This window comes from Ranitomeya variabilis, chromosome 2 (assembly GCF_051348905.1).
Source record: "Ranitomeya variabilis isolate aRanVar5 chromosome 2, aRanVar5.hap1, whole genome shotgun sequence".
In the NCBI taxonomy this organism is placed as follows: domain Eukaryota; kingdom Metazoa; phylum Chordata; class Amphibia; order Anura; family Dendrobatidae; genus Ranitomeya; species Ranitomeya variabilis.
The window spans coordinates 19,860,336-19,967,798 of NC_135233.1; the positions used below are offsets into that span (position 1 = coordinate 19,860,336).

General features: G+C 44.3%; 1 pseudogene across 1 annotated transcript; it reads right to left on the bottom strand.

Annotated features, from left to right (window-relative positions):
* Nucleotides 1–26,799: 26,799 nt before the first annotated feature.
* Nucleotides 26,800–90,885, bottom strand: LOC143804206 (uncharacterized; annotated as a pseudogene). Its single transcript, XR_013220994.1, has 8 exons — nucleotides 90,832–90,885; nucleotides 71,877–72,006; nucleotides 71,597–71,764; nucleotides 71,390–71,513; nucleotides 71,177–71,274; nucleotides 70,670–70,727; nucleotides 65,935–67,050; nucleotides 26,800–27,876 (listed from the first exon to the last, which is right to left on the bottom strand). The product of XR_013220994.1 is annotated as an uncharacterized LOC143804206 (transcript).
* Between the last annotated feature and the right edge of the window lie 16,578 nt (nucleotides 90,886–107,463).

Below are 107,463 nucleotides of genomic sequence, written 5' to 3' on the forward strand. Positions count from 1 at the left end.
TATATAGTGTAGAGCTGTGTATATATAGTGTAGAGCTGTGTATATATAGTGTAGAGCTGTGTATATAGTGTAGAGCTGTGTGTATATAGTGTAGAGCTGTGTATATAGTGTAGAGCTGTGTATATAGTGTAGAGCTGTGTATATAGTGTAGAGCTGTGTGTATATAGTGTAGAGCTGTGTATATAGTGTAGAGCTGTGTATATAGTGTAGAGCTGTGTATATAGTGTAGAGCTGTGTATATAGTGTAGAGCTGTATATAGTGTAGAGCTGTGTATATAGTGTAGAGCTGTGTATATATAGTGTAGAGCTGTGTATATATAGTGTAGAGCTGTGTATATAGTGTAGAGCTGTGTGTATATAGTGTAGAGCTGTGTATATAGTGTAGAGCTGTGTATATAGTGTAGAGCTGTGTATATAGTGTAGAGCTGTGTATATAGTGTAGAGCTGTATATAGTGTAGAGCTGTGTATATAGTGTAGAGCTGTGTATATAGTGTAGAGCTGTATATAGTGTAGAGCTGTGTATATAGTGTAGAGCTGTATATAGTGTAGAGCTGTGTATATAGTGTAGAGCTGTGTATATAGTGTAGAGCTGTATATAGTGTAGAGCTGTGTATATAGTGTAGAGCTGTGTATATATAGTGTAGAGCTGTGTGTATATAGTGTAGAGCTGTGTATATATAGTGTAGAGCTATGTGTATATAGTGTAGAGCTGTGTGTATATAGTGTAGAGCTGTGTATATAGTGTAGAGCTGTGTATATAGTGTAGAGCTGTATATAGTGTAGAGCTGTGTATATAGTGTAGAGCTGTGTATATAGTGTAGAGCTGTGTATATAGTGTAGAGCTGTGTATATAGTGTAGAGCTGTATATAGTGTAGAGCTGTGTATATAGTGTAGAGCTGTGTATATAGTGTAGAGCTGTGTATATAGTGTAGAGCTGTGTGTATAGTGTAGAGCTGTGTATATAGTGTAGAGCTGTGTATATAGTGTAGAGCTGTATATAGTGTAGAGCTGTATATAGTGTAGAGCTGTGTATATAGTGTAGAGCTGTATATAGTGTAGAGCTGTGTATATAGTGTAGAGCTGTATATAGTGTAGAGCTGTGTATATAGTGTAGAGCTGTGTATATATAGTGTAGAGCTGTGTGTATATAGTGTGGAGCTGTGTATATAGTGTAGAGCTGTGTGTATATAGTGTAGAGCTGTGTATATAGTGTAGAGCTGTGTATATAGTGTAGAGCTGTGTATATAGTGTAGAGCTGTGTATATATAGTGTAGAGCTGTGTATATAGTGTAGAGCTGTGTGTATATAGTGTAGAGCTGTGTATATAGTGTAGAGCTGTATATAGTGTAGAGCTGTGTATATAGTGTAGAGCTGTGTATATAGTGTAGAGCTGTGTATATATAGTGTAGAGCTGTGTATATATAGTGTAGAGCTGTGTATATAGTGTAGAGCTGTGTGTATATAGTGTAGAGCTGTGTATATAGTGTAGAGCTGTATATAGTGTAGAGCTGTGTATATAGTGTAGAGCTGTGTATATATAGTGTAGAGCTGTGTATATAGTGTAGAGCTGTGTATATAGTGTAGAGCTGTGTATATAGTGTAGAGCTGTGTATATAGTGTAGAGCTGTGTATATATAGTGTAGAGCTGTGTATATATAGTGTAGAGCTGTGTGTATATAGTGTAGAGCTGTGTATATATAGTGTAGAGCTGTGTATATATAGTGTAGAGCTGTGTGTATATAGTGTAGAGCAGTGTATATAGTGTAGAGCTGTATATAGTGTAGAGCTGTGTATATAGTGTAGAGCTGTGTATATAGTGTAGAGCTGTGTGTAGAGCTGTATATAGTGTAGAGCTGTGTATATAGTGTAGAGCTGTGTGTAGAGCTGTATATAGTGTAGAGCTGTGTATATAGTATATACCTCACCCGCACTCCTGTACAGTCCTCACACGTCTCTATTACTATGAAGTCGTTACCAGACTTGAGAAAGCTGTGAGACTCCGCCCCCTCATGTGACTGGTCACATGGCCATGACATCACCAAAGGTCCTTCAGCTCCACAAGCCTGAGTCTGAGACTGGCTTCGCCCCTGTGACTGATCACTTGGTGTTCTCAGTGTGAAAAACAATATGATCTTGTTATGATACCTTTTAATGGCTAACAAAACTAAAATAAATGATGCTGCAAAGCAGCTTTTGGGACTTCTTAGGTCCCTTCCTCAAGCATGGTATAACAAAGTTTCTGAGGAAACATAAATATAGGAACAAACAGCCAAAAAAGAGGGGCATGGTATAATAAATGAACCTTTGAATGAAAAAAAAAATGGATCTACCTGTGGCAATACACTTAGTCTCCCCGATCATAGCATTTTGGACATGAAATTACTTGTATTAAAGGGAACCTGTCACCCCGTTTTTGCAATATGAGATAAAAATATCGTTCAATAGGGCCTGAGCTCTGCTTTACAAGAGTGTCTTTATTATCCCCTGATTCCCCACCTTTGCAGAGAAAATACCATACTAATCTCACCATTTTCTGCTGTCAATCACCCCGGTCCGGTCCGATGGGCTGTACCTAATCGCTGACTCTCCCCACCTCCGGCTTTCACTACGAATTTTCGTCCCGGCGTATTTAGCGCCTGCGCAGTATGCTTTGCCCAACTGTGGGCAAAGCATACAACACATCATTGCGCATGCGCCGGTTTTTTTACTGTAACCTCTGTGCCCCTGACTGAAGTCTCGGTATGCAAATTTGCATACCGAGACTTCCAGGGCACAGAGGTTACAGTAAAAAAAAAAACGGCTCATGCGCAATGATGTGTTGTATGCTTTGCCCACAGTTGGGCAAAGCATAATGCGCATGCGCTAGCAGCAAATGCACTGCACAAACGCAAAAAATGAGCACGATCTGTGCTATTCACAGATCGAGTTACGTCTGACACGCCAAGGAGCGGGGGGTGAGACAGCGATTAGGCACAGCCCATCGGACCGGACCAGGGTGATTGACAGCAGAAAACGACGAGATTAGTATGTTTTTTTCTCTGCAAAGGTGGGGAATCGGGATAATAAAGGCACTGTTGTAAAGCAGAGCTCAGGCCCTATTGAACAATATTTTTATCTCATATCGCAAAAACGGGGTGACAGGTTCCCTTTAAAAGGTAACTTCAAATCTCAGAGAGACAGAAGAGTCTGGGAATGTAAACTGATGATGACTTTTGACACTCTCAGTGCAGGAATGAATGTGTTGCATGGATTAATGTCTTTTTACATTAACTAAGGAATTTGCTTCTCACACAACACAACACACAACCAGACCCCAATCAGAGGACAATAAACCATTCACACTCCTTATCTATGAACTGTTCCAATATTTATGGACATAACTGTTTATCACTCACATAATGGCAGTTCTGCTTCACGTCACCTGTCTTATCTATGACATTTTTCTGTGTTGTGTTGTGCATAAATATGTGATTCTTCAGAATTTGTATTAGTCTATGCCTGATGAAGGGACCTGAGTAGTCTCGAAAGCTTGAAATTTGTTACCATCTTTTCAGCTAGCCATTAAGAGGTATCAACCACTGAGGACTCTTAATTGTAAATATTTTTCTATCCACTGGCTAACAGGGTACCAGCAGATTCCAGGTGCCCTCACGGTCTCTGGAGCAGATTCCCGGTGCCCTCACTGTCTCTGGAGCAGATTCCCGGTGCCCTCACTGTCTCTGGAGCAGATTCCGGTGCCTTCACTGTCTCTGGAGCAGATTCCCGGTGCCTTCACTGTCTCTGGAGCAAATTCCTCATATTCTGTAGTTATAAATACTTCTGAAAGATTTAGTATAGTGTGGATGGAATCAAAGACTCTAATTATTATTATTATACATTTTTATAGCGCCATTTATTCCATGGTGTTTTACATGTGAAAAAGGGGAAAATATAGACAAATACAATAAACATGAGCAAAAACAAGGCACTAACAGGTACAGAAGGAGAGAGGACCCTGCCCACGAAGGCTCACAGTCTACAGGGGATGGGTGAGGATACACTAGGAGAGGGTAGAGCTGGTCGTGCGGCGTTTCAGTAGGTTGAGGATCACTGCAGGCTGTAGGCTTGTCGGAAGAGTTGAGTCTTCAGGTTCTTTCTGAAGGTTTCTATGGTAGGCGAGAGTCTGATGTGTTGGGGTAGAGAGTTCCAAAGTATGGGGGAGCCATAACAACTTTGTATTCCCAATCCCTGCAACAGGGCCGGCTCCAGGTTTTTGAGGGCCCCGGGCGAAAGAGTCTCAGTGGGCCTCCCCCGTCCTTTATTATTATTATTATTATTTATTGTTATAGCGCCATTTATTCCATGGCGCTTTACAAGTGAGGAGGGGTATACATAATAAAAACAGGTACAATAGTCTTGAACAATACAAGTCATAACTGGTACAGGAGGAGTGAGGACCCTGCCCGCGAGGGCTCACAATCTACAAGGGATGGGTGAGAATACAGTAGGTGAGGATAGAGCTGATCGTGCAGCGGTTGGTTGATCGGTGGTTACTGCAGGTTGTAGGCTTGTCGGAAGAGGTGGGTCTTCAGATTCTTTTTGAAGGTTTCGATGGTGGGCGAGAGTCTGATGTGTTGTGGTAGAGGGTTCCAGAGTAGGGGTGATACGCGAGAGAAATCTTGTATACGATTGTGGGAAGAGGTGATAAGAGGGGAGTAGAGAAGGAGATCTTGTGAGGATCGGAGGTTGCGTGTAGGAAAGTACCGGGAGATGAGGTCACAGATGTAAGGAGGAGACAGGTTGTGGATGGCTTTGTACGTCATGGTTAGGGTTTTGTACTGGAGTCTCTGGGCAATGGGGAGCCAGTGAAGGGATTGACAGAGGGGAGAGGCCGGAGAATAGCGGGGGGACAGGTGGATTAGTCGGGCAGCAGAGTTTAGAATAGATTGGAGGGGTGCGAGAGTGTTTGAGGGGAGGCCACAGAGCAGGAGGTTGCAGTAGTCAAGACGAGAGATGATGAGGGCATGGACTAGGGTTTTTGCAGATTCTTGGTTGAGGAATGAACGGATTCGTGCAATATTTTTGAGTTGAAGTCGGCAGGAAGTGGAAAGGGCTTGGATATGTGGTTTGAAGGAGAGATCAGCGTCAAGGATAACCCCGAGGCAGCGAGCTTGTGGGACTGGGGAGAGTGGGCAGCCATTTACTGTAATGGATAGGTTCGTTGGGGGGGTCACGTGAGATGGGGGAAAGATGATGAATTCTGTTTTGTCCATGTTAAGTTTCAGAAATTTAGCGGAGAAGAAGGATGAAATAGTGGACAGACATTGAGGGATTCTGGTTAGTAGGGAGGTGATATCTGGTCCAGAGATGTAGATCTGTGTGTCATCAGCATAGAGGTGATACTGAAAGCCATGAGATTCTATGAGCTGTCCCAGGCCAAAGGTGTAAATGGAGAAGAGCAGGGGCCCAAGGACTGAACCTTGTGGGACTCCGACAGAGAGGGGGCGAGGTGAGGAGGTGGTGTGTGAGTGGGAGACGCTGAATGTCCGGTCTGTTAGGTATGATGAGATCCAGGATAGGGCCAAGTCTGTGATGCCAAGGGATGAGAGGGTCTGTAATAATAGGGAATGGTCCACTGTGTCAAAGGCAGCCGACAGGTCGAGGAGGAGGAGAACAGAGTAGTGTCGCTTGCTCTTGGCGGTTAAAAGGTCAGTGGTGACCTTAGTTAGGGCAGTTTCAGTGGAATGGTGTGGCCGGAAGCCAGATTGTAAGCGGTCAAAGAGGGAGCAAGAAGAGAGATGGGAGGACAGTTCAAGGTAGACGTGTTGTTCCAGTAGTTTTGAGGCATAGGGGAGAAGTGATATAGGGCGATAGCTAGATACAGAGGATGGGTCAAGAGAGGGCTTTTTGAGGATAGGTGTGATGGAGGCATGTTTAAAGCTTGAGGGGAAAACACCATTTGTTAGTGATAGGTTGAAGAGATGGGTTAGGGTTGGGATGAAGATTGTGGTGAGGTTTGGGATGAGGTGGGTTGGGAGCGGGTCAAGTGCACAGGTGGTGAGATGCGATCTTGAGAGTAGAGTGGCGAGTTGATCTTCTGTAATGGTGGAGTAGTTGGTTTTGGAGGTGGAGGGTAGGGAAGTTGGGAGGAAGGGCTCTGGGGCTTGTTGACCAAAACTGTCTCTGATGTTATCAATCTTCTGCTTGAAGAATGAGGCAAAGTCTTCAGCAGAGATAAGTGAGGAGGGAGGAGGTGCTGGGGGACGGAGGAGAGGTCCTTTAACATATACCACGATTCATGATGCCCAGATACAGCAGAGAAGTATAGGTAGAGTACAATGCCAGATTTCACTTCTTACATGAGTGGTAGCTATTGTAAATTCTGCAGTGTATATATACAGGACAGGAGGAGTGGTACTGTAGAGTGTATATATACAGGGGAGTGATGGTACTGTGCACGGTATATATACAGGAGGAGGGGTACTGTGCAGTGTATATATACAGGGGAGAGGTACTGTGCAGTGTATATATACAGGAGGAGTGGTACTGTGCAGTGTATATATACAGGAGGAGCGGTACTGTGCGGTGTATATATACAGGGGAGAGGTACTGTACAGTGTATATATACAGGAGGAGTGGTACTGTGCAGTGTATATATACAGGGGAGAGTGTTGTGGATTCTGTTTGCGGGCTCCCTCTGGTGGTTACTGCTGGTACTGGGTGACTTTGGTGGGTTGCGGCCTTTGGTTTCCATCTGTCCATCAGAGGCTGGGTGTTTCCTATTTTACCTGGCCTCTCTGTCATTTCCCTTGCCGGCTATCAATGTGTTCAGATGTGCTCTGTTTGGTTCCTGCCTACCTGCTCCCAGATCTTTCAGGATAAGCTAAGTGCTGATTTTCTGTTGTTTGGTTTTTTGTCCAGCTTGCTTAGAATGTCTCTTTGTTAGCTGGTTGCTCTAGTGGACTGAGGTTCTCCCCATGTGCCATGAGTTGGCACATGGGTTCTTGTAATCTCAGGATGGTTTTTTTGATTAGGGTTTTTTGCTGACCGCTCAGTCCCCTTTTGTGTCATTCTGCTTTCTAGTTTTTAGCGGGCCTCTATTTGCTAAAGCTATATACATCATCTCTATGTGTGTGCCTTCCTCTCATTTCACCGTCAATACATGTGGGGGGCAACTATATCTTTGGGGTTAATTCCTCTGGAGGCAAGTGAGGTCTTTGTTTTCTCTGCAGTACTAGTTAGCTCTTAGGCTGGTGCGTGGCGTCTAGAACCAACGTAGGCACGCTCCCTGGCTATCTCTAGTTGCGTTTGTCAGGCGTAGGGCAGCGGTCAGCCCAGGTTCCATCACCCTAGAGCTCGTCCGATATTTATTATACTTTGCTTATCCTGTGCTATCCCTAGCCATTGGGGATTCATGACAGGAGAGGTACTGTACAGTGTATATATACAGGAGGAGGGGTACTGTGCGTTGTATATATACAGGGGAGAGGTACTGTACAGTGTATATATACAGGAGGAGGGGTACTGTGCAGTGTATATATACAGGAGGAGGGGTACTGTGCAGTGTATATATACAGGGGAGAGGTACTGTGCAGTGTATATATACAGGAGGAGTGGTACTGTGCAGTGTATATATACAGGAGGAGCGGTACTGTGCGGTGTATATATACAGGGGAGAGGTACTGTACAGTGTATATATACAGGAGGAGGGGTACTGTGCAGTGTATATATACAGGAGGAGGGGTACTGTGCAGTGTATATATACAGGGGAGAGGTACTGTGCAGTGTATATATACAGGAGGAGTGGTACTGTGCAGTGTATATATCCAGGAGGAGCGGTACTGTGCGGTGTATATATACAGGGGAGAGGTACTGTACAGTGTATATATACAGGAGGAGTGGTACTGTGCGGTGTATATATACAGGGGAGAGGTACTGTACAGTGTATATATACAGGAGGAGGGGTACTGTGCAGTGTATATATACAGGACAGGAGGAGTGGTACTATGCAGTGTATATATACAGGAGGAGCGGTACTGTGCGGTGTATATATACAGGGTAGAGGTACTGTACAGTGTATATATACAGGAGGAGTGGTACTGTGCAGTGTATATATACAGGACATGAGGAGTGGTACTGTGCAGTGTATATATACAGGAGGAGCGGTACTGTGCGGTGTATATATACAGGGGAGAGGTACTGTACAGTGTATATATACAGGAGTGGTACTGTGCGGTGTATATATACAGGGGAGAGGTACTGTGCAGTGTATATATACAGGAGGAGGGGTACTGTGCAGTGTATATATACAGGAGGAGGGGTACTGTGCAGTGTATATATACAGGGGAGAGGTACTGTACAGTGTATATATACAGGAGGAGTGGTACTGTGCGGTGTATATATACAGGAGGAGTGGTACTGTGCGGTGTATATATACAGGAGGAGTGGTACTGTGCAGTGTATATATACAGGAGGAGTGGTACTGTGCAGTGTATATATACAGGACAGGAGTGGTACTGTGCAGTGTATATATACAGGACAGGAGGAGTGGTACTGTGCAGTGTATATATACAGGAGGAGCGGTACTGTGCGGTGTATATATACAGGGGAGAGGTACTGTACAGTGTATATATACAGGAGGAGGGGTACTGTGCGGTGTATATATACAGGGGAGAGGTACTGTGCAGTGTATATATACAGGGGAGAGGTACTGTGCAGTGTATATATACAGGAGGAGTGGTACTGTGCAGTGTATATATACAGGAGGAGCGGTACTGTGCGGTGTATATATACAGGGGAGAGGTACTGTACAGTGTATATATACAGGAGGAGTGGTACTGTGCGGTGTATATATACAGGGGAGAGGTACTGTTCAGTGTATATATATAGGAGGAGGGGTACTGTGCAGTGTATATATACAGGACAGGAGGAGTGGTACTATGCAGTGTATATATACAGGAGGAGCGGTACTGTGCGGTGTATATATACAGGGTAGAGGTACTGTACAGTGTATATATACAGGAGGAGTGGTACTGTGCAGTGTATATATACAGGACATGAGGAGTGGTACTGTGCAGTGTATATATACAGGAGGAGCGGTACTGTGCGGTGTATATATACAGGGGAGAGGTACTGTACAGTGTATATATACAGGAGTGGTACTGTGCGGTGTATATATACAGGGGAGAGGTACTGTGCAGTGTATATATACAGGAGGAGGGGTACTGTGCAGTGTATATATACAGGAGGAGGGGTACTGTGCAGTGTATATATACAGGGGAGAGGTACTGTACAGTGTATATATACAGGAGGAGTGGTACTGTGCGGTGTATATATACAGGAGGAGTGGTACTGTGCGGTGTATATATACAGGAGGAGTGGTACTGTGCAGTGTATATATACAGGAGGAGTGGTACTGTGCAGTGTATATATACAGGACAGGAGTGGTACTGTGCAGTGTATATATACAGGACAGGAGGAGTGGTACTGTGCAGTGTATATATACAGGAGGAGTGGTACTGTGCGGTGTATATATACAGGGGAGAGGTACTGTACAGTGTATATATACAGGAGGAGTGATGCTGTGCAGTGTATATATACAGGGGAGAGGTACTGTGCGGTGTATATATACAGGGGAGTGGTACTGAGCAGTGTATATACTTCAACAGCTGCCCAGCCCAGGCCCCCAGCACCTGTCCTGTATATATATTATATACACTGTATCTATACAGGCTGTGCTGGGGGCCTGGGCTGGGCGGCTGCTGTAGTATATATATACACTCACCGGCCACTTTATTAGGTACACCATGCTAGTAACGGGTTGGACCCCCTTTTGCCTTCAGAACTGCCTCAATTCTTCGTGGCATAGATTCAACAAGGTGCTGGAAGCATTCCTCAGAGATTTTGGTCCATATTGACATGATGGCATCACACAGTTGCCGCAGATTTGTCGGCTGCACATCCCAAAGATGCTCCATACAAGGCAGGATGGATCCATGCTTTCATGTTGTTTACGCCAAATTCTGACCCTACCATCCGAATGTCGCAGCAGAAATCGAGACTCATCAGACCAAGCAACGTTTTTCCAATCTTCTACTGTCCAATTTCGATGAGCTTGTACAAATTGTAGCCTCAGTTTCCTGTTCTTAGCTGAAAGGAGTGGTACCCGGTGTGGTCTTCTGCTGCTGTAGCCCATCTGCCTCAAAGTTCGACGCACTGTGCGTTCAGAGATGCTCTTAGGCCTACCTTGGTTGTAACGGGTGGCGATTTGAGTCACTGTTGCCTTTCTATCAGCTCGAACCAGTCTGCCCATTCTCCTCTGACCTCTGGCATCAACAAGGCATTTCCGCCCACAGAACTGCCGCTCACTGGATTTTTTTTCTTTTTCGGACCATTCTCTGTAAACCCTAGAGATGGTTGTGCGTGAAAATCCCAGTAGATCAGCAGTTTCTGAAATACTCAGACCAGCCCTTCTGGCACCAACAACCATGCCACGTTCAAAGGCACTCAAATCACCTTTCTTCCCCATACTGATGCTCGGTTTGAACTGCAGGAGATTGTCTTGACCATGTCTACATGCCTAAATGCACTGAGTTGCCGCCATGTGATTGGCTGATTAGAAATTAAGTGTTAACAAGAAGTTGGACAGGTGTACCTAATAAAGTGGCCAGTGAGTGTATATGTCAGCTGCAGCCGCCCAGCCCATGGCCGCCCCAGGTCACCCAGACTGTCAGAATATACAGCGATATAGCATGGCACTCACTCAGGCGCCGGTAGGAGCTCCTCCGGAATCTGCCTGTGCCTGATAAGTTCAGCACTGCAGGCAGCCAGCGGCGGGAGAGCACAGAGCAGGAGAACGTGCTCTCTCCGCCCACAATGTCATGCTGGCTGTGTCCTTAACCCCGGTGCCTGGCCCTGCACTGACTGAGAAGATGCTTGTGCCAGCGCAAATTGGAATCTATGACTGTGTGAGTGGGCCCCCCCGTCTCGCCAGGGCCCCGGCACTTGCCCGGGTGCGCCGGGTGCTGACGCCGGCCCTGCCCTGCAATGTTTTTGTGATTTAAAATTGCCTTTTAATATGACAACTTCCATATTGTTAATGTTGTGTCCCGGACTACAGAAATGTTTGTCCACTGGTAAATTTTTTTTTTTTTATCTACAATTGTGTGGCGATGAGACCTCATCCTTGCTCTCAGTTTCTGTCCTGTTTCTCCCACATAGGGGCCCCCAACAGGGAAGGGGGGGGGACAGGGCAGAAACTGAGAGCAAGGATGAGGTCTCATCGCCACACAATTGTAGATAAAAAAAAAACAAAACATTTACCAGTGGACAAACATTTCTGTAGTCCGGGACACAACATTAACAATATGGAAGTTGTCATATTAAAAGGCAATTTTAAATCACAAAAACATTGCAGGGTTTGGGAATACAGACTTATTAGGCCGGCGTCACACTAGCGAGTTTTACGGACGTATGAGCGCATAAAGTACGTCCGTAAAATACGCATTACACACGGCCCAATGAATCGCAATGGCCCAGGCTCCTATCTGCCGTATATTATGCATCCGTAATATACGGTCTTATATGGCCGTAGAAAATCGCAGCATGCTGCGTTTGTCACCGTATTGCGCAAAAAAATTGCCAATGAAAGTCTATGGGGGCGAGAAAAATACGCATTCCACACGGACCAGCAGTGTGACCTGTGAGAAATACGCAGCGGTGTTAGTGAAAAGCCGGTAATTCAATTGCCGGCTTTTCATTTCTCCTTCCCAAACCCGACAGGATATGAGACATGGTTTACATACAGTAAACCATCTCATATCCCTTTTTTTTTTGCATATTCCACACTACTAATGTTAGTAGTGTGTATGTGCAAAATTTGGGCGCTGTAGCTTGTAAAATAAAGGGTTAAATTGCGGGAAAAATTGGCGCGGGCTCCCGCGCAATTTTCTCCGCCAGAGTGGTAAAGCCAGTGACTGAGGGCAGAAATTAATAGCCTAGAGAGGGTCCATGGTTATTGACCCCCCCTGGCTACAACCATCTGCCCCCAGCCACCCCAGAAAAGGCACATCTGGAAGATGCGCCTATTCTGGCACTTGGCCACTCTCTTCCCACTCCCTGTAGCGGTGGGATATGGGGTAATGAAGGGTTAATGTCACCTTGCTATTGTAAGGTGACATTAAGCCAGATTAATAATGGAGAGGTGTCAATTATGACACCTATCCATTATTAATCCAATAGTACTAAATGGTTAATAAAACACACACACGATTACAAAGTATTTTAATGAAATAAAGACACATGTGGTTGCAATATTTTATTAGACTCTTAATCCACCTGAAGACCATCGTCCTGAAACAAAGTTAAAAAAACAAACAACAATATTCCATACCTTCCGTCGTTATGTCCCACAAAGTAAATCCATCTGAAGGGGTTAAATCATTTTACAGCCAGGAGCTTTGCTAATGCACTCGCTCGTGCCTGTAAAACCCCGGGTACTGAATGGAAAGCAGGGTGATCTGTACTTACCTTGAGTCGCGGTGATGCGCCCTCTGCTGGATGTCCTCATATGAACTCGAGCGTGGGAACTTTTCCAAGGCTGCAGTTCATGAGAACATCCAGCAGAGGGCGCATCACCGCAACTCAAGGTAACTACAGATCACTCTGCTTTCCATTCAGTACCCGGGGTTTTACAGGCAGGAGCGAGTGCATTAGCACAGCTCCTGGCTGTAAAATGATTTAACCCCTTCAGATGGATTTACATCGTGGGACATAACGACAGAAGGTATGGAATATTGTTGTTTGTTTTTTTAACTTTGTTTCAGGACGATGGTCTTCAGGTGGATTAAAGAAGTTGTCCACTACTATAAAGTTTTTTTTTTTTTTTCATAAATCTTGCTATTATGTGCCACTGAAAACATCTACTGTGTTTATTTTAACAATATTACCTGTTATCATGCTGTAGCAGCACATCTTCAGTGCTGGATTCAGCTCTCATGGGGTTAATCGACTACTTCCTTATTGTGCCCTAATACTACAAGTTCCATGATGCTTTGCACTGTCCTCTAAGCCCGAACTTAGCACACCCACTCCAAAACACACCCCAACCCCTCCCTCCTCTCCCTCCTCTCCCTCCTCTCTCTTCAGGCTGATGAGGAGAGGTCACATCTTGGTCACAAGCTGTAAAGCCGCACCAAGAACTGCACAACCATGGTGATCAAGCTTTGAGCTTTTTTTCTTTCTCATCTATTTCATAGTATATATAGTTTAGTATACATATGATATACTGTAAAGAGATCCTACTGCGTATATGTCTTAGATATGTAAATTACACAGTACATGTGTGGTTATATGTGTCCATCTACATACGCTTGTGTGCATGTATATATATTATGTGTGTTCTTATTTTACACTATTTGTGCTCATATACAGGAGAGGCCCCAGTTTCAGAAACAATATATGGGCCATTTGCAGAAATAACAGCTCATCCTAAGTCACAATTCCACCTGCTTTCGAGGTAGAAATGGCCCCCATTGCATTTTAGCTGCACAAATATGTGATCACACCTTTTATATACAGACCAATATATACTTCTATGTGTATGTATGGAATAAATTATTTATTCATATACATACACTTTAATATTTTGTTGCAGTGATATATACATACATATAGAACTTTGAAGGGTTTGTCCACTATTCTAAATATTCTATTCTATTCTATAAATAAAGATTATTATTATTATTATTATTATTATTCTAACAACCCCCTCTCAGTCTGTACGTTTACTAGATTCCAGTGCCTGCACGTTCCAATAGTGTCGGCGCGGTGTCTCGCAGCGATTGTACCTGTGGTCAATCAGTGGCCGCATCACTCTCACCACCTTCTAAGCAAACTCTTATATCTGTAGGAAGTGAGTGTTGCTGCATTTTTTTTAAGAATTACCAAATGTAAGCCACTTCTTCCTAAGGCGAAGACAGTGAAGCAGCCACTGATTGTCCACAGGGTTCACATAATGACACTGACACAAATTCTCCGTGAGAGAAACCGTGGTGACAACATTGGGAGTATTCAAATCACATCCTTGTATTCACTCTCTGAGTGTAATATGAGTAACCAAAAATCTGCATTCACACTGAGAAATTACAGATTTGTAGACTGTAGTCTACACTGTGCATTTTATAGATTCAAAACAGTTTTAGTATCATATATTAAAGGGATTGTTCAGTACTTGTCCATTACTTTATATTTATGGTCTTTACTTTGGTTATGTCATCACTGGGATTGCGATAACCATATCTTCCACCCTCACCGATGATGCGTTTTTATAGAAAAAAAACTGAAAAAACACCCACCACCATCAGGGTGATAAAGGGATCCAAACCCTAACCCTACCCCTAACCTCACCCCTAACCGTTTAATGAACATTTTCTGACAGTCATAGTGCCACGATATTTCAGTGCCACGTATTTCAGTGCCACGTATTTCAGTGCCACGTATGTAAGTGCCACGTGCCACGTATGTAAGTGCCACGTACGTAAGTGCTACGTGCCACGTATGTAAGTGCCACATATGTAAGTGCCACGTATGTAAGTGCCACGTATGTAAGTGCCACGGATTTAAGTGCCACGGATTTAAGTGCCACGTGCCACGTATGTAAGTGCCACGTATGTAAGTGCCACGTATGTAAGTGCCACGTATGTGCCACGTGACACGTATTTCAGTGCCACGGATTTAAGTGCCACCTATTTCAGTGCCACGTATATAAGTGCCACGTATGTAAGTGCCACGTGCCACGTATGTAAGTGCCACGTATGTAAGTGCCACGTATGTAAGTGCCACGTACGTAAGTGCTACGTGCCACGTATGTAAGTGCCACGGATTTAAGTGCCACGGATTTAAGTGCCACGGATTTAAGTGCCACGGATTTAAGTGCCACGGATTTAAGTGCCACGTGCCACGTATGTAAGTGCCACGTATGTAAGTGCCACGTATGTAAGTGCCACGTATGTGCCACGTGACACGTATTTCAGTGCCACGGATTTAAGTGCCACCTATTTCAGTGCCACGTATATAAGTGCCACGTATGTAAGTGCCACGTGCCACGTATATAAGTGCCACGTATGTAAGTGCCACGTATTTAAGTGCCATGTATGCAAGTGCGATGTATGTAAGTGCCACGGATTTAAGTGCCACGGATTTAAATGCCACATATGTAAGTGCCACGTATTTCAGTGCCACGTGCCACATATTTCAGTGCCACATACGTAAGTGCCACGTGCCACGTATTTCAGTGCCACGTATTAAAGTGCCATGTATTTCAGTCCCACTCCCGTGTAGCGGTGGGATATGGGGTAATAAGGGGTTAATGTCACCTTGCTATTGTAAGGTGACATTAAGCCGGGTTAATAACGGAGAGGCGTCAATAAGACGCCTATCCATTATTAATCCAATACTAAAAAAGGGTTAATGAAACACACACACATTAGGAAAAAGTATTTTAATATTCTTCATTTAACCATACTTACCATACTCCAGCACCTGCAAAAAAGTAAAATAATAAACCGTATACTACCTGTCCGCTGTAGTCCAATTAATAACGAGTGTCCCACGACGATCTCCCCTATAGAACAGTGACATTGGGTGGTGTCACTGCTCTATAGGACCCTCAGTGACACACTGACAGAAGACAATGGCTCCTGTAGTGCATCACTGAGGTTACTAAAGTTCACTGGTCTCACTTTATGGCAAAAAGCTGCGTGGGAACTTTCTCATACAGCATGCCATAAAGTGAGACTAGGGACTATTTTCTCACAGGGGTGTAGGAATACATTGTGGGGAATACATTGTGGAAGGATACCTTCCTCCCCTCATTGTGTTCCTGGAGCCCCTGGAGAGTGGTTGCATCAGCAGAGGCTCCTGCTCTCCACGGGAGATCGTCGTGGGACACTTGTTTTAATTGGATTTCTGCGGATCAGGGAGTATATTGGTTGTTTATTATTTTAATATTTTTTACAGATGACAATGGCTTCGGGGATCAAAGTGACAAGTGATGGTGAGTATGTAATCTATGTTATATGTACTGTATGTCTGTTGTATGTACGTACTGTATGTGGCATGTTTCATGTCGCATGTCACATGTTGCATGTCGTCGCATGGTGCATGTCGACGCATGGTGCATGTCGACGCATGGTGCATGTCGACGCATGGTGCATGTTGTCGCATGGTGCGTGTTGCATGTCGTCGCATGGTGCATGTCTCATGTTGACGCATGGTGCATGTTGACGCATGGCGCATGTCGACGCATGGTGCATGTCGCATGTTGACGCATGTGCATGTCGTCGCATGGTGCATGTCGTCGCATGGTGCATGTCATCGCATGGTGCATGTTGTTGCATGTCGTCGCATGGTGCATGTTGTTGCATGGCGCATGTCGCCGCATGGTGCATGTCGTCGCATGGCGCATGTCGTCGCATGGCGCATGTCGCCGCATGGCGCATGTCGTTGCATGCCGCATGTCGTTGCATGGTGATGTCGCATGTCGTCGCATGGTGCATGTCACATGGTGCATGTCGCCGCATGGTGCATGTCGTCGCATGGTGCATGTGTCGCATGGTGCATGTCGTATGGTGCATGTGGTCGCATGGTGCATGTGGTCGCATGGTGCATGTGGTCGCATGGTGCATGTTGCCGCATGGTGCATGTCGTAGAATGGTGCATGTCGCATGTCGTCGCATGGTGCATGTCGTTGCATGGTGTTGTATGTATGTATGTATGTACTGTGTTTTTTTTTTTTACATTCAACACATTAGCCGGATGATGGGACTACTACTGTCCCATCATTGGCTAATGTGTCACTCACTGTCAGTGTAGCAGGCAGAGCCCGATGGGACTTGTAGTCCCATCGGACGATGCCTGCACACACACGCACAGCGCCGGCACACACACACACGCACAGCGTCGGCACACACCCACACACACACACACACACAGCGCCGGCGGGCAGAAGCACCGGCGGTCACAAGCACCGGCGCCGGCGGGCACAAGCACCGGCGGGCAGAAACACCGGCGCCGGCGGGCACAAGCACCGGCAGACCCCCGGCGACCGAAGCACAGCCCAGCCACACACCATGATCCCAGCACTGAGCAGTGAGCACACACAGCCCCGCCCGCCCCCAGCACAGCCCTGCCCGCCCCCAGCACAGCCCTGCAGGCAGCCCCCAGCACCGCCCACAGCCCAGTCACTCTTGCTGAGTGACTGCTGACTGTGGGGGCTGGTCACGCCTGCTGCTGACGTCACGTCAATTTTCAGAGCCTGGAAATTGACGTGACGTCGGCGGAAATGAGCGGCGGCTGCAGTCTGGGGGTCATGTGACCCGGACTCAGCAGGAGGAATAGCGCCGCTCACAGGCGAAAACGTCAACAGAAGGTAATGGCACAATTCATTAGGGGCCCCGGGGGGGTACATTGGGGGGTTAATTGAAAGTAGTGGACAACCCCTTTAAGAGTCTAATAAAATATTACAACCACATGTGTCTTTATTTCATTAAAATACTTTGTAATCATGTGTGTGTGTTTTATTAACCATTTCGTACTATTGGATTAATAATGGAAAGGTGTCATAATTGATGCCTCTCCATTATTAACCCCTTCACCCCCAAGGGTGGTTTGCACGTTAATGACCGGGCCAATTTTTACAATTCTGACCACTGTCCCTTTATGAGGTTATAACTCTGGAACGCTTCAACGGATCTTGGCGATTCTGACATTGTTTTCTCGTGACATATTGTACTTCATGATAGTGGTAAAATTTCTTCGATATAACTTGCGTTTATTTGTGAAAAAAACGAATATTTGGCGAAAATTTTGAAAATTTCGCAATTTTCCAACTTTGAATTTTTATGCCCTTAAATCACAGACATATGTCACGCAAAATACTTAATAAGTAACATTTCCCACATGTCTACTTTACATCAGCACAATTTTGGAACCAAAATTTTTTTGGGTGACGGAGTTATAAGGGTTAAAAGTTGACCAGCAATTTCTCATTTTTACAACACCATTTTTTTTTAGGGACCACATCTCATTTGAAGTCATTTTGAGGGGTCTATATGATAGAAAATACCCAAGTGTGACACCATTCTAAAAACTGCACCCCTCAAGGTACTCAAAACCACATTCAAGAAGTTTATTAACCCTTCAGGTGTTTCACAGGAATTTTTGGAATGTTTAAATAAAAATAAACATTTAACTTTTTTTCACTCAAAATTTGTTTCAGCTCCAATTTGTTTTATTTTACCAAGGGTAACAGGAGAAAATAGACCCCAAAATTTGTTGTACAATTCGTCCTGAGTATGCTGATACCCCATATGTGGGTGTAAACCATTGTTTGGGCGCAGGGCAGAGCTCGGAAGGAAAGGAGCGCCATTTGACTTTTCAATGCAAAATTGACTGGAATGGAGATGGGACGCCATGTTGCATTTGGAGAGCCCCTGATGTGTGTAAACATTGAAACCCCCCACAAGTGACACCATTTTGGAAAGTAGACCCCCTAAGGATCTTATCTAGATGTGTGTTGAGCACTTTGACCCAACAAGTGCTTCACAGAAGTTTATAATGCAGAGCCGTAAAAATAAAAATCATATTTTTTCACAAAAATGATCTTTTCGCCCCCATTTTTTTATTTCCCCAAGGGTAAGAGAAGAAATTAGACCACAAAAGTTGTTGTGCAATTTGTCCTGAGTACGACGATACCCCATATGTGGGGGTAAACCACTGTTTGGGTGCATAGCAGAGCTCGGAAGGGAAGGAGCGCTATTTTACTTTTCAATGCAAAATTGACTGGAATTAAGATGGGATGCCATGTTGCGTTTGGAGAGCCCCTGATATGCCTAAACATTAAAAAACCCCACGAGTGACACCATTTTGGAAAGTAGACCCCCTAAGGAACTTATCTAGATGTGTTTTGATAGCTTTGAACCCCCAAGTGTTTCACTACAGTTTATAACGCAGAGCCGTGAAAATAAAAATTCCTTTTTTTTTTTTCACAAAAATGATTTTTAGCCCCCAGTTTTGTATTTTCACAAGGGTATCAGGATAAATTGGACCCCAAACTTTGTTGTCCAATTTGTCCTGAGTACGCTGATACCCCATATGTGGGGGGGAACCACTGTTTGGGCGCATGACAGAGCTCGGAAGGGAAGGAGCGCCATTTGGAATGCAGACTTAAATGGATTGGTCTGCAGGCGTCACGTTGCATTTGCAGAGCCCCTGATGTACCCAAACAGTACAAACCCCCCACAAGTGACCCCATATTGGAAACTAGACCCCCCAAGGAACTTATCTAGATGTGTTGTGAGAACTTTGAACCCCCAAGTGTTTCACTACAGTTTATAACGCAGAGCCGTGAAAATAAAAATTCCTTTTTTTTTTTCACAAAAATGATTTTTTAGCCCCCAGTTTTGTATTTTCACAAGGGTATCAGGATAAATTGGGCTCCAAAAGTTGTTGTCCAATTTGTCCTGAGTACGTTGATACCCCATATGTGGGGGGGAACCACTGTTTGGGTGCATGACAGAGCTCGGAAGGAAAGGAGCGTCATTGGGAATGCAGACTTAAATGGATTGGTCTGCAGGCGTCACGTTGCATTTGCAGAGCCCCTGATGTACCCAAACAGTACAAACCCCCCACAAGTGACCCCATATTGGAAACTAGACCCCCCAAGGAACTTATCTAGATGTGTTGTGAGAACTTTGAACCCCCAAGTGTTTCACTACAGTTTATAACGCAGAGCCGTGAAAATAAAAAATCTTTTTTTTCCCACAAAACTTATTTTTTGGCCCCCAGTTTTGTATTTTCCCAAGGGTAACAGGAGAAATTGGACCCCAAAAGATGATGTCCAATTTGTCCTGAGTACGCTGATACCCCATATGTTGGGGTAAACCCGTTTGGGCACACGGGAGAGCTCTGAAGGGAAGGAGCACTGTTTTCCTTTTTCAACGCAGAATTGGCTGGAATTCAGATCGGATGCCATGTCCCGTTTGGAGAGCCCCTGATGTGCCTAAACAGTGGAAACCCCCCAATTATAACTGAAACCCTAATCCAAACACATCCCTAACCCTAATCCCAACGGTAACCCTAACCACTCCTCTAACCCAGACGCACCCAACCCTATTCCCAACCGTAAATGTAATCCAAACCCTAACCCTATCTTTAGCCCCAACCCTAACTGTAGCTCCAACCCTAGCCCCAACCCTAACCCTAGCCCTAACCCTAGCAATAACCCTAGCCCTATCACTAGCCCTAACACTAGCCGTAACACTAGCCCTAACCCTAGCTCTAACCCTAGCTCTAACCCTAGCCCCAACCCTAGCCCTAACCCTAGCCCTAACCCTAACCCTAGTCCTAACCCTTGCCCTAACCCTAACCCTAACTCTAGTCCTAACTCTAGCCCTAACCCTAGCCCCAACCCTAGCCCTAACCCTAACCCTTGCCCTAACCCTAACTCTAGTCCTAACTCTAGCCCTAACCCTAACCGGAAAATGGAAATAAATACATTTTTAAATTTTTTTATTTTTCCCTAACTAAGGGGGTGATGAAGGGGGGTTTGATTTACTTTTATAGCGGGTTATTTAGCGGATTTTTATGATTGGCAGCTGTCACACACTGAAAGACGCTTTTCATTGCAAAAAATATTTTTTGCGTTACCACATTTTGAGAGCTGTAATTTTTCCATATTTGAGTCCACAGAGTTATGTGAGATCTTGTTTTTTGCGGGACGCGTTGACGTTTTTATTGGTAACATTTTCGGACACGTGACATTTTTTGATCGCTTTTTATTCCGATTTTTGTGAGGCAGAGTGATCAAAAACCAGCTATTCATGAATTTCTTTTGGGGGAGGCGTTTATACCGTTCCGCGTTTGGTAAAATTGATAAAGCAGTTTTATTCGTCGGGTCAGTACGATTACAGCGATATCTCATTTATATCATTTTTTTATGTTTTGGCGCTTTTATACGATAAAAACTATTTTATAGAAAAAATAATTATTTTGGTATCACTTTATTCTCAGGACTATAACTTTTTTATTTTTTTGCTGATGATGCTGTATGGCGGCTCGTTTTTTGCGGGACAAGATGACGTTTTCAGCGGTACCATGGTTATTTATATCAGTCTTTTTGATCGCGTGTTATTCCACTTTTTGTTCGGCGGTATGGTAATAAAGCGTTGGTTTTTTTTTTCTTACGGTGTTTACTGAAGGGGTTAACTAGTGGGGCAGTTTTATAGGTTGGGTCGTTACGGACGCGGCGATACTAAATATGTGTACTTTTATTGTTTTTTTTTAATTTTATTTAGCTAAAGAAATGTATTTATGGGAATAATTTTTTTTTTTTTTCTTTATTTAGGATATTTTTTTAATTTTTTTTTTACACACATGTGGGGAATTTTTTTTAAACTTTTTTACTTTGTCCCAGGGGGGGACATCACAGATCATTGATCTGGCAGTGTGCACAGCACTCTGCCAGATCTGCGATCTGCTGTGCAGGGCTGCAGGCTTACCAAGTGTCTGCTCTGAGCAGACACTCGGTAAGCCACCTCCCTCCCTGCAGGACCCGGATGCCGCGGCCATCTTGGATCCGGGACCTGCGGCGAGGAGGGAGGTAGGAGACCCTCAGAGCAACGCGATCACATCGCGTTGCTCCGGGGGTCTCAGGGAAGCACGCAGGGAGCCCCCTCCCTGCGCGATGCTTCCCTATACCGCCGGTACACCGCGATCGTTTGATCGCGGTGTGCCGGGGGTTAATGTGCCGGGGGCGGTCCGTGACTGCTCCTGGCACATAGTGCCGGATGTCAGCTGCGATATGCAGCTGACACCCGGCCGCGATCGGCCGCGCTCCCCCCGTGAGCGCGGCCGATCGGCTATGACGTACTATCCCGTCGAGGGTCAGATAGGCCCAGGTCACCTCGACGGGATAGTACGTCTAAGGTCACAGAGGGGTTAACCTGGCTTAATGTCACCTTACAATAGCAAGGTGACATTAACCCTTCATTACCCCATATCCCACCGCTACACGGGAGTGGGAAGAGAGTGGCCAAGTGCCAGAATAGGCGCATCTTCCAGATGTGCCTTTTCTGGGGTGGCTGGGGGCAGCTGTTTGTAGTCAGGGGGGCCAATAACCATGGTCCCTCTCTAGGCTATTAATATCTGCCCTCAGTCACTGGCTTTACCACTCTGGCGGAGAAAATTACACGGGAGCCCACGCCAATTTTTTCCGCGATTTAACCCTTTATTTTACAAGCTACAGCGCCCAAATTTTGCACATACACACTACTAACATTAGTAGTGTGGAATATGCAAAAAAAAGGGATATGAGATGGTTTACTGTATGTAATCATGTCTCATATGTCAGGTTTGTGAAGGAGAAATGAAAAGCCGGCAATTGAATTACCGGCTTTTCACATATCTCGCGCTGAATTAAATATAAATACAGTATATATATATATATATATATATATATATATATATATATATATATATATATATATATATATATATATATATATATATGTGTGTCTCAATGACACATATATATATATATATATATATATATATATACCGTATATATATATGCTGTATATATGTTTTAACGAACATTTGAGCCCATAAATCCATTAGATGTCGGTTTTGCAAGCCTGCGAGAAAATCTCGCAGTACGGATGCCATACGGATTACATACGGAGGATGCCATGCGCAAAATACGCTGCCACACCCTGCCGTCCTTGAGGACATACGGATCACTATTTTGGGAACATTTCTGCGTATTACGGCCGTAATAAAAGGACCGTATTTACATACGCTGAGTGTGACGCCGGCCTTAGAGTCTTTGATTCCATCCACACAGGACTAGATTCATGACTACAGAATCCGAGGAATCAGCTCCAAAGAAGTTAAGGGCATCGGGAATCTGCTTCGGAGACAGTGAGGGCACCAGGTCTCTGACTCTACAGATCATGTTCTGCTTGAGCACATTGGCCTACATTGTTTGTACTGGACAATGTTTGCCAAGAACGATGATTTTTTTAAGTTCAAGTTCCTAGGAAAACTCATTCCTGATAATCTTCCAGTGTAAACCAGCTGCTCGTTCATCAGTTGAAATGATCTTTAACTTGCTTGTTTTAATTCCCCATTAGCCTGGCTTAGACCCCGATATCCATCCGTAAACTGACAAACAGGTCAGATAGTCCCCTGGAGTCTAGATGTTTCTATGTTTGCCTTCCAAATCTGGATCGTTCTCACTTTTTCTCACTCACAATTCTTATATGGTCCAGAAAATTTTTTGACTAAAACATTTCTGACTTTGGCGACATGAGTACGGCTCCTCCCCTGTATGATCACAATAAGACTAAAAAAAAAATAACATCGCTCGGAAACAACTAAGAAACAATTGCTCTTTATGTGCAGCAAACGAGGGTGGGTTTGTGGTAGTTACTGTATGAACATGAAATAAATCCTGACAAGGATATATATATGGTGTCAACTGCAATCTGCAGAAATATCTTGTGTTTCGTTTATTAATAAAGAGAACATCGTATGATATAATTTCCTATAAACAGGCAAAATACTTCCTGCCAGATTCCCCCATCTGCCCATTTTATGTGCTGCTTAAAGCTACCTTCCCACGAGTTTTTGGTGAGTTTCTTTTTACATTATGCACCGTATATTAAAAAAAATTCCTTTTAACCTATTTTATTTAACGGGTGCAGAAAATCTGCAACATCGAAAATTTACGAAAACCTCATCGTGGGAACGTTGCCTAAGGCCTCTTCCAGACGTTCAGTATTTGGTCAGTATTTTACATCAGTATTTGTAAGATAAAGCCAGGGGAGGAACAATCATCGGAAAAGTAGAATATAAACACATCACCACTTTTGTATTTATCACGCACTCCTGTTTTGGCTTACAAATACTGCTGCAAAATACTGACCAAATACTGAACGTGTGAACGTGGCCTAAAGTTTAATACCATGAGCACGGGGTAGGCAACAAAATCCTGGCATTCCAGTCTATAAATGAGGAGCTGAAGTACAGTCATGGCCAAAAGTTTTGAGAATGACACCAAAATTATATTTTCACATGATCTGCTGCCCTCTGGTTTTTATTAGTGTTTGTCTTATGTTTATATCACATACAGAAATATAATTGCAATCATATTATGAGTACCAATAGGTTATATTGACAGTTAGAATGAGTTAATGCAGCAAGTCAATATTTGCAGTGTTGACCCTTCTTCTTCAAGACCTCTGCAATTCTCCCTGGCATGCTCTCAAGCAACTTCTGGACCAAATCCTGACTGATAGCAGTCCATTCTTGCATAATCAATGCTTGCATTTTGCCTGAATTTGTTGGTTTTTGTTTGTCCACCCGTCTCTTGATGATTGACCACAAGTTCTCAATGGGATTAAGATCTGGGGAGTTTCCAGGCCATGGACCCAAAATCTCTATGTTTTGTTCCATTAGCCATTTAGTTATCCCCTTTGCTTTATGGCAAGGTGCTCCATCATGCTGGAAAAGGCATTGTTGGGCGCCAAACTGCTCTTGGACAGTTGGGAGAAGTTGCTCTTGGAGGACATTCTGGTACCATTCTTTATTCATGGCTGTGTTTTTAGGCAAGACTGTGAGTGAGCCGATTCCCTTGGCTGAGAAGTAACCCCACACATGAATGGTTTCAGGATGCTTTACAGTTGGCATGAGACAAGACTGGTGGTAGCGCTCACCTCTTCTTCTCCGAATAAGCTGTTTTCCAGATGTCCCAAACAATCGAAAAGGGGATTCATCAGAGAAAATGACTTTGCCCCAGTCCTCAGCAGTCCACTCCCTGTACCTCTTGCAGAATATCAGTCGGTCCCTGATGTTTTTTCTGGAGAGAAGTGGCTTCTTTGCTGCCCTCCTTGAAAGGCCTTGCTCAAAGTGTCTCCGCCTCACAGTGCGTGCAGAAGCACTCACACCAGCCTGCTGCCATTCCCAAGCTCGGCACTGCTGGGAGTCCGATCCCGCAGCTGAAACAGTTTTAAGATACGGTCCTGGTGCTTGCTGGTCTTCTTGGGCGCCCTGGAGCCTTTTTGACAACAATGGAAGCTCTCTCCTTGAAGTTCTTGATGATGCGATAGATTGTTGACCGAGGTGCAATCTTTGTAGCTGCGATACTCTTCCCTGTTAGGCCATTTTTGTGCAGTGCAATGATGGCTGCACATGTTTCTTTATAGATAACCATGGTTAACTGAAGAGAAACAATGATACCAAGCACCAGCCTCCTTTTAAAGTGTCCAGTGATGTCATTCTTACTTAATCATGACTGATTGATCGCCAGCCCTGTTCCTCATCAACACCCACACCTGTGTTAATGGATCAATCACTAAAACGATGTTAGCTGCTCCTTTTAAGGCAGGACTGCAATGATGTTGAAATTTGTTTTGGGGGTTAAAGTTCATTTTCTGGGCAAATATTGACTTTGCAAGTACAGTAATTGCTGTTAAGCTGATCACTCTGACATTCAGGAGTATATGCAAATTGCCATTAGAAAAAATGAAGCAGTAGACTTTGGAAAAATTAATATTTGTCTCATTCTCAAAATTTTTGTCCAAGACTGTAGTGCTGCCGTATTAGATCAGGGCGTCCACCAAAGGGGTGTCAAGAGCCCTGCTGCAGACTTACAGCAGGAGTCTGTGCACGTGTTACAGAAGGACAGAGAGCGAGTAAGGAGCACTGCGGTGAGCTTACCTGCTGCAGCGCAGGACCTGAAGCAAGTGACCTTCGGGGGAGTGGACAGAGGCGGGGCCAGACGCCGAGTAGCAGTGGTGACCGGCAAGGCTGGAGAGTAGTCTGAATGTGCCGAGGTCAAGCCGGGAGGTCGATGAAGTGCCAGAAAGGGGAGAGCAAGAGTGGTCGAGACGTAGCAAAAAGGTTGGGGAGCCGAAGATAGCGGTGCAGTACAAACAGGGCAGACAGGAGGGAAGTTAGAGTACCAAGCTGAAGGTCGGAGCCAGAAACAGACAATAAGCACAGAATCACAAGGCAAGCACAGATAGAGAAAACAGGCCAAGTCATACACAAGAAAGCAAATGGACTAAACAGTATGCAAGCACACCAGGGGGTCAGACACACAACCAAGACAGATGTATCACTGACAAGGATCCCCAGATGAAGGTGGGTAAATATAGCCCTCCCCAAACCAAAAGGAGGCTATACAAATTAACCCCAAAAGGACAGAGAAGGAACCATGTCCACAACCATGACAAGGGGCCTATGATGAGCCAGTCTGAGACTGGCCAGCAGTGACCTTTGCTGTTAGAGCAGACCACGGGCTGTGTATTATAGCTGCGGAACGGTTCATGACAGCACAGTGGCATTATCCACACAATCAGAATTGTAATAGTTTACAACAGCTCTTCTGAGTAGTTATGTCTGCACTCTAGTCCTCAAATGGTAAATTATACAGCAGGAGGAATTATTAGGGGGCAGGCCTTACAATTAAATGTATTCTCAAGTTTAGATGTTATTCACTATACATATAGCATAGCGCTTGGCTGTCTGTTAGTCCATTAACAATGCATGAAGCAGCATTGCGCATAATCGACCACCACTCCATTCACAGAGGACTCTTTAGAGCTGTCATTCAGACTCCCAACAATCTGGAAGTTATCCCCTAAACAATGAATAAGTGATAACTTCCAGCCTTGAGAAACACCCCTTTAAGTTCCACACCTGAGAAATGTCCTACTATCTGAACATCAAAATGGTTCCACGCTGTGTGACATTTTAGATGTTACAGAAAATTAGATTTTTTTTCGTTGCATTTTTAACATTATGAACCTGGAATTGGCTTCTAGTCTAATTGCAGTCTTTGATGTCAACAAGAATTTATTCCTTTCAAAAGTATATCCCACATTCAAGTCATGAAAATGGCTTCTATCCTGTGTGAGTTCCCAGATGATGTATAAAACCTGATTTATGAGTAAAACATTTCCCACATTCTGAGCATGAGTATGGCTTCTCTCCTGTGTGAATTCTCAAATGTTCCACAAGGTATGATCTCTGGCTAAAACATTTCCCACATTCTGTGCATGAAAATGGCTTTTCCCCCGTGTGAATTCTTTGATGCTTCACAAGATATGATTTCTGTCTAAAACATTTTCCACAATCAGGACAAGAAAATGGCTTCTCTTCGGTATGAATTTTCAGATGTTCCAGAAGAACTGATTTCTGAGCAAAACATTTCCCACATTCTGAGCATGAAAATGGTGTCTCCCCTGAATGACTTCTTTGATGCTTCACAAGATTTGATCGCTGAGTAAAACATTTCCCACATTCTGAGCATGAGAATGGTGTCTCCCCTGTGTGACTTCTTTGATGCTTCACAAGATTTGATCTATGGGTAAAACATTTCCCACATTCTGAACAGAAAAATGGCTTCTCTCCTGTGTGACGTCTTAGATGATCCAGAAGGTTTGATTTCTTCCGAAAACATTTCCCACATTCTGAACATGAAAACGGTGTCTCTCCTGTGTGACTTCTGAAATGTTCCATAAGACTTGATTTCTGGCTAAAAGACTTTCCACAGTCAGGACATAAAAATGGCCTCTCCCCTGTGTGAGTTCTCTGGTGATTAACTAGATACCATTTTTTGCTAAAACATTTCCCACATTCCGAACATGAAAATGGCTTCTCCCCTGTGTGAGTCCTTAGATGTTTCACGAGACTTGATTTTCGCGTAAAGCATTTCCCACATTGAGGACATGAAAACGGAGTCTCTCCCGTGTGAGTTTTCTGATGTCGGACAAGATACATTTCATTGGTAAAACATTTCCCACATTCCAAACATGAAAATGGCTTTTCAATTCTGTGAATTTCTTCATTCCGTAAAAGATTTGATTCAGTATTTACTTTTTCCCCACATAGAAATGGATTCTCGAGTTTATGCCCAGTTCCTTGTTTGCTCATCAGTGATTGATTAGACAATACCATTATGTGACTGGTATCGGTGGACAGATCTCCACTGTGAAGGACTACGGGTATATTTAGAGATATTGAATTATCGTTTGTAGTATGATTATCATCTACATTATGATTGGGAGGTATATGGAAATGTCTATAGGAGCTTCCCATCCAATCTTTACCTAGAAAAAAAATAATAATTTCTCAAACAAAATATTTTTAAATTTATAAAAATTTTGTAAAAACAAAATCACAAGGAGACAAGTTTTGCACAGGAGTTATATGAGCTAGAAAATATATAATAAACATGTTTAATGAGAACTTATCACCAATCTGTGGATGCACTTTATTTAATAAAAGAGTGGATAATCCTCTACTGGTAATTGTTCTAAATATCACCTATTAACAAAAGTGCTCACAAGAAACTCTATTAGTCTACGTTCACATTTGCGGTCTGCGCCGCAGCGTCGCCGCATGCGTCATGCGCCCCTATATTTAACATGGGGGCGCATGGACATGCGTCGCACTTGCGTTTTGCGCCGCATGCGTCCCTGTGGCGCACGCGTCCGGGCGCAGAGGACGCAGCAAGTTGCATTTTTGCTGCGTCCAAAATCAATCAAAAAAAGGACGCATGCGGCCCAAAACGCAGCGTTGTGCATGCGTTTTGCTGCGTTTTTGTTTGCGTTGTGCGTTGCGGCACCGACGCTTCGGCGCACAACGCAAATGTGAACGTAGCCTTAGACCGACTTCTAACAAAATTTGGCCCGAACTTCCAGATCGTGTGATCTCAGCATGCAGTGAGGGATCCTACAACTGGCCACAGTCATTAGCGCTCTTTCCACTAGGCCATTGCTTCCACGTAGATTACTGAGCTGTAGTTACTGAATGGTGACCACTGTAAGGCCGTGTTCACACGTTCAGTATGTTACCAAGAGTGGAACAATCAGAGGAAAAGTATAACAGAAACACTTCTGCATTTTTTCACCCACTCCGGATTTTATCTTACAAATACTGATGTCAAATACTGAACGTGTGAACGTGGTCTAATGATGTTACCAGTTGGCAGCACTGGATTACTTGAAAGAGCAAGATCTCACACTTTCACTGCAAGAGTGGCTACAAGAGATTGTGGGATCTCTCAATGAATGCTGGGATTCCGTCACCCGTAAGTTTGGGCCAAACTTTTCCTAGAAAGTCATGCCCTATCGGAGGGGCATTAAGGTTACTTCTGAGCACGTTTGTTAATCAGTGATATTTATAAAAATCATTAATCTGGGTTTAACCATTACAAGGGCTTCCCCAGTAATTTGTAAACCAGTTGAGAAGAGATGTGGGACAAATAATAGTAATATTTGACCAACTCGAATATGACAAGGACGTGAAGAGTTTACTTGATTATACTATATCCAAATTTTGTAGATGTATAACTTTGTTTTAGAATTTTGTATGACTGTAGGTGATCTGATTTATTACATCCAATTGACCTCTTTTATTTTAACTATTCCCTCAAATCCAACCTTCAGGGAGGAGTCTCAAGCAGAGGAATACTGTTACACATCCTGACCGTTTCCAGCGTCATGCCCCGATGGGAGGCCGACTTATGGTTGCCAGATGCTGCCTACCCTTCTGAACAGATTCCTGTCCTCCTCTGTCAGCACGGACAGTCTGGTGAACCGTGCAATTCTGTGGCAAATGAGACTTTTTGCTAATTTCCTTTTAAACAAAAAGGTGGATTTGAGAGATTTTTTTAAAACATTTTGCAGTTCACATGAGAGAGCGAATGATTGGAAAAAGGGAAATACAACCCGGAGATGGGATCATGGTCGCTTCACACACTGAAATGGAAATATCAGGGTTAGGGCTCGCTCTAATTTGCGATTAAATTGGACGAATGCAATCCGATTTCTTTTTTTCCTTCTCCGATTGGATTGTGATCAGAAGGAAAAAAAATGCAGCAAACTTTGCATGCCAAACTCGGAGCGCAAGCACCCATATAAACATTGCACTGTACTCGGATATTACCCAAGTGCAGTGCAATTACCATGGATGCCGGCAGCAGATGAGATGGAGAAAATAATTTCTCCGTCTCCTCCGCACCTGTGCACAGAGCACTGACACTCGAATCACGTCGCAGCAGAACTGGAGTCGCGTGTCATTAGCATATCGCATCAGATGTGATACGCTAATGTGACTCTGGCCTTAGCCTGATGAGCAGAGGATAAAACAGAGAAGTTCCTTAATTATAAAATTTAGTTTCAGATAGGACGTGGACAGACATTCGCTAAATAAATTGCTATCAATAATAATAATAATAATCACCATGAGGACATCTTTCTGAACTTTCCACCACTAGTCCCAATAATATAGACATTTAGAGAGAAACAAGACTGACAAGCGGCTCTTACCAGTCACTGATGCTGATGTCTGATGTTGAAGTCCACTCGTCATTCCACCAGAACTTTCCTATAAGAATCCAACATTAAACACATGAGAAAGAGAAAAAAGGAACCCTAGTTAATCTTATGTATCGACATGAACCAATCAACCCAAAAATGAGAAATATCTCTTGGCATGGCGATCACCCAGCAATGACATTCAACCAAGTACACGTTGTGATGTACCAACAAGTGATCTACTGAGAGACAGGTATGTATCGCACAGACAGAGGTCTGCAGCGATCTGAATCCAGGACAGGTTGCTGGGTCTTCTAGTCCCACAAACCTGTATTTTATTAAAGGGTGGGATTTAAGGAATAACCAGAAAGTGAAGGATGGGACTGGTTGACCACATACCTCCCAAGGGGTGTGCTCCTATGACGTCAGGAAGGTCCTATGTTTTCCTGGTTGCACCACATGGGAGATGTCCATGTGTGAGACTGGAGCTCAGGAAGCATTGGGGGTCTGGACTACTGACAGGACCTATATGAAGCCAAGCTGGGAAATCTGAGAAGCCATTAAGCAGGTAACCCTGAGCCTGGGGAACTGTGTATATTTGGCTCCAGACCGAGCCTGAATACTGGACATTAACCAGGCCTGTGTGACCACAGGCCTGACTGAGCAGAGCCCTGCTATGGACATTGTGTTTTTGTTTTGCCTGATCTAAAAGGCTGTTTACTTTCTGTTTGTCTTTCTGGGGTTTATGAAGCAATAGACCCACATGAACTTTTAACGAAATGGTTGCTGTATGTTTTGAATATCGCTGCCAAGTGAGTGGACCCTAACTCACTTAGTGATCGCTACATCACAACGTCTACTGAAATATTGCCATTATCCTCGGCGTGAAATAATCTTCGTCTATTGTAAGACGGACACTGTGTTCAGTAAAAACAGTTCTTACATCAATCAGCGCCGTCACCGCTTTTACAGTAAAGAAGTCTTTCATCACTGCTTAAGATTAATCCTTCTACTTCTTTCAGTACTTACTTTTGTGAGCAGTGTTCTGCTTTAGAAGCAACAATAACAGGATCTGCTGGAGCCTCCATGTCAGGAAGTAATGAATTATTCTCCATTTTTCTGGAGACACAAGCAGAGCTGGCCAACTAGTTCTCCCATCAAACATCCAATGTAGAGAAACAGAAGCATTTAGCCACGAATATAAAAAGGATTTCCTTTATTTAAATATATCCTTCAAACAACATATACATTTTTTATTATTAATAAATTAAAAATGGGGTAAAGCTGCACAGAAAAAACCACCGCCAAATATCACAGAGATGACAAGTAAATGATATAGATGCCGAAAGTTATATTCCTAGGAGTAAATATAAATATTGTTCACCTAGTATTGCACCTATTCCACAGTATGTCCTATAATATGGATTGCACACATGCACTAGAAGCCTAGATCTTTTTTCACTGCCTACATAACCTTTGTGGTATCAAAGTGATAAATATCAGATTCAGGGTTCAAGTGCCCTAAAGAAGTCTGACTAATAAGAGCATGGGAGTGCAAATATAAAGAGTCAATTACCTGCGAGAAGTGGCGGTGACTCAACCCGGACGCGCGTTTCGCCTGTGGCTTCGTCTGCGGGGAAAGTGTGTAGTGGCTTGGAGCGTGAGATTGCTTTAAATAGTGCCGGGTTTATTATGGGCGGCAGCAGCTGAATGACGGCGCTTCCGCCGGTTACACCGCGTGACGCCGCCACAGATCAGCGTCATGTGATCGCGGGCCGCTTCCCCTCCTGACGCGTCAAGGAGGGGGGCGTGCCCGGGACCAACTGAGACGCGTCTCCATGGAAACGCCTAAGCAGAGAACCGGCGCAAGCGCACACTGCATACCGGGAGTTGTTATCCCCTCATTAATGGCCTGAAAGGTTTGTGAGAAAGCAACTATACTGTGTCCTATACTGCATTTCCCTATTGGCCAGAGACATTATATCAATCATTATAGTGCATGAGTGCAATTGTGCAAGAAATATTGATAATATAAATTAAATCATACGGGCTTTAAAAATATTGCATACATCCCCGACATGATATTAAGGAAAAGCATAAACAATAAAGTGCATGTAAATTGATAATTATTCTGAACAAAAAATAAATATATAATATATCCTCCATAAAAATACAGAAACCTATAAATATGGATCCCCAACATAATATTAAGAAAGTGTATAAACAATAAAGTGCATGTAATTAGTGAAAAGACAATTATTCCAAACAAAGAATAATTGTCCAGTATATATTTCAAAAAAATATACAAATCCCTGACATAATATTAAAAAAGTGCATAGGCAAAAAAATGCATATAATTAATTACGAAAGTCATTATTCCAAAAAGAGAACAATAAATATCCAATATATATATATATAACATAAAAATACAAAAAAAAATTTAAAAAAAAAAAATATATATATATATATATATATATATATATATATATATATATATATATATATATACAAAACATTATAAAAATACCTATTAATTCATATATAGTGATTTAAAAATTCATTATTCAGCCATATACAGGTTATACAAATTAATTACAGCAAGGTTTATTGTATAATTCGGCCCCACAAAGCGGATTTCAGTATGCAGAATAGTAGAATATACTTGTTATAGAAGATTGAATAGAGCCGCCATCCGATTGAAGCCTTATTAATTCATTCTGCAATAGAATAAGGTTGCTCCATACTAAAAGAATAAAAACATATTATTAAAACCAGACAGAACACAATTTAAAAGCATATACACAAATATTGCCATATATCTACAAAAAAGGGGCAAAGCTGAGGACTTCATTAAGTCCATGTGGTTGGACCGAGCCTACTCTGTAAATCCATTGGACCTCCAATTGAGCCAATTTTTTCCTCCAATCCCCTCCCTGACTGTCAATGTGTACCCTGTCGATGCCAACTGCAGATAGTAGCGTGGCATCGCAACCATGGAACTCCTTGAAATGCCTGGGTATAGGCTTCAACAAAGATACGTCTTCAACAGCCGATGCATTCGAAATATCTCGAAAATGTTCCCTTATCCTGGTCTTAAGGGGTCTGCATGTAAGCCCCACATATAATTTAGGGCATGTGCATGAAGCAAGGTAGACCACTCCTATGGTATTACATGTGATGTGCTGCGTAATTGTGAATGTTTTTTTACCATCACTCGATGGGAATTCGGTTGCACGTGACATATTGGGGCAGGAAATGCATTGGCCACAGGGATAAAATCCCCATTTGGGGCCTTTGGATGAAAAGGATTTAGCTGGATGGGGACCTTTATAATAGCTACGGACCAATTGGTCCTTCAAATTTGGTGAACGCCTAAAAGTAATGGCTGGCTGATGTGGAAGATATTTCGCCAGGGTACGGTCTGCCGTGAGAATGGGCCAAAATTTTCTTAGAACTTCTTTCATTTGAAGCGATTTACCATTGAATGCGGAAATAAATCTCACGGTAGGGTCACTTATGGCTTTTTTACACGGTTGCAGTAATTCAGTACGTTTTGCCACTTTGGCTCTTTGAAATCCCTTTTTAATGCTTCTTTTAGAGTAGCCACGTTCTTCAAATCTGGCTGTTAGTGCACTAGCCTGCTTCTGAAAGGATGCATCTTCCGAGCAAATTCGCCTGGCCCTTAAGAACTGTCCAGTGGGAATACCATTGATTAAGGGCCTAGGGTGTGATGAAGTGGCGTGGAGGAGGGTATTTACGGCAGTCTTTTTTTGGTGGACATCAGTCTCCAAAGTTTTTCCTTTGTATCCCATTATTTGAATGTCCAAAAAATCAATATTTGTTTGACTGTGCTTACAGGTTAGTTTTATATTTAAAGGATTGTCATTGAGAATCCTAACAAAATCGAGAAGGTCCCGCTCTGGGCCCTGCCACACGACCAGAATGTCGTCTATGTAGCGGGTCCAGAACAGGACCCTCTCGATGTGCGCCACCGGCCGAGTGAAAAAAATACCCCTCTCCCACATGCCTAAAAATAAATTTTTAATTAAATTTAAAATAAATAAATTTATTTTTAGGCATGTGGGAGAGGGGTATTTTTTTCACTCGGCCGGTGGCGCACATCGAGAGGGTCCTGTTCTGGACCCGCTACATAGACGACATTCTGGTCGTGTGGCAGGGCCCAGAGCGGGACCTTCTCGATTTTGTTAGGATTCTCAATGACAATCCTTTAAATATAAAACTAACCTGTAAGCACAGTCAAACAAATATTGATTTTTTGGACATTCAAATAATGGGATACAAAGGAAAAACTTTGGAGACTGATGTCCACCGAAAAAAGACTGCCGTAAATACCCTCCTCCACGCCACTTCATCACACCCTAGGCCCTTAATCAATGGTATTCCCACTGGACAGTTCTTAAGGGCCAGGCGAATTTGCTCGGAAGATGCATCCTTTCAGAAGCAGGCTAGTGCACTAACAGCCAGATTTGAAGAACGTGGCTACTCTAAAAGAAGCATTAAAAAGGGATTTCAAAGAGCCAAAGTGGCAAAACGTACTGAATTACTGCAACCGTGTAAAAAAGCCATAAGTGACCCTACCGTGAGATTTATTTCCGCATTCAATGGTAAATCGCTTCAAATGAAAGAAGTTCTAAGAAAATTTTGGCCCATTCTCACGGCAGACCGTACCCTGGCGAAATATCTTCCACATCAGCCAGCCATTACTTTTAGGCGTTCACCAAATTTGAAGGACCAATTGGTCCGTAGCTATTATAAAGGTCCCCATCCAGCTAAATCCTTTTCATCCAAAGGCCCCAAATGGGGATTTTATCCCTGTGGCCAATGCATTTCCTGCCCCAATATGTCACGTGCAACCGAATTCCCATCGAGTGATGGTAAAAAAACATTCACAATTACGCAGCACATCACATGTAATACCATAGGAGTGGTCTACCTTGCTTCATGCACATGCCCTAAATTATATGTGGGGCTTACATCCAGACCCCTTAAGACCAGGATAAGGGAACATTTTCGAGATATTTCGAATGCATCGGCTGTTGAAGACGTATCTTTGTTGAAGCCTATACCCAGGCATTTCAAGGAGTTCCATGGTTGCGATGCCACGCTACTATCTGCAGTTGGCATCGACAGGGTACACATTGACAGTCGGGGAGGGGATTGGAGGAAAAAATTGGCTCAATTGGAGGTCCAATATATTTATAGAGTAGGCTCGGTCCAACCACATGGACTTAATGAAGTCCTCAGCTTTGCCCCTTTTTTGTAGATATATGGCAATATTTGTGTATATGCTTTTAAATTGTGTTCTGTCTGGTTTTAATAATATGTTTTTATTCTTTTAGTATGGAGCAACCTTATTGTATTGCAGAATGAATTAATAAGGCTTCAATCGGATGGCGGCTCTATTCAATCTTCTATAACAAGTATATTCTACTATTCTGCATACTGAAATCCGCTTTGTGGGGCCGAATTATACAATAAACCTTGCTGTAATTAATTTGTATAACCTGTATATGGCTGAATAATGAATTTTTAAATCACTATATATGAATTAATAGGTATTTTTATAATGTTTTGTATATATATATATTTTTTTTTAAAAAAATTTTTTGTATTTTTATGTTATATATATATATTGGATATTTATTGTTCTCTTTTTGGAATAATGACTTTCGTAATTAATTATATGCATTTTTTTGCCTATGCACTTTTTTAATATTATGTCAGGGATTTGTATATTTTTTTGAAATATATACTGGACAATTATTCTTTGTTTGGAATAATTGTCTTTTCACTAATTACATGCACTTTATTGTTTATACACTTTCTTAATATTATGTTGGGGATCCATATTTATAGGTTTCTGTATTTTTATGGAGGATATATTATATATTTATTTTTTGTTCAGAATAATTATCAATTTACATGCACTTTATTGTTTATGCTTTTCCTTAATATCATGTCGGGGATGTATGCAATATTTTTAAAGCCCGTATGATTTAATTTATATTATCAATATTTCTTGCACAATTGCACTCATGCACTATAATGATTGATATAATGTCTCTGGCCAATAGGGAAATGCAGTATAGGACACAGTATAGTTGCTTTCTCACAAACCTTTCAGGCCATTAATGAGGGGATAACAACTCCCGGTATGCAGTGTGCGCTTGCGCCGGTTCTCTGCTTAGGCGTTTCCATGGAGACGCGTCTCAGTTGGTCCCGGGCACGCCCCCCTCCTTGACGCGTCAGGAGGGGAAGCGGCCCGCGATCACATGACGCTGATCTGTGGCGGCGTCACGCGGTGTAACCGGCGGAAGCGCCGTCATTCAGCTGCTGCCGCCCATAATAAACCCGGCACTATTTAAAGCAATCTCACGCTCCAAGCCACTACACACTTTCCCCGCAGACGAAGCCACAGGCGAAACGCGCGTCCGGGTTGAGTCACCGCCACTTCTCGCAGGTAATTGACTCTTTATATTTGCACTCCCATGCTCTTATTAGTCAGACTTCTTTAGGGCACTTGAACCCTGAATCTGATATTTATCACTTTGATACCACAAAGGTTATGTAGGCAGTGAAAAAAGATCTAGGCTTCTAGTGCATGTGTGCAATCCATATTATAGGACATACTGTGGAATAGGTGCAATACTAGGTGAACAATATTTATATTTACTCCTAGGAATATAACTTTCGGCATCTATATCATTTACTTGTCATCTCTGTGATATTTGGCGGTGGTTTTTTCTGTGCAGCTTTACCCCATTTTTAATTTATTAATAATAAAAAATGTATATGTTGTTTGAAGGATATATTTAAATAAAGGAAATCCTTTTTATATTCGTGGCTAAATGCTTCTGTTTCTCTACATTGGATGTTTGCTGTTTTTGAAGCATGCCATATTACTAGGCGATATTTCTTGCTCTCTTTTGAAGTATTAGTTCTCCCATCATTGGTTTCCCTAGGACCAAATCCTTTATGCAGCCCCTCTTCCCCCCCTCTGTGAATTTCCACTTTCCACTCCCCCTCTCTCCGGGCAGATGGTCAGCTCTGGAATGTGAGTTTTATCCCCTGCTAGTACTAGAAGAGCTGAATGTGTTCTTTCCCTCCAAAAACCTCTTTGTCTTATGAGCCAAATCCTCAAAGTCAAATTCAATAATATACATTGATCTCCAAAACATGAAAATTAGACTTACAGGATCTGGGCACTTGGGGTTACATATGTCAGCGTTTTGCGGCATTTAGGGCCATCGGAAACCTGGGAAATTAATTTCTGCCCACCAGTAAATCACAAACATACCGTGTTTGGAGTCTAAAGAACGGTAAAACCACAAGGAAGAAAATAATGCCAATATTGTTGGCCTGTGAGCGTCCAGGCCAAAGATATGGAAAAAAGGAATTTTTGATAACTTTAAAAAAATAGGTGTACCTCCCAGAAAACAGCCCACATGTGAGGTTAGCCAAAGTGGAAGTTTGTAAGTCCCTAAGTTTATGGCCAAACCATAAAACGGCACATCCAATTTGGGAGGCATTCAGAGCCGGAGAGACAGCAGCTAACACCATGCTGGAGTGCTGAATCATTCCTCCCCTTTATCGACACGTCATATCTGTGACTGAGATTTAGTAAGTTTCGTACGTTTATCCCTTTTATTTTATAACTATTTCTACATATTTGTATTTTGTCTCTTTTGGAAACACTGCCGATTTTTATGAAGTAAACTTGTAAGTTTGCTAGCTTCGTTCTTTATGCTCTATGATCGATCCAACGTGTACGAAGCACAAATTCACACCACCTGCGGTTGGTTTCTGTCCCGATAAAGGCTAGGTAACGGACTGGCTTATATCTAACGAGGAACTGGTGGCAGCATAGCGTTCTGGTGTTATGGGGGGATCCTGGCTGTGACGTTTATAAATGTACTCCCAGCCTGGGACTGGGGGTATATATACTATCCTCACTGCACAATGCTCTGATAACCAGCGCGTGAGAGGCAGCCTTTCCGGCGACTACTTATCTAAGGTGCAGTTCCCTGACTGACCTTAGGGTAAGGGGGCGCCAGAGAGCTGCAAGTGCTTGACTGGAACTGAAAACTTTCGTGACACTCCAGTACTCAGCATGAAGGCCAGAGATTAGTAGAAGCTTCATTACATGAATCTATAGAGAATGTACAGAAATCTCATCTCATCTACCTGATGATCCCGGGGGACATCTTCCTCCTTCTCTGGCCGATCCTGGGAATATAGAGGACTGGGACTTCTCTCCGGGGGATTTCTCGGACTGGATGCATCTACAAGAAATAACCGCAGTGACTGAATACATTGTCTATATGTGATGAGCAGATGATGGGGAATCTAGACGACTCTCAGACCTGTTCTCTACAACCCAGGAAGGTCTCCTCTTACCCGGAGATGTGATGATCCGGTGATTCTCCATCATGGCGTCCTTGTACAGATCCTTGTGTCCTTCTATATACTCCCACTCCTCCATGGAGAAATAGACGGTGACGTCCTGATACCTTATAGGAACCTGACACACACAATGACCCGCCATTAGCAGACCCCTCCCCTGGCGTTATTGTATAATGTCCCAGCATTCCCGGCAGCGCTCACCTCTCCGCTCAGCAGCTCAGTGATCCTATTGGTCAGTTCTAGGATCTTCTGCTCATGTATCAGTGAATGAGGTGGAGGCTCGGTGATGTCACTCGGGGTCCTGCTCCGCCCTCCTGACACACGGGGGGTCACACACTCCCCAGACGACGTCTTCACTACTGTGTGATCCTGTGTATGGGGAGACGCCGATCACTACACAGAGGCCAAGAATCCTTCACCTTTCCCGTCATTTCCCTGCTTTATTCCTAGAGATCAGAGTGATGTGAAGATCTCACCTCTCCAGTGATCCAGTAGATTATCTCCAGGGTGAGGTCTAATATCCGAGCCGCCATGTGGTCTGTGTCCTGCTCCATCCTTGGGTGGTCACTGATGGAATGGACCATCGTCTATTCAAGGAAAATAAACCTGAAGAAACACGGATATAAAATCTAACTGAAGGGAAATCTAATAAGAAATTATACAGGCTGTATACAGTATACGATGGAGATGTCTCGTATATATCGGGTTGCTGTAAATCCAACGTCTTACCCTGAAGTAATAATAAACCTCCCCAGATATTAGCAGGAGCAATGGGCACATAGTATATGGTGTAGAGCTGTGTGTATACAGTATACAGTTTGGAACTGTATGTATATAGTATATATAGCATGGTGTACAACCGTGTGTATACAGTATATGGTGCACAGTGTGTATATATAGTATATGGTGTAAAGCTGTCACTGTGTATTCAGTATGTGGTGTGAAGTTGTTTCTACAGGGTGGACCATGTACATGGATACACCTAAATAAAATGGGAATGGTTGGTGATATCAACTTCCTGTTTGTGGCACATTAGTATATGAGAGGGGGAAAACTTTTCAAGATGGGTGGTGACCATGGCGGCCATTTTGGATTTCATCTTTATAAATGGCCCACCCAGGTGTATCCATATAAATAGTCCACCCTGTATATAAAACAGCTCTACACTGTATAATATATAGACATAACTCTACAACACATACTACATACGCAGTGACAGCTTTACACAGTATACTTTATAAACACACTGTGCACAGCATAATGTATACACACAGTTGTACACTGTATGCTATATATACTCAGCTCTATGCCATATACTATATACAGTTTTACGCTGTGCATTATACACAAAGATATATGCCGTATATGATATACACACAACTCTACACTGTATAATATATCGTATACGGCGTAGATCTCTGTGTATAGTGTGGAGCTGTGTATATAGTGTAGAGCTGTATATATATAGTGTAGAGCTGTATATATATAGTGTAGAGCTGTATATATATATATATATAGTGTAGAGCTGTGTATAGTGTAGAGCTGTGTATATAGTGTGGAGCTGTGTGTATAGTGTAGAGCTGTGTATATATAGTGTAGAGCTGTGTGTATATAGTGTAGAGCTGTGTGTATATAGTGTAGAGTTGTGTGTATAGTGTAGAGCTGTGTGTATAGTGTAGAGCTGTATATATAGTGTAGAGCTGTGTATAGTGTAGAGCTGTGTATAGTGTAGAGCTGTGTATAGTGTAGAGCTGTGTATAGTGTAGAGCTGTGTATAGTGTAGAGCTGTGTATAGTGTAGAGCTGTGTATAGTGTAGAGCTGTGTGTATAGTGTAGAGCTGTATATATAGTGTAGAGCTGTGTATATAGTGTGGAGCTGTGTGTATAGTGTGGAGCTGTGTGTATAGTGTAGAGCTGTGTATATATAGTGTAGAGCTGTGTGTATATAGTGTAGAGCTGTGTGTATATAGTGTAGAGTTGTGTGTATATAGTATAGAGCGGTGTATAGTGTAGAGCTGTGTGTATAGTGTAGAGCTGTATATATAGTGTAGAGCTGTGTATAGTGTAGAGCTGTGTATAGTGTAGAGCTGTGTATAGTGTAGAGCTGTGTATAGTGTAGAGCTGTGTATAGTGTAGAGCTGTGTATAGTGTAGAGCTGTGTATAGTGTAGAGCTGTGTATAGTGTAGAGCTGTGTGTATAGTGTAGAGCTGTATATATAGTGTAGAGCTGTGTGTATATAGTGTAGAGCTGTGTGTATAGTGTAGAGCTGTGTATATATAGAGCTGTGTATATAGTGTAGAGCTGTGTATATAGTGTAGAGCTGTGTATATAGTGTAGAGCTGTGTGTATATAGTGTAGAGCTGTATATATAGTGTAGAGCTGTGTGTATAGTGTAGAGCTGTGTGTATAGTGTAGAGCTGTGTGTATAGTGTAGAGCTGTGTGTATAGTGTAGAGCTGTGTGTATAGTGTAGAGCTGTGTGTATATAGTCTAGAGCTGTGTATATAGTGTAGAGCTGTGTATATATAGTGTAGAGCTGTGTATATATAGTGTAGAGCTGTGTATATATACTGTAGAGCTGTGTATATATAGTGTAGAGCTGTGTATATAGTGTAGAGCTGTGTATATATAGTGTAGAGCTATGTGTATAGTGTAGAGCTGAGTGTATATAGTGTAGAGCTGTGTGTATATAGTGTAGAGCTGTGTATATAGTGTAGTGCTGTGTATATAGTGTAGAGCTGTGTATATAGTGTAGAGCTGTGTATATAGTGTAGAGCTGTGTATATAGTGTAGACCTGTGTGTATAGTGTAGAGCTGAGTGTATATAGTGTAGAGCTGTGTGTCTATATAGTGTAGAGCTGTGTATATATAGTATAAAGCTGTTTGTCTATATACTGTAGTATAGAGCTGTGTATATAGTGTAAAGCTTAGTGTATATAGTGTAGTATAGAGCTGTGTATATAGTGTAGAGCTGTGTTTATAGTGTAGAGCTGAGTGTTTATAGTGTAGAGCTGAGTGTATATAGTGTAGAGCTGTGTGTATATAGTGTAGAGCTGTGTGTCTATATAGTGTAGAGCGGTGTGTGTATAGTGTAGAGCGGTGTATATAGTGTACAGCTGTGTGTGTATAGTGTAGAGCTGTGTATATAGTGTAGAGCTGTGTGTATATAGTGTAGAGCTGTGCGTATATAGTGTAGAGCTGTGCGTATATAGTGTAGAGCTGTGCGTATATAGTGTAGAGCTGTGCGTATATAGTGTAGAGCTGTGCGTATATAGTGTAGAGCTGTGCGTATATAGTGTAGAGCTGAGTGTATATAGTGTAGAGCTGTGTGTATATAGTGTAGAGCTGTGTATATAGTGTAGAGCTGTGTATATAGTGTAGAGCTGTGTATATAGTGTAGAGCTGTGCGTATATAGTGTAGAGCTGAGTGTATATAGTGTAGAGCTGCATGTATATAGTGTAGGGCTGTGTGTATACAGTGTAGAGCTGTGTGTATATAATGTAGAGCTGTGTGTATAGTGTAGAACTGTGTATATATTATTATTACTATTCATTATTATAGCGCCATTTATTCTATGGCTCTTAACCCCTTCCCGACCCATGACGCCACGTAGGCGTCATGAAAACCTGTGCCAATCCGACCCATGACGCCTATGTGGCGTCATGGAATGATCGCGTCCCTGCAGATCGGGTGAAAGGGTTAACTCCAATTTCACCCGATCTGCAGGGACAGGGGGAGTGGTACTTTAGTCCAGGGGGGGTGGCTTCGATCCCCCCCCCCCCGTGGCTACGATCGCTCTGATTGGCTGTTGAAAGTGAAACTGCCAATCAGAGCGATTTGTAATATTTCACCTAAAAAACTGGTGAAATATTACAATCCAGCCATGGCCGATGCTGCAATATCATCGGCCATGGCTGGAGACACTGATGTGACCCCACTCCACCGATCTGTGGTCTGCTCCCCTCTGTCTTGTGATCCACTCCCCCGTCCTCCTGTCCGCTCCCCCCGTGCTCCTATGCCACCCCCCGTGCTCCTACGCCCCCCCCCCCCCCGTGCCCCGATCTCCACCCCCTTATACTTACCAAGCCTCCCGGTGTCCGTCCGTCTGTCCGTCCTCTCCATGGGCGCCGCCATCTTCCAAAATGGCGGGCGCATTCGCAGTGCGCCCGCCGAATTTGCCGGCCGGCAGATTCGTTCAATGTACATTTTGATCACTGTGATAAAACCTATCACAGTGATCAAAATAAAAAAATTGTAAATGACCCCCCCCCCCCTTTATCACCCCCATAGGTAGGGACAATAATAAAATAAAGAAAATATTTTTTTTTCTTTTTCCACTAGGGTTAGGGTTAGAACTAGGGTTAGAACTAGGGGTAGGGGTAGGGTTAGGGTTAGGGCATGTGCACACAGTGCGGATTTGGCTGCGGATCCGCAGCGGATTGGCCGCGGATCCGCAGTGGATTGGCCGCGGATCCGCAGCGGATTGGCCACTGCAAATTCGTAGTAGTTTTCCATCAGGTTTACAGTACCATGTACACCTATGGAAAACCAAATCCGCTGTGCCCATGGTGCGGAAAATTCCGTGCGGAAACGCTGCGCTGTATTTTCCGCAGCATGTCAATGCTTTGTGCGGATTCCGCAGCGTTTTACACCTGTTCCTCAATAGGAATCCGCAGGTGAAATCCGCACAAAAAAAACACTGGAAATCTGCTGTAAATCTGCAGGTAAAACGCAGTGCCTTTTACCTGCAGATTTTTCAAAAATCGTGCGGAAAAATCTCACGAATCCGCAACGTGGGCACATAGCCTTAGGGTTAGGGTTGGAATTAGAGTTAGGGTTGGAATTAGGGCTAGGGTTGGAAATAGGGTTAAGATTAGGCTTGTGGTTAGGGTTACGGATAGGGTTAGGAGTGTGTTGGGGTTACAGCTGTGGTTAGGGTTGGGATTAGGGTTAGGGTTGGGATTAGGGTTAGGATTAGGGTTACGGGTGTGTTGGGGTTAGGGTTGTGGTTAGGGGTGTGTTGGGGTTAGGGTTGTGATTAGGGTTAGGGCTACAGTTGGGATTAGGGTTAGGGGTGTGTTGGGGTTAGTGTTGAAGTTAGAATTGAGGGGTTTCCACTGTTTGGGCACATCAGGGGTCTCCAAACGCAACATGGCACCACCATTGATTCCAGCCAATCTTGCGTTCAAAAAGTCAAATGGTGCTCCCTCCCTTCCAAGCCCCGACATGCACCCAAACAGTGGTTTACCCCCACATATGGGGTACCAGTGTACTCAGGACAAACTGGACAACAACTGTTGGGGTCCAATTTCCCCTGTTACCCTTGCAAAAATAAAAAATTACTTGCTAAAACATAATTTTTTAGGAAAGAACAATTATTTTTTTATTTTCACGGCTCTGCGTTATAAACTTCTGTGAAGCACTTGGGGGTTCAAAGTGCTCACCACACATCTTGATAAGTTCCTTGGGGGTTCTAGTTTCCAAAATGGGGTCACTTATGGGGGGTTTCTACTGTTTAGGCACATCAGGGGCTCTGCAAACGTAACATGATGCCTGCAGACCATTCCATCAAAGTCTGCATTCCAAAACGTCACTACTTCCCTTCCGAGCCCCGGCATCTGCCGGTTTACCCCCACATATGCGGTATCAGCATACTCAGGAGCAACTGGTCAACAACTTTTGGGGTCAAATTTCTCCTGTTACCTTTGGGAAAATTAAAAAATTCTGGGCTAAAAAAATATTTTTGAGGAAAGGAAACACATTTATTATTTTCACGGCTCTGCGTTATAAACTTCTGTGAAGCACTTGGGGGTTCAAAGTGCTCACCACACATCTAGATAAGTTCCCTTGGGGGTCTAGTTTCCAAAATGGGGTCACTTGTGGGGAGTTCCTACTGTTTAGGCACATCAGGGGCTCTGCAAATGCAACCTGACGCCCGCAGAGCATTCCATCAAAGTCTGCATTTCAAAACGTCACTACTTCCCTTCTGAACCCCGAATTGTGCCAAAACAGTGGTTTACCCCCACATATGGGGTATCATCGTACTCAGGACAAACTGGACAACAACATTTGGGGTCCAATTTCATCTATTACCCTTGGGAAAATAAAAAATTCCGGGCCAAAAATCATTTTTGAGGAAAGAAAAATTATTTTTTATTTTCACTGCTCTGCGTTGTAAACTTCTGTGAAGCACCTGGCGGTTTTAAGTGCTCACTATGCATCTAGATAAGTTCCTTGGGGGGTCTAGTTTCCAAAATGGGGTCACTTGTGGGGGAGCTCCAATGTTTAGGCACACGGGGGCTCTCCAAACGCGACATGGTGTCCACTAAAGATTGGAGCCAATTTTTCATTCAAAAAGTCAAATGGCGCTCCTTCCCTTCCGAGCCCTGCCGTGCGCCCAAACAGTGGTTTACCTCCACATATGAGGTATCAGCGTACTCAGGACAAATTGGACAACAACGTTCGTGGTCCAGTTTCTCCTTTTACCCTTGGGAAAATAAAAAAATTGTTGCTAAAAATCATTTTTGTGACTAAAAAGTTAAATGTTCATTTTTTACTTCCATGTTGCTTCTGCTGCTGTGAAACACCTGAAGGGTTAATAAACTTCTTGAATGTGGTTTTGAGCACCTTGAGGGGTGCAGTTTTTAGAATGGTGTCACTTTTGGGTATTTTCAGCCATATAGACCCCTCAAACTGACTTCAAATGTGAGGTGGTCCCTAAAAAAAATGGTTTTGTAAATTTTGTTGTAAAAATGAGAAATCACTGGTCAAATTTTAACCCTTATAACTTCCTAGCAAAAAAAAAATGTGTTTCCAAAATTGTGCTGATGTAAAGTAGACATGTGGGAAATGTTATTTATTAACTATTTTGTGTCACATTACTCTCTGGTTTAACAGAATAAAAATTCTAAATGTGAAAATTGCGAAATTTTCAAAATTTTCGCCAAATTTCCGTTTTTTTCACAAATAAACTCAGAAATTATCGACCTAAATTTACCTCTAACATGAAGCCCAATATGTCACGAAAAAACAGTCTCAGAATCGCTAGGATCCGTTGAAGCGTTCCTGAGTTATTACCTCATAAAGGGACACTGGTCAGAATTGCAAAAAACGGCCAGGTCATTAAGGCCAAAATAGGCTGGGTCATGAAGGAGTTAACATGTGAAAGGGGTAGATATAGACAAGCACAATAAGCATGAGCAAAACAAGGCACAAACAAGTACAGAATGAGAGAGGACCCTGCCCGCGAGGGCTCACAGTCTACAAGGGATAGGTGAGGATACATTAGGAGAGGGTAGAGCTGGTGGTGCGGCGGTTCAGCAGACTAAGGATCACTGCAGGTTGTAGGCTTGTCGGAAGAGGTGGGTCTTCAGATTTTTTTTGAAGATTTCCGTGGTAGGCGAGAGTCTGATGTGTTGGGGTAGACAGCCCAAGAGAAGTCTTGTATGTGGTTGTGGGAAGAAGAGATAAGAGGGGAGTAGAGAAGTAGATCTTGAGTGGATCGAAGGTTGTGTGTGGACCAGGAGACCATGTCACAGATGTACAGTGCTTTGCGAAAGTATTCGGCTCCCTGGAACTTTTCAACCTTTTCCCACATATCATGCTTCAAACATAAAGATACCAAATGTAAATTTTTGGTGAAGAATCAACAAGTGGAACACAATTGTAAAGTTGAATGAAATTTACTGGTTATTTTAAATTTTTGTGGAAAATCAAAAAACTGAAAAGTGGGGCGTGCAATATTATTCGGCCCCTGTAACTTAATACTTTGTTGCGCCGCCTTTTGCTGCGATTACAAGTCTCTTGATGTATGTCTCTATCAGTTTTGTACATTGAGAGAGACTGAAATTCTTGCCCATTCTTCCTTGGTAAACAGCTCGAGCTCAGTGAAGTTTGATGGAGATCGGTTGTGAACAGCAGTTTTCAGATCTTTGCACAGATTCTCGATTGGATTGAGGTCTGGACTTTGACTTGGCCATTCTAACACATGGATACGTTTATTTGTGAACCATTCCATTGTAGATTTTGCTTTATATTTGGGATCATTGTCTTGTTGGAAGACAAATCTCCGTCCCAGTCTCAGGTCTTTTGCAGACTCCAACAGGTTTTCTTCAAGAATGGCCCTGTATTTGGCTCCATCCATCTTCCCATCAATTTTAACCATCTTCCCTGTCCCAGCTGAAGAAAAGCAGGCCCAAACTATGATGCTGCCACCACCATGTTTGACAGTGGGGATGTTGTGTTCAGGGTGATGAGCTGTGTTGCCTTTACGCCAAACATATCGTTTGGCATTGTTGCCAAAAAGTTCGTATTTGGTTTCATCTGACCAGAGCACCTTCTTCCACATGTTTGGTGTGTCTCCCAGGTGGCTTGTTGCAAACTTCTAACAACACTTTTTATGGATATCTTTGAGAAATGGCTTTCTTCTTGCCACTCTTCCATAAAGGCCAGATTTGTGCAGTGACGACCGATTGTTGTCTCATGGACAGACTGTCCCACCTCAGCTGTAGATCTCTGCAGTTCATCCAGAGTGATCATGGTCCTTTTGTCTGCATCTCTGATCAGTCTTCTCCTTGTTTGAGTATTTTGAGAGTTTAGAGGGACGGCCGGGTCTTGGTAGATTTGCAGTGGTATGATACTCCTTCCATTTCAATATGATCGCTTGCACAGTGCTCCTTGGGATGTTTAAAGTTTTGGAAAACATTTTGTATCCAAATCCGGCTTTAAATTTCTCCACAACAGTATCACGGACCTGCTTGTTGTGTTCCTTGGTCTTCATGATGCTCTCTGTGCTTCAAACAGAACCCTGAGACTATCACAGAGCAGGTGCATTTATATGGAGACTTGATTACACACAGGTGGATTCTATTTATCATCATTAGGCATTTAGGACAATATTGGATCATTTAGTGATTCACAATGAACTTCTGGAATGAGTTTACTGCACTGAAAGTAAAGGGGCTGAATAATATTGCACGCCCCACTTTTCAGTTTTTGAATTTCCACAAAAATTTAAAAATAACCAATAAATTTCGTTCAACTTCACAATTGTGTTCCACTTGTAAATCTTTGGTGAAGAATCAACAACATTTGGTATCTTTATGTTTGAAGCATAATATGTGGAAAAAGGTTGAAAAGTTCCAGGGAGCCGAATATTTTCGCAAGGCATTGTATGGAGACAGGTTGTGGTTGGCTTTGTAGGTCATAGTTAGGGTTTTGAACTGGAGCCTCTGGACAATAGGAAGCCAGTGAAGGGCTTGGCAGAGAGGAGAGGCTGGGGAATAACGAGAAGACAGGTGGATTAGTCGGGCAGCAGAGTGTAGGATGGATTGGAGTGGTGCCTGAGTCCTAAAGGGGAGGCCAGAGAGTAGGAGGTTGTAGTAATCGAGGCGAGAGATGATAAGGGCATGCACTAACGTTTTTGTGGTTTCATGGTCAAGGAATGCACGGATCTGGGAAATATTTTTGAGTTTGAGTCAGCAGGAGGAGGCAAGGGCTTGGATATGTGGCTTGAAAGAGAGGGCAGAGTCGAGGATCACCCCAAGGCACCAAGCATGCGGGACTGGGGAAAGTGAGCAGCCATTGACATTGATGGATAGGTCTCGTGGAGTGGCAGAGTGAGATGGGGGAAAGATGATGAATTCTGTTTTGTCCATGTTCAGTTTTAGGAAATGAGCAGAAAACAAAGCTGAAATAGCAGACAGACAGTGTGGGATTTTGGTCAGTAAGGACGTGAGGTCGGGTCAAGATAGGTAGATCTGCGTGTCATCAGGGTAGAGATGATACTGCAAACTGTGGGATTCTATGAGCTGTCCCAGGCCGAAGGTGTAGATGGAAAAGAGCAGGGTCCCAAGAACTGAGCCTTGAGGAACACCGACAGACAGAGGGCGAGGTGAGGAGGTGGTGTGGGAGAGGGAGACACTGAATGTTCGTTCTGTTAGATATGACGAGATCCAGGATAGGGCCAAGTCTGTGATGCCAAGAGATGAGAGAATCTGTAGCAGGAGGGAATAGTCGACAGTGTCGAATGCAGAAGACAGGTCCAGGAGAAGGAGGACAGAGTAGTGTCGCTTGCTCTTGGCGGCTAGTAGGTCTTTGGTGACTTTAGTTAGGGCAGTTTCAGCTGAGTGATGCGGTCAGAACTGTTGTGAATTAGACTTCTTGGCTCCCTCTGGTGGTTATTAGTGATATGACTCTGGGATTTTCTTTCCTCAGTTTGCACCCACCTGGGTCGTTAGTCCAGGGGTGTTGCTATATAATCCTCCTGGATCCTTAGTCCAGTGCCTGGCATCGTTGTAATCAGATCCTTTTTGTTTGCTCCTATCTGCTGGTCCTGGTTCGTGCAAAATTAAGCTAAGTCCTGCTTCTTTGTTTTTTGGGTTATTTGCTTGCTCTCATTTTTGTCCAGCTTGTACTAAATGTGATTCCTGACCTTGCTGGAAGCTCTAGGGGGCTGGTGTTCTCCCCCCGGGCCGTTAGACAGTTCGGGGGTTCTTGAATATCCAGCGTGGATATTTTTGATAGGGTTTTTGCTGACCATATAAGTTATCTTACTATATTCTGCTATTAGCTAGTGGGCCTCTCTTTGCTAAATACCTAGCTCATCCTTACGTTTGTCTTTTCCTCTTACCTCACCGTTATTATTTGTTGGGGGCTTGTATCCAACTTTTGGGGTCTTTTCTCTGGAGGCAAGAAAGGTCTTTCTTTTCCCTTCTAGGGTTAGTTAGTTCTCCGGCTGGCGCGAGACGTCTAGAATCAACGTAGGAACGTTCCCCGGCTGCTGTTATTTGTGGTGCTAGGAATAGATATATGGTCAGATCAGTTACCACTGCCATATGAGCTGGTTTTTGTGTTTGCAGACTTAGAAACTATTTCTGAGACCCTCTGCCATTGGGGTCATAACAGTATGCCAGGCCAACATTGAATGTTTATTGCATTGCAGAAGTGGGATAATAAGAAAGGAAATTCTGAGTTTTTTTTTTTTTTTTCCCTCTCTTCCTCCCCTTTACCTTTGAGTGGCTTGTGCTTGCTACAGACATGAATGTCCAGACCTTGATTACAAGTGTAGACCAGCTTGCTGCTCGTGTGCAGGGCATACAAGATTTTGTTACCAGTAGTCCAATGTCTGAACCTAAAATACCTATTCCTGAAACTGTTTTCTGGAGACCGATTTAGGTTTAGGAATTTCAGGAACAATTGTAAATTGTTTCTTTCTCTGAGACCCCGTTCATCTGGAGATCCAGCTCAGCAAGTGAAAATTGTTCTCTTTTTTACGGGGCGACCCTCAGGATTGGGCTTTTTCACTAGCGCCAGGAGATCCGGCATTGGCAAATATTGATGCATTTTTTCTGGCGCTCGGATTGCTTTACGAGGAACCCAATCTTGAAGTTCAGGCAGAAAAAGCCTTGCTGGCTATTTCTCAGGGCCAGGATGAAGCTGAAGTGTATTGCCAAAAATTTCGGAAATGGTCCGTGCTTACTCAGTGGAATGAGTGTGCTCTGGCCGCAAATTTCAGAAATGGCCTTTCTGAAGCCATTAAGAATGTGATGGTGGGTTTCCCCATTCCTACAAGTCTGAATGATTCTATGGCGCTGGCTATTCAAATTGACCGGCGTTTGCGGGAGCGCAAAACCGCTAATCCTCTGGTGGTGTTGTCTGAACAAACATCTGATTTAATGCAATGTGATAGAATTCACACTAGAAATGAGCGGAAAAATCATAGACGTCAGAATGGGTTATGTTTTTACTGTAGTGATTCTACACATGTTATATCAGCATGCTCTAAACGCCTAACAAGGGTTGTCAGTCCTGTCGCCATTGGTAATTTGCAACCTAAATTTATTTTGTCTGTGACTTTAATTTGCTCATTGTCTTCTTACCCTGTTATGGCGTTTGTGGATTCAGGTGCTGCCCTGAGTCTTATGGATCTGTCATTTGCCAAGCGCTGTGGTTTTGTTCTTGAACCGTTGGTAAATCCTATTCCTCTTAGAGGTATTGATGCTACGCCATTGGCAGAAAATAAACCGCAGTTTTGGACGCAGGTAACCATGTGCATGACTCCTGAACATCGGGAGGTGATTCGTTTTCTTGTTCTGCATAAAATGCATGATTTGGTCGTTTTGGGTCTGCCATGGTTACAGACCCACAATCCAGTCTTGGATTGGAAGGCAATGTCTGTGTCAAGTTGGGGCTGTCAGGGAATTCATGCTGATTCCCCGCCGGTGTCTATTGCTTCCTCTACTCCTTCGGAAGTTCCTGAGTATTTGTCTGATTATCAGGATGTATTCAGCGAGTCCAGATCCAGTGCTCTGCCTCCTCATAGGGACTGTGACTGCGCCATAGAATTGATTCCAGGTAGTAAATTTCCTAAGGGAAGATTATTTAATCTGTCTGTACCTGAGCATGCCGCAATGCGTTCGTATATCAAGGAGTCTCTGGAGAAGGGGCATATCCGTCCATCCTCTTCCCCTCTTGGTGCGGGATTCTTTTTTGTGGCTAAGAAGGACGGATCTTTGAGACCTTGTATTGACTATCGGCTTCTGAATAAAATCACTGTTAAATTTCAGTATCCTTTGCCTCTGTTGTCGGACTTGTTTGCCCGGATTAAAGGTGCCAAGTGGTTCACCAAGATAGATCTTCGTGGTGCGTACAACCTTGTGCGCATTAAGCAAGGAGATGAATGGAAGACTGCATTTAATACGCCCGAAGGTCATTTTGAGTACTTGGTGATGCCTTTTGGGCTCTCTAATGCTCCCTCAGTATTTCAGTCCTTTATGCATGATATTTTCCGGAAGTATCTGGATAAATTTATGATTGTTTATCTGGATGATATTCTGGTTTTCTCTGAAGATTGGGACTCACATGTGGAGCAGGTCAGGATGGTGTTTCAGGTTTTGCGTGAGAATGCTTTGTTTGTTAAGGGCTCAAAGTGTCTCTTTGGAGTACAGAAGGTTCCCTTTTTGGGGTTTATTTTTTCCCCTTCTGCTGTGGAGATGGACCCAGTCAAGGTCCGAGCTATTCATGAGTGGACTCAACCCACGTCAGTTAAGAGTCTTCAGAAGTTCTTGGGTTTTGCTAACTTCTACCGTCGTTTTATCGCTAATTTTTCTAGCGTTGTTAAACCTTTGACGGATATGACCAAGAAAGGTTCTGATGTTGCTAACTGGGCTCCTGCAGCCGTGGAGGCGTTCCAAGAGTTGAAGCGCCGGTTTACTTCGGCGCCTGTTTTGTGTCAGCCTGATGTCTCACTTCCCTTTCAGGTCGAAGTGGATGCTTCTGAGATTGGGGCAGGGGCCGTTTTGTCACAGAGAGGCCCTGGTTGCTCGGTAATGAGACCATGTGCTTTCTTCTCCAGGAAGTTTTCGCCTGCTGAGCGGAATTATGATGTCGGCAATCGGGAGTTGCTGGCCATGAAGTGGGCATTTGAGGAGTGGCGTCATTGGCTCGAGGGTGCTAAGCATCGTGTGGTGGTCTTGACTGATCACTAAAATCTGATGTATCTCGAGTCTGCTAAACGCCTGAATCCTAGACAGGCCCGCTGGTCATTGTTTTTCTCACGTTTTGACTTTGTGGTCTCGTATTTACCAGGTTCAAAGAATGTGAAGGCTGATGCTCTTTCAAGGAGCTTTGTCCATGACTCTCCTGGAGTCGCAGAACCAGTTGGTATTCTTAAAGAGGGAGTTATCTTGTCAGCCATTTCTCCTGATTTGAGACGCGTGTTGCAGAGATTTCAGGCTGGTAGACCTGACTCTTGTCCACCTGACAGACTGTTTGTTCCTGATAGGTGGACCAGCAGAGTCATTTCCGAGGTTCATTCCTCGGTGTTGGCAGGTCATCCGGGAATTTTTGGCACCAGAGATCTGGTGGCTAGGTCCTTTTGGTGGCCTTCCTTGTCACGGGATGTGCGGTCATTTGTGCAGTCCTGTGGGACTTGTGCTCGAGCTAAGCCTTGCTGTTCTCGTGCCAGCGGGTTGCTCTTGCCCTTGCCTGTCCCGAAGAGGCCTTGGACACACATTTCCATGGATTTCATTTGTGATCTCCCGGTGTCTCAGGGCATGTCTGTCATCTGGGTGGTATGTGATCGCTTTTCCAAAATGGTCCATTTGGTGCCTTTGCCTAAGCTGCCCTCCTCTTCCGATCTGGTTCCTGTGTTCTTTCAGAATGTGGTTCGTTTACACGGCATTCCTGAGAGTATTGTGTCTGACAGAGGATCCCAGTTTGTTTCCAGGTTCTGGCGATCCTTTTGTGCTAGGATGGGCATTGAGTTGTCGTTTTCGTCTGCCTTTCATCCTCAGACTAATGGACAAACGGAGCGAACTAATCAGACTCTGGAGGCTTATTTGAGGTGTTTTGTTTCGGCAGATCAGGATGATTGGGTGACCTTCTTGCCGTTGGCTGAGTTTGCCCTTAATAACCGGGCTAGTTCCGCTACTTTGGTTTCGCCATTTTTCTGCAACTCTGGTTTCCATCCTCGTTTTTCCTCGGGACATGTGGAGCCTTCTGACTGTCCTGGGGTAGATACTGTGGTGGATAGGTTGCAGCAGATCTGGAATCATGTGGTGGACAACTTAAAGTTGTCACAGGAGAAGGCTCAGCGTTTTGCCAACCGCCGCCGCGGTGTGGGTCCCCGACTTCGTGTTGGGGATTTGGTATGGCTGTCTTCTCGATTTGTTCCTATGAAGGTCTCCTCTCCTAAATTTAAGCCTCGCTTCATCGGTCCTTACAAGATATTGGAAATCCTTAATCCTGTGTCCTTTCGCTTGGATCTTCCGGTGTCGTTTGCCATTCACAACGTGTTCCATAGGTCCTTGTTGCGGCGGTACGTTGTACCTGTGGTTCCTTCTGTTGAGCCTCCTGCTCTGGTGTTGGTTGGGGGCGAGTTGGAGTACGTGGTGGAGAAGATCTTGGATTCTCGTCTCTCCAGACGGAGGCTTCAGTATCTGGTCAAGTGGAAGGGCTATGGTCAGGAGGATAATTCCTGGGTGGTTGCCTCTGATGTGCATGCGGCCGATTTAGTTTGTGCCTTTCACGCTGCTCATCCTGATCGCCCTGGTGGTCTTGGTGAGGGTTCGGTGACCCCTCCTTAAGGGGGGGGTACTGTTGTGAATTAGACTTCTTGGCTCCCTCTGGTGGTTATTAGTGATATGACTCTGGGATTTTCTTTCCTCAGTTTGCACCCACCTGGGTCGTTAGTCCAGGGGTGTTGCTATATAATCCTCCTGGATCCTTAGTCCAGTGCCTGGCATCGTTGTAATCAGATCCTTTTTGTTTGCTCCTATCTGCTGGTCCTGGTTCGTGCAAAATTAAGCTAAGTCCTGCTTCTTTGTTTTTTGGGTTATTTGCTTGCTCTCATTTTTGTCCAGCTTGTACTAAATGTGATTCCTGACCTTGCTAGAAGCTCTAGGGGGCTGGTGTTCTCCCCCCGGGCCGTTAGACGGTTCGGGGGTTCTTGAATATCCAGCGTGGATATTTTTGATAGGGTTTTTGCTGACCATATAAGTTATCTTACTATATTCTGCTATTAGCTAGTTGGCCTCTCTTTGCTAAATACCTAGCTCATCCTTACGTTTGTCTTTTCCTCTTACCTCACCGTTATTATTTGTTGGGGGCTTGTATCCAACTTTTGGGGTCTTTTCTCTGGAGGCAAGAAAGGTCTTTCTTTTCCCTTCTAGGGTTAGTTCTCCGGCTGGCGCAAGACGTCTAGAATCAACGTAGGAACGTTCCCCGGCTGCTGTTATTTGTGGTGCTAGGATTAGATATATGGTCAGATCAGTTACCACTGCCCTATGAGCTGGTTTTTGTGTTTGCAGACTTAGAAACTATTTCTGAGACCCTCTGCCATTGGGGTCATAACACAGAACCCATTTTGTAACCAGTCAAAGAGGGAGTAGGAGGAGAGGAAGGAGGACTGTTCAAGATGGACATGCTGTTCTAGTAGTTTTGAGGCATAAGGGAGAAAAGATATTGGGCGATAGCCAGACACAGAGGATGGGTCGAGGGAGGGCTTTTTGAGGATGGGTGTGATTGAAGCATGCTTGAAGGATGAGGGGAAGATACCAGTTGTGAAATTAGGGATGAGGTAGGACGGGAGCGGGTCAAGCGTGCAAGTGGTGAGATGCGATCTTGACAGGAGGGTGGAGAGCTCATCTTCTGTCATGGTGGAGAAGCTGGTTTTGGAGGAACAGGGTTGAGCAGCTAAGAGTGGCATTGGGGGCTGCAGGCCAAAGCCTTCACTGATCATATCAATCTTCTGCTTAAAGAAAGAGGCAAAGTCTTCAACAGAAATGAGAGGAGAGGGGGAGGTGCTGGTGGATGGAGTAGAGAATTGAAAGTGTTGAAAAAGCTGTTTAGGGTTGTGAGACAGGAAGGATATGAGAGATGAGAAGTTTGTTTCGCAGCAGTGAGCATGGATTTGAAGCTGGCGAGTGACTGCTTGTATGCGATGAAGTGCTCGGCAGAGCGGGATTGCTTCCACCTCCCCTCAGTGACCCTGGAAGCCCATCTCAGTTCTTTGGTCAGGTTGGTCGGCCGGGGCTGCCTGTTGACTGCACGAGTTTTGCTACGCCTGAGGGGGGCTGCTGAGTCAAGTGTTGATGTTATTGTGATGTTATAAAAAGTAGCAGCAGCATCTGTGTCATGAAGGGAAGCTATGTCTGTAAGAGGGAGAAGGGACTCAGAGAGTGATTGTAAATTGAGGTGTTTGAGATTTCTGCGAGGGTGAGTGAGTTTGTGGAGTGGGGGTTGCGCAATAGGAGAGGAGAGAGAAGAGAACCGTCAGTAGGTTGTAGTCAGACAGGGGGAGGGGTGAGCTATTGAAATTAGTAAGGGAACAGAGGCTGGTGAAGATAAGGTCCAGCGTGTGCCATCTTTGTGAGTGACCGTGGAAGACCATTGAGTGAGGCCAAAGGAGGCAGTGAGCGATAGAAGTTTAGAGGCAGCTGAGGTGGATGTGTCAATGGGGATATTGAAGTCACCCATGATGATAATGGGGATGTCAGCAGAGAGGAAATGAAGTAGTGTATATAGTGTAGAGCTGTGTATATAGTGTAGAGCAGTGTGTATAGTGTAGAGCTGTGTATATATAGTGTAGAGCTGTGTATATATAGTGTAGAGCTGTGTATATATAGTGTAGAGCTGTGTATATATAGTGTAGAGCTGTGTATATATAGTGTAGAGCTGTGTATATATAGTGTAGAGCTGTGTATATATAGTGTAGAGCTGTGTGTACATAGTGTAGAGCTGTGTGTATATAGTGTAGAGCTGTGTATATATAGTGTAGAGATGTGTATATATAGTGTAGAGCTGTGTATATATAGTGTAGAGCTGTGTGTATATAGTGTAGAGCTGTGTGTATATAGTGTAGAGCTGTGTGTATATAGTGTAGAGCTGTGTGTATATAGTGTAGAGCTGTGTGTATATAGTGTGGAGCTGTGTGTGTATATAGTGTATAGCTTTGTGTGTGTATATAGTGTAGAGCTGTGTATATATAGTGTAGAGCTGTGTGTATATAGTGTAGAGCTGTGTATATATAGTGTAGAGCTGTGTATATATAGTGTAGAGCTGTGTATATATAGTGTAGAGCTGTGTATATATAGTGTAGAGCTGTGTATATATAGTGTAGAGCTGTGTGTATATAGTGTAGAGCTGTGTGTATATAGTGTAATAGTGTAGAGCTGTGTATATATAGTGTAGAGCTGTGTATATATAGTGTAGAGCAGTGTATATAGTGTAGAGCAGTGTATATAGTGTAGAGCTGTGTATATATAGTGTAGAGCTGTGTATATATAGTGTAGAGCTGTGTATATAGTGTAGAGCTGTGTGTATATAGTGTAGAGCTGTGTGTATATAGTGTAGAGCTGTGTGTATATAGTGTAGAGCTGTGTGTATATAGTGTAGAGCTGTGTGTATATAGTGTAGAGCTGTGTGTATATAGTGTAGAGCTGTGTGTATATAGTGTAGAGCTGTGTGTATATAGTGTAGAGCTGTGTGTATATAGTGTAGAGCTGTGTGTATATAGTGTAGAGCTGTGTGTATATAGTGTAGAGCTGTGTATATAGTGTAGAGCTGTGTGTATATAGTGTAGAGCTGTGTGTATATAGTGTAGAGCTGTGTGTATATAGTGTAGAGCTGTGTGTATATAGTGTAGAGCTGTGTGTATATAGTGTATAGCTTTGTGTGTGTATATAGTGTAGAGCTGTGTATATATAGTGTAGAGCTGTGTATATATAGTGTAGAGCTGTGTATATATAGTGTAGAGCTGTGTATATAGTGTAGAGCTGGGTGTATATAGTGTAGAGCTGGGTGTATATAGTGTAGAGCTGTGTGTATATAGTGTAGAGCTGTGTGTATATAGTGTGGAGCTGTGTGTGTGTATATAGTGTATAGCTTTTTGTGTGTATATAGTGTAGAGCTGTGTGTATATAGTGTAGAGCTGTGTGTATATAGTGTAGAGCTGTGTGTATATAGTGTAGAGCTGTGTGTATATAGTGTAGAGCTGTGTGTATATAGTGTAGAGCTGTGTGTATATAGTGTAGAGCTGTGTGTATATAGTGTAGAGCTGTGTGTATATAGTGTAGAGCTGTGTGTATATAGTGTAGAGCTGTGTGTATATAGTGTAGAGCTGTGTGTACATAGTGTAGAGCTGTGTGTATATAGTGTAGAGCTGTGTATATAGTGTAGAGCTGTGTATATAGTGTAGAGCTGTGTGTATATAGTGTAGAGCTGTGTATATAGTGTAGAGCTGTGTGTATATAGTGTAGAGCTGTGTATATAGTGTAGAGCTGTGTATATAGTATACTAGATGGAGGTCCGATGCTATCGCATCGGGAGGGCGGTAATGTCACAATGGGGGCAGGCTTTGCAGCGTTGAGAATCTCTCCCCCCCATGTGCTCACCCACCTATCTCTCTTTCCCCATGTGCTGACTTCTCCCGTCTGTGCTCTCTTCTTTGACCTGTCTACCCCACGTGCTATCCCCCTTGTCTCTCTCCTTCCTGTGCTGTGTTCTCCCTTCAAAGACAATACTGACATTACAGCAGGAGATCGCAGAGGAGACATTTTGTGAGGTAAAATAATGTTTAAAAACAGTCAGTGAAATATTTTACCTCACAAAATGAATCCACTGTGACCCCCTGCTGTAATGTCAGTATTGTCTTTTGCTTCCTCCCCTGCCCAGGAGATGCGGTATGCTCCGTACACGGTCAGACACAGACGATTTTTAAAATGAACTTTCGTTTGTGGGTAAACCCCTTTAATGTCACCGGCTTCCTCTGCCTGTAGACACGTCCTTCCTCTGCCTGTAGACACGTCGCGCATCTGCCGCAGGGATCAGCCGAATGATTCACTGCGCCTGCACAGAATTCGCACAGGCACAGTAAATGAGACCGCCGCCATGTTTGTGCAGACAGATAGCAGCAGTCATATTAAAACTGCGCATGCGCTCCTACTGTACAAAGATGGCGGCGATCAGTGAATCATTCGTCTGATCCCGGCGGTGGCATGTTCGCGATGGTGTTCCGCTGGTGGTATAGCGCAATATGCTGCGTACGACGTATACAGTACAGTGTGTGTGTGTGTGTGTGTGTGTGTGTGTGTGTGTGTGTGTGTGTGTGTGTGTGTGTGTGTGTGTGTGTGTGTGTGTGTGTGTGTGTGGGGTGCGTATGGTGGCTTATACAGGGTGTATGTGTGGTGCGTACAGCGACGTATACAGTGTGTGTGTGTGGTGCGTACAGTGGCATATACAGTGTGTGTGGGCGTACTGAGGCATATGCGGAGTGTGTGTGTGTGTGTGTGTGTGGTGCGTACGGCGGCATATACAGTGTGTGTGTGGGGGGGTGTACGGCGGCATATACAGTGTGTGTGTTTGTGTGTGTGGTGCGTACGGTGGCGTATACAATGTGTGTGTGTGTGGTGCATACGGTGGCGTATACAATGTGTGTGGTGCATACGGTGGCTTATACAGTGCGTGTGTGGTGTGTACAGCGGCGTATACAGTGCGTGTGTGGTGCGTACAGCGGCGTATACAGTGTGTGTGTGTGTGTGTAGTGCGTACAGCGGCGTATACAGTGTGTTTGTGTGTGGTGCGTACGGCGGTGTATACAGTGTGTGTGTGTGGGGCATATAGCGGCGTATACAGTGAGTGTGTAGTGCATACAGCGGCGTATACAGTGTGTGTGTAGTGCGTACAGCGGCGTATACAGTGTGTGTGTGGGGGGCGTATAGCGGCATATACAGTGTGTGTGTAGTGCATACAGCGGCGTATACAGTGTGTGTAGTGTGTACAGCGGCGTATACAGTGTGTGTGGGGGGGACATACGGTGGCATATGCAGTGTGTGTGTAGTGCGTACAGCGGCGTATACAGTGTGTGTGTGTGGTGCATACGGCGGCGTATACAGTGTGTGTGGTGCGTACGGCGGCGTATACAGTGTGTGTGGTGCGTACGGCAGCGTATACAGTGTGTGTTTGTGTGGTTACGGCGTATACAGTGTGTGTGTGGTGTGTACAGCGGCGTATACAGTGTGTGTGTGGTGCGTACAGCGGCGTATACAGTGTGTGTGTGTGTGTAGTGCGTACAGCGGCGTATACAGTGTGTTTGTGTGTGGTGCGTACGGCGGTGTATACAGTGTGTGTGTGTGGGGCATATAGCGGCGTATACAGTAAGTGTGTAGTGCATACAGCGGCGTATACAGTGTGTGTGTAGTGCGTACAGCGGCGTATACAGTGTGTGTGTGGGGGGCGTATAGCGGCGTATACAGTGTGTGTGTAGTGCATACAGCGGCGTATACAGTGTGTGTAGTGTGTACAGCGGCGTATACAGTGTGTGGGGGGGGACATACGGTGGCATATGCAGTGTGTGTGTAGTGCGTACAGCGGCGTATACAGTGTGTGTGTGTGGTGCATACGGTGGCGTATACAGTGTGTGTGGTGCGTACGGCGGCGTATACAGTGTGTGTGGTGCGTACGGCAGCGTATACAGTGTGTGTTTGTGTGGTTACGGCGTATACAGTGTGTGTGTGGTGTGTACAGCGGCGTATACAGTGTGTGTGTGTGTGTGGTGCGTATGGCGGCATATACAGTGTGTGTGTGGTGTGTACGGCGTATACTGTGTGTGTGTGTGTGTGTGTGTGTGTGTGGTGTGTACGGTGTATACTGTGTGTGTTTGTGTGGTGTGTATGGCGTATACAGTGTGTGGTGTGACGGTGTTCTGCTGGTGGTACTGCACAAGAGACTGGTACCACCAGCAGTTTCCATATTGAGACACCTATCACTTGGGTGTCCCAATATGGAGGTCGGTGAACTTTCTTCCGCTTGGAATTCTGGGATCCGGACACATCTGGACAGAACAGGATGTGAAGACATTACAAGGCAAGTATATAATTAAGAAGATACGTCGCCCGCACTCCTGTACATTTCTCACACGTCTCTATTACCTGATTATGAAGAGGTCACCATAGACTCAGGAAAGCTGTGAGACTCCGCCCCCTCCACATGACTGATCACATGGCCATGACATCACCAAAGGTCCTTCACCTCCACAAGCCTGACTCTGGCTCCGCCCCCTCATGTGACTTATCACTTGGAGATGACATCATCCCGGTCTCTCCCTCCACTGATCTCAGTCTCCAGTTGGGCAGTGAGGTGTCGTGTGCTGCAGGGAGCTGTACAGCCTGTATATGTGCGGTGCACTCTGTGCAGTATTATTTCTAGTTATGATGTTATATAAACATTGTAATTGTCACCTTCCACCTCACGTGTCTCCCCTTTTCCTCATAGGTTGTAAGCTTGTAATCATGTAAAGCGCCATGGAATAAATGGCGCTATAACAATAAATAATAATAATAATAAATAATCTTGTGAGCAGGGCCCTCATTCCTCCTGGTATCTGGTGAGCAGGGCCCTCACTCCTCCTGGTATCTGGTGAGCAGGGCCCTCACTCCTCCTGGTATCTGTTTTGATCTATGTTTATTGTTATGCTGTAATGTCTATTGTCTGTACAAGTCCCCTCTATAATGTAAAGTGCTGCGGAATATGTTGGCGCTATAGAAATAAAATTATCTGTATTTCTGAGTGCAGATTATTGTATTCTGTTTTCTGTACATTTATGGAAGCTGTTGGTGGATATCGGTCTGCGCTCGGACCGCAGTGCATGGACTCAGCAGCCCCACAGCATGTATGAGGGTGTAAGCAGCTTGCGGGATGCAGTGACATACAGGAGGCAGAGCAAGGGTTAACAAATATAATAACAGGGGAATACTCCAAGCAGGGAGGTAAAGGGTTAAAAAACACCAAAAAAGGAAAAATTCAAGAAAACACACCAAAAACAGGCAGAGATGCTTACCTGTCTAAATGGGCCTCAATACAAATGCACAAGCAGGGTGCAGCGGACCCAAATAAAATAGCAAATGCACAGGTGCAATACCTAATTAAACAGCCAGCCTTCAGCCAGGGATTGGCCGTGTGGTACACCAGTGCACTAAGATACATAATCTGTATGTGGCGTGTTCTTAGTGCACTGGTGTACCACACAGCCAATCCCTGATTGAAGGCTGGCTGTTTCATTAGGTATTGCACCTGTGCATTTGCTATTTTATTTGGGTCTGCTGCACCCTGCTTGTGCATTTGTATTGAGGCCCATTTAGACAGGTAAAGGGTTAAACAGGGGATTAAACAGTTAAAATGGCAAAGGCTATTGTGAGTTGAAGAACAACGGTCCAGATAACGGCAGTCCTGATGAAATTCAGTGGTTCATAAATCCATGAAATGAATAGCGCCGACAATGGCTGGGGCGGTGTCTTTTCCTATGGGGTCCTGTGGGCAACAATACCCCGTCTTCTGGTGGCAGCGGTCGGTCTCCGGTACCTTCTGCTACCCCTAGTCCATATGCTGTAGTGGCTGACAAGGGAGTGGGCCACAGCACTGTACGAGCCCAACGTGGCTCAGCAAATATACACCGGCAAAATCAGGGTCTCCCGTGAGCGGGAAAGTATGAGCTGGTCAGGCGGGTTACACAATCTGTCCCGTACGCGGTTCTCTCTGCGGCACGTGCGCTGTACTCACGGTCATGAAGCACACGGCACCTTGATCTCTGTCAGCTACGGAGCACGCTGCACCTTCCTCTCTATGTTGCACGCTGCCTGTTCCCGCCAAGACTGAAGCACTGACAACCACTGGCGCGCTGCTTCTCCGGCGGGGTACTGCACCTGATCTCTGTCTGGCAGCACGCACACAGGACTCACTAGCCCGGAACGTTCAACACCTCGCTCCATGGTGACCTACGGACACCAGCAGTGGCGGTGCTTGGGCGCGGGCCTGCGCTGTACAGATGCTCCGGGCCGCAGCACTCACTGGTCCCTGCCGCTGAACACACGGCTTCCCTGTGCACAGCAGTCTCGCTCTCTCTGGATTGCTGCAGCACTCCCGGCCTCTCTCTTTCTCTGGTGCGGACCCTTTGCAGTAGATGGGGGCAGCCGTAGCGCCGGTACTCGGTGGGGGAACGGGAAGCGGAGAGCGCCACTCTCCTCTCTGCGCGCTACCCTGGGTTGGCGCCAAACTGCTCTGATGAGTGCACTTTCCCCTTTTATATCCCTGCCCCCCCCCCCCTCAGTCAGGAGGAAGGTCCGGCTTGCTATTGCTTCCCCCCCCCCCGGAAACAGAGGATGCAGCCTCGACAGTTCCAGCCCCAGCAAGCAGGTACACACAGTGCTCCTCTCCCTTATAAGGATGCGGGCAGGAGATCGGCGCCCAGTCCATGCACTGCAGAGCGGCAATGACAACCACAGTGGTCTGCTGCAGACTCCGAGTTGTCATGTTAACCCATCGGTGACCCATAGTCATTGACACGGGCGCCGATGGACGTGGTTTGCGACGCGTGCACATCATTGGGTGTTAAGGGGTTAATAAATGTAAACAGTGTATATTATTGCATATATATTCATTGATTATACACTACCAAAAATTTTCTTTATTAGTATTCTTTAAAAACCTATAACTTCTAGAAAATACTGTAAATACACCCCAAAACATGAGAAAAAGTGATAATAGAAAAAAGTATCAAGTAGTCAAGCATAAAGGGGGTCACCCTATTTGTCAACTGCTCTTGTTCCTACCTGTCCGGAGAGGTTGGAACCCTTTTAAAACGCAATTGGCGCCGCTGCTCCTCTTTGACTAGTCCTGGGCATCCTCACTACCGCCTCCTCAGCCTCACCCTGTCAGATTCAGGACGCAGACTCTTCTCAGCAGCTTCACCCTGTTGGACACAGGGTGAGGCTGCTGAGGGAATTCTGTGCCTGGCAGGGGGAGGCTAGTAAGGGAAGACTGCTTATGGGAGTGAGGATGGGCTGCTGAGGGAAGCCTGCGTCTTGCATCTGACAGGGTGAGGCTGAGGAGGCGGTGGTGAGGATGACCAGGGCTGGTCGACGAAGAGCAGTGGCACCAATTGTGTTTTTAAAGGTTGTCAACCTCTGCAGACAGGTAAGAACAAGAGTAGTTGAAAAAGAGGGTGATCCGCCTATATGCTTGACTACTTGATACTTTTTTTCTATTATCACTTTTTGAGTTCTGATGTTTTGGGCTGTATTTACAGTATATTCTAGAACTTATAGGTGTAAGGAAAACTACCTCATGTACATGGGAGGACCAGTGCGATACGGATATCACCCCGCCGTCACTAATCTGTGACGGAGCTTACACAGTCTCAACTCTCTGGTGCCCCCCTTACCCTCAGGTCAGTCAGGGAACTGCACCTAGGATAAGTAGTCGCCAGAGAGACTGCCCTGTCACATACTGGTTATCGGGGCACTCTGCAGTAAGGACGGTATATATATCACCAGTAACAGGCCAGGAATATATATATATACAGTATATATATATATAAACCTCCGATCTGTCACTGCCAGGATCTCCCAATAACACCAGAATGGTACGCTGCCACCAGTTCCTCGTTAGATATAAGCCCGGTCCATTAACAAGCTTATATCGAGTCAGAAACTAACCCCGGGTAGCATATAAGTACTAGCCGGACTCAAGGACTTGGGAGATTGGGTTTTGAGATAAAAAAGAAGCCCAAAATTAATTGATATTTTAATTGCCGAAAGGCGCAGTAGGAACTACAAATATATACAGATATTACAGTCAGAGGTACAGATAAAAATTAGGGTACAGATTGGGGAAAGCAGCTAGCTGGATGTGTTAAGTTACCGTTTCTTATAGCATGTGGACCCCAGGGAAGCGCTTGAGTCCACAGGCACCTTCTTAGTTTCTGTTCTGTCTCCACACGTGACGCGACATGGCTTCCAAGGCAGAACAAATACGGGGCTAAAAGTGTGTAGCTAGCTTTTAACCCTTAGCGTGCCCCCTCCCATATTTGAAGCCACCCTTCTGGGTTGGACTGAATTCTCCACCCTTGACCTCCTAGCTGAAATAATTCCCAATATCTAGGTTGTGCCATAACTCCCTAGCGAAAGATCCAAATGGGATGACTGAAGTCTCAATGGGTTCATTGGGGCTGGACCAATACAGAGAGTCCAAACTTGCATCAGCTAGGTGGTTCTGGAGAGTCAGTCTCGATAGCTTGGTGTCCGGGACAGCTAGAGCAATCTGAGATACAGCGGTGCGTGCAGGGGCCTCCCCGGGTTCTGGTGGTATGTTGGACTTAACTCTGAGATGCACGGTATTTTCATATTTCATCTCTAGATGTCAGTCACGTTTGTCTAGAGTTTGCTTTGATGCCGGCTGCCTTGCACAAAGGATAGCAGGGGGTCCTAGCTCTGCTCCTCCTTGCCTCATTAACACGTGGCTTCTAATTGTCTGGCCATTTGACAGAAGTTCTACTCTGTGTACTTCTCCCAAGGGTGAGGGCCATATTCCAGGAGTGGAGGGAGATTGCTAGATACTATATTGGGCTTAAATTACTAAATCGAAAATGGTGTCTCCCTTGTCCCTCACAATAGGTTTTTAATGAATACTAATAAAGTTTTAGGTAGTGTATAATCAGGGAAAGGGTCATTGTGAGCCGAAAAGTCGCACAAGAGAGATGTGGGTTTGAATAAACTGCACATGTTTCCACTTTGAAAAGGTTTTGGAGTGCTGCCTTCTTTTCTTTAATCTGTATGCATTTTGGGTGGATGAGTGGACCATCTCGCCCAGGAGGCCGGGCACCCGCTGGTGAGCATTGTGCTGTTCCAATTTTTTTGTCTATTTTTGTCCGGAAATGCGTGCACAATCAAAAATTGAAAATATTTTAATATTGTGTATAATCTACAATATTTTACTCTACAAGCCATTTTTTTGTTCCATGGATAAAAACACCATGGAACTAGGAGTCTTTAAATATACGCCTGAGGAGGAAGAACGTATTCTTGGGGGCATAGATGGAGAAGCAATTTTTCTTAAGACACCTTCTACATTGGAATTAAAATGCAAGTATGAAAGTGAGGTTAAACGTCTAGTGAATTTACAACTACATATGATGACTTTGGGGCAGTACTATAAAGAAGGTAAAATCCCTAGAAGACTGAGATCGGGTATACGCCCAAATTTATTTCAGAACAATGCAGCATATTGTGCACGGTTTGTAATGATATCAAACAAATATGTTATGGACACAATCTTGCTCAATATAGACTTTTTACAGACAGAAATTAAAAAGTTGCAATCTAACATCGGTGAATCTGAATGTAAAATACAGACACTTATAACAACTAAAGAATGGAATATATTTAAGGAAAAGGTTGATAAAGAGAGTGCAAGATTGCGTTGGTCTTTGTATAGAGATTTATTTTAGTAACAGCTCTGTCATCTGCTGAGGTTCTCCTACATTCGCTATTAGGTTGCGCCACCATATTTGTAATCAGGGTTACATGGTTAGGGACCCACTCAGAAGTTTAGCCCCCTTAGCTATGCTTCTGGTCGGTTCCATGAAGAATGAATGGAGCAGCATCGTGCATAATCGACTACCACTCCATTCACATAGGACTGTTCAAAGCTCTGGTTCTCTAGAACAGAGGGGGTCCCAGGGGTCAAACCGGCAACAATTGAGAAGTTATCCCCTAACCAATGAATAGGGAATAACTTTCAACCTTGAGCAATACCCTTTTAAGTTCCCCACCTGACAAATTTGGTATGATCCGAACATCAAAATGGCTTCTACCCTGTGTGACATTTTAGATGTTCAAGAAGATTTTCTTTTCTGTCACATTTGTAACATTATGAAGCTGGAATTGGCTTCTACTCTAAATGAATCTTTGATGGTCAACAAGAATTTATTCATGGCCAAAGTATTTCCCACATTCAAGTCATGAAAATTATTTCTACCGTGTATGAGTTCCCAGATGATGTATAAAGCCTGATTTATGAGTAAAACATTTCCCACATTCTGGACATGTGTGTGGCTTCTCTCCTGTGTGAATTCTCAAATGTTCCACAAGATTTGATCTCTGGCTAAAACATTTCTCACATTCTGTGCAGGGAAATGGCTTCTCCCCCGTGTGAACTCTTTGATGCTTCACAAGATATGATTTCTTCCTAAAACATTTTCCACAATCAGGACAACAATGTGGCTTGTCTTCTGAATGAATTTTTAGATGTTCCATAAGACTTAGTTTGTGAGTAAAACATTTCCCACATTCTGAGCATGAAAATGGAGTCTCCCCTGTGTGACTTCTTTGATGTTTCACAAGATTTGATTTATAGGCAAAACATTTCCCACATTCTGAGCAGAAAAATGGCTTCTCTCCTGTGTGACGTCTTAGATGATCCAGAAGATTTGATTTCTTCCTAAAACATTTCCCACATTCTGAACACAAAAATGGTGTCTTCCCTGTGTGACTTCTGAAATGTTCTATAAGACTTGATTTCTGACTAAAACACTTTCCACAGTCAGGACATAAAAATGGCCTCTCCCCTGTGTGAGTTCTCTGGTGATTAACTAGATACCATTTCTTGCTAAAACATTTCCCACATTCCAAACATGAAAATGGCTTTTCAATTCTGTGAATTTCTTCATTCGGTAAAAGATTTGATTCAGTATATACTTTTTCCCCACATAGAAATGGATTCTCGATTCTAAGCCCAGTTCCTTGTCTGCTGATCAGTGATTGATTAGACACTACCGTTATGCGACTGGTATCGGTGGACAGATCTTCGCTCTGAAGGACCACAGGTATATTTACAGATATCGAATTATCTTCTGTAGTATTAGTATCATCTACATTATGATAGGGAGCTATACGGAGACATCTATAGGAGTTTCCCATCCAATCTTTACCTAGAAAAAAAAAATAATTTCTCAAATAAAATATTTAAAAAATGGGGAATATTTTGTAATTTGCATATTTTTTAATAAAATAAATTAAAAGGAGACTAATTTTGGACAGACCAGGCCAATTTTTACAACTCCGACCACTGTCACTTTATGAGGTAAGAACTCTGAAACGCTTTAGCGGATACCACTGATTATGAGACTGGTTTTTTTCAATGACATATTGTACTTCACAATCGTGGTAAAATTTCTTCTTCTTCATAACTTGCATTTATTTGTGACAAAAATGGAAATTTGGTGAAAATTTTGAAATGTTCAAACGTTTAATTTTTATGCCCTTAAATCAGAGTTATATCACACGCAATAGTTAATAAATAACATTCTCTACATGTCGACTTATATCAGCACAATTTTTGAAACATAACTTCCAAACAAAAAAAGTGCTAAATGTTGACCAGTGATTTGTAATTTTTCTGACAAAATTTACAAACTTTTTTTTTTTTTTTTAGGGACCACATCACATTTGAAGTGACTTTGAGGGGCCTGTATGATAGAAAATATCCAAAGGTGACAGCATTCTAAAAACTGCACCCCTCAAAGTGCTCAAAACTTCAAGAAATGTCAAGTGCTTCACAGGAACTTTTGAAATGTGGAAGGTAAAAATTAACATTTAACTTTTTGTCGCAAAAATTTTATTTTAGACCCAATTTTTTTTTATTTTGCAAGGGTAACAGGAAAAAATGGACCCCAAAAATTGTTCTGCAATTTATCCTGAGCATGCCGATACCCCACGTGGGGGAAAACCACCACTGTTTGGGTGCACGGCAGGGCTGGAAGGGAAAGGGCGCCATTTGACTTTTTTAATGTAAAATTAACTGTTATAATTAGACGGACGCCATGTTGTGTCTCGAGAGCCCGTGAAGTGCCTAAAAAGTGGAAACAGACCACAAGTAACACCATTTTGTAAACTAGACCCCCTCAAGGAATGTATTTAGATGTGTTGTGAGCACTGTGAACCCCCAGGTCCTTCACAGAAGTATATAATATATAATTGTATTTTCATATGGCTAGTATGAGAAAGTAGACCCCAAAATTTGTTATGCAATTTCTCTGGAGTACGCCAATACCCCATATGTGATCAAAAACTACTTTTGAGGCATGGTGCAAACCTCAGAAGGAAAGAAGTGCCATACTGGAGTTCACTTTTTGCTGGACTTCTTTGAGGGTGCCATGTCACATTGGCAGAGCCCCTGAGGAGCCAAAACAGCAGTGAGCCCATTTTACAAACTATACCACTCAATGAATTCATCTAGGGGTGTAGTGATCATATTGACACCATGGGTGTGAATTTTATACCATTGGGCAATGAAGAAAAAAATAATTACATTTTTACGCTCAAAATTTTGTTTTAGCCCCAGATTTTACATTTTCACACTGGGATATGGGTAAAAGTGGCACCAAATGTTGTCCCACAATCTCTGCTGAATGCAAAAATACCCACTATGTGGCTGCACAGTACTGCTTAGCGTTCGATCTCTCCCGAGTCTCGCCCTATGGCTAAACAGTCTACTTTTATACCGGAGACATCCTGGATCGCATAATTATCTATAATTTGTGAACTCCATATACAGATTCCCTAAGTGCTAGAACAGCAGAATACCCCCTCAAGTGACCCAATTTTTGAAATTATATCTACAGGTGTAGTTAAGATTTTCACTCCATGGGTATTTTCCAGAAATAAGCAGCAGTGGATGTTGCTCAGTAACAATTGCAAACTGCCATTGTAGGGACCAGTACTTTGTAGTGACCAGTACCTTGTGGATCCCGTATATTGTGTCCAGCTCATGCATCGGGAGACACACGCCCATTAATTAGATGGGCTCTAATCGCTACAGGAATGCCAAACATGTGGACGCTAAATGTGTATTAGGCACACTGTGGGGCCCAAAAGGGATGGGGCATTTGGATATGAGAGCGCACAATTTGCTGAATTTCTTTTGGGGGGCGAGGGCTATTTACCTTTTCCAGAGCCTTTGTGCTACCAGTAACGTGGAAGCCCCCTATATTTCCATTAACAGATGACAGACCTGATTGGGGACTTGCTTTTTGTGGATTAAGTTGAAGCTTTTATTGGGAACACTTTATATAAAATTTAGGATGACATTTATCCGGCGCTCTCTACGCTGACCACTTACTTCGGGGTTTCCCTTTAAAACTCAGTGATTTAATTCAGATTAAACCCCCGAGGGATCCATTCACTATAATGAGGCAGCAGAGGTACTCTGGACTCTGTCTGGCTTCTGTTCAGCTGTGCCCTTTTTTTTCAGAAGTGCACAAAACTGTGGCCGACGGCACTTTTATGCTCACCTAAAAAAATTGGACACCGCCGGATAACAGGTCAGACGGCATCCACAGTGCCTTCATGTGCCTCATTATAGGGAATCTTCCGCCAGAGGTTCTGTCTAAATAATAAATAAATAATCTAAATAATCTTTGGGAGGCAGAATGAAAAAATCAACAGCATGTGAAGAATGGGTTTTATGCGGTCTAAGTGATTAGGCGACTTTATTCTTTGGGTCGATGCGATTACAGCAATACCAAATTTATATCGGGTTTTTATGTTTGTCTACTGACACATACTTTAGTGTGTGTCAGTAGACAAACATAAAAACCCAATATAAATCGCTTTTTTTAACTAGTTTTTGCATCACCATATTTTGAGAGCTATAATTTTTCCATATTTCGGCCGACAGAAACAGAATCATATGTGGGCTTGTTTTTTGTGGCATGAGTTGTTGTTTTTATTGGTACCATTTCACGACCCCTTACCAGCCTGAGAATACCAGACCCCAGTTGTCTGGTTTAGCAAGGCTAGATGTCAAAAAATGGTGTGGACCCCATGCCAATTTTTTAAATAATTTATTTAACTAATTTAAAAATACGGCGTGGAGACCCCTCTGTTCTTGATAACCAGCCTTGCTGACAGCTGCAGCCCCCAGATGTCAGTTTTGCCTGGCTTGTTACCAAAAACATGAGGGAACCCACGCCATTTTTTAAAATTACCGTGTTTATTTACAGTGCAGGTGGCAGGTGATGAATACTCCTATCAGCCACTCCTGCTCTCACTGTTATTAGCGGCAGCAGGCTGCAGCTGATGGGAGCAGTAGTCCCATCAGCTGACACCAGTGACTGGAGGTAAACTTTATACCTCCGATCACAGCTGCTGGATTACGCTGGAATTTGACAGCATGGGAACCGCAGTTGTCTGACTGGCGGGGATAATTTCACTGCCGATCAGCAGCAGTGTTTGCCACACTGTTATGCACATGAAAGCACAAGAAACACCCGGTATTCAGGTAGCCAAACCCGAACAGTAACACGGACTTCCTGGTGAAGTCCCTGTTCGGAGTCTCTGCCCGAAGAGTAGGTGTTAGGTCCGGATGCCGAACTTTACTGTTCGGGTTTGTCCATCTCTAATTAGTGCCTGTGGACAGACAGTCACTAAAAAAATTGCTATCAATAATAGTAATAATAATCACAACATGGACATTTTTCTGAACTTCCCATCACTGATCCCAAAAATAGAGAAATTTAGATTGAAACAAGATTATTGAGAGGCGCCTACCCGTCAGTGACGCTGAGGTCTGATGTTGAAGTCCACTCGTCGTTCCACCAGAACTTTCCTACAAGAATCCAACATTAAACACATGAGAAAGAGAAAAAAGGAACCCTAGTTAATTTTATGTCTAGACATGAACGAATCAACCCCAAAATGAGAAATATCTCCGTGCAGCAATGACATTCAACCAAGCACAAGTCTACTGAAATATTGCCATTATCCTCGGCGTGAAATAATCTTCGTCTATTGTAAAGCGGACACTGTGTTAAGTAAAAACAGTTCTTAGATTAATCTGAGATGTCACCGCTTTTAAAGTAAAGAAGACTTTCATCACTGCTTGAGATTAATCCTTCTACTTCTTTCAGTACTTACTTTTGTGAGCAGTGTTCTGCTTTAGAAGCAACAATAACAGGATCTGCTGGAGCCTCCAGTACTCGGCATGGCGGCCGGACATTAGTAGAAGCCTCATTATATCAATGTATAGAGAATGTACAGAAATCTCATCTCATCTACCTGATGATCCCGGGGGACATCTTCCTCCTTCTCTGGCCGATCCTGGGAATATAGAGGACTGGGACTTCTCTCCGGGGGATTTCTCGGACTGGATCCATCTATAGGAAATAACCGCAGTGACTGAATACATTGTCTATATGTGATGAGCAGATGATGGGGAATCTAGACGACTCTCAGACATGTTCTCTACAACCCAGGAAGGTCTCCTCTTACCCGGAGATGTGATGGTCCGGTGATCCTCCATCATGGCGTCCTTGTATAGATCCTTGTGTCCTTCTATATACTCCCACTCCTCCATGGAGAAATAGACGGTGACGTCCTGACACCTTATAGGAACCTGACACACACAATGACCCGCCATTAGCAGACCCCTCCCCCGGCGTTATTGTCTAATGTCCCAGCATTCCCCGCAGCGCTCACCTCTCCGCTCAGCAGCTCAGTGATCCTATTGGTCAGTTCTAGGATCTTCTGCTCATGTATCAGTGAATGAGGTGGAGGCTCGGTGATGTCACTCGGGGTCCTGCTCCGCCCTCCTGACACACGGGGGGTCACACACTCCCCAGACAATGTCTTTACCACAGAATGATCCTGTGTATGGGGAGACGCTGATCACTACACAGAGGACAAGAATCCTTCACATTTCCCGTCATTTCCCTGCTTTACTCCTAGAGATCATAGTGATGTAATGCGAAGATCTCACCTCTCCAGTGATCCAGTAGATAATCTCCAGGGTAAGGTCTAATATCCGAGCCGCCATGTGGTCTGTGTCCTGCTCCATCCTCGGGGGGTCATTGATGAAGAAGACCATCGTCTATTCAAGGAAAATTAACCTGAAGAAACACGGATATAAAATCTAACTGAAGGGAAATCTAATAAGAAATTATACAGGACTGTACACAGTATACGATGAGAGATGTCTCGTATATATTGGGTTGCTGTAAACCCAACGTCTTATCCTGAAGTAATAATAATCCTCCCCAGATATTAGTAGGAGCAGTGTGCATACAGTATATGGCATAGAGCTGAGTATATATAGCATACAGTGTACAACCATGTGTAAACAGTATACTGTGCACAGTGCGTATATATTATTATTATTATTTAATAATCATCTCCCCTTCCCTTTTTCCTCCCCACCTGTCCTCCTCTGCTGACCTGCTGCTCAACCTCAAATCTGTCCTAATAAAACACAAAACAAGCGGGCCACTCTCCTTCTCCCACCTGCTCTCCCTTTCTCTGCTTCTCCTCACTGCTGGCGACATATCTCCCAACCCTGGACCCCCCACAGCTCATACCTCCCATGACTACCCCCTCATATCGCTCCCTATCTAATACGAACTACCGCAATCTTTCCAACATAAAACCCGTGCCCCTGGCGCCCACCCCCCTGCTCCCTCTCTCTGGAGCACTCTGGAATGCCCGCTCAATCTGCACTAAGCTTCATGCGATTCATGACCTTTTTCTCTCTCAGAATCTTGCCTTCCTTGGCCTCACAGAAACATTGCTAACACCCTCTGACACTGCCTCCCTTGCTGCCCTGTGTTACGGCGGCCTCCACTTCACCCACACCCCTCGTCCCGGCAACAGACATGGTGGTGGAGTGGACCTTCTCCTTTCTTCTAACTGCACCTTTAACCCAATCTGACCTCTACCCTCCCTTATCCTCCCCTCTTTTGATGTCCAGTCTGTCCGCATCTACTCTCCCTCCAACCTCCAAGTGGCCATCATATACTGACCTCCAAGCCCAGCCACTGCCTTTATTGACCAATTCTCCACCTGGCTTCTTCACTTTCTCTCTGCTGACATTCTCACCATCTTCATGGGTGACTTCAACATCCCCACTGATACCCCTCAGTCAACAGCATCCAAACTTCTGTCCCTTACTTCATCTTTTGGACTTACTCAGTGGTCCACCGCAGCCACCCACACAGACGGACATACCCTAGACCTGGTCTTCACCCGTCTCTGCTCTCTATCTAACTTCACCACCTCCCCTCTCCCTCTATCCGACCACCATCTGCTCACTTTCTCATCCCTGTCCTCCTCACCGGTCACCCATGTCCAGCAACATGCGCACCCCCACAGAAACCTTGCACACCTAGACTCCCACACGCTCTCTGACTCTATCCTACCACTAGCATCCATATCCTCACTCCATGACACAGACACTGCCACTGCTTTCTACAATGCCACTCTCGCATCAGCTATTGACATGGTCGCCCCTCTCGTTCATGGCAGTGCGACGTATCAATAGACAACCCTGGCACAATAACACCACTAAAAAGCTCCTGCAACTGTCCAGGTTGCAGAGCGGCATTGGAAGAAAACACATTCGCAAGACGACTTCATTACATTCAAACAGGCAACACTCGCTTTTAAATCTGCTCTCACCTCTGCTAAACAGGCGACTTCACAACCCTCGTATCCTCCCTATCCTATATAACCCCAAACAGTTATTCAAAACTTTTATCTCCCTCCTCCGCCCCCCACTGCCTCCTCCAATCTCCCTCATCTCTGCTGAAGACTTTGCCACACACTTTAAAAATAAGATCAAACAAGGCAAGTCTTCATTGTTCAACTACCACAACCCCTTTGTACACCAGACCAATGCCCAAACCCCATAACCTCCCTCTCCAAGATCACTGAAGGGGGGCTTAATTGTCTCCTCGCCAAATCGCACCTCACCACCTGTGCGCTTGACCCCATCCCACCTCCTCCCCAACCTCACCACCACACTTATCCCATCCCTAACCCACCTCTTCAACCTATCACTAACTTCTGACACCTTCCCTTCTGCTTTCAAACATGCCACAATCACGCCTATCCTTAAAAAGCCAACCCTCGACCCAACAGCTATGTCCAGCTATAGCCCAATATCGCTGCTCCCATTCGCTTCCAAACTCCTGGAGCAGCACGTCCACGCTGAACTATCCTCCCACCTTTCATCTAACTTGCTCTTTGACAATCTACAATCTGGTTTCCGCCCCCATCACTCAACTGAGACAGCTCTGACCAAAATCACTAATGACCTACTTACAGCCAAAGCTAACGGACAATACTCTGTACTCCTCCTTCTAGACCTGTCCTCTGCTTTTGACACAGTTGACCACTGCCTCCTACTACAGATCCTTTCCTCCTTTGGCATCGAAGACCTCGCCCTATCCTGGATCTACTCATATCTTTCCAACCGCACATTCAGCGTCTCCCACTCCCACACTACCTCCTCATCCCACCCTCTCTCTGTTGGAGTCCCCCAAGGCTCTGTTCTAGGACCCCTACTCTTCTCAATCTATACACTTGGCCTGGGACAACTAATAAAGTCCCATGGATTCCAGTACCACCTTCATGCTGATGACACTAAGATCTACCTTTCTGGACCAGACATCACCTCCCTGCTGTCCAGAATCCCGGAGTGTCTATCAGCCATAACCTCCTCCTTCTTCTCCTCTCGATTCCTCAAGCTCAATGTGGACAAATCTGAACTCATCATCATCTCATAGATCTTCCTTACCTGACCTATCTATCGCAATCAATGACATCATGCTTTCCCCCGTACCGGAAGTCCACTGCCTCGGAGTAACCTTCGACTCTGCCCTGTCCTTCAAACCGCACATCCAAGCTCTTTCCACCTCCTGTCGCCTCCAGCTCAAAAATATCTCCAGAATCCGTCCTTTCCTCAACCTTCAATCTACTAAAATGCTTGTGCATGCCCTCATCATCTCCCGCCTTGACTACTGCAACATCCTTTTCTATGGCCTCCCCGCTAACACCCTTGCACCTCTCCAGTCCATCCTTAACTCTGCTGCCTGACTAATTAATCTCTCTCCTCGCTACTCCTCCGCTTCCCCCCTCTGCAAATCTCTTCACTGGCTCCCATTCCCTCATCGTATCCAGTTCAAATTACTAAAACTGAACTACAAAGCCATCCATAACCTGTCTCCTCCATATATCTCTGAACTAATCTCCCGATATCTTCCCTCACGTAATCTCCGGTCCTCCCAAGACCTCCTTCTCTCCTCCACACTTATCCGCTCCTCACCCAACCGCCTCCAAGACTTCCCCAGAATATCCCCCATCCTCTGGAATTCTTTGCCCCAACACATCCGACTATCAACCACATTCGGATCCTTCAGACGGAACCTGAAAACCCATCTCTTCAGGAAAGCCTACAGCCTGCACTGACCCCGCTGCCTCCTCACTCCTACTGAAGCTACCGCCTCACCAACACCGGTGCTCCTACAACCCTCAACCTATTGTCTCCATCCTCACCATTCTGTAGAATGTAAGCCCGCAAGGGCAGGGTCCTCGGCCCTCTGTTTCAGTCTGTCATTGCTAGTTTGCTTACTGTAAGTGATATCTGTAATTTGTATGTAACCCCTTCTCATGTACAGCACCATGGAATCAATGGTGCTATATAAATAAATAATATTATAGCGCCATTTATTCCATGGCGCTTTACATGTGAGGAGGGGTATACATAATAGAAATAAGTACAATAATCTTAAACAATACAAGTCACGACTGGTACAGTATTAGAGAGGACCCTGCCCACAAGGGCTCACAATCTACAAGGGATGGGTGAGAATACAGTAGGTGAGGGTAGAGCTGGTCGTGCAGCGGTTTGGTTGATCAGTGGTTACTGCAAGTTGTAGGCTTGTCGGAAGAGGTGGGTCTTCAGGTTATTTTTGAAGTTTTCGATGGTAGGCGAGAGTCTGATATGTTGTGGTAGAGAGTTCCAGAGTAGGGGTGATGCGCGAGAGAAATCTTGTATGCGATTGTGGGAAGAGGAGATAAGAGGGGAGTAGAGAAGGAGATCTTGTGAGGATTGGAGGTTGCGTGTAGGTAAGTACCGGGAGATGAGGTCACAGATGTATGGAGGAGACAGGTTGCGGATGGCTTTGTATGTCATGGTTAGGGTTTTGTACTGGAGTCTCTGGGTAATGGGGAGCCAGTGAAGGGATTGATAGAGGGGAGAGATCGGGGAATAGCGGGGGGACAGGTGGATTAGTCGGGCAGCAGAGTTTAGAATAGATTGGAGGGGTGCGAGAGTGTTCGAGCGGAGACCAGGGAGTAGGAGGTTGCAGTAGTCAAGGCGGGAAATGATGAGGGCATGGACTACGGTTTTTGCAGATACTTGGTTTAGGAATGTACTGATCCGTGAAATATTTTTGAGTTGAAGGTGGCAGGAAGTGGAAAGGGCTTGGATATGTGGTTTGAAAGAGAGAACTGGGTCAAGGATTACCCCGAGGCAGCGAGCTTGTGGGACTGGGGAGAGTGGGCAGCCGATTACTGTAATGGATAGGTTCATTGGGGGGGTCGCGTGAGATGGGGGAAAGATGATGAATTCTGTTTTGTCCATGTTAAGATTTAGAAATCTAGCCGAGAAGAAGGATGAAATAGTGGACAGACATTGAGGGATTCTGGTTAGTAGGGAGGTGATATCTGGTCCAGAGATGTAGATCTGTGTGTCATCAGCATAGAGGTGATACAGAAAGCAGTGAGATTCTATGAGCTGTCCCAGGCCAAATGTGTAAATGGAGAAGAGCAGTGGCCCTAGGACTGAACCTTGTGGGACTCCGACAGATAGGGGGCGAGGTGAGGAGGTGGTGTGTGAGTGGGAGAAGCTGAATGTCCCATCTGTTAGGTATGACGAGATCCAGGATAGTGCCAAGTCTGTGACGCCAAGGGATGAGAGGGTCTGTAATAATAGGGAATGGTCCACTGTGTCAAAGGCAGCCGACAGGTCGAGGAGGAGGAGAACAGAGTAGTGTCGCTTGCTCTTGGCAGTTAATAGGTCATTGGTGACCTTAGTTAGGGCAGTTTCAGTGGAGTGGTGTGAACGGAAGCCAGATTGTAAGCGGTCAAAGAGGGAGCAGGAAGAGAGATGGGAAGACAGTTCAAGATGGATGTGTTGTTCCAGTAGTTTTGAGGCATAGGGGAGAAGTGATATAGGGCGATAGCTAGATACAGAGGATGGGTCAAGAGAGGGCTTTTTGAGGATAGGAGTGATTGTGGCATGTTTAAAGCTTGAGGGGAAAACACCAGTTGTTAGTGATAGGTTGAAGAGATGGGTTAGGGTTGGGATGAAGACTGTGGCGAGGTTTGGGATGAAGTGGGAAGGGATCGAGTCAAGTGCACAGGTAGTGAGATGTGATCTTGAGAGAAGAGTGGAGAGTCGATCTTCTGCAATGGTGGAGAAGTCGGTTTTGGAGGTGGAGGGCTGGGCAGTTGGGAGGAAGGGCTCTTGGGGTTGTCGACCAAAACTGTCTCTGATGTTATCAAACTTCTGCTTGAGAAATGAGGCAAAGTCTTCAAGTGAGATGAGTGGGGGACAGAGGAGAGAATTGAAGGTGTTGAATAACTGTTTAGGATTGTGAGACAGGGAGGATATGAGAGATGAGAAGTAGGTTTCTTTAGCTGTGGCGAGTGTGGTCTTGAAAGTAGTGAGGGACTGTTTAAATGCGATGAAGTGCTCTCTGGAGTTCGATCTTTTCCATCTGCGCTCAGCAGCCCTGGAAGCTCGCCTCAGTTCTTTGGTCAGGCTGGTGTGCCAGGGCTGTCTGTCGATTTTGCGAGCTTTGGTATGTGTGAGAGGGGCAACAGATTCCAAAGCTACAGCTATTGTGATGTTATATAGAGCGGCAGCGTCATCCACATTGTGTAGGGAACTTACTTCTGTGAGAGGGAGAAGGGATTCTTCAGAGAGTTGAGTGTAGATCGAGGTGTTTAAGATTTCTGCAAGGGTATGCAAGTTTGTGGGTTGGGGGTTGTAGACAAGGAGTGGAGAGGGAAGAGAATGCGAGTAGGTTGTGGTCAGAGAGAGCAAAAGGTGAGTTAGAGAGGTTAGATAGGGAGCAGAGGCGGGTGAAGATGAGGTCCAGTGTGTGGCCATCTTTGTGGGTGGCTGTAGAAGACCATTGAGTGGGGCCGAAGGAGGAAGTGAGAGATAGAAGCTTAGTGGCAGCTGAGAGGGAAGTGTCAATGGGGATGTTGAAGTCACCCAACATGATAGTGGGGATGTCAGCGGAGAGGAAATGAAGTAGCCAGGTGGTGAAGTGGTCAAAGAAGGTGGTGGCTGGCCCTGGGGGCGGTAAATGACAGCCAGTTGGAGGTTGGAGGGGGAGTAGATGCTCACAGAGCGCACCTCAAAGGAAGGGAGGGTAACAGAGGGTGGTAATTGGAATGGGGTGAAGAAGCAGTTATATATATAGTATATGGTGTAAAGCTGTCACTGTGTATTTAGTATGTGGTGTAGAGTTGGGTCTATATAAAAACAGCTCTACACTGTATAATATATAGACACCACTCTACACCACATACTAAATACACAGTGACAGCTTTACATCGTATGCTATATACACACTGTGCACAGTATACTGTATACACATGGTTGTACACTGTATGCTATATATACTCAGCTCTATGCCACAAAGTATATACATACAGTATAATGCTGTGCACTATACACAAAGATCTATGCCGTATACAATATACACACAGCTCTACACTGTATAATATATCGTATATGGCATAGATCTTTGTGTATAGTGTACAGCATTAAACTGTATGTACATAGTATAGAGCTGTGTTTATATAGTGTAGAGCTGTGTGTATAGTGTAGAGCTGTGTGTACATAGTGCAGAGCTGTGTATATAGTGTAGAGCTGTGTATATAGTGTAGAGCTGTGTATATATAGTGTACAGCTGTGTATATAGTGTAGAGCTGTGTGTACATAGTGCAGAGCTGTGTATATAGTGTAGAGCTGTGTATATAGTGTAGAGCTGTGTATATATAGTGTAGAGCTGTGTATATAGTGTAGAGCTGTGTATATAGTGTAGAGCTGTGTATATATAGTGTAGAGCTGTGTGTATAGTGTAGAGCTGTGTATATAGTGTAGAGCTGTGTATATAGTGTAGAGCTGTGTATATATAGTGTAGAGCTGTGTATATAGTGTAGAGCTGTGTATATATAGTGTAGAGCTGTGTATATAGTGTAGAGCTGTGTATATATAGTGTAGAGCTGTGTATATAGTGTAGAGCTGTGTATATATAGTGTAGAGCTGTGTGTATATAGTGTAGAGCTGGGTATATAGTGTAGAGCTGTGTATATAGTGTAGAGCTGTGTATATAGTGTAGAGCTGTGTATATAGTGTAGAGCTGTGTATATAGTGTAGAGCTGTGTATATAATGTAGAGCTGTGTGTATATAGTGTGGAGCTGTGTATATAGTGTAAAGCTGTGTATATATAGTGTAGAGCTGTGTGTATATAGTGTGGAGCTGTGTATATAGTGTAGAGCTATGTATATAGTGTAGAGCTGTGTGTATATAGTGTAGAGCTGTGTATATAGTGTAGAGCTATGTGTATATAGTGTAGAGCTGTGTATATAGTGTAGAGCTGTGTATATAGTGTAGCGCTATGTATATAGTGTAGAGCTGTGTATATTCAGTAGTGTAGAGCTATGTATATAGTGTAGAGGTATGTGTATATAGTGTAGAGCTGTGTATATAGTGTAGAGCTGTGTGTATATAGTGTAGAGCTATGTATATATAGTGTAGAGCTGTGTGTATATAGTGTAGAGCTATGTATATATAGTGTAGAGCTGTGTATATAGTGTAGAGCTGTGTATATAGTGTAGAGCTGTGTGTATATAGTGTAGAGCTGTGTATATAGTGTAGAGCTGTGTGTGTATATAGTGTAGAGCTGTGTAGTGTAGAGCTGTGTGTATAGTGTAGAGCTGTGTGTATATAGTGTAGAGCAGTGTGTATAGTGTAGAGCTGTGTATATAGTGTAGAGCAGTGTGTATATAGTGTAGAGCTGTGTGTATAGTGTAGAGCTGTGTATATAGTGTAGAGCAGTGTATATATAGTGTAGAGCTGTGTATATAGTGTAGAGCTGTGTGTATATAGTGTAGAGCAGTGTGTATAGTGTAGAGCTGTGTATATAGTGTAGAGCTGTGTATATAGTGTAGAGCAGTGTGTATATAGTGTAGAGCTGTGTGTATATAGTGTAGAGCTGTGTATATAGTGTAGAGCTGTGTGTATATAGTGTAGAGCTATGTATATATAGTGTAGAGCTGTGTGTATATAGTGTAGAGCTATGTAAATATAGTGTAGAGCTGTGTGTATATAGTGTAGAGCTGTGTATATAGTGTAGAGCTGTGTGTATATAGTGTAGAGCTGTGTATATAGTGTAGAGCTGTGTGTGTATATAGTGTAGAGCTGTGTATATAGTGTAGAGCTGTGTGTATATAGTGTAGAGCTGTGTATATAGTGTAGAGCTGTGTATATAGTGTAGAGCTGTGTGTATATAGTGTAGAGCTGTGTATATATAGTGTAGAGCTGTGTGTATATAGTGTAGAGCTGTGTATATAGTGTAGAGCTGTGTGTATATAGTGTAGAGCAGTGTGTATATAGTGTAGAGCTGTGTATATAGTGTAGAGCTGTGTATATAGTGTAGAGCTGTGTATATAGTGTAGAGCAGTGTGTATATAGTGTAGAGCTGTGTATATAGTGTAGAGCTGTGTGTATATAGTGTAGAGCAGTGTGTATAGTGTAGAGCTGTGTATATAGTGTAGAGCTGTGTATATAGTGTAGAGCTGTGTATATAGTGTAGAGCAGTGTGTATAGTGTAGAGCTGTGTATATAGTGTAGAGCTGTGTATATAGTGTAGAGCAGTGTGTATATAGTGTAGAGCTGTGTGTATATAGTGTAGAGCTGTGTATATAGTGTAGAGCTATGTATATATAGGGTAGAGCTGTGTATATAGTGTAGAGCTGTATATATAGTGTAGCGCTATGTATATAGTGTAGAGCTGTGTATATACAGTAGTGTAGAGCTATGTATATAGTGTAGAGCTATGTGTATATAGTGTAGAGCTGTGTATATAGTGTAGAGCTGTGTATATAGTGTAGAGCTATGTATATATAGTGTAGAGCTGTGTGTATATAGTGTAGAGCAGTGTATATATAGTGTAGAGCTGTGTATATAGTGTAGAGCTGTGTGTATATAGTGTAGAGCAGTGTGTATAGTGTAGAGCTGTGTATATAGTGTAGAGCTGTGTATATAGTGTAGAGCTGTGTATATAGTGTAGAGCTGTATATATAGTGTAGCGCTATGTATATAGTGTAGAGCTGTGTATATACAGTAGTGTAGAGCTATGTATATAGTGTAGAGCTATGTGTATATAGTGTAGAGCTGTGTATATAGTGTAGAGCTGTGTATATAGTGTAGAGCTATGTATATATAGTGTAGAGCTGTGTGTATATAGTGTAGAGCAGTGTATATATAGTGTAGAGCTGTGTATATAGTGTAGAGCTGTGTGTATATAGTGTAGAGCAGTGTGTATAGTGTAGAGCTGTGTATATAGTGTAGAGCTGTGTATATAGTGTAGAGCTGTGTATATAGTGTAGAGCTGTATATATAGTGTAGCGCTATGTATATAGTGTAGAGCTGTGTATATACAGTAGTGTAGAGCTATGTATATAGTGTAGAGCTATGTGTATATAGTGTAGAGCTGTGTATATAGTGTAGAGCTGTGTATATAGTGTACAGCTATGTATATATAGTGTAGAGCTGTGTGTATATATGTTGAGGAGAGCCATAAGATCAAATACTTAATTAACCTCAACACATAAGGTAATTGAGAGAGGCAACCTATAACATGTATTGTTTAACCTTACATAAGTTTTCCTCAGACAAAGTAAGACACTTAAGATGGCTGCCATCTCCTCTCTCAGAGCCGTGTGGTCTGGTATCCAAGATGAACAATGAAGACACTGAAGATGGCCGCCATTTCCTGTTTCACCAGACCGTGTGGTCTGGTATCCAAGACGACGCCCACACTGATGACCTCATGGATCCACCCACAGCGACGCCCACCCTGATGACCTCACGGACCAACCCACCCTGATGACCTCATGGATTCGCCCATGGACTTGCTCATGCCCAACCCACTAACCAATGGAATACATCCGATCACTCCCATTTTAGAGCTAACCGAGCCCCCTTACAGGAGATATATAACATTGTGTTTTCACTAATAAAATTCCTTCTTGGAGCTGAGCCACACATTGATCAAGGAGAGTTACAGCTGACTGTGTCTGGTGTATTTCTTTAGTGCACATGATCAATATCCATTAGGCCAGGAGTAGGCAACTAGAGAATTGAACATTATATTAATTGTTCAACCCTAATATTTGGCCGCCCAACCTGGGGCCAGCAGAGGAAGAGCCCTGAACCCTGAAAACCGGCGACTGGAACGGCTGGATGCACTGAGTACCCCGAACCTGGAGACTGATCAACTCCTTAACAGAACACGGTAAGTCTGCTGATTTTTATAATCTGTAGTCTTTACCTGTGTCCTTCGGGGTATCCTTTGCAGATTGCCTGACCGTGTCCGGTTTTCTTGGTATCTGTAAGACGGCAGAAGGGTATCTCCGCTGCTGGTCATTTAATTGCAAGAACCGTCACGTTTTAGTTGCCTACTGCCTGTTACATGTTGTGAAGAGGGGAGATGACTTAAAAGTTAAAAAGATGCAAGTTTTTTTTTTCTCTACAGAGGGCTAGAGGCAAGTGAAAAACAGGAAAAACAGGTTTGTTTTTAGTTAAAGAGAAGCATTGTGTTTGGAACAGGATGAGCAGGAAAAGCATGTGGAGAACGGGATTAAGCAGGTTTTTTTTTATAGAGAAGGAAAGCAAGCAAGTGTAGAAAAAATAAAATAATTTTTGTCTGTGGTATACGGTTGTCGCCTGTGATAAGATTTTCAGTTCTGTACAAGAGAGACTAGGACCTGGAGTAATTGACTCGGCCTAGGGGGGCCCGGTAAATCTTGGAGCAATTGGCTCAGTTCGGGCATAATAAATTGTGTAGCGGCTCATTGAAACTTGGAGCAATTGGCTCAGTTTGAGCCAATTAAATTTATAGTTTTTCTTTTTTTGCCCCGTGACATCGAGTAATTGACTCTGCACGGGGACCGGTAAGTTAGGGAGCAATTTGACAAAGTAGGGAATAATTGGTTTGTAAAGTACGGAGCACGGAAGTCAGACAGGGACCACGTGACAAGAAGCAATAGGAACTGAGTACTGCAGACTCAGTTCCCTTTAGAATCTCAGGTTTGAGTCATCTCCCCCGTCTTATTGTTTGTTTGGTGTTTGTTATCTTGATAGATAGATATATATACTGTATATCTATAGAAAGATGGAGAAATTAATGCAGTTCTGCCGTATAGGCACTAAGCCAAATTCAGATGGCAAGTTAGACTCATGCACACTAGTGGAAATTGTGTGGAATGCCAGAAGGGGGGATGGTTACAGCCCCTGGAGTGTAAGCTTGTCTTGAAAGAAAGAAAAGGTATCCTAGAAGATAATGGATTGTTGTCTATTGCTAGGGCAGGAGAAAGAGTCTCTGAAAGTCTGTATAAAAAAAAAAAAAAAAATGGAAATTGGGTAGAAGAGAAAAGGAATAGAAAGAATAGAGTTTTGAGTTGTGTATTACAAAACCATTTTGTTAATGGCGAATGTGTTAAATGTGATAGCAGCCAAAATGGTGGCCCAGAGCCATGTGGTAAATGTAATGGCGGCCATTTTGTTAATGGCGAATGTGTTAAATGTGATAGCAGCCAAAATGGTGGCCCAGAGCCATGTGCTAAATGTAATGGCGGCCATCTTGTTGGTGGTAAATACAATTCTGACGGCAGCCATTTTGTTGGTGGTAAATATAATTCTGATGGCGGCCATCTTGTTGGTGGTAAATACAATTCTGACGGCAGCCATCTTGTTGGTGGTAAATATAATTCTGATGGCGGCCATCTTGTTGGTGGTAAATATAATTCTGATGGCGGCCATCTTGTTGGTGGTAAATACAATTCTGACGGCAGCCATCTTGTTGGTGGTAAATATAATTCTGATGGCGGCCATCTTGTTGGTGGTAAATACAATTCTGACGGCGGCCATCTTGTTGGTGGTAAATATAATTCTGATGGCGGCCATCTTGTTGGTGGTAAATATAATTCTGATGGCGGCCATCTTGTTGGTGGTAAATATAATTCTGATGGCGGCCATCTTGTTGGTGGTAAATACAATTCTGACGGCAGCCATCTTGTTGGTGGTAAATATAATTCTGATGGCGGCCATCTTGTTGGTGGTAAATACAATTCTGACGGCAGCCATCTTGTTGGTGGTAAATATAATTCTGATGGCGGCCATCTTGTTGGTGGTAAATATAATTCTGACGGCGGCCATCTTGTTGGTGGTAAATATAATTCTGATGGCGGCCATCTTGTTGGTGGTAAATATAATTCTGATGGCGGCCATCTTGTTGGTGGTAAATATAATTCTGACGGCAGCCATGTTGTGGATGGCGAATGTGCTGCTCCTGGTGGTGAACATCTCAGATTAAGGCTACACGCCACATCACCAAATCCTTGTTACCCAGTAATGACCACTAACGGCCAATACTATATTCCTTCGGGAAGTGAACAGGCTTTACCCATGTTTCCTATCTCAGTTGTTTCCAATGGGGCACCAACCCTTTCCCCTATCACTCCTGTTGTGAATCCAGCAGTCCTCCCACCTGGATCGTCCCCAGCACCTACCCTTTCTACTGTCACTTCCACTGCCAATTTAGCCGTACACCCACATAAGATGCTCCAAGCAGCGGCCTCTCCTCCCAATGCTTCCACAACAGCACTCTCACGCAGCCTACATAACCCTATGCCCAGTACCTCACAGGCTGTCTCGCAGCCAAGCGCACACCTGTATGGGACGGTGGCGACTGTATCAAGGGGGGGCTCAATGTGGGAGGGGGATACCAATAGCACAGGAAGCACAAAGGGGAGGGAATGTTGGCAACCTATTTTTGAAAAGGAACTTCCTGAGGGACCCTTGTTAGTGGTGGGAAAGGGTGACATAACAACAATGGAGACAGACGCTATTGTTAATGCTGCCAATTCTCGGTCAGAGCACAACGGAGGTGTAGCTAGAGCTATAGTGGAAGCAGGAGGGGCGACTATTCAAGCTGACAGTCATATCATTGTTGAGTCACGTGGTCAGATAGCTGTTGGGGACATAGCGGTGACTAAAGCTGGCAATCTTCCATGTAGAATGATCATACATGCTGTGACCCCTACTTATGACCCTATTCATCCAGACGTTAGTGCTCAACAACTTCGTGCAGCAATAACTCGCATTTTAGAGTATGCAAATATTAGTGAGCACATTGAGACCTTGACAATTCCCGCCATTGGTGTTGGCATTTTCGGTTTCCCTGTTCATGCATGTACAAGGGAAATCGTTGAAATTATAATAAACAAGTGTAGCCCCCCAAGCATTTGCTGCCTTTCTGAAATCAGGTTAATTAGTAATGAGGACAGGACTGTTAAAGCTTTTAAGACTGTCTGTGTCACCTGGACCCCACACCATGATACTGGAGCTGCCCAAATAGAGCCCCTCATTCCAGGACTGTTACCTCCTCCGGCTCCTCATACACAAGGGACTACATCTGCACTCCCGGTGCCATCTCTACTCCCGCTTCAGGTGCCACCGCCAACAGTGCCAATGCTCATGTCTGAGGAGCCCACCATCTATGTCAAGTTTACACCCCAGCAAGCTGCTACTCTGTTGAACCAAGTTCTAGATCCAGAAAAACAGCCGATGCCTTTCTACAGGAGCATGACGAGACATGGGACTCTGGTGTTGAGTTCTGCCAAGAACCTAAGACAAGGGCCTCGGATGAGTTGGCTGACCTATCAATTATTATTGTTGCCAAAGGTTTCCAGATGCCTCAAAGCTGATGCAGCCATTGTACGATGACCTCAAGACGTCAGCGTTTCCACTATGAACAAAATCCGTGGAAGCTTTCTATGGTCTTAAACAGGCCATACAGTCTGCACCAGCTCTTGGAATCCCAAATCCTGATATCATCTGAGGACATCCAGTTCTCTTAATGGCTCCACACGACATAATTGCTATTGTTGGAACCTAAACATCTGTTGGTGCAGCATCATATGAGACTCCAATGTTGGCTCTTGGTTCCGGATAATGTCACTCTTGTCCGCTGCAGCATCTTCAAACTGTCCACGCTGCTTCCTCTTTCCAGGGGGGATGTGGATGATGATACTGATGCTCTCGGAGAAGATGCCTCTACACACTCAGAGGATCATGACTGTCTCAAACAAATGCAGGAAGAAGCAGCCTCCAAGAAAAACGTGTCTGAAGACCCACTCCCACATGCTGACCTGACGTTCTTCACTGATGGTTCCAGATTTCCAGATGAAACAGGAAGGTTCCATACGGGATATGCCATGGTTACACATGACCAGGTCATCTCAGCCGGATCCCTACCACCGCACGTCTGCACAAGAAGCGGAACTTAAAGCTTTGACGTTGGCTTGTCAGGAAGCAACGGAGATGGTCAACATCTACACGGATTCAAGATACGCTTTTGCAGTGGCTTATGACGTCGGCAGTATCTGGGCAGCCAGAGGATACCTAACGTCCAGTGGAACTCCTCTAAAACATGCTGCTACCATGCAAGAACTTGTGGTCGCTCTGAATCTACCTTCAAAGGTTGCAGTGATCAAGATCAAAGCTCACGGGAGACTGGATTCTCCAGAAGCAAGGGGGAACTTCTTTGTTGACAAAACAGCAAAAACCTATGCTGTGGATCCATTTGGGAAAGAAAAAGCAGCGGTGTACGTGTCACAAGACACTGAAGAAGGGACTAAAGCCTCTCTTATGAGGATTATCAATCTACATCAAGGCAAGACACCAGATGATGAAAAGAAGTCATGGCAAGAAGGAGGAGCTAAAAAAGGATGAAGATGGAGTCTGGAGGGTGAACACAAAGGTCTGTCTACCCCGTAATCTGTACCCCTCAGTGACAGAATGGGCACACGGTATCACCCACAGAGGCAAGAATCGGATGAATGACCTGATTTGGAAGACTTATATGGCACCTGGAATTTCTACTGTCACCCAAAAATTATTTCAAGTCCTGCCTTGTGTGTGCAGCATGCAATCCAGCACCACTTCAGAAAGTTACTCAGAAACATTTGGCTAAACCACTTTATCCCTTTCAGAGAATTCAGATTGACCACATTCGAATGCCAAAAGTAGGGAAATGCGAGTATGTACTGGTAGTGACATGTTCTCAGGATGGCCCGAAGCCTATCCAGTAACCAACATGACAGCCAGAGTGACTGTTAAGAGACTGATGACTGAAGTAGTCTGCAGATATGGGGTCCCAGAGGTAATTGAGAGTGACCAAGTACCCGCATTCATTGCAGCACTGTCTAAGGAACTATGGACATTGGTGGGAGCGGATTTGGGTTTACATACTCCGTATCACCCCCAGAGCAGTGGGAAAGTAGAAACACTGAATGGCACCTTCAAAAATAAATTACTGAAAGCCAGTCAGGAGGTCAGACTTGGACAGACATTTTGCACGTTGCCTTATACTCAGTCAGAAACACTCCAAGGGGTTCCACTAAACTCACACCATTCGAGATTCTTTTTGGGGGGCCTCCAAGATTGGGTCAATATTTTCCACAACAGCTAGCCTTAGGAAGTGATACTCTTGTAAATTATGCAATTGTTGTTACTAAAGAACTGTCAATAACACATGTACAAGTTTTATCATCCATTCCAGGTCCAGATTCCAGTGACGGTACCCATACTTTCTAACCTGGTGACTACATGCTGGTAAAGACGTTCATCAGAAAGACATTCCTGGAGTCGAGATTTGAGGGTCCCTACCAAGTGCTCCTGACTACTCCTACTTCAGTCAGGGTTGCTGAGCGCCTCCTGGATCCATCTCTCACATTATAAACTTGTTAGACAGTTAGGGACAGAGTAGGATCTGACCTGCTTGTCAAAGTCCAGCTACAAAGGGAGGTTTTCCACAAGGGAAAACTTGTCTCAAACTGGTGAAAACTCCAATTTCCCCTCCCGGGCAAGACGGTCAGATCTAGGATGTGTACATCAGGGTTAGTCACATGTGTATTTTACTGTAAGTAACCATAAAGATGGGAGATTGGAGAGTAATAGATCCAGCATGTAGGAAAGTCCCAAGGACATGGGTAACACGCTCCGGTATACCCGTAATTGGTCACACATTCTCTGGTGTCTATAGCATCCATATTGTCATGAAGCTTCTGATGTCATAATAACACTTAACATTGATGGGTTAGGGAACCACGGTGGGATCAAGATAAAAGAAAAGGTTAATAAAGTATTTAGGGGGGACTGTTGAGGAGAGCCATAAGATCAAATACTTAATTAACCTCAACACATAAGGTAATTGAGAGAGGCAACCTATAACATGTATTGTTTAACCTTACATAAGTTTTCCTCAGACAAAGTAAGACACTTAAGATGGCTGCCATCTCCTCTCTCAGAGCCGTGTGGTCTGGTATCCAAGATGAACAATGAAGACACTGAAGATGGCCGCCATTTCCTGTTTCACCAGACCGTGTGGTCTGGTATCCAAGACGACGCCCACACTGATGACCTCATGGATCCACCCACAGCGACGCCCACCCTGATGACCTCACGGACCAACCCACCCTGATGACCTCATGGATTCGCCCATGGACTTGCTCATGCCCAACCCACTAACCAATGGAATACATCCGATCACTCCCATTTTAGAGCTAACCGAGCCCCCTTACAGGAGATATATAACATTGTGTTTTCACTAATAAAATTCCTTCTTGGAGCTGAGCCACACATTGATCAAGGAGAGTTACAGCTGACTGTGTCTGGTGTATTTCTTTAGTGCACATGATCAATATCCATTAGGCCAGGAGTAGGCAACTAGAGAATTGAACATTATATTAATTGTTCAACCCTAATATATAGTGTAGAGCAGTGTATATATAGTGTAGAGCTGTGTATATAGTGTAGAGCTGTGTGTATATAGTGTAGAGCAGTGTGTATAGTGTAGAGCTGTGTATATAGTGTAGAGCTGTGTATATAGTGTAGAGCTGTGTATATAGTGTAGAGCTGTGTATATAGTGTAGAGCTGTGTATATATAGTGTAGAGCTGTGTATATAGTGTAGAGCTATGTATATATAGTGTAGAGCTGTGTGTATATAGTGTAGAGCAGTGTATATATAGTGTAGAGCTGTGTATATAGTGTAGAGCTGTGTGTGTATAGTGTAGAGCAGTGTGTATAGTGTAGAGCTGTGTATATAGTGTAGAGCTGTGTATATAGTGTAGAGCTGTGTATATAGTGTAGAGCAGTGTGTATAGTGTAGAGCTTTGTATATAGTGTAGAGCTGTGTATATAGTGTAGAGCTGTGTATATATAGTGTAGAGCAGTGTATATAGTGTAGAGCTATGTGTATATAGTGTAGAGCTATGTATATATAGTGTAGAGCTGTGTATATATAGTGTAGAGCTGTGTATATAGTGTAGAGCTGTGTATATAGTGTAGAGCTGTATATATAGTGTAGCGCTATGTATATAGTGTAGAGCTGTGTATATACAGTAGTGTAGAGCTATGTATATAGTGTAGAGCTATGTGTATACAGTGTAGAGCTGTGAATATAGTGTAGAGCTGTGTATATAGTGTAGAGCTATGTATATATAGTGTAGAGCTGTGTTTATATAGTGTACAGCTGTGTATATATAGTGTAGAGCTGTGTATATATAGTGTAGAGCTGTGTATATAGTGTAGAGCTGTGTATATAGTGTAGAGCTGTGTATATAGTGTAGAGCTATGTGTATATAGTGTAGAGCTGTGTATATATAGTGTAGAGCTGTGTATATATAGTGTAGAGCTGTGTATATATAGTGTAGAGCTGTATATATAGTGTAGCGCTATGTATATAGTGTAGAGCTGTGTATATAGTGTAGAGCTGTATATATAGTGTAGCGCTATGTATATAGTGTAGAGCTGTGTATATACAGTAGTGTAGAGCTGTGTATATAGTGTAGAGCTGTGTATATAGTGTAAAGCTGTGTGTATATAGTGTAGAGCTGTGTGTATATAGTGTAGAGCTGTGTGTATATAGTGTAGAGCTGTGTGTATATAGTGTAGAGCTGTGTGTATATAGTGTAGAGCTGTGTATATAGTGTAAAGCTGTGTGTATATAGTGTAGAGCTGTGTGTATATAGTGTAGAGCTGTGTATATAGTGTAGAGCTGTGTATATAGTGTAAAGCTGTGTGTATATAGTGTAGAGCTGTGTGTATATAGTGTAGAGCTGTGTGTATATAGTGTAAAGCTGTGTATATATAGTGTAGAGCTGTGTGTATATAGTGTAGAGCTGTGTATATAGTGTAGAGCTGTGTATATATAGTGTAGAGCTGTGTATATAGTGTAGAGCTATGTGTATATAGTGTAGAGCTGTGTATATAGTGTAGAGCTGTGTATATAGTGTAGAGCTGTGTGTATATAGTGTAGAGCTGTGTATATAGTGTAGAGCTATGTGTATATAGTGTAGAGCTGTGTATATATAGTGTAGAGCTGTGTATATATAGTGTAGAGCTATGTGTATAGTGTAGAGCTGTGTATATAGTGTAGAGCTATGTATATAGTGTAGAGCTGTGTGTATATAGTGTATTTCTGTGACAGACAGACAGAAGTGCCCCTTAGACGATTATATAGTATATACCTCGCCCGCACTCCTGTATATTTCTCACATGTCTCTATTACCTGATTATGAAGACGTAACCACAGAATCAGGAAAGTTGTAAATGAGACTCCGCCCCCTCCATGTGACTGATCACATGGCCATGACATCACCAAAGGTCCTTCAGCTCCTCAACACTGAGTCTGACTCCGCCCCCTCATGTGACTGATCAAGTTGTGATGACACCATCCTGGTTTCTCCCTCCGGCTTCCGTTGAGCTCGGTCTCCAGTTCGGCAGTTAGATGATATTAGATGATATTTTCTGCAGGGAACTGTATATCCTGTATATGTGTGGTGCACTGTGTGCAGTATTATTTCTATTTAAGACGTTATTCAGACATAGCAGATTTTGGGGGGATTTAGGTCCCTGAGAAAACACAGGACCCGAACAAACAAAAAGCCTTTAAACTATTCTGACTCTTCAAGGCAGTATGCGTCTCTAAATCCTTAACCATCAATCCCTTAGATAACTGTATGATTGTTGTACTCACATGCCAGGTGTCCTCAGACAGTGCCAACTCAGCTGTACTGACATGTAAAGAGTCCAAAGAGAAACAGAGTTGATATTCTCTGAAATCTTGAATCAAGCACAATGCAGCAGGTGGAAAGAGTAATCCCAAACAGAGATGTGCATCCAACGATGGCTACAGCAAACTGACAATGAAGAAGAAAGGAGGAGCAAGGGCATCATCAACTACAGAAGGAAAGAAGGAACACACTTCAAAAGGCAGAGCTTCTCCCTAGCAATAACAGAATGCAATGCATAACATAGACATACATAACAAGTTGTTCCAATTCATGGGACACAACACTCCCTGTCTGAAATCTTCAGATTTCATTATGTTTCTGTGTGACGTGACGAGTCGTTGCTGTCCAACGACAACATTGAACCTGAAAAGGGGAGAGAGAAGAGAACAATATGCAACAATAATGCAGCAATTCAAGTCCATACTTGAACGATAATACTGGTGAAAGTCGTTAGCACAACTATGAGTGGTGCACAAGTAGTGGCCCAATCCATATCCAGTTATATATAGACTTGGCACCCACTATGTGGATGCGGTGGAAAAGAATTTAATGTAACAGTAACAGTAGACGTTTCGGTCACAGCGACTTTCATCAAAGTACTGAAAATAATAATACAAAAAAACAGGTCTATACAAAATTCCATATAACAGTTCCGGAAAAACATCTTTAACATGAAAAAATAATGCCGTTTAAACATCATGTACATTTTAGCCAGAATGGATAATACGCTGGTGCAGTATAGATCAACAAAATGAGGTTAGCACATGGTAACCACCTACCTAGAATAGTGAACTGTATAGAATGGTGGATCAAAGTGCCCTACAAAAAAGAGGGGGGACATGCATATAGTGCATTAAATGCCTAATAAAGACCTAAGCATCAGTGAAACACCACAAAGATGAGGTACATACCGCTAATAAACGCTTGTATCTATAGAGATTCTATGGATCTGTGAATATAAGTATTACCGATATAGCTTATCAGACTGATTCTAGATCCGAGCCTGAGGTTGCTGGAAATGCGGGGTGAAAACACTTACCGATCGCTGCCCTCCGTCTTGCTTCGTGTGGATGACGTGTCCCTGTGTCATTGACAGTCTCCCCGACATCACACTCCTGCCCAGGTGTATTTCTCTCCTGTGTTGAGGGCAGAGCAAAGTACCGCAGTGCGCAGGTGCCAGGGAAGGTCAAAGAGCCCCGATGCATGAGCTCTGCAGTACTTTGTCAGGGAAGAGAAGTGCGCCTGTGCAATATCATGATGGCAGGGAGACTGTGGAAGACACAGCGATGAGTCATTCACACGAAGCAAGAAAGAGGACGGCGATCGTAAGAAGATGGGAGGTGCCGGACCAAGAAGAGTGACACCCCTTGGACCGGACCGCCCCACAGGTGAGTATAATAAAAAGTCTTTTTCTTCTCTTACAGGTCTGGTTGGGGGCCGATATACAGCATGATAGAATGCTGTATTTCAGCTCTGAAAGGTGATGGCGGTAACTCGTATAGTCCAAACCTGATGACAGGTCCCCTTTAAACTGATACAAGCTTGGTCACGTCCTCACCATTCTATGTTTCTCCATTTTCTAATTATCTCCAAAAAATAATACTGTTACACAGGTAGTAGTTATTACAGGTCGGGTTGGGGGCACATATACAGCATTATAGAATGCTGTATATACACACGTGGTCAAACTTTGTTGGTACCCCTTGTTTAATGACAGAAAAACCCACAGTGGCCACAGAAATAACTTGAATAAGACAAAAGTAATAATAAATAAAAAATCTATGAAAATGAACAAATGAAAGTCAGACATTGATTTTCAACCATGCTCCCACAGTTTTTTTTTAAAAGATAAAACTCATGAATTAGGCCTGGACAGAAATGATGTACTCTTAACTTAATATTTCGTTGCACAACCTTTTGAGGCAATCACAGCAATCAAACGATTCCTGTAACTGTCAATGATACTTCTGCACCTCTCGACAGGTATTTTGGCCGCTCCTCAAGAGCAAACTGCCTCAGTTGTCTCGTGTTTGATGGTCACCTTTTCCAGACTGTTTCAGCTCTTTCCAAAGATGCTCAATAGGATTTAGGTCAGGGCTCATAGAAGGCCACTTCAGTATAGTCCACTGTTTTCCTCTTAGCCATTCTTGGGTGTTTTTAGCTGTGTGTTTTGGGTCATTATCCTGTCGCCAGACCCATGACCTGTGACTGAGACCAAGCTTTCTGACATTGGGCAGCACATTTCTCTCTAGAATCCCTTGATAGTCTGAGATTTCCTTGTACTCTGCACAGATTCTAGACACCCTGTGCCAGATGCAGCAAAGCAGCCCCAGAACATAACAGAGCCTCCTCCATGTGTCACAGTAGGGACAGTGTTCTTTTCTCGATATGCTTCATTTTTCCATCTGTGAACATAGATCTGATGTGCCTTGCCAGAAAGTTCCATTTTTGTCTAATCTGTCCATAGAACATTCTCCCAGAAGCTTTGTGGCTTGTCAACATGTAGTTTGGCGAATTCCAGTCTGTCTTTTTTATGATTTTTTTCAACAATGGTGTCCTCCTTGGTCATCTTCCATGAAGTCCACTTTGGCTCATACAACGACGGATGGTGCGATCTGACACTGATGTTCCTTGAGCTTGAAGTTCACCTTTAATCTTTAGAAGTTTTTCTGGGCTCTTTTGTTACCATTCGTATTATCCGTCTCTTTGATTTGTCATCAATGTTCCTCCTGCGGCCACGTCCAGGGAGGTCGGCTACAGTACTATGGATCTTTCATTTCTGAATAATATGTGCAACTGTAGTCACATGAACATCAAGCTGCTTGGAGATGTCTTACAGCTTTTACCTTTAAAATGTTTCTCTATCATTTTCTTTGTTATCTCCTGAGACGACTCTTTCCTTCGCTTCCACTGGTCCATGTTGAGTGAGGATCTGTAGCCCTATATACCGGCCACTCACTGATTTCAGGATTGTAGACACCTGTGATGATAGTTAGTGGACACACCGTGATCTAACATGTCCCTTTTGTCACATTATTTCCAGGGAACCATCATTTCTGTCCAGGCCTATTTCATAAGTTTTATTTTTTTTTTAGAATCCGTGGAAGCATGGTGGAAAAGCAATGTCTGACTTTCATTTGTTAATTTTCATAGATCTTTTATTTATTATTACTTTTTTTCAGATTCAGGCTATTTCTGTGACCATTGTGGGTTTTAACAATTTTGACCACATGTGTATATATACAGCTCACTGCGTTACTATAGACTGAGATCACTGGAAGGCAGGAGGCCTCCTGGCATTATGGGACGGCAAAGGTTAAATCCTAGAGACACCTGGAGTGTCATCACCACATGATCAGTCACATGTGTGGGAGGAGTCACAATCCAGGCTACCGGAGTTGAAGGACCTTTGGTGATGTCATGGCCATGTGATCAGTCACATGGAGGGGGCGGAGTCTCAGTTACAGCTTTGCAGAGTCTATGGAAAGGTCTTCATAACCAGGTAAGAGACGTGTGAAAAGTGTACAGGAGTGCGGGCGAAGTATCTACTATATAATCGTCTAAGGGTCACTTCCGTCTTTCTGTCTGTCACGGAAATCCCGAGTTGCTGATTGGCCGCGACCAATCAGCGACGGGCACAGTCCGGCCGCAAATTATTATTATTATTTATTGTTATAGCGCCATTTATTCCATGGCGCTTTACATGTGAGGAGGGGTGTACATAATAAAAACAAGTACAATAATCTTAAACAATACAAGTCATAACTGGTACAGTAGGAGAGAGGACCCTGCCCGCGAAGGCTCACAATCTACAAGGGATGGGTGAGGATACAGTAGGTGAGGATAGAGCTGGTCGTGCAGCGGTTTGGTCGATCGGTGATTACTGCAGGTTGTAGGCTTGTCGGAAGAGGTGGGTCTTCAGATTCTTTTTGAAGGTTTCGATGGTGGGCGAGAGTCTGATGTGTTGTGGTAGAGGGTTCCAGAGTAGGGGTGATGCGCGAGAGAAATCTTGTATACGATTGTGGGACGAGGAGATAAGAGGAGAGTAGAGAAGGAGATCTTGTGAGGAACGGAGGTTACGTGCAGGTAAGTACCGGGAGATGAGGTCACAGATGTAAGGAGGAGACAGGTTGTGGATGGCTTTGTACGTCATGGTTAGGGTTTTGTACTGGAGTCTCTGGGCAATGGGGAGCCAGTGACGGGATTGACAGAGGGGAGAGGCCGGGGAATAGCGGGGGGACAGGTGGATTAGTCAGGCAGCAGAGTTTAGAATAGATTGTAGGGGTGTTAGAGGGGAGGCCACAGAGCAGGAGGTTACAGTAGTCGAGGCGGGAGATGATGAGGGCATGGACTAGGGTTTTTGCAGATTCTTGGTTGAGGAATGAACGGATTCGTGAAATATTTTTGAGTTGAAGTCGGCAGGAAGTGGAAAGGGCTTGGATATGTGGTTTGAAGGAGAGATCAGCATCAAGGATTACCCCGAGACAGCGAGCTTGTGGGACTGGGGAGAGTGGGCAGCTGTTTACTGTAATGGATAGGTTCGTTGGGGGGCTCGCGTGAGATGGGGGAAAGATGATGAATTCTGTTTTGTCCATGTTAAGTTTTAGAAATCTAGCGGAGAAGAAGGATGAAATAGCGGACAGACATTGAGGGATTCTGGTTAGTAGGGAGGTGATATCTGGTCCAGAGATGTAGATCTGTGTGTCATCAGCATAGAGGTGATACTGAAAGCCATGAGATTCTATGAGCTGTCCCAGGCCAAAAGTGTAAATGGAAAAAGCAGGGGCCCTAGGACTGAACCTTGCGGGACTCCGACAGATGGGGGCGAGGTGAGGAGGTGGTGTGTGAGTGGGAGACGCTGAATGTCCGGTCTGTTAGATATGATGAGATCCAGGATAGGGCCAAGTCTGTGATGCCAAGGGATGAGAGGGTCTGTAATAATAGGGAATGGTCCACTGTGTCAAAGGCAGAGGACAGGTCCAGGAGGAGGAGGACAGAGTAGTGTTGCTTGCTCTTGGCGGTTAATAGGTCATTGGTGACTTTAGTTAGGGCAGTTTCAGTGGAGTGGTGTGACCGGAAGCCAGATTGTAAGTGGTCGAAAAGGGAGCAGGAAGATAGATCGGAGGACAGTTCAAGATGGATGTGTTGTTCCAGTAGTTTTGAGGCATAGGGGAGAAGTGATATAGGGCGATAGCTAGATACAGAGGATGGGTCAAGAGAGGGCTTTTTGAGGATAGGTGTGATGGAGGCATGTTTAAAGCTTGAGGGGAAAACACCAGTTGTTAGTGATAGGTTGAAGAGATGGGTTAGAGTTGGGATGAAGACTGTGGCGAGGTTTGGGATGAAGTGGGAAGGGATCGGGTCAAGTGCACAGGTGGTGAGATGCGATCTTGAGAGTAGAGTGGAGAGTCGATCTTCTGTAATGTTGGAGAAGTTGGTTTTCGAGGCGGAGGGCTGGGTAGTTGGGAGGAAGGGCTCTGGGGGTTGTCGACTAAAACTGTCTCTGATGTTCTCAATCTTCTGCTTGAAAAATGAGGCAAAGTCTACAGCTGAGATGAGTGGGGAGGGAGGAGGTGCTGGGGGACGGAGGAGAGAATTGAAGGTGTTGAATAACTGTTTAGGGTTGTGAGACAGGGAGGATATGAGAGATGAGAAGTAGGTTTGTTTAGCTGTGGCTAGTGTGGTCTTGAAAGTAGTGAGGGACTGTTTGAATGTGATGAAGTGCTCGTTGGAGTGGGATCTTTTCCATCTCCGCTCTGCAGCCCTTGAAGCTCGCCTCAGTTCTATGGTCAGGCTGGTGTGTCAGGGCTGTCTGTTGATTTTGCGAGCTTTAGTATGTGTGAGAGGGGCAAGAGATTCCAAAGCTGCAGCTATTGTGGTGTTATATAGAGCGGCAGCGTCATCCGCATTGTGTAGGGAACTTATGTCTGTGAGAGGGAGGAGGGATTCAGAGAGTGAATGTAGATCAAGGTGTTTAAGATTTCTGCGAGGGTGTGCAAGTTTGTGGGGTGGGGATTGTAGACAAGGAGTGGTGTTGTGAAATTGGATTCTGGGCTCCCCCGGTGGCCACTTGTGGAATTGTACTTGTGTGCATCATCCCCTCTGTTCACCTGCTCCTATCAGGATGTGGGAGTCGCTATATAACCTTGCTCCTCTGTCAGTTTCATGCCGGTCAACAATGTAATCAGAAGCCTTTCTGTGCATGTTCCTGCTACTAGACAACTCCCAGCTAAGTTGGACTTTTGTCCTTGTGTGTTTTTGCATTTTGTTCCTGTTCACAGCTGCTGTTTCGTTACTGTGTCTGGAAAGCTCTTGTGAGCGGAAATTGCCACTCTGGTGTTATGAGTTAATGCTAGAGTCTTAAAGTAATTTCTGGATGGTGTTTTGATAGGGTTTTCTGCTGACCATGAAAGTGCCCTTTCTGTCTTCTTGCTATCTAGTAAGCGGACCTCGATTTTTGCTAAACCTATTTTCCTACTACGTTTGTCATTTCATCTAAAATCACCGCCAATATATGTGGGGGCCTCTGTCTGCCTTTTGGGAAAATTTCTCTAGAGGTGAGCCAGGACTGTCTTTTCCTCTGCTAGGATTAGGTAGTTCTCCGGCTGGCGCTGGGCATCTAGGGATAAAAAAACGTAGGCATGCTACCCGGCCACTTCTAGTTGTGCGGCAGGTTTAGTTCATGGTCAGTATAGTTTCCATCTTCCAAGAGCTAGTTCTCATATATGCTGGGCTATGTTCTCTCGCCATTGAGAATCAGGACAGTTTGACCGGCCCAAAAAAAAGGGTTAAATTACTGGCTGAGAAAGGAGAGAAAAAAGAAGTCTGCTACAATTTTTTTTTTTTTTCCTCTAGTTCTGAGTGTGCTCTTGATTGAATCACTTGCTGGTCTGCCTGTGCTGCGGCCTTCCTCTCTTTCTCTCCTTCTTGTCCTTGAATGGCTCTGTGTTCACCTGTTTCAAATGGATCTTCAGAGTGTAGCTACAGGTTTGAATAATCTCGCCACAAAGGTACAAAATTTGCAAGATTTTGTTGTTCATGCACCTATGTCTGAGCCTAGAATTCCTTTGCCTGAATTCTTCTCGGGGAATAGATCTCACTTTCAAAATTTTAAAAATAATTGCAAATTGTTTTTGTCCCTGAAGTCTCGCTCTGCCGGAGACCCTGCACAGCAGGTCAGGATTGTAATTTCCTTGCTCCGGGGCGACCCTCAAGACTGGGCTTTTGCATTGGCACCAGGGGATCCTGCGTTGCTCAATGTGGATGCGTTTTTTCTGGCCTTGGGGTTGCTTTATGAGGAACCTCATTTAGAGCTTCAGGCGGAAAAGGCCTTGATGTCCTTGTCTCAGGGGCAAGATGAAGCTGAAATATACTGCCAAAAATTCCGCAAATGGTCTGTGCTTACTCAGTGGAATGAGTGCGCCCTGGCGGCGATTTTCAGAGAAGGTCTCTCTGATGCCATTAAGGATGTTATGGTGGGGTTCCCTGTGCCTGCGAGTCTGAATGAGTCCATGACGATGGCTATTCAGATCGATAGGCGTCTGCGGGAGCGCAAACCTGTGCACCATTTGGCGGTGTCTACTGAGAAAACGCCAGAAAATATGCAATGTGATAGAATTCTGTCCAGAAGCGAGCGGCAGAATTTTAGACGAAAAAATGGGTTGTGCTTCTATTGTGGTGATTCTACTCATGTTATATCAGCATGCTTTAAGCGTACTAAGAAGCCTGACAAGTCTGTTTCAATTAGCACTTTACAGTCTAAGTTTATTCTATCTGTGACCCTGATTTGTTCTTTGTCATCTATTACCGCGGACGCCTATGTCGACTCTGGCGCTGCTTTGAGTCTTATGGATTGGTCCTTTGCCAAACGCTGTGGGTATGATTTGGAGCCATTGGAGGCTCCGATACCTCTGAAAGGGATTGACTCCACCCCATTGGCTAGTAATAAACCACAATACTGGACACAAGTGACTATGCGTGTTAATCCGGATCACCAGGAGGTTATTCGCTTTCTGGTGCTGTATAATCTACATGATGTTTTGGTGCTGGGATTGCCATGGCTGCAATCTCATAACCCAGTCCTCGACTGGAGAGCTATGTCTGTGTTAAGCTGGGGATGTAAAGGAACTCATGGGGACGTACCTTTGGTTTCCATTTCATCATCTATTCCCTCTGAGATTCCTGAATTCTTGTCTGACTTTCGTGACGTTTTTGAAGAACCCAAGGTTGGTTCACTACCTCCGCACCGGGAGTGCGATTGTGCCATAGACTTGATTCCGGGTAGTAAATACCCTAAGGGTCGTTTATTTAATCTGTCTGTGCCTGAACACGCGGCTATGCGAGAATATATAAAGGAGTCCTTGGAAAAGGGACATATTCGTCCTTCGTCATCTCCCTTAGGAGCCGGTTTTTTCTTTGTGTCTAAGAAAGACGGCTCTTTGAGGCCGTGTATTGATTATCGACTTTTGAATAAAATCACGGTTAAATATCAATATCCGTTACCACTGCTTACTGATTTGTTTGCTCGTATAAAGGGGGCCAAGTGGTTCTCTAAGATTGATCTCCGTGGGGCGTATAATTTGGTGCGAATCAAGCAGGGGGATGAGTGGAAAACCGCATTTAATACACCCGAGGGCCATTTTGAGTATTTGGTGATGCCTTTTGGTCTTTCAAATGCCCCTTCAGTCTTCCAGTCCTTTATGCATGACATTTTCCGCGATTATTTGGACAAATTTATGATTGTGTATCTGGATGATATTCTGATTTTTTCGGATGACTGGGACTCTCATGTCCAGCAGGTCAGGAGGGTTTTTCAGGTTTTGCGGTCTAATTCCTTGTGTGTGAAGGGTTCTAAGTGTGTTTTTGGGGTTCAAAAGATTTCCTTCTTGGGATACATTTTTTCCCCCTCTTCCATCGAGATGGATCCTGTCAAGGTTCAGGCTATTGGTGATTGGACGCAACCCTCTTCTCTTAAGAGTCTTCAGAAATTTTTGGGCTTTGCTAACTTTTATCGTCGATTTATTGCTGGTTTTTCTGATGTTGTAAAACCATTGACTGATTTGACTAAGAAGGGTGCTGATGTTGCTGATTGGTCCCCTGATGCTGTGGAGGCCTTTCGGGAGCTCAAGCGCCGCTTTTCTTCCGCCCCAGTGTTGCGTCAGCCTGATGTTGCTCTTCCTTTTCAGGTTGAGGTCGACGCTTCTGAAATCGGAGCTGGGGCGGTGTTGTCGCAGAGAAGTTCCGACTGCTCCGTGATGAGACCTTGTGCTTTTTTTTCCCGTAAATTTTCGCCCGCCGAGCGGAATTATGATATTGGGAATCGGGAGCTTTTGGCCATGAAGTGGGCTTTTGAGGAGTGGCGTCACTGGCTTGAGGGGGCCAGACATCAGGTGGTGGTATTGACTGACCACAAAAATTTAATTTACCTTGAGTCTGCCAGGCGCCTGAATCCTAGACAGGCGCGCTGGTCGTTGTTTTTCTCTCGGTTTAATTTTGTGGTGTCTTACCTACCGGGTTCTAAGAATGTTAAGGCGGATGCCCTTTCTAGGAGTTTTGAGCCTGACTCCCCTGGTAATTCTGAGCCCACAGGTATCCTTAAAGATGGAGTGATATTGTCTGCCGTTTCTCCAGACCTGCGGCGGGCCTTGCAGGAGTTTCAGGCGGATAGACCTGATCGTTGCCCACCTGGTAGACTGTTTGTTCCTGATGATTGGACCAGTAGAGTCATCTCTGAGGTTCATTCTTCTGCGTTGGCAGGTCATCCTGGAATCTTTGGTACCAGGGATTTGGTGGCAAGGTCCTTCTGGTGGCCTTCCCTGTCACGAGATGTGCGAGGCTTTGTGCAGTCTTGTGACGTTTGTGCTCGGGCCAAGCCTTGTTGTTCTCGGGCTAGTGGATTGTTGTTACCCTTGCCTATCCCGAAGAGGCCTTGGACGCACATCTCGATGGATTTTATTTCGGATCTGCCTGTTTCTCATAAGATGTCTGTCATCTGGGTGGTGTGTGACCGTTTCTCTAAGATGGTCCATCTGGTTCCCTTGCCTAAGTTGCCTTCTTCTTCCGAGTTGGTTCCTCTGTTTTTTCAAAATGTTGTTCGTTTGCATGGTATTCCGGAGAATATCGTTTCTGACAGAGGGACCCAATTCGTGTCTAGATTTTGGCGGGCATTCTGTGCTAGGATGGGCATAGATTTGTCTTTTTCGTCTGCTTTCCATCCTCAGACTAATGGCCAGACCGAGCGGACTAATCAGACCTTGGAGACATATTTGAGGTGTTTTGTGTCTGCGGATCAGGATGATTGGGTTGCTTTTTTGCCTTTGGCGGAGTTCGCCCTCAATAATCGGGCCAGCTCTGCCACCTTGGTGTCCCCGTTTTTCTGTAATTCGGGGTTTCATCCTCGATTTTCCTCCGGTCAAGTGGAATCTTCGGATTGTCCTGGAGTGGATGCTGTGGTGGAGAGGTTGCATCAGATTTGGGGGCAGGTGGTGGACAATTTGAAGTTGTCCCAGGAGAAGACTCAGCTTTTTGCCAACCGCCGTCGTCGTGTTGGTCCTCGGCTTTGTGTTGGGGACTTGGTGTGGTTGTCTTCTCGTTTTGTCCCTATGAGGGTTTCTTCTCCTAAGTTTAAGCCTCGGTTCATCGGCCCGTACAAGATATTGGAGATTCTTAACCCTGTGTCCTTCCGTTTGGACCTCCCTGCATCCTTTTCGATTCATAATGTTTTTCATCGGTCATTGTTGCGCAGGTATGAGGTACCGGCTGTGCCTTCCGTTGAGCCTCCTGCTCCGGTGTTGGTTGAGGGTGAGTTGGAGTACGTTGTGGAAAAGATCTTGGACTCTCGTGTTTCCAGACGGAAACTCCAGTATCTGGTCAAATGGAAGGGATACGGTCAGGAGGATAATTCTTGGGTCACTGCCTCTGATGTTCATGCCTCCGATCTTGTCCGTGCCTTTCATAGGGCTCATCCTGATCGCCCTGGTGGTTCTGGTGAGGGTTCGGTGCCCCCTCCTTGAGGGGGGGGTACTGTTGTGAAATTGGATTCTGGGCTCCCCCGGTGGCCACTTGTGGAATTGTACTTGTGTGCATCATCCCCTCTGTTCACCTGCTCCTATCAGGATGTGGGAGTCGCTATATAACCTTGCTCCTCTGTCAGTTTCATGCCGGTCAACAATGTAATCAGAAGCCTTTCTGTGCATGTTCCTGCTACTAGACAACTCCCAGCTAAGTTGGACTTTTGTCCTTGTGTGTTTTTGCATTTTGTTCCTGTTCACAGCTGCTGTTTCGTTACTGTGTCTGGAAAGCTCTTGTGAGCGGAAATTGCCACTCTGGTGTTATGAGTTAATGCTAGAGTCTTAAAGTAATTTCTGGATGGTGTTTTGATAGGGTTTTCTGCTGACCATGAAAGTGCCCTTTCTGTCTTCTTGCTATCTAGTAAGCGGACCTCGATTTTTGCTAAACCTATTTTCCTACTACGTTTGTCATTTCATCTAAAATCACCGCCAATATATGTGGGGGCCTCTGTCTGCCTTTTGGGAAAATTTCTCTAGAGGTGAGCCAGGACTGTCTTTTCCTCTGCTAGGATTAGGTAGTTCTCCGGCTGGCGCTGGGCATCTAGGGATAAAAAAACGTAGGCATGCTACCCGGCCACTTCTAGTTGTGCGGCAGGTTTAGTTCATGGTCAGTATAGTTTCCATCTTCCAAGAGCTAGTTCTCATATATGCTGGGCTATGTTCTCTCGCCATTGAGAATCATGACAGAGTGGAGAGGGAAGAGAATGTGACCTCATACCCATTCATCCAGCCCCCACTCCCCCGGTCCCCCTACCTGGAGCACTATGGAACGCACACGCTCTGTCTGCAACAAACTGTCCTATATCCATGACCTCTTCATCACCAACAAACTCTCCTTCCTCGGCATCACTGAAACCTGGCTCACCCCCTCTGACCCAGCCTCTCCAGCTGCACTTTTCCATGGCGGATTCAATCTCTCACACCCCTCGCCCCAGCAACAAACATGGTGGATAAGTTGGCTTGCACCTGTCCGATACCTACTCCTTTAGCCCAATTCTGTTACCACCCTCCTCTACTCTTCCCTCATTTGAGGTGCACTCCGTCCGCATCTATTCCCCCACCAACCTCCAGCTGGCTGTCTGTTGTGAATTCCGTTCTCAGACTCCCTCCTGTGGTCATGAATGGTACTTTGGTTAGTTCTGCTCTTGGACTCCCTCTGGTGGCTTTGAGCGGAACTGCTGGTCACTGAGGTTGGCTTTGTCAGCTGCTCTCGTTTATTGCTATGCTAGCTTCCCTATTTAACTCCACTCAGATCGTTACTTCATGCCAGCTGTCAATGTTTCAGTATTGGTTCAGATCTCTCTTGGACTTCTCTGAGGACCTGTCTACTCCAGCAGAAGCTAAGTCTTTGCTAGTTCATTTGTTGTTACTGCTTCCTGAATATATTTCTTAGTATTGCTAATTTCTAGTCCAGCTTGCTATCATGATATTTTCTTGCTAGCTGGAAGCTCTGGGGTGCAGAGTGGCACCTCCACACCGTGAGTCGGTGTGGGGAGTCTTTTTGCTTACTCTGCGTGGTTTTTTGTAGTCTTTTTGTGCTGACCGCATAGTTCCCTTTGCTATCCTCTGACTATTTGGTGAAGTCTGGCCTCCTATGCTAAAACCTGTTTCATTCCTGGGTTTGTGACTTTCCTCTTAACTCACAGTCAATATATGTGGGGGCTGACTTTACCTTTGGGGAATTTCTCTGAGGCAAGGTTAGGCTTCTTTTCTATCTTTAAGGGTAGTTAGCTCTTAGGCTGTGAAGAGGCATCTAGGGAGAGTTAGGTACGCTCCACAGCTATTTCTAGTGTGTGTGATAGGAGTAGGATTTGCGGTCAGCAGAGTTCCCACTTTCCCAGATCTTGTTCTGATTACTAGTTTACTCATCAGGTCATTCCGGGTGCTCCTAACCACCAGGTCCATAACAGTACAGCTGGCCAACAAAGTGTTAATGCATCTCAAAAGAGGGATAAGAGAAGTTCTGAACCCATTTTTTTTTCTTTGCAGTGTGTTTTGTCTCTCTTTTCCCCTTAATCTCTGGGTGGTTCAGGACTCAGGTGTAGATATGGATATTCAAGGTCTGTCCTCTTGTGTTGATCATCTCACTGCAAGAGTACAAAGCTTTCAAGATTATGTAGTTCAGAATCCGATGTTAGAGCCTAGAATTCCAATTCCTGATTTGTTTTCTGGGGATAGATCTAAGTTTCTGAATTTAAAAAATAATTGTAAACTGTTTCTTGCTTTGAAACCCCGCTCCTCTGGTGACCCCATTCAGCAAGTAAAAATTATTATTTCTTTGTTGCGTGGCGACCCACAAGACTGGGCATTCTCCCTTGCGCCAGGAGATCCTGCATTGCTTAATGTAGATGCGTTTTTTCTGGCGCTTGGATTGCTTTATGACGAACCGAATTCAGTGGATCAGGCAGAGAAAATCTTGCTAGCTTTGTGTCAGGGTCAGGATAAAGCAGAGATATATTGTCAGAAGTTTAGAAAATGGTCTATGCTTACTCAATGGAATGAGTGTGCCCTGGCAGCAATTTTTAGAAAGGGTCTTTCTGAAGCCCTTAAGGATGTTATGGTGGGATTTCCCACGCCTGCTGGTCTGAATGAAGCAATGTCCTTGGCCATCCAAATTGATCGGCGTTTGCGTGAGCGCAAAATTGTGCACCATTTGGCGGTGTCCTCTGAGCAGAGGCCTGAGCTTATGCAATGTGATAGAACTTTGACCAGAACTGAACGGCAAGAACACAGACGTCAGAATAGGCTGTGTTTTTACTGTGGTGACCCCACTCATGCTATCTCTGATTGTCCTAAGCGCACTAAGCGGTTCGCTAGGTCTGTCACCATTGGTACTGTACAGCCTAAATTTCTTTTGTCTGTTACTCTGATTTGCTCTTTGTCATCCTACTCGGTTATGGCATTTGTGGATTCAGGCGCTGCCCTGAATTTGATGGACTTGGAGTTTGCCAGGCGCTGTGGTTTTTTCTTGGAGTCTTTGCAGTATCCTATTCCATTAAGGGGAATTGATGCCACGCCGTTGGCCAAGAATAAACCTCAGTACTGGACTCAGTTGACCATGTGCATGGCTCCTGCACATCAGGAAGATATTCGCTTTTTGGTGTTGCATAATTTGCATGATGTGGTCGTGTTGGGTTTGCCTTGGCTACAGGTTCATAATCCAGTATTGGATTGGAAATCAATGTCTGTGTCTAGTTGGGGTTGTCAAGGGGTACATGGCGATGTTCCGTTGGTGTCAATTTCTGCTTCCACTCCTTCTGAAGTCCCTGAGTTTCTGTCGGATTACCAGGATGTATTTGATGAGCCCAAATCCAGTGTCCTACCCCCTCATAGGGATTGTGATTGTGCTATAAATTTGATTCCTTGTAGTAAGTTTCATAACGGCCGACTTTTCAATTTATCTGTGCCAGAGCACGCCGCTATGCGGAGTTATATAAAGGAGTCCTTGGAGAAAGGACACATTCGCCCGTCTTCATCACCGTTGGGAGCAGGGTTCTTTTTTGTGGCCAAGAAGGATGGTTCTCTGAGACCCTGTATAGATTACCGCCTTCTCAATAAGATCACGGTCAAATTTCAGTACCCTTTGCCTCTGCTGTCTGATTTGTTTGCTCGGATTAAGGGGGCTAGTTGGTTCACCAAGATAGATCTTCGAGGGGCGTATAACCTTGTGCGTATTAAACAGGGCAATGAATGGAAAACAGCATTTAATACGCCCGAGGGCCATTTTGAGTACCTGGTAATGCCATTCGGGCTTTCAAATGCTCCATCTGTGTTTCAGTCCTTTATGCATGACATCTTCCGAAAGTATCTGGATAGATTCATGATTGTATATTTGGATGATATTTTGGTCTTTTCGGATGATTGGGAGTCTCATGTGAGGCAGGTCAGGATGGTGTTCCAGGTCCTTCATGCTAATGTGTTGTTTGTGAAGGGGTCTAAATGTCTCTTCGGAGTTCAGAAGGTTTCCTTTTTGGGCTTAATTTTTTCCCCTTCTACTATCGAGATGGACCCTGTTAAAGTTCAGGCCATTTATGATTGGACTCCACCTACATCTGTGAAGAGCCTCCAGAAATTCCTGGGCTTTGCTAATTTTTACCGTCGCTTCATCGCTAATTTTTCTAGTGTGGTTAAACCTTTGACTGATTTGACAAAGAAAGGTGCTGATGTGGTGAATTGGTCCTCTGCGGCCGTTGAGGCTTTTCAGGAGCTGAAACGTCGTTTTTCTTCGGCCCCTGTGTTGCGTCAGCCAGATGTTTCGCTCCTTTTTCAGGTCGAGGTTGATGCTTCTGAGATTGGAGCAGGGGCTGTTTTGTCTCAAAGAAGTTCTGATGGCTCTGTGATGAAGCCATGTGCCTTCTTTTCTAGAAAGTTTTCACCTGCTGAGCGTAATTATGATGTTGGCAATCGGGAGCTGCTGGCTATGAAGTGGGCTTTCGAGGAGTGGCGACATTGGCTTGAGGGAGCCAAGCACCGCGTGGTGGTCTTGACGGATTACAAAAATCTGACTTATCTCGAGTCTGCCAAGCTGTTGAATCCTAGACAGGCTCGATGGTCGCTGTTTTTCTCCCGTTTCGATTTTGTGGTCTCATACCTTCCAGGTTCTAAGAATGTGAAGGCGGATGCCCTTTCTAGGAGTTTTGTGCCTGATTCTCCGGGAGTCCCTGAGCCGGCTGGTATTCTCAAAGAGGGGGTAATTCTGTCTGCCATCTCCCCTGATTTGCGGCGGGTGCTGCAGGAGTTTCAGGCTGATAGACCTGACCGTTGTCCAGCGGAGAAACTATTTGTCCCTGATAGATGGACTAGCAGAGTTATTTCTGAGGTTCATTGCTCAGTGTTGGCTGGTCATCCTGGGATTTTTGGGACCAGAGATTTGGTGGCTAGGTCCTTTTGGTGGCCTTCCTTGTCACGGGATGTGCGTTCTTTTGTGCAGTCCTGTGGGACTTGTGCTCGGGCTAAGCCCTGCTGTTCTCGTGCCAGTGGGTTGCTTTTGCCCTTGCCAGTCCCGAAAAGGCCTTGGACGCATGTTTCCATGGATTTTATTTCAGATCTTCCTGTCTC